Genomic DNA, 144179 nt, shown 5'->3' with positions numbered 1-144179 from the left:
TCCTCTCCTCTCCTCTCCTCTCCTCTCCTCTCCTCTCCTCTCCTCTCCTCTCCTCTCCTCTCCTCTCCTCTCCTCTCCTCTCCTCTCCTCTCCTCTCCTCTCCTCTCCTCTCCTCTCCTCTCCTCTCCTCTCCTCTCCTCTCCTCTCCTCTCCTCTCCTCTCCTCTCCTCTCCTCTCCTCTCCTCTCTCTTCTCCTCTTCTTCCTCCTTTCTTTTGAGTCGTATTAATAAATTTCACTTTAAAAGAACATATTTTTGCATTGTAAAACATGTTTTTAAATAATTTCAAGCAATCTTGTCTGCTTTTAAGCTATGAGCATGTTCACATGAATGTATGCTTAGGCTTGCACTGAACATCGTGACATCTTCATTTTGACCTGAGGCAGGAGAGGGCAGGGTGCCAGAACGGTTCGTATTAAGGTCAGTTCATGCTATTTCTGATGGCTGTAAAACTATCAAAAAGAACAAAATAAACAGATTGTTTCAGTAGACACTATTGGCACTATAGAAATATATCCCTGGAGACAGAAATCTAGCTTTGTTGCTTTTGTGGATTTAGTGTGCTAGGTCTGGTCTGCTATAGGTGAGCTCAAACCCAGACCAGTAAATTATCATTCAAATGTGTTGTAATCTTCTCAAAAAGAAAAAATGATGAAGTAAACTGCACTGTTTAGGCTTCCCTCTTGACTTTTTCAAGAAGCATGTGAGTTAGCACAGTCTTTCACTAAAGAAAACTGGTTCCCAGTCCAGACAAATATTTAAGTGTTGTCCATAGTCTCATGTTCCTTCTTTTATTCCTGGTATCAGTCACTTGCTCAAGACTAAGTAATTATGGGCAACATATTTCTGCTCCAACAGAACCTTGTCGTCAACAGTGGTATCATCAGTATATTTACCCAGGTCCCCAGCACCATCTGACACCAGAATGATCAGCTGCAGTCTCATAGCCTTTGCTGCTCTCCTGGCCCTATCCCAGCAGTGAGGAGCTGGAAAATCTGGAAGTAGGCTACATGCCCCTTCCTCTTTTCTGCAGCCAGTGGTACTTCTGCTCTTCCTCCTCATCAGAGTGCTGAAGCAGGGCATAACAGCTCTAAGTGTGGTGTAAGCAAGGTTTAATACGTGGAAAAGAGAAAAGGGAGCACCACTGCTTGGCTAGGTGTTATCAGTGCATTGCTGAAGCACTTCACAGCACAGCCTCCCACAGAGCTGAGTGGAGTCACCCAATGACAGGTCCTGATATCTGACTGATGGGGAGAGGCATTAGGGATGTTTTAAAAAGAGCAACAGAGACCTTCATGAGCAGCCTTACAAAATTTTTCTAGCCCCATACAGCAAGACAAGCTTCTTAGCTAGTTTGTGGCAACCGTGCTATTTGCAGTACTGTGAAAGGCCCAGTAGCGTCACATCACTGACTCAGACAGGATGCTCTTACAAAGAGCCAGACATGAAAACAGCAGGATTACAGTCTGAGTTCACTGAATGAGGTCCAGCACTTCCCAGCTGAAAGGCAGCAACACTCCATTTAATATGAGCTGCAGCTTATGAAGCATTACTGTGCACTGTCATTTTTTTTTGGAGGGTTTAACTACTTTGATTTTTTTTCACAAATATACAGCTCTTTAGAAGCATCAAAACAAAATACATGTTTGACTTTATCATCTCTGAGTCAGAAGCTCTGTAGGAGCTAGCCCATATTACAGGTAGAATAAACACCTTCCACCTCCTCTTTGACCATGTGACAAGCAACCAGTTGTTTTCATCAATTAAATCTTTTCTGCTTTCCTTGACGTCTTGAGGGTGTCTTATTATTAAACAGAGTCTTTGCACTCTCCTGAACTATAGGTCCATGGCTGCTCTGTATAGCCTGCAGATGAAGGTGAAGACTCACAGGCTACAACTCTGCCTCCTGCACCAATGTCCTGATCCCAGAAATGGGGTCTGCAATGGGGATTGGTACCTACTAAGAGCTGTCTCTGAGATCATAGAATCATAGAATCATAGAATATCCTGAGTTGGAAGGGACCCTTAAGGATTATCAAGTCCAACTCTTGATACCGCACAGGTCTACCCAAAAGTTCAGACCATGTGACTAAGTGCACAGTCCAATCTCTTCTTAAATTCAGACAGGCTCGGTGCAGTGACCTCTTCCCTGGGGAGCCTGTTCCAGTGTGCAACCACCCTCTCTGTGAAGAACCCCCTCCTGATGTCAAGCCTAAATTTCCCCTGCCTCAGCTTAACCCCGTTCCCGCGGGTCCTGTCACTGGTGTTAATGGAGAAAAGGTCTCCTGCCTCTCGACACCCCCTTACGAGGAAGTTGTAGACTGTGATGAGGTCTCCCCTCAGCCTCCTCTTCTCCAGGCTGAACAGGCCCAGTGACCTCAACCGTTCCTCGTACGTCTTCCCCTCCAGGCCTTTCACCATCTTCGTAGCCCTCCTCTGGACACTCTCCAACAGTTTCATGTCCTTTTTATACTGTGGTGCCCAGAACTGCACACAGTACTCGAGGTGAGGCCGCATCAGCGCAGAGTAGAGCGGGACAATCACCTCCCTTGACCTACTAGCGATGCCGTGCTTGATGCACCCCAGGACACGGTTGGCCCTCCTGGCCGCCAGGGCACACTGCTGGCTCATATTCAACTTGCTGTCTACCACGACCCCAAGATCCCTCTCTTCTAGGCTGCTCTCCAGCGTCTCATCGCCCAGTCTGTACGTGCAGCCAGGGTTTCCCCGTCCCAGGTGCAGGACCCGGCACTTGCTCTTATTGAACTTCATGCGGTTGGTGATCGCCCAGCTCTCCAACCTATCCAGATCCCTCTGCAAGGCCTTTCCACCCTCATTCGAGTCCACAACTCCTCCAAGTTTGGTGTCATCAGCAAACTTGCTCAAAATACCTTCTATTCCTACATCCAGATCGTTTATAAAAATATTGAAAAGTACCGGCCCTAAAATGGAGCCTTGAGGGACCCCACTGGTGACCGCCCGCCAGCCTGACGCAGCCCCATTTACCATAACCCTTTGGGCCCTGCCTGTTAGCCAATTGCTCACCCATCGTATGATGTTTTTATTTAGCTGTATGCTGGACATTTTGTCCAGTAGGATCCTATGGGAAACCGTGTCAAAAGCCTTGCTGAAGTCCAAAAAAATCACATCAGCTGGTTTCCCTTGGTCCATCATACGGGTGATCTTATCATAAAAGGAAATCAGGTTAGTTAGGCAGGACCTACCCTTCACAAACCCATGCTGGCTGGGACCAGCCAGATGTTTTGCATCTTATGAGGCTGCTTATAAACTCTTTCTGACTTTACAGTAGATCATGTCATCCATTTTTTTAGGATACCCAAGGCCCCAGAAACTTTTTCCAGGGCAGATGGGATAGCTGATGGTACAAGAACTGTCTTTTTTTTTTTTTTTTCTAGGTTGTATATCCATGTTTGTGGAGCTTTGGTTTGCTACTGAAAACACCATTCTGTTTATCCAACTATTTGGATGTGGGCAGTATAAACAGGCTGTCTACTTAGTCATATAGTCAGGATCACTGTAAATGCAGGTGTAACAATATCTTACTTCCACAGAATCCAGGTATAGTTAGGAAATCTTCAGGTCAAAACCAGAGCATTAGGCATGCTAATGTGTCTAGGAATATTTCAGCAGAGGAATTAAGCACTGCCTGTTCACTGTGTGATGAAAACTTAACTTTGGCAACTTCAGGAATTCTTGAAGATGGTACTTGGCTTTTCCAGTGGCACTGTATTGTGTCTCCTGAGGCAAGGGATCTGCTGCTCCATAACACAGACCTATTACAAAAGAAAGAATTTTTGATATATAGCAAAGAAGAGGTTCATTTACTGGTGATACAGCAGAGGTTCAGACAGGCATAGACAAGCAGATTAAGAAAAAGGGTAATGCATAAAACAAAATAAAGCATGGTGGAGGCTGCAGTTACAAGCCTGCTCTCCTGCTTGCTGTGCTGCACCCCATCTTCAATTCAGTCTTTGGGGAGCCCCTGGTCAGTCTTTGTGGAGCAGTCTATGACCCCCTCTTCTTCCTGGATAATCTCTTCTGTCTCTTCATCTCACCTGCACTCCTCCGAGGTCTCCTGCAAGTGACGACATAGACCTGAAGCTGATTCTCCCAGTGATCACATCCCCTGGGTATGACCTTCCTCTGCTTCATTAAAGCCTCAAAAATATTTCAATTTCTCATGATTCCATGTTTAGGGGCCTGATGCAAATGTATAAGACTTTGGAGGTCCACAGCTTTCTACACATTATGTGCTATGAGAAATATTCAGCACAATTTCATGTTAGCAGACCTCTGCCATATTCTAACTTTTCACACAGAGACTGCACAGCACCCTGAAAGTTTCAGAAAACAGACATCAGACATGCCCATGTCCCTGGGGACAGGCTTCTTCCCTTGCCCATCTTTTGTCATGTCTGAGGATTTCCAGCCTCAGACAAATGCTTAGGAATGATGGGTTGCAAGTAGGGAGCCTAAATTTCACTTAGTTTGTGCAGCTGTGAGCAAAAAAAAACCCATTGCTGGTTTACCCAGCCTGTACACATCCCAGATGGTGCACATTTATTATTATATCCCATTTGTCTTCCAAAGACAGAAATGCACCAATAAACACGTGTATTAAATAGGATTGTTCTGAGGAAGAAAATCAGAAAAACATTCTTCACTTATATGAGATGCTGAAGGCAACCCATGAGGAAACTCTGAGAAAAATGTGATTATGGTGTTTTACAGCATGTACTGTGATAAACTTCAAAATTTAAAAAAAAAAAAAAAAAAGGCAGCTGTAAAAATTTGCAAACAACATTGTCCAGAAACAAAAATTTGGAAAGGGGTTTTTAGAATATATGGTTTTACACACAGCTCATGACTGAGCAGCTTTGATGCAAATTTATGTTATCTTTGTCAACACAATATGTTTACAATCTGAGCACATTTACTAAACAATTGATTCATCTGTAAAAGAGGATTTCTGAACAAACAGTCACAATGCAAGTGGATGCAACCAGGATGACTTCAAAGGATACGTGCTTTCTTGTAGGAGAAGCTAGATTGCCATGGTAGGTCTGATTCTTGTTTATGTAAGACCTTTTTATCCCACTCTGGCAATATAGAGAGGCTTTAAGTATAAATGAGTTGCTTTTACATCCATTTTGAGACACATTCACAATCTTTTCTTGTTGTTGCTACAGCAGCTTGCAGATAAAACCCATTCCACCTTTTATTCTCTACCTCTATCTTTTGCTGAAGCCCATCCTGATATCTGAGGAGCTGCGGAGGTGGGAGAGGGGCACACAGGAGATATTTTGAAGGTTTCCTTGCCAAGGAGGATGAAACTTCAGAGTTAGGGCTTAGTGATTCAACACATCACTGAATGGCATCAGAAATCTGCACAGCAAATGGATGGATTTTGGTTTCAAGATGAAAGTAGAAAGGATAGATATGTTACTTATTCCAGGCAAAAAAAATGTAGAAGAAACCTTCAAAAAAAAAATCACAAAGTTATGTCAAATTCAACTTTATATCTAAATGCATTAACTTTATATGCACAGCAGCAAGAGCCCTTGCAAAAGGCATAATGTTGGTAAGGATGGGCTCACAATAGCCTCCCATGGACCATTCCCTACCATGAAAATGACTGTATTGCAAAGATTTCCAGAAACTGAACTCTATAGTGGTGGCCCATCCAGGGGATGTCTCAGTGTTGTCCTGAGTGTTGCAAAGGAGGATCTCTCATTGTTTGCTCAAGGATGTTAAGCAATTCAAGAATTTGTAGCAGTAACAAGGCACTGCTTTACAGGGAAGCTCTGGCTCTTCAGAATTCTCTGCTAGAAGAAAACTTGAGATTCATTTCTTCCTTTAAATGTGACCTTAATATATATATATATATATAGTTTATACCTGAATCTCTTACTCTGAAACATTTGGGAGACTGTGAGTGAAGATTACTTTAGAACATACAAATGAGAGTGGAGTACATTACATTTTATATGTATTTTACAGCTTTTTCAAAGGAAAGAAATCCAATCTCCTTAGCTGACTGTCAACAGGTAGTGTTATATAAGGAGAGTTTCTCCTTATAATAGGAGACTGTAGTTTATGCTACACATCGTTTTTTATTTTATTTTATTTATTTTAATTTATTTTAATTTTATTGATTCTGTGTAGAATGGATTCCAAAAAACTGTCAGCACAATATCAAAAATAGGAAGGTGGCAAACAAGGCCTGTACCTAGGACTGTGTGGGTTTTCACTGCTCCCAGCTTGGAAATTCTTTTCCATTTTCTGGGCCACCTGTATGTGACAGGTCCTAACTTTGAAAACGTTTGGAAAACTCTGCCTCTGCTTCTCCACCTCCCACTCTGGATTTCACTGTAATGTGAATATAACCACCACGTGGCATCCCTAGTTGCCTTTAGCAGAGGTGAGGAGGAAGCTGGTTTCCATTAGGCTCAAACTCCCTATTGCAAAAGATATATGAACAGATTTTGTTCGGGATGTTTCAGTTTACTTTCCAAGGATGCAGAATGTGTTTTGCTGCAATGTGGCACATCCATATTTCACAGGCATCACAGGTACATCCCAGGGACACCAACAAGCTGCATTTCTGGGTTTCTTTATGCAGTGCTGACAAGGTTCTCACAGACCTGCAACAACCCGGGCAGCGCTGCTGCAATGTTGTTGCAGGCAAGAATTAAACTGTCTAAAAAATCACAGACAAATGTAGTAGCAAAAATGGTTTATTGAAGTAAAATACTGTAAAAGTGATTCTTAACAAAGTCCCATGGCAAGGTTCAACTTACTGCTTACTGCACAGAGGATATGATAATAATTCAAATTTACCAGTACAAGATCTTAACGCCTTGTGGTACAAGTTTTACCTGGTATCAGTGACTTACTAAAGATCTGCACCTGGTAAGGGGGCTCGCAGCTTGGAGGAGTATCTTTGATGTACTCAAGGGGAGATAAACACCATTCATCCAGCTCCTGAGGAGCAAGACCTCAGAAAGCTCACTCAGGTGGTCAAATTTATGGAATGAAGGTTGGTTCCTACTCAGACAATGACAGATGAAAAAGGTAAGCATAAGACTGCTGGTGTCCACAAGTTCTTTTTTTCCTTGATTAATTACTCTTGGAAGACCCTCCTGCTATTCATGTGGTAATTCCATGATCAATATCCTGGTGTCCAAGCTCTTGAACATCAAAGCACACAATATCACCTTTTCTAGCACGCATTTTCAAAAAACAACTTGGAATTTAAAAAATTTATGTTCCGGTCAGGGTCTGGGTCTTTACTTTCTTCAGAGTCCCTGAAGCAAACTACCACTAGTTTGGTCAATGAGTTGAGTGCATCCGCTGCAAACACGCATATAAAATGAATAGATAGACAGGTAGATAGGTTGTACATGTCCGTGTTTGTATTGGCATGTGCATGTAGCATACACAGAACACTCCCCAAGACTTCTCTGTTAAATGTGGATGGAAGTAAACCTGAGCTTTCTTACAGGTGAAGGTATTGATTTGCTAAAAATAAAAAATGTAAAAGGAGTGGCTTGATTTTAATTGGGGGTGGAAAGTTGAAGTGTCATATTTTCAGCATTTTCTATTTGAAAAATGTAATTCCTAAGTTTGAGACACATTTTAGTATAAGAATTTCACAGGAAGTTTTATTGATTTTTTTAAAAGTTGGCCAAAAATGGCCCTGGTGGACCTGAGTGGATAATCCCCCCTTTTTCACTTTACCAACTCCACCTCAGTGCATCAGAATAGTTTCTTAAGACCTCCAATATATGGAGGATAGATTTCTGCCTACCTTCCCTCTTTATCTATCAGTGCAGTCCAACACAAGATGCCCATGAGAAGGCTTAACCTCTCCTATGGTCTGCAGATTCTGCTTAAAATATAGTGTCCTTTTCCACCCCTCTGCATTCTCAGAACTCCAAGCTGTAAAAAATAAAATAAAATCTGTGAGTGGACCTGAGGAATTAAGGTGCTCCCTTTTATAGACTTCTAGTGAACTGGAAATAGTTTTCTCAAGCAGTAGTCTCTCTTCAAGGGAAATAATCAGTTTACTGAGGAAATCTTGAGTGATTTCCCTCAAATACATTTTCTAGATAAAATAGATGCTATGGAACCCAGCAAATGTAACTGAAGCTTACATTTCTCTTTTTAAAAAGTGGAGATTCACTTGTTATAAGTGTTTACAAGGGGAGTGAGTTATCTGCACATGTCAAATTCTGCAATCCTTTCTTGGATTTTATTTAGTCATTTCTCAGTCAGAGTTCTCATAAAAGTCAAAAAGATCTTTGATCAAATTAGGTTCTTGATAAAAATTGCTAAATAATTTAGGTATGCTCTATTTGTCACAAGGGAACATTTTAACTGTAGTAGAGCATTCTTCTAACAGCTGCAAAATAGACGTGTTATATTTAAACAGAATTCCAATAATTTTTGTGCAACATTTGTAAATCCACTGTCAGTAAAAAATCCCTAAAAATTAAATGTGTTTCAGATATTATTTTTAAGTTCTCTCTGACTTTGTGAGACATAACATCCATCATCAGTTTAAAAACCATTTCGTTGATTCATCTGCTTCTTGCAGTGAGGTTACAGCAAGATAATTGCTCATCAGGAGTCTTTATTCGGTATTTAAATGAGTTCAGTTTTGCTTTGCCGGTGTGTGTAGATCCTTTTCAGTATCCTGTGCCTATTCTAGACACCACTATTCCATTGCAGAATATATTCATTTGATGTAATTTTCCTTGTTCATTGACTTATTTTCCTGTGCAAATGTGAAAATATGTTTACTTATTTATGCCTAGAATTAAATGTGGATGTGATTTAAACTGCTGATATTTGAAAGTTTCATCTGTTTCTAAATTCTTCTGTAAAGCTGCTTGAACCTTGAGCTGAAACATCCTACCTGTGTCATGAACGGTAGCCAGTCACAATGTAGAAAACCTGAAAGGCACTGAAACCTCAAAAGCCCACAGAACACCTAAGTTGCATCTCTTGGAAAGAACAAATCACAAAGGTCTTGCTAGCACACTGTGGCACAGTTTACATCAAAAGATCACAAATAAAATATGTTTCCTAGAAAACATAAGGGAGATGGACATACAAGTCCATCTTTAGCATTCTATATTCAAGCAATGACACGTAAACTGTCAGGTGAAAATCCCCTTCCCCATGTGATTACAAAAATTGTGTCTTACCCCATATTACAGGGGAAGGCTAAAAAATACCCTATCAACAGTTTCATCCAGTTTGTCCTGGGGTAAATTTCTGTTTGATCACCATCCATGTCAATGAACAGTTTAAACCAAAATATGTAGACAAGATCCAAGAATCAGTACAGAAGAAATAGTGCCAACAGGAACACCAGTGCATTTCAATTCACCTGTCAAGCTGTACTTTTTTTCACCTTCTCCTGTGCTTTAAAGGAAGATGAAAACATACTTCAAATATGAAATTATGTAACAGAGGGATCTAAAAGCACAGAACTCTGGAAACCATGGAACACAAGATTAATACACTGGATTTGCAAAATATTGTACAAAACCCATGAACATTAACAGTCTTTCAAATCCTGTTTGAAGATCACTTGCTTGAAGAAACCAGTTGACACTGCTGTTCCCATGCTCTTTGGGTGCTGCTTTTAGCCAGTTGTAAAGTAATCTGACTTTCCAACATTTCCAGAAAACAGGTCATGACCATCCGAGGCAGACATGAGACAGATTCAAGAATCTTGATTTTCTTAGGGGCACAGTTTCACATCCTAACCAAGATATTTTTTTCCAGCTAGTTTTATTTTATAACCATTTCCTATGGGCCTCCCCAGTGAAAAGTGATATCTTATTAGGTGCTAACATTTTTCACTACACACCCGCTGCTCTTTTCCTTTGGACTAAACGAGTGTTTGGCCACAAGCCCTCTGACCCATTATTTCTTCTTTCTTTTCATGCATTTTGAGCCAAAACAGCATCAGTATAATTCAGAGTGCTGCCTGAGGCAATTTTCCTAATTTCTTCCTTCTTTAGTCCAAAGTCAAAAGTCACATTTCATAGAAAACAGTCACCTTTTTTAGAAAAGCCTGTTACCTCTGCAGTGCTACTAGAGATTTGTTAGTGCATTCTGGTTCATGGCTAGGGTGGCCCTAGGGATCATGAAGGATTTGCAAGAAATAACCATAAAAATGATGTTAAACAGTAGTAATCTCCAGGGAAAAAGAGTAGATTTCTTCTTTATTTTTGACTATTTTTAACAAGTTTCCACATTAAATTGAAGACATAGTTGAAATAGTTGTGGCTATCTCTAAGAGCATTTTACTTTTGTCTTTCTCAGAATGGCCCAATGACTAATGAATGTTTGTTCTTTACTGCAGTCAATTGTACTAATCTATCTACAGAGACTAAGGGGTGGAGTGGGTAGTTAGATATTAACAGTCAGCAATAAGAATACATTATTAATTAGAGGGGGTTGTTATTAGCAGGTGAGAAGATACCTATCTCATTAACCAGCATAAAGAGAGTAACCTTCCCAATACATAAATCCCTGAAAATTTGTATTTTTAAGTTCTGCCTACTAAAAGGAGTAATCAGAGCTTAGCTTATTTATTGCACTGTTGAAAGAAACATATCACTCATTCTTAAAGTGACATTGGGAGGTAAAAATAGTTATATAAACAAGTCTTTTTTGCTGTAAAGAAAACACTGAACTTCAGTCTTGCTTCCTACTTTTTTAATCAAATGTAATTTTGTTGTGAACCACTATTTCAAGATAAGTTTAGGGACTGATATTTGAGAGAAGGAAAAAGCACTACTACAGGAAGAAGTAAATACTTCAGAAAGAGATAAAACTGAATCGAAGGGGTTCAAGCAGCCACCTGTAAGATAAGAAAGAACTGATATGCATGCTTTTTTGAAAGCATTTTCTAGATTTAATAATTATTCTCGGCATAAAATGTGAACTAAGATTCTAATCAGGGATTGTACAAGAATGTGACTGCATACTGAATGGAAAAAGTGCTCAGGAGCCAAGGTAAGAAGGGCATGCAAAGCAAGAAAGCAAATAGTAGTGAACTGTGCTTTGTGGTGATGAGAAGTACTTCCCTGTGGTAGCATTGGTTGGAAGAGTCAAGTTTCCCCATATCCCTTCCTTTTGAATCCTGTTATGCTGAAACTGCTACTGTACTCCCACGCAGTATTCTCTATCATGTCAAGAGGTCTCATTTATCCACAGTGAAAAATGGGCATGATGGCATTGTTGTCAGTTTAGGCCAAGCTGTAGATCACTTCTGTAGGTTTTTAGCTGGCTTGTTTTTCTTCTCTATTGGCTCTGCTGTGTAAGTTGCATTTTTGGCAAAGATACATACTATTTGAAACAGCAGAGCAAGCATCCAGTGTGAAAAGTGTCAAAATTATCTCTCTTTTTAAAAGAAGATGACTTTCCATCTGTGTCACTTGATGTCTTTATTTGGCTGCTAGGAAAGAAGTCTTCTCCTTGCTTTCAAGACAGTGAACATGGCACTTGATCTCCTTGTGAGTATCACTCTTGTACCAGAAGAGCACAACAAGAAAGGGAGGTTGTGCAGATGTTACAGGAGAATACTAAACTACCTTCAGCAAAAGCAGTTTCTGATTTTTCAGTTGGCCTTACTAAAGCTTTTATTTATGTTATATCCAAGGATGACAGAACAGGTTCTGATAAGGTAAGTAATAACTCATGGGATGATATCTCAGCTTCACAGATAACAGTATATCTCCTCTGAGCTGGCAGTCATCCAGGAATTGTTTGAGAGTATCTGGCTTGTCCTGGTTTTGCAGGATGTAAGATGACATAGGAGAACTGCTTTATCTAGCCATGATTCTCATTGAATCTCTTACTGTAGTTTATAAAATTTTTATTTATAGGCAGAAAACACTGCTACAGACAGGTCTCAATTTTTATGAAAAATAGCAATTTCCAAGTATAATTCAAAGATAAATTGGTGGTTTACTCTCCAGAGTATTTAATTTTCTACACTAGTTACCATTTCCACCGTAGAGAAGGCATTTGTACTGTAGTAGCCGTAATGTACCAAAGCTTCTCCAGTGTAACAGCTTGCCCTTGTACCTTAATATATACCCATGTTTATTTTCATCTGTGCAATAAAGACCAAAGGAACAGACCAAAAGGATACTTTAAAGTTTTGCTGAAATAAATAGATCTGATAATAAGCATGTGTTTAAAATTTTTGCTCAGGTTAGAGATGACTAATTCCAAAGAAAGCAGAAGACTGTGGGTTTTATTACAATCATTTTAACGTAAGCTAAATCACTTGGGTTTAATGTTTTTAATCAGTGGCTTTACATGAAATCAATAAGAAAAAATAGATTTGTGACCTAAACAAGAAAACACTAATAGAATTGTATCACCTATGACCTCCTCTCTTATTGTCTCAGAAGATGAGCCAGAACCATGCTATATAAAGCTATATTTCTTTTTTATTATGTGCTGTAGTGGCACAACAACAGAAAGGTTACTAAGAAAGCAGTCAAAGTTTCCGAAGCAAAAAATATGGCTGTATTTCAACCTGTCCTAGGAACAGTGATCTTCTAACTAAGGTAGTTTGTGAGCACTCAAATATTTCTATGTTTTATTTTAAGAATTTCATCCAATGTAATTTATAATAAATCACGAAAAATATATTTCAACATCCTGCCCTTATGCATCGTTTAAGATTAAATTTCTAGCATCCCTGAAAAAGTATTTTAATGGTCTATTAGCACTGGCCTTCCATTGTCAGAGCCAATGAGAGAAGTAAAAGTTAAGAATGGTCTTATAAATAAACTCTAAACCAGGATTTACTAAGTCTTAAAAGCTGATGCAGCATGTTAAATTTTAAATGCCTCTGTCAAATCCAGAGTGCAGTTTAAATCCTACCTGCCTTTTACTACATTGAATTCTTTGGTCCTGAGCAAGTCCAGTCAGTATTTTAAATTCTTCAGTTGAATCTGATAGGAAGAATGCTTTCCTGAATGATAAAAAAGACAGCGATGTAGTATACAGCATTCTAAACAAATGTGCAACCATCATACTTTAGTACCTTTTTTTTTGTTTTGTCACCTTGTATGTATGGAAGATGGTAAGCCAATCACTTGGCTCAGCAATTGAGTCAGTCATAAATTTTGACTGAAAAGATACAGAATTCTTTTATTGGATTTCACTCTCAAATGGCATCAGAGTATGGAAGTGAGAAGACTTCACATCTTTTACTTTCTAGACATTGAAAACTGAAAATCTGATTTGGGGAGGCAAGATGAGGGAGTGGAGAACTGCACTTCAGGTCAATTTTTCTAAAATCAGTCCAAGACCTAGAAGCAGTTCTGCAATGCAGCAAGTCTTTGTTTTCAAAATCAGGCATGTCCAGTACAAGCATAACAATTCATTCTGTCTGTGTACAAGCAAATGAATTGCTAGCAGCATGATTAAGTTTGGAGCTACCCAAACACCAATAATGTTTATACAAACCTTAGCTTGGGTTTGTAACCCTCTGTGTTCCCCAGAATATCTCCAGTTTTCACTAAACCTATATTTTTTTCTACCTGACAGGAACTTCCGAGTAATGTACTTAATTTTTAGCTATATTTCATCAAGAAAGAAACTGCAATCTACTTTTTGAATCTGCTGTATTTTACAGGTGGTCCTTGAAAAAGGGAAGAACATGATTTTACAACTTCAGATATAGGCCAAGAAATATCCATTTTGATTCATAAATTCATAGTGAAATTCACAGCTTTCCACTTCACATCAGCTTCATGGAGGCTTGCATTTCTTTCCTTTCCAGGACAACTGTGATGAGCTCTACCAAATGGACTCTCCTTTGCCCATTCACACAGGGAGGAAGAAATATGAGCCCTTTGGCTCTGTATAATTGAAAACAAATCAATTAAATTTCCCCACAAAATGGAAATTCTGAGCTGTTTTCAGATTTGCAACCGCAATGAGGTTATCCAGAGGCACCCCTTAACATAGCTGTCAGCCTTGAGAGCACCAGGACCTCTGTCCCAGGGAACAAAGCCACAGAAAGCTCCCCCAGGACTTCAGCAGGAGGATGCTTACTACAAGGTGTTTTCATTGAATTATTCTGTACCAGATGAGTAAGCTTTCTCCAATGAATCACTTTCATCACAACTTTCACAACTGTAGGTGAAGTGCCCAGATCATTATACTGTGAAGAACCACACAATTAAGATGAGAAGGTTAAGATATTTTAAGTTTTAATCCCAGACTCCTGAAGCTAAATCTAAATTCCTCTCTTTTGTGCTATCCCTACAGGGCAGAAGTTTCTTAGCAATGTACTTCCATGCTTCTAAATGTTTTCATGCTGGCAATAACATTTACTCTGTACTGTAGAGAGGTAGGTACCCTCTTTTTTAATTCCATTTTAACCTTTGATTTCTTTAGGAATTTCTTTTCTTTCTATTAAGATTTTGCAAACATAATAAATAAGAAATCTAAAGACAGTGTTGCCATATTTATTTTTGAATTGCATAAATTCAAAAATTCCTAATCACTCAGGAATAGTTAAATGCAAGCAGACATGATAGCAAGCAATACTACAGTCCCTCAAGTACCTAGATCATGTATCACTTTTTCCCTCTGCAGCAAGGATTGCCTTTTCTTTGCCTTCTTGTTACACAATTACTATTGCCCACAAGTATATCTGTTTAAACAAGCATGTAAAGTATAGCTACAGGACTGGAAAAGAAGTGTCTAAAGGTGATGATCACTTTTGCTGCTGTTGTCAAAGCAGCTATTTGACAGCAAAAGCTGCTGTCCCTTGTGGTGATGACATGTCTAATAAGAAGGTGCTGGATGGCAGCAATGACCATATTTGACAAGGAAAGCCTCTGCCTTCGTTCACTCCAAGTAGAATGGGAGGTAGAAGCTATTTTATACACAGACAATGTCTTCACTGAATTTTTTTTGACTTTGGCTGGAAAAGATGCTTGTCTTCCTGAAGAATATTCATTAGTTCATTAAAATTATTCCAAAGTAGCCTGCCCATAAGGTAAGGCAGTTACCCATGGGCAAATCATGGGTTAATTGCATGACATATAAACAAACATTTTAATTGACTTCAGATGAATCAGCTTGGACCAGAAAGAATGCAACCATCTTTGCAGGTCAGTACTCGCAGCAATTGAATCTAATGTTGGATCCCTCTTTTTTCTTTTTTTTTTTCTCTTTTTTTTTTCTATGGCAGCATCATTGGTGGAATATGTATCTTAATACAAAACAGTCCGCATTTATTCAGTCTATGCCTTTCACACATTATCTCATCTAATTGAGATTTGACTGTGAATGTGTTCCTGGAATACCTAAATACATTCTGTCACCGAGGGTTATATTTCTCATAAATTCAATTTTTAATTAGAGCTAGAAGCCAAGACTGTTTTTTGTGTTTTTTCTTTAAACATTAAAAATAGTAAACAGAAATGAAGCAGGATATGTTTCCTGCATAGGGACAAACTAGATAAACCAAAAATGCATTTGCTGTAAATAATAGCTTAAGGTTGCCATCATTAGCCACCATTTAACTATTTCTTTTTCTATATATTTCATGGAGAAAAATAATATGATAATCAAGATCCATTTTCATCAATACTAACATTGAAGACAACTTTAAATGTCTCGATCTCTCAGCATTTTAACAATACCACTTAGACAAGCACTGTAAGTTTTGTTGGTAGTAACAGCAAAATGATTTTTTTTTTATTCCTACAGATTACATTCTAATATATCTAAGATTTCCTCTTGATTTTTTTTTTTGAGTATGTCCAATCCACTTTGTTGTCTGCTGTGGTCTAAATTCTATTAGAATGGAATTATTTTTGATATAGAGATTTTGCTTTCAGAATGTACAATGTCTCAAAAGGGTGGGAACAGAGCATTATCACAGACCTTAAAACATGTACTGATGGATTTCTTCCATTTTAAACAAATAATTCTGAGAATACTTTTCAAAGAACCTGATGCAGTTCCTAAGAAAGTCAAGCCTTTGTGAAAACTGCTCCTTAATCTTTTGGGAGAGACATTTTTGTTCTTTGCTAATCAAATAGAACTTTTCTTAATACTACTTTTATTGTCTATGCTAAATTGGGAATGACAAAGCCAATGTGTTCTCTGTAAACAAATATGACATCTGAACATCTGCTATGCTGTTAGGTCACTTAGTCCAATAGTAACTTGTTTAAAACAACATATTCTTGGTTTCGGCAGTTGTCCTTTGCTCTAAAACTGCCTTTGATAATAGTGCTAATACTGATTTTCTTGTGGCTACATCTTAGCTCTCAAATCCATTCTAAGACCTCCATGTCAACACGTTGCTTTGGCTGACAATCCTGGTTGTCTGAAAAAAAAAAGCTTAGTTGGAAATATATGCCCTATATAGAGATGAAGTGTTTTCCTAGGAAATGTAAGTCTTTGTCGATAGTTAATGTTCAGTGAATAACATTTTTGTTTTGATTTTGTTTTGTTTTTGTCTTTTGTTGCTTTTTTTTTTCAAATAAGCATTCCCAATCTACATGCTTTAAAATATAACCTCTGATCTCTCTTTCTCACATGGAAATTCTATTAACCTTTAAAAATATCAAAAGTTATCATTGTTCTTCATCCCACAAATGCTCTACCTCTGTCATGCATGCAGATTCCTCAATGAAAATTTAAATATTTTTATTGTGCTTAGGTCCCTACCAACAGAAGTTTGGGGTGAGTGAAAGGTGTCAAGCTCTTTTAGGAGATTAGTACATTTCTGGAGTTGCTTTTCTAGCAGCTTATGAATAAGAATTAGAAAAGGCACTTGCCAGTTCTGTGTAATTTGAATTTCAGCCTGGACCCATAATGGCCATTTTTCCATCCAAATCCAGGACTCCATTTAGAGTCTATGATAAAGCGAGCAGCCTAAACTTTCTCCAGACAAGCTAGATGTAGAGACAATGTTCCACCTTGCAATTTCTCATAATAATTAAAAACAAACAAACAAAAACACATAAATACATAAATATTAGTGGAACAATATCAAGGGCACAGATATCAGCTACCTGTCTGTCTCTATTATAAGAGATAATGAGTGACTGCAAACAGCAGAACACAAAGGTTGTAATCACAAATGAAGAATAATTTTTTCAACATCAGATGAGGGTGAAGGAAAGATTCTCAACAGGGACAAGGCTGGCTTCCGCTGTTGCATCTTACTTTTTTTTTCAGATTTTTGGAGCTTTTTATTTATTTATTTATTTGTCTATTTTTCAGAAAAGAAAACCCCAGGGAGCAAAATAGTATAAAATAACAAGGCTGACAAGAATTACAATTCTAATGTAGATTTGACCAACTAGCCCACAGCAGCCACTTTGTTCTCGCTTTGGCTTTATTTTCAAGTTTTGATTTGGCTATGCAAAATTTTAAAAAGTTAATAAATCTTCAAGAATGCATTCCCTTTATATATTTTATTTAAGTCTGTTTCTCAGAGTTGGGTCAGATTTTTATAGCCCCATCCAACTTTTTCTTTACTTGAACATTTCCTGAATGGTGGCAGTATTTACTGCTGGAGATTTGGTTCGAATGTCACTTAAAAAAAAAAAAAAAACAAAACATATTAGAACAGTGGTCATTGAGCGTATTACCATCTGGTTACTCAAATGTCTGCTCTAAGTGTAAGTCAGGCTGGTGCTGATCACTGAAAGGTTCTCTCAGACCTCTTTGAGCATGGAAGTAGATATCATCAGGACACAGTCCATCCTAGATCTGCATCCTAATTTCTGGACAGAGGATTATCTTTTTCCCATGGAAGGACTCTTCACAACAACCTGCTGTCCAGACACTGTGAAGCACATGTACATCTTCTGCAGGAATGACTGCAGTATCACATGTTCCTGCTATGCGTAAATAGACTCATCCTGGTTTCCATGCCATGAATTGAATTTGGCGTCTTTCTGGCAAGTTATCCTGGTCCTTTGTATCTTTTCAAAGTAAAACATCAAGACATGACATGAAAATAGTGGTATGGAAGTTTGTTTTTGAAATATTTTTCTGTCTTTATTTAAGAAATCAGGAAAAAAAAAAAAAGAGGTTTTTCAATTGAAGAATTTGTCTTTCACCTTACTGTTTAACCAGTTAGTGTTTAATCTCTTCCCACAATATTTTACTGTCCTGTAGCCGACCTTCCACATTTTTAATAGGGCAGACCAGCAACTATTTTTTGTCTCTCTCCCTTTTCCTCTTTATGCTAGTAATATGACTGGAGAGGAAATACAAAGAAAACAAATACAAAACAAAGCTTAAAGAAAGGGTAAAGATGTCATTACAAAAGGAAATGATGATCTGTGAATTACTCTGAGAGAATCAGTAAACATACAGCTTGGGTAGAATTTTGTTCTGTTTTGAAAGGCTTAATTCAAGTCCTTACAAGTATAGAACATTGCTAAACTTACTAATGCCTGTATAATACATGTAGAAATGTTACCCCTCTCACGAGGGATAAATACCTTGTTCACATATTGTAGGTAATTTTCCCAAGAAAAGTAATGCAAATACATATCCTGATCATTTTAAAGAAGAGCACAAACTCGGAGAGGAGATCAGATGTTTTGGATTAGTGATTGTGAAATGGAATCTGCAAAGATGTCCTTTTGTGTCTCTAATCCTCAGAATTTATCCTTGCAACACAATTTGATATGTATGTGACTTATTGCAGATTGGCACTCGGAGCATCAGACATTTAATGCAGCTTGTCTTTACTAAGAATTAAAAGACAAAAAGAAAAAAGTAATTTCTTGTATGAGTGTCACCCTACATATTTTTTACTATAGTCAGGTTCTAATATGATTATCTCACATATCAGAATTCAAAACTTGTAATATGAAACGATGAAGCAATTAACACTTTTAAGGGTTTAGTCTATAAAACATGTAACTTGTAAAGAAAATAAAATTAAAAACAAGATAAAATTATTTTTTGCTTGCTCCAATTAGTAAGAATTGAAAAGAGTTGAGGAAATAATTGGGATTGCTAAATCCCAATGTTTAGATGTCAAGATCCAAAAGAGGCTAGAAATTATAGCTGTTTAAAAAGTGAGTCATAAGATCAGCAACAGCATGCTTCCTGTCTCTCTAGCTAGATTCATTGCAATTGCATGGACCCTACATCAACATGATACTACATAAGAGATGTAACTTCCTTTAGGTTATATGCATCTCGATATAGATTAAAAAGAAAATGTTATTTGGCTTGAACAACGTCAATCTTTTCTCCTTTGTAACAACATAATGTTATATAGTACAAGATCTTAGATGGTAATCTTTACACTCAGACTAGAAGTCACACAAGATTCCTTACATGATCCAAATCGTTTGAAGCTAAGTAGTTGCACTAGAGATTTCAGTTTTCATGGAACTGAGTGCAGGATTGAGCTCTTCATATTGCATACTTTTGCCTTTTGTACAACAGAAAATATTCAAGGCTCCCTTACGTATCCACTAGAAAATGCTCTAAACTGGACTGCTACTGTTGCCAAATTTAGTACAGAGGTAGAAATGCCCTCTTCAGGACAGTCATTGGTCTTGATGATTCTTGTTCTTAATGCAGAAATCATAATTCAGATGTAGGCTCAGCTTCACAATGCTAGCTCTGCATTCTTACATAATTCATTGTTTTTTTCAGTGCCACAGGACGAATAGGATTCCTGTGGGTCTTGTTTCTCATAATAATTTCATTAGAGAAAAATATCTCATTAAAAAAAAAAATCATCTAAGAGTTACCTATTCTTTTATCCATTTGCTCTTTCATGCGGAGCATGACATAAGCAAAACTAAAGAGGACTGTAAGATGAACGAGTGAAGTGAAGAAGAATTAGATGTTGGAAGTAAGCAAAGATGAATGTATTTTTTTAAACTGGCATTACCACTCAGAAAATGTTAACATTAGACTGGAGCTCCAAACTCTCACTGAATGTGTGACCCACAAAGGTCAGCATACTGTGCACAGATGCTCCTTGTAGCAGATAGGGGAGTTGGAGAGACTTGCTTTACTCCAGGTTTTGAATGCAAAACTCTGTGTGGGAAGGAGACACCTTCCCCTGCTCAGGCTTTGAAGGCATGGACCAATGGTTCTGCACATCAGCAGGAATAACACCAGTACACTCTGGGGGCTGCCCAGCTGGAGAGCAGCCCTGCAGAGAGAGACCTGGGAGTCCTGGTGGACAGAAGTCTGACCATGTGTCAGCAATGTACCGTTGTGGCCAAGAAGGCCAACAGTATCCTGGGGTGCATGCGGAAGAGTGTTGCAAGCAAGTCGAGGGAGATGATCCTCCCCCTCTACTCAGCCTTGGGGAGGTCACACCTGGAGTGCTGTGTCCAGTTCTGGGCTCCCCAGTACAAGAGGGACATAGAACTGCTGGAGAGAGTCCAGAGGAGGGCTACTAAGATGATCAGAGGACTGGAGCACCTGTCAAACAAGGACAGGCTGAGAGAACTGAGCCTGTTTAGCCTGGAAAAGAGAAGACTGAGGGGAGACCTCATCAATGTATATAAATATCTGAATATCTGTTGTCAGGAGGATGGATTCAGTCTCTTTTCAGTTGTGCCCAGCGAGAGGACAAGAGGCAACAGGCACAAATTGAAGCACAGGAAGTTTCAGCTGAATATGAGGGGGCACTTCTTTACTGTGAGGGTGACAGAACACTGGCACAGGTTGCCCAGAGAGGTTGTGGAGTCTCGTTCTCTGGGGATATTCAAAATCCACCTGGATGCCATCCTGTACAATGTGCTCTAGGTGATTCTGTTTGGCTGGGGGGTTGGGCTAGAAGATCTTTAGAGGTCCCTTCCAACCTCAGACATTCTGTGATTCTGTGACCTCCTCACTGAGGTAATCACTTTCATCTTTTTGCTTAAAGCTCAAAAGAAAGAAAGATACCTGCTTTTATACAAAACAGTTCAGCAACTCAAATATTCATTCACAAGTGGAAAAATCCAAATTCAGGTTTCTCCTGCATTTGCTAAGGTAGCAGCAAACTAAACCAAAATCTCCTACTTGTCAGAATAAGGCACTAAGCTCTGGGGTAGAAGGGTGTCCTGTCCTGGACAACCCTCAGTTGCTCTTGTTAAAGCCCTTTATTTACTACAGATTTCCACTGGAACAAGGGATGGATCATGAGTCATATATACAACTGGATAGCCACCAGGCTACAAAATTCTTGACCTTCTATATTTTTGGCTCAATATTTTTGCCACATGATACTGCTGAGAACATAAAAACTGAAGGACATAGCTTCCCACAGCATCATAATACAGAATTCCCACTACTTTCTACAATGCTTATCATTACAATCTTAGAGAAAAAGAACTATTTTTCCCTAGAGTTTTCATCTGACATAAGAGAAGAAATACATTGGTCTTAGTACCGGTCTTAGTACCTAGAGGACTAAGTGGAATTTTACTTGTATCTGTAGTTCAGAGTTAGACTCACAGTGCACCATTTTGAAGTCTTGTATGTTGAAGATCAGACATTTCCTAGAAGATCCAGGGGAGTATTCAGTGGCTTCCCTTGTGTTTTCTCGTCTCAACATCTACTACACAGGTTCTTGTGACTGTGGGGAAGTGAACACGAAGATTCAGGTGGCCCCTTTCAGTGCTACAGTCCTGAAGGCTTCACTTTTTAAAAAAATCTTATTGGAATATTTTCACAACCTATTGGACAGTGAGAATCACCTTGGCTCAGAAAAGCAGCAAAACAACTTCTGGCAACATTGATGGATTTTATTAAGCTTGATCAAAATTTCATCTTGCTGTTTGCATTTCCAGCTCTGTAAAGTGTTTGTATTAATTGCCTGAATTCCAGTGTCATTTATATTGTAAACAACAATTGAGATGCAGTTGTATTATCACTCAGGATATAATAATGCTTCCAAACAATAAAAAATAAAAAGGCACAGGCTTTATTATTGCATTTTCACTGAGGGTATGTTGTTGGTTTTAATGATCTTTACAACCTTTCAGTATTAAATAAAACATTTCCACAGAACCCATGTCAAATGATATTAAATATCATTATCTTTAAAAAGGAGATTTGGGAAGCTAAAAGGAACCAGTTTGGGTTTTCATTCACTTCAGTCTCCAGTGCAACAAAAATCTAAAGAACAGCAACTATTTATAAGAAATGACAGTGGAAGTAGGATTTCTTATCCTTGAAAATGGAATGCAAAGTAAACGTCCTTCTGATGAACTCTTGTTCATGTTTAGATGCATTGACTGCAATTTGTATATAATACCTTTTTCCCCTAAGATAGGTCTCCTTCTGTAGGTTTGGGTTTTCTTTTGTTGTTGTTTGTTTGTTTTCCTGTGAAATGTGTTCTAGTCACCATTTCTGTTACAAAGGTCTGTATCTACAGCCACACAGAATTATTAGCGATGCTCTTTTTAGTGGGGAAAAAAGTGTTTTGTCCACTTAAATAAGATGCAAAATTTTGCAAAGGGGTTAATTGCTTTGTTGCCATTTGTTTTGGACATTTTTTGTAACCTTCCTCCAAGACCTACCATCTCTCAATATCAGCAAACATTTCTGCCTATGTGCAAGATTCCCTGAGATCCTCCTGGAGAAAAGGTCATCATACAATCCTGTGGGAGACATGGTTCCATGCTATTGTTCCCTTGCAGAGAATTTCTCCTGCTCATTCCCATATCACGTCACAGATAATGTCCTCACCATAGCATGCCTAGATGATATCCTTCTTCGACTGGAAGTGCTCGCTTCTCTGTCGATCTGTTTTGTTGTTGGTTTTGTTCGTTTGTTTTTTTGTTTGTTTTAACTTTGCTTTTGATAACAGGTCATGTTAACACACTTTGTTTTGCATTCATCTCCAACACACGAATTGCTAAAGAAATAAAGTTAATCTGCAGTGAACATCACAACAGTGCTGTCAATATGTGGTGCACTAGGATGAAAAATTAATCTCCAGTTCTGACAACTATTGTGGATAAATAACTTTCAAAGCTGCTTTAATGATAATTTGAAAGCTACCAGTTTTTGCTTGACTTTAGCTTCTGAATAGAGTTAAGCTCCTCAGTCCATGTATCTTTTGGGTCCCACAGCAATTTAAAATCAAGGTGAGAGAAACATGAATAACAGAAGTAATCTGAACAAATGGTTGCAGCCTCCTCGTCAGTTAATGTTGAAATGTTACTTTCTGGTAACTATTCCTCCCTAATTACCAACTAAATACTGAACTAAAGCCACTTTCGCCTGTTTTCACGTAATATAATATAATTGCAACTACAAAATCCACAGGTTTAAGACACAAGAGGGGAATAAAAACCAAAGACTTTGCATCCACAAGTAATCAGTTTCTAAAGTTCTAAGTATCAAATATTCTTTATGAACTGCCATGGAACTAAAATATCAAACACCACAGGTGAGAGTCCACATAAGTTTTGTTTTAACTTTTCCTCTCAAGCTAGTATCAAATTTTCACTGCGAAGTTCTAAAACAAAGTTCCACTTCCTAAAACTTAGTTTCCATTCACTTGAGTATGTTTTTACACCTTTTCTAACCCTTTTCTCAAGAAGTATACTGTAGGATAATTTTAATCATGGATGCTTGCCTCTGATCACCAAGAGAACAAAAGCTTCACAGGGAAACAAATGAGGAATATGCATTATTAGGTTTAAAACCAAACCACAGGAGCATCTCACGTTTTGCAGAAATGTTCTTTTTTAACTTATTTCCTAAAGCTCTTTATCAATTAAATTTGCCAAAGGAAGAAAATCTCAACCATTTAGGTTTTTGAAACATAACTTAAATTTCCACACAGCACAGAAAATATTTAGATAGATCAAGAAAAATGTCACTTTCACAGTAGCTTAGTCTCAAAATTCTAGGGTCCTACATCATGTTTGCAAGTCCTATGTATAGGTATTCATTGCTTGATACTTCTTTCTTTATTTTTGTTGAGCACTGATGGAAGACCTTTATGTAATTTTTAAGGCAATTGTTACTTTTAGAAAAGCAATAGATTACAATTGGCTCAAGGGAGACAAAAGTTTGCACCAGATCTCACCTGACACTACCTGTATTTACCGATCTGGAAAGCTAGTTAGAAGTCATACATAAAGCAGATGCAGCACCAGAACCAAATGAAAAACGTACCAGGATTTTCTTTTTATTAAAACAAACAAAAAAACAAATGTACAGACAGAAGTATTTGGCATAGATGGATTTTAATTGCTGTCAAGGAACAAGAAAATATCGAAGAGGCTGGAGAACGAATCAAAGGAAGCCACGTACACTATTGCATATATATGTATCATTCTTCAACCAAAACAGGTGAATCTGTGTACAGTAGAAATATTTAGAAATATGCAGAATAACAGACAAGTAAAAATTTAATAATAATAAAAAAAAAGGCAATGTATTGCCAGAGTTATTTCTTAATTTATTTGGAATCAGGAGACAAAAGTGGAAACAAAATATACAGATATGCAGGAAAAGCTCTGCCATGAAACAGATGGGTCTACCACTGTGACAAGTAAGGTAGGAGAAGAGACCTTCAGGTATGAATTAAGAAACAAGCTCCATAATGGAAGCAGAACACTGTTGAGGGGGTAGCACTTCAGGGTTCCAGAAAACACCTTGTTTGGCTTCAGTATGATCATCTTTAACAGAGCAAAAAAGTGAACACAACATATGCAAAAGACATTTGTGCTCTGTTAATCTTGGTCTTCTGACATTAACAACTTGCTTCTGTATCTAGTATTGAAAATGGGTAGGGGGAAGGAGGTAGTGTGCATGTGGGGAGCTGGGATTTATGGTCTCACACCATGGCAGGCTATCTCTAATTGTCTTCTCTGGGCAGTGTAGAGGCTCTTGGATCCCGGCGTGTTCCCAGGAGCACTGTGGTGTAACCTGGTCACCACTGAGCAGGCACAGAGCTGTGCCCTGTTCCTGCCCCTGTCCAAGGTGCCAGCCCATCCTAGCTTCCTCCACAAATCCCGTGGGAACCCTGGAGGTGGGAGCCCCTTTTTATCTGGAGAGGCCATCTCTGGCTCCATGAGCAGCAGATGTTCCCACTGATTTCCTACAGAAAACATACAGTTGCTAAATAACAATAAATAATAATTAAAAGGCAATGCAGATATTTTCAAATAAATCATAGATTAGCTCTAGTGTTATTAGTCAATATATTTGTATGATATGAAGGAGTTTATGGCAGTAAATAAATAGTCACAGATATGTTACAATTAATAGAATCATAGACTCATTTAGGTTGGAAAAGACTTCTGAGATCATCTAGTCCAACCTTTAACCTAGCTCTGCCAAGTCCACCACTAAACCATGTCACTAAGCACTACATCTGCATATTTTTTGAAGATTCTGGGGGATGGTTACCCAACTGCTTCCCTGAGCTGTCTGTTCCAATACTTCACAGTGATGCACACAGTAACTCATAAATTTAATGTAATATTCCTTAAATAACTGGTCTTGCATGACTATGTTACTGAGGATAGTGTTATTAATTAACAGAGCTACCTATTAACAAACAATGGTAATCTCTGTCATATAATACATCGCTTACCAAAAAAAAAAACAAAAAAACAAAAAAACCTACTGTTATGAACTAAACTAGAGCACACTTCCAGTAGTTCAGAGTATCTTTCCTTTAGGGAGAAAAATTTGTTCAATAGAGGTAAGTGGAAATTTGAGAGAAAAAAAAGTTCTGTCAGGTTCCTATCGACAGTACTGTGCTCTGTAATTACTTTTATTGATCAATGAGAACATTCATGCAGTAATGTTCTTTGTGTAATGGAACAAAACTTGCTCCATGTAAATTCAGACTCAACATGGTTAAGGTGCACAATCTGGCTCATTTGTTTTGCAGCTACAAGCCACTAGTTTTCTAAATTTTTATGGAAGTATCAACAGCTGTTCTCTCCACCCAGCTATTTCACCTCAAGCTGGAACGCATACTAATCCATCAATAATTAGAACCAACTCCTTTGCAGAATATAAATAAGCAAAGAAAATCTCATGGACAATCTGGATATATAAAAACATATTCACAGCCCCAAATATCTTTACTGTGTCCTGGAGAAAATAATATATAAAAGATTCACGTGAACATTCACCTCTGTGAAGAGGAAAAAAAATGCAGAAGGAAATTTTGTGTTTCTGCACTTCATGTTTGAAAATATTTGATGAATTTATGAAGACAGGTTCATACATTCTGCCCTGGTCTGTTCACCAAATTACTCATTCATGTTACAATGAAATGGATCATTTATAATACACACAATCAATCAGATCTAAACTTTATTCATTAAGGTCAGAAATATTACATGAGTCCATCCCCAAGATGAATTGCCAGAAGTAGAAAAGGGGAATCACGAGATACACAAGAGGATGTCTGTGAGAACCTCAGAAAGAAAGGAAAAAAAAAAAAAAAGTGGTAGCAACAGTCATTTTAAAAACAAGCTACAGCCAGGATTGAACTAATTCCTCCTGAGATAAATCCAGGACTGGAAGTAGTGCAGACACACCCAAGATCACCACATGGAAATGTCCACAGACATATCATAAATGGCAGGGCTAGTCAGCTCACAGACATTACAATATAGAATCATAAACTCAGCTGCACTGTCAGGGATGTGAGTTTTTAAGTCTACACAGTGCTACACTGTCTGGACTCCATTGTCAACATCATATCCAGCCCTTCTACAGATCTATTTCATGCTGCAGACAAGTCAGAAATCTTTCTAGGAACTGCTTGTAAGAGTTTCCTCTTCTCTTTTCTAGATCTCTACTAGATCAGGATGCCCAAAGCCCTATCCAACCTGAGGTTGGTAGGAAGAGATGACCCTGCCCACAGCGGAGGGTTTGGACTGGATGATTTTTAGAGGTCCCTTCCGACCCCAACCATTTTTTATGATTTTATGATTCAATGGTTGTAAATAATGTTTCTTTACTGTATTTTTATTGCACATATAACATTGATTGATATGTGGTCATAGTGATTTCTTTTAGACAGTGTTAGTTTTGCATTTACAAATAAATTATATTTGAAGAGAACTGTTTTTCAGAAAAAGACTTCAGATTTTGAATTAGCACACTGGTGTGAGTTACTATGGACTTACAGTAGCTAAGTCATGAAAGTGTATTTTTTAGTTAAAAACATTACTTTCTTAGACGTTGTATATTTATTCTACTCCAAATACATAAATAAATAAACTTTCTAATTAAAGTGGTTCAAGTTGTAACCCATTTCTATATAAAAATGTATTATTGCAATGAAAACTTCTAGTTCAATTTGTTATGGTTTCCAAAATATTATTCACTATTCACAGTTTCTGTCTCTGGGTTCTAATGAAAAAATATACAAACTAGCTACTCACCTATCAGTAAACTTCTGTAATACATACTGAGTTGAGGAACAGAAGCAACATTGCATGATTTATGGTTGTACTGTTTACAAAAATTTTGTGTGTATAAAAGGTATCTGATTATTGCAGTTAAAGTATTTCCAACCTGTTTGCAGACCATGGAATAAACATATATTGGAAATATATATATTGGAAAATTAAAGAGTAACTATTGTCTACCTGAATCAGAAGGATATCCTTGCACCACATTAGACAGATAGGTGTAGTTAGTTGTGTAGCATGTCTACTTGATACTGGCAAAAGGCTATAGGAAGAAGTAAGCTAATACTCTCAAGACCTCTAGGCTGTGATTTGAGCAATCCTGTGCCTGTTCTTGAAGCCAAACATCTCTCTTCTTCTCCATGACAGAATCTTTAGCTGATAATTGGAGATAACAAAGGAGAAAATGTGGATCCCTGATGTTTAATGCATTCAGGCACTTATATTTGAGAGAAGTGAGAATGGCATTATCCAACTGTCCTGATGATGGACAGAAATTTGGCCATGTAAATTTTTCTAGAATTGCCCAATCCTGCAAACTGCCAGAGCAGTGGATTTTATTGCCATTGCAAGCTCAACTGCCTTTGAATAATACAAGGTCATAAGTGCTCAGCTACAGTTATCAGAAAACTGTCAATGTGAGTGCAATGAGCTATACTAGCAAATAAACAGGCACTAGCCCAATCTATTATCCAGTATAAAAAGATGGACATGCAGATGTGGTCCAGATTACCACTGCTTATTCTCCATCATTGCTATCAAAATGAGAAGTGCTAGCTGCTCTCTCGTATTCATTGAGTAGAGGATAGATAGCAGTGGATTACCTACTTTTTCTTGTTACACCCAGATGACACAGGGAAAAAAGAAATGAACCTCTCAAGCCATCCAGAGTCAGAGGAAAACTATTTCTGACCACAAGCCATGTGTGGCTGTAACTGTTCTTTGAATAGAAATTTTTATGAAACATATTTGAAATTACTGAGTAGGTTAGCAAGGTTATTTGGCCTTAGTTTTCAACAGAGAATTTTTAGCTGAATCATGAACTGGTCTGCAAATTTACTTATTCCATCCAGCATTTCAATCCTCAGGCATAGTCCAGGTAATGAATACCCAATGTGAGACAGGCAAACAAACACCAACAACTACAACAACAGACACAGTAAAATGAAAACAGGAAAATAATCTAGTTAGAGAAGTAGGGATTTCTTGCAAATTGTGTTCTAGTCCTAGGAAAAGGAAGAGCTTCAAAAGACCTAAGATACCCACTGTCATCATTTGTGCATTCTTGATACTCTCAAAACTGCCCTTCTGTGGCTGGCAATGCCAAACTGAGGGAAGTGTGCATGCTGTCTCATAGCTCACAGTCTGCTCTCAATTATCTCCCTGGAGTAGGATGAGTTAAAACTCTTTTCCCATACTGTCCAACATTGCAAAATATGGTCTTGTTCCAATGCAGAATGAAACAAATTATCTTCAGATTTTCCTGTGAAATGAACATCCAAAAGTATCGGGGAAGAAAAGATTCATTATAGATCTCTTAATTTTGACTTTTTATTTTTTAATAATTTCTGTCATTTGGCATCATGTCTCTCAAGCATATTAAGCACATAATATATTAGAGGCTTTTTACTGAAGTCAGTAAAAATGCTTAAAATATTCCATGCTTTTGCTGTTTAAAAAAGAATAAAAATCTTTAAGACAGCTGCTACATAACAGTGACTGAAACATCTTTTCTAGAGCAAAGTGTCTTTGTGTCAATATTGAAATAATTGGCATAAGCAGAAAGCACTTTAAAGGTAGAAAGCAACTAACCAATTTTTAAGGGATAGATATTGCAACGTAAAACAAAACCAAAATGATGCATAAGTTCTTTGAAAATCTGAGCCCAAACTCTTAACGAATTAATAGCTTAACAATGAGTAGTGTTTCCTAAACATACAAGAGTTTCTTTTCATCTTCACTTTGCAAAATTAAGCAAAGGTAAAATATTTGTCTGTCAATAAATTTCTTTAATTTTTGTTATTTGTCAAATTAACAGTTACATAGTTTATAACTGTCATGTGATAGACTAGCAATGTGTATTAGAGTAAGTCAGTTGCTCCTCCCTTCTTTCACTCTGATGTGTTGATGTGACTTGATTTACATTATAAACTAATGATGAGCGTTAGGGTTTATTAAGGAGGGACTCTGAAGATATCTTGCATTTCTGTATTTTGTGGACTATGGGGCTGCTATAATACCATGTAATTTGATGCACTGGCTAGAAACCAGATAATAATGTCAGAGAAAAGGGATAAAAACATCAGAAGATAGTACACATTCAAAACATCTTCTGGTCAGTTATTCCACCCACAGTCTGTTGGTTTATTTCTTTGTGTGGTAGAAAATAATGCAGTTTTTATGTCTTTTTCTCTCCTTTTGCATGCACACAAACACCCAAGCACAGCCACACCCACATATGATTTATAATACTCCTCTTATCGATCTTCATTTTAGTGTCCTCTAATTCAATATATTGCTGAGTTTCACAAAGATATGACAAAGTAAAAATATTTTTTTTCTGAGTCCTTCATCACTTGCTTTGCCTCAGTCAAGTGTTTCTGTGTTTTGTTCTTTGACTGTCAGATTTTTCTGTTTCAAGCTAGATATTGGCAATTCATTTTCATTTTCTCATTGTAATATAGTGTAATTTTCCCCTACAGAGACCTATAATTCCTCTGTTTTTCATCCAGACTGTTATCCGCAGGAGATTTCTTTCTTAACCTGAGAAAGAGGAACTGTTTTTGACATAGCTGATATTCAGTATTTGTGATTAGATGTAAAACAGATCAATGCAGAGTTTAGAAATGGTTAAAATGACACTTTTTTTTTTCATAACAGAAGTTCACTAGAAAAGCATGAAAAAATGATTATTTCCTTATTTGTTTCTTGGAATTTTTGCTTGCCTCTGATAATAGGAAAAAAAAAAAGCTACTGGAAACTGGAGACTGAGGATGATATAAAGTCCAGCCCTGACAGTGCTGTGACTGTGCTTTCATTATTTCCTGTCTTGATGGTTTTAATCAAGTGGCAATCACACACATTTACATCTAAATCACTCGGAGTTTCTAAACTTGATCCAATAGTACCATGTCCTCATGGCAGTCCTATGAGTTTAATTATTCCATACTCGTATAACCAGGGGCAACTCTGGCTATATATACAGACAGGGAGAAGAGAGTCTGGAGAGCAGCCCCCCAGAAAGGGATCTGGGGGTTCTGGCTGATGGCAAGTTGAGCATAAGCCAGCAGTGTACCTTGGCAGCCAGGAGGGTCAGCTGTACCCTGGGGTGCTTCAGGCCCAGCACTGCCAGCCGGGCGAGGGAAGGGATTGTCTCGCTCTGATCTGTGCTGTGCGGCCTCACCTCAAACACTGTGTGCAGTTTTCGGTGCTACAGTATAAGAAGGACATAAAACTAATAGAGAGTGTCAAAAGAAGGGCTGCAAAGATGGTGAGGAATCTAGAAGGGAAGACTTATGAGGAGCAGCTGAGGTCCCTTGGTTTGCTCAGCCCAGAGCAAAGGAGGCTGAGGGGAGGCCTCATGGCGGCCTGCAGCTCCCTCACGAGGGGAGCGGAGGGGCAGGCGCTGAGCTCTGCTCTCTGGGGACAGCGACAGGACCCGAGGGAATGGCATGGAGCTGGGACAGGGGAGGGTCAGGCTGGGTGTTGGGAAAAGGTTCTTCACCAAGAGGGCGGTTGAACACTGGAAAGACTGACGGAGTTCAAGACAGTTGTCTGGACAACGCACTCAGACATATGGTTTGGTTTTTGGGTGGTCCTGTGTGGAGCCAGAAGTTGGACTCAATGATGCTTGTGGGTCCCTTCCAACTCAGAATATTCTATGATTCTGTGAGTGTCTTTGTAGACGATTGCAACATCTAATCATGCTTGCCTCCTTTGACTAACAGATATGTCATGAACAACACATAGTAACCAAAAGAAGCAAGTCATCTGCACTGGGTATGAGTGTCTTTTTCCACCACACAGTTTGAGAAGAAGATCACAAATGCAAGGCTGGCCAATTTTCAGGCCCTAATGAGCCAAGAAGGAATCCCTACAGAAAATGTGTCCTCCTCCTCAAGCAGAAAACTGATAAAACCAAACCAGACAAACCATGGGTTGGAGAGAGATAGATATATGTTTTAGAGCATTTTACATGCCTGGGAAATAAAGAAATTAACAATTTCTGTGACAAAAGGAGCAAAACCCTTTTCTGATGGAAGAGGTTGTGGAATAGGTTAAAACACATCACATGAATAAAATATATGGCTCATGTCTGTGATGCAATATTCTTTGATGTGTTTCAGCAAGATGGCTGAATCATAACTGGGAACTGTGATGAATAACAAAGTAACAGCTAAAAAAGGTCATGAGAAAGGGAAAGAAATATATGCCCAGCTCTGACAAAGTATTAATTTTCTCTCCCACTGCAGGCAACCTCTACCTGCCTGTTCCTGAGGGTCTTTCACCCACTATGCAACTAGCCACTTATATCCTTCATTTACTCCATACAGAGCACATGTAAAAGTATTTTCCTGAACTTTGAAAGTCTAGTTTGCTCTGTCTTTGATATGTAGCTACTGACTTTAACCCAGATTATTGTTTTATAAAAGAACCAGTATATACTGAAAGGTGTGCGAACTGTTCATGACATTTTTTTTTTTTTCAGTAAAGTCAAACACTGCTATGGATGCTTAGCCTGGTGAATGATACCTTGCAACATGAGTTACAAAAATACTTTCATGTACAGGACACAATCTGCACTCTTCCTCAGTAGATTTGACAAAGAAAACAAAGCCGTCACTGCCAAAACACAAGATCTGCATTGCCAGTTCCTTACAGAGTAGCCAGGCATTGATACGTTCATTCACCATGTGCCTGGGGGGATCACAACCAACAGCATGTATCAGACTGAAGGGTTGTCCAGATGTGAGATAAGTGCTTCTGTTAACACAAGACAGCAGAATAACTGGTGTATGATGTGTATGATTTGCATCAAATTACTACAGCGGTTGCTTAATAAAAAATGTAGAAGTTGAATGGGAAACCACTGTTTACTCTTTTAAAAGTGTTATTCAAAACATTATTTTTAATAGATTATTTTCTTGCTAACTTCCATAGTAATCTATATCTTCAAGCCAGGGCCAAAGCAAAGCAGAGACTGATTTATTCATGAATCAATAAAAATCAGGTGTTCTTATAAACCATTTGTCTTGCTAGAGAAAAATCACTTTCAAATTTTAAAACCTTTTTGACAATATTAGTTCTTGCAACAGCAGAATACAAATGCAGATACTCAGAGTTTTACATTGTACTAACTCCCTGAGCTCTACTTTCTTCTACCTATGGCTTATTTATAAATAGGTCCAAGAGTCAAAATATGGTATTTGTATGAGAATAGTTTAGTCCCACATTATGATGCAGCTCATCAGTAAGAAGCTGATGCATCTGAATCAATTTCTTACATTGTAGGTTTTGTTTCTTTGAGCAAAATTCTTCTTTTAACAAAATAACCAGTGGTGATTTACTATCCCATTTCTGTCTCAGCAGGTCTCCCCAGTAATTTGTTAGGATTACTTATTTGGGACCTCCATCAACTCCAGAAAAGGAGTGGAGGAATGTCAGAAAGGACGAGAATGCTTTGCAAACTTACATAATCTTATGGAAGTCAACAGGGACTTTCATACTCCCCTTTAAGATGCCTTAAAGTTGACACAAAGATTTCTCAAGCATAGTCACCTGCAGCCATGAAGGATATCACATGCAGATAACATGCAAATTTGTATTCTTAAAATTTGGTTGCATCCAAACTTGAACAACTGAAACTGCATTCACTGATTCAGCATTGTTTTCAGAAATGTTTTACAGAATCACTGCACAGGTGCCATTTAGTGTTTCTAGAACTCAGTCGCTGTTATTGCTAGAGTATGAACTTGGTTTTCTTGCTGACAGGCAGAGCCTTTTATCTTCCTCTGCCCTTGCCATTCATTCCTCTCTCCCTTGCACATTTTGGCTAAACACCATTCTACCATTACTTGCTCATCAGTTCTCATCATTGCTCTCTCATCTCCTTGTCTCAGTTAACCTTCCTTGTATCCCATCGAATGAAGCACAGTGTCTCAACAGATCTGTCAGACCCAAGGCCATCCATTAAAATAAAATTAATATTTTATATAATATTTCATGCTTCAAAAACCCGAATTAACTTCTGAATTGTACATATATATGGTAATATATTGTAATACATAGCAGCTGGTTAAATGGCATGTTAATAATGCATTTTGGGGTGGAATTGGGGAATGTGGTAGGTAATTAAGGCATCTCACAGAAATAAGGCATAAGGCAAAAACGTTTTATTGCCTGATGTAGCATTTGGCTGTCGCTAGTGCTCAGGATACCTGCTACATTAAAACATTCTCCATAACTATGATAACTGGTCCTAAAACATATTCTGCGCCTGTGGTGGTTAACTCAAAATTTGCTGATTCTCAGACAATGAAAACAAAAAAGTTAAACACTACTTTGTTTTTCTCATAAATTTGGGGAAGAAAATGCATCTGCAGAAAGCAAAATATCATAGTTTCAGAAGCTTTAGGCTGGGACTTTCTGGTTTATTGAACATAATAATAATAATTTAATTTAACAATTTAACAATAATAATGATAATTTAATTATTAAGGTAACTATTGTTAACTCATTTAATTTAACACTTAATGAGCAGAAGTGGCTTTGTTTTATCTCATTTATCAAAGAATCTCGAGCAGTAACATTTTGTTTAACACTGTGCTGAACTGCAGATGTGCACTATTTTAAGGTCTGATATTGAAATGACTTATGTCAGTCAATGGGAATCCTTGCTAATTGTTTGCAATTACAAGTATCTAAGAGTCAGAGTAAACAAGATGGTGCAGGGATGACTACTGCCTTCCACTGCAGGAATTACTTAAGTAAACGTACTTACCTCATCTGGACAATTTTACAAATATTTTTCAAATCTTTATTGCTTCTATTTCTTTCCTATCAGAGCATGACCGTGCCCAGTATAGCAAATTATGAGCCAACACAGCAGATGTTCTTCACTGGATTTGAAGCCCAGCTTTGATCAAGCAGCATGGGTATTGTCAGAAGCAGAGTAAGCCTTCCAAAAGGACAAGGTTAATGTGTAACATCACAGTCACAAGCCAAAAGGAACAATTTTATTCTTGCCTCCAGACCTCAGCAATCTGATTTCCCTTAATAGTTATAACTGTCGTGCAGAATCTTAATTACTGAACAACCGGATTGCAACATCACTAAAGGAACACATCCAGCTGATTAATTTCTCCATACAAAAGTTAATAGCTTACTTATTGCACAAGTAATTTTAGGGCAGCTGAATACATAGATTGAAATATTTCATGAACAAGGGCCTGGCTGCTATTTGTGGGATGATTTTTATTTGCAGTCATTGTGACAACAGCTATTCACAGGACAGTTTGTGAATCCTCAGCAACTTTAGACAGTCTGTATAAATGCTCTTAATTCTCAATTACAAACAATTCTCTGTTATTGAGTTATGTCCAAACCCCAGCAACTGCTGATAGCAAAATATTTTCAGCCTCGCCCTTCTCTACTTGCAACTGAAGACCTAGGGCTGCTGCACAGCCTCTTGCCAAAACTGCCATGGTCAGGGAGGCAAAATGAGACCCAGGTTGTGATTACAATGACAAATGGGAGAGTGAGGAAGAGACTGAGATATTCATATACTTTTGTACCTATCTGTTAACACACACATTGGAGTTTTTTACCTGTAAAGCAATCTCAGATGATTTAGTACTTCCAGGTTACATATACTTATCCAGGACTTGCGTCACTGAAATTTACTACTGGCAAAGGGACGGAGTCTGGACAGCACGAAAGCATAGTCCTAAAGCTGTTATGCTCAATGGCATATGCTGTGTGCTCTCCACAGTCTATAAATGTTCCCAGGGCTTCCTGGGACATACTCTGTGTTAGAATGCAAGTTGCTATGGGCAAAGTGTACATGTACTCGGCCATACCTACAGCACCAACATCCTGGCATGGGGCTTGACTGTTTTTATTGTGAGTAATTCGCTATAAAATTAATCACACAACCCAAGGAAGCAAATACAACTAGGCAGTTCCTGAACAACCTGCAGGTGGGAATTATCAAACTATTCAGCAGGCATTCAGTGATTTAAATATGTTCACAGAAATCAGATGTTTTTCATGAAATATTTGTCAAAAGTGAAAAGGCCATATATGTCCATAGCTGTTCATGGCATTGAACTTAACCAGCACTCTTCTTTGTGTGATAAGACTTAGAATTTTTCCAAATGTTAAGTTTTATATGAAAGTTTTCTGTTCCACCTATCACGTGAATGGTACCTATTTTCCTCTAATGTTTCTGTCCAACCAAATTCTGTCCCCAATATTCCAACAATTTCTGAGGATGGGAGAAAAAAAAAAAAAACAACACTGTTTGATCTCAATTGAAAATATTTTAACACCTTTTAGGGTTTTGAAATTTGAAAAGGAACACCATGCTCTTTATCATGATCAGAAATGGAAATAAAAGACAATTCTGTTAAGAAATGCTTCAATAAAACCTGTGTGCAACATAAATATTCCTTGAATGTGTTTGTTTAATTCATATTATTTCTGTTAGGACATTTAGCAAAGCAAAATGTCACATATTTTCTGGTTATTGATAAAAGAAGTATATACAGCTTGCTAATAATAATAAAAAAGAGGAGATCCCAAAGCATCTTGTTAGATCTTGTATGTTAGTGACTTGTGTGTTGGTGACTACAGCATATACTAAAAAGATCAAGTACACAAGAAATAATTGTTCTTTACCTATTTTCCACAGAAGAAATTACGTATTCACAGTCTCATTGAAAAATGTGGGCAAATAAATTTGTCTAAAGAAAAAAGCAAACTCTATCCTGGTGGTGCTTGCCTAGTTGCTTACGAGAAGTGTAGTGCAGTTATGAAAAAAGACCTGTCTTCTGTAGCTAGGGCCCTCTGGCATCCTGTTCAAAAGTGAAGGCATTTCCATTCCTGAGGAGGGATTCCCTATAAAGTTCATTAGGGTAATTGGCAGCAATTATTGGATTTTAAATATTGCTATTTATGAACTTGCTGAACTTGTTTCTTGTACCTCTTTCCTAATCAAATCTTACATTCAAAGCAATCATTTCTGTTAATCTCTCATCATATCTGGCTGCTCCTCAGTAGGAAAAAATACAAAGAGGGCTGAAGTAAAGTCTGGAGCTATAACGACAACAGTAAATACAATGAAGTGCAAGCAACACCACAGTTTACATCCAAATGGATGCAATGTTTTTTCCTTCCACTAGCCCATGCTATTCCTGTCCATGCCCAAGCAGAGATTTTCAGCATAACCATGGACTTAAACTGTTGCTTGGAGAATGCTAGGAATTAAAGAGAATAAGTGACTATGGGTAGTGTTTAAGTCCAAGCATGAGCTATGTGTGATGGTAGAGACGTAGAACTAAATTCAATCTCGGCACTGAGATTTCCCTTTTTTTTTTTTGTCCTGAGCATGAGTGTAGCCCAAAACAGAAACCACACTCAGTGAACAGTTTCTCACCTACACCACATTTCTCTTCAGAAAGAAAGACACTAAAGCAGTGTATATACACTAGGGCACAGTATATATTTATAGATCTATTGTTTTCCTCTTTGTGTTATTTACAACAAGGTTTCACTTGCTTCAGAAAAGAAAAAAAAAAAAAAAGGTCCGTCTGCTGAACTTACTGAACATGCATGTCCATACATTGCAATAAGATAAAATATCAAGACAACAATTTCTAAATTTCATTTGAGAAAATTTCTAGAAATGTTAATGAAAATAGAGAATAGTAGGACTAAAATTAGCATCTAAAGAGAGAATTGCAGAATATAATCAAAGAAATCTGAATCCTGTGTTATATTCTTAATATCAACGAATGACAAAAATCTGCAACATCTTTGATAACAGGTTTCTAAACTCAATTTTCTTCATGCAAAATATCATGAAAAATCCAACTTATATCATCTGCCACTGTGATGAGATGAGGAAGTAGTTGGCTCAGTTTTATGTATGTTCATTTAGTGTACAATTTACTGTCGAAAGAGACACTGAGTCTATGTTTAAGGCGTGGCAGAGCTGGATCAAGATCTAATAGCACTTTAAAGTCAAACTGTATAGTAGAAGACGAGCAAGGGATGCACAGCCCCAAAAGGAACTCTAGGTAAAATCTCAGTGCCTCACATCCTCTTTAAATCTTAGGCTTAGTCCCTAGCCTTAGGGACAATTTTATCAATTAAAGTTTAGAGGACTCACTAGAGGTATTATAATTGCACTAAATGCTAGCAAAACAGATACATAACACAAATGACAGAACTTGTAGACAAGTAGCCCTTCAGAGAAGAGAGGTCACAGGAAAAGTAGAACATGCATTTTATTTCTTAGCCTAATAACTCCCAGTCAACAGGATGTATCATGGGAGGTGATTACAAAGGCAGTGAGGATTACATATTTTATTACATTTCCTTTTAGCAAAAATATATTCCTTCCTTTTCTAGTTGCCAAATCACTCTAGCCTTTGATATTCATGTATTCTCTGCCAAGCATTCAGAATACACAGGCTGAAATATATATCTCTACAAAACTAATCTCCTATTTTACACTCTGATATTCACAATGAGAAAAAACAACAACAACAAAAAAAATTAGGACATTTCAAACAACTTCCATTTCTGCCAATGGGACCAACCACAGAAAAGCTTCAAAACGCAACAATTCCCTTGGATGTTGCTTGCTCTTTGTAAAGGTGAGTGCTCAAAAAGATAGTTCATGAACAAGCCCCAGCTCATTGTCTTCAGCAAGACTTCCAAATTTTTTAGGGCATTTTTCAGCTGGATTTTCTTGTACTTCTACAAAATTCTGAAGATAAGAATAAACAATAACTTTGAATGTAACAGACAGGTGTCCAGGTTTAAAAGAAAACAACAACAACGACAACAACAAACAAACAAACAAAAACTAAGGAATTTAAAATATTCTGTTTTGTTAATATTAACATTAAATTGTAATGTTAAGAACTGCCCGCATAATATACTTTGTAATTGGAAAGGTCTATTATTATCATTAAACAGCATATGCAGTGATACTCAGCATTTCTGAACACCACAATTTTTTGACCTTGATTCAGGGTAAGATTGATGCATATACTCAGTAGGAGAAAGCTTGAATGCTTTGCTGATTGGCACTTCATTAAATTTGACTATAAGTGTAACCTGCTTTTTTTTTTTTTTCCTTCAAATTCAAGAACTGTGCTATGAAAATAATTTTCTATTCCTTTAGTTGAATTGAGGAAAAACAAGCCTGACCTCTATGGATTACAATATTATCTCTTTAAGCCTGAATGCATGAAAAGGCTAGGATTTTCCTAGTTCATATAAACTGTAGGTGAAAATGTAAGCTTAATTAACACCATATTCATCTATTCTAAAATATTTGAAGAAAACCATCTACAAGTGTATTGCTCTCCCTTTCTTTCCCCTCCTTTTTGCTTCCAAATACAATGTTTCATTTAGGAGGTCTTTAAAACCTGCCATAACAAATCCTTTGGGGCTGGTGATGATTTGGCAATGGCTGGAGTTACCCACCTGGTTCAGCCTTATATAGGGAACAGGAAAGCTGCCTTTTTTTTAGTATTTCAGAGCAGAATAACTACTATAACTTTCATGGTATGGCTATTGCTCCCTGAGCACACTCTGACAATGCATATGTGGCTAAATGACATATAATACACTTAGCAGATTTCAAACTGCAAGAACTAAAGGGATTTAATAGCATTTATTGCCAATTTAGAGTCCTCCTCTTCTGTTTGTTCCCTCTCTCTAACCTTTTTCTCAAACCATAAATCTCTGCAGGATTGATGGATTGCACAATTTTCCTCAGGATTATATCCATTGTTTTAGGAAAAGGAGTGTTATTTTTCAAAGCACTCACCCAGAAACTTGGCTGAGAGAGTGGCCTGATCTCACAGGGGTACTGTATGTCCCTTAGGATGCTTCCCTTTTGTTCAAGGAGGAAAAAAAAAAAAAAAAAAAAAAAAAAACTTTTTAAGAAATAACCTTATATATGGCAATGAAAAGGGAATATTCCTTTTGTGAATAATTACAATCCTGAATTCAGTACAAGTATGCTAAAGAGGGCAGTTGAATGCTTGACTAACTCTGTGTGTCCCAAATTAATGTTTTATTTTCGTTCAGGAGTGTACTGCTGAGAGGAGTCTCCTGATCATCACCACTTACCAGCTTGATTCACGCAGGGAGCAGACTTTCAGTGCTCAGCCTGAATTCATAGAACCACAGAATGGCTGAGGTTGGCTGGGACCTCTGGAAGTTATCTGGTCCAAACCCCCTGCTCAAGAAAGGACACGTAGAGCTGCTTGCCCAGGACCATGTCCAGATGGCCTCCTTTAACAGGAAACCATATCCAGACAGCTTTCTTTCAGATGAAACCAAACCTGAAGATGTGCTCCCAGAGAATGCTCTTCCAACCCCTAAAATATTCAGCCCATAGACTGTAAAACTGTAAAGCAAACTTCCCCTGAAATGCACATGGTATGAGTGCCAGGCCCTTAGCATTCATGGTTGCTAATAGGAACCTTAATTCTGTGGCCTCTTTATGGTACGATTTGTGCACACAGACATGAAATCTATTTGTGCAAATAAGAAAGGCTTTTGCCTATGTCCTTTCTGGGAAACTGAGTTCAGTGTGTGCTCTTTGTCCAAAACACTTACTCTTTAATTGCTGTTCATCAATATTTGTGAGTACATGACAGAGACTATACATGAGACCGATAAAGGAAGAAACTTTTTGTTTGTTTTTTAAACTCTTAAAATTAAACTTTTAAGACTAGCTTTTTATTTGTACAGGAGAATACTTCTAACAGAAATTACAGTGCTGAGATTTTCAAAAGATGCCATCTTTATCATTCTTTTCATTGTTGTTATACTGCCATGAGTAGCTGCATACTTACAACTGTCAACAATTGCAAATGGATGAATGGCATTATCTGCAGCCACCAACCCATTTGATTAAAAATAGCATTTGCAGACCCACATTCGTTGTGTTTCCATATGCCTACAAAGGGAAAATCATAGCAATTACTGCAAAATAATAATTGCAAAACCTCATCTACATCTCCAGAAGCAGTCAAACTTTTCTTTGTTGCCAATACGTGTTAACCCAGACACAAGGCACCTAAAGAAAGCATTAGGGACAAGCATATGTTTGTGAACATATGAGGATAATCAGATAAAGCTGGATGAATTACTCTATTAAAGCAGCGGTAGCTAATTATGTAAAGAAAACACAGTTTGGCATAAACAAATATTTCTGTGTATAATACAAATGGAAGACGTGTGAGTTGTTTCAAAAGATGAGGTCATGGTATCATGACAGTATTATATGTTATATGTTATTTTTGTGAATTATATTTATGCTGCTCTTGGGAAAAAAAAAAAAAGTCAGTAAAGAAGAGTCCATATTTTCACTGTGCTTGGGAAACATACAGGTAACAGCTAAATATAGTTACTAATGAGGAAAGTTTTGTAAAAAGACTGTTGCTCCTCATGAAGCACAGAGATGGAAGAAAGAACAGTATGGCAGCATACCAACATACAGAGCTACTGATGAGGCATTTTTAAATCAGGAAAATGTCCTAAAGAGTGGGAGGAAAAGTGTCACTCTACTGCAGAGATTTCTCAGAGTTGTAAAGCTCTGGATTTTTATGCAATAAATTATGGAGCATGAAATTATTATATGGTAGATATGAACCTGCATTTTTAAGAGGTTCATCATGAAATAATCTCATAGTGTTTTTTTTTTCTTTTTTTAATCCATATACGGTGGACTTTTCTTTTGTCCTGGTTCCAGTTAGGACAGAGTTAAGTAGCTCATAGTAGCTGGTAGGGTGCTATGTTTTGGATTAGGATGAGAAGAGCGCTGATAACATGCTGATGTTTTAATTGTTGCAGAGCAGTGTTTACACCAGGCCAAGGACTTTTCGGCTTCTCGCTCTGTCCTGCCAGCGAGCAGGCTGGGGGTGCAGCAGGAGCTGGGAGGGGACAGACCCAGGACAGCTGACCCAAACTGGCCAAAGGGGTATTCCATCCCATCTGACGTCATGCTAAACAATATATAGGGGTGGCTGGCCGGGGTGGGGGGGCCGGCTGCTCGGGAATAGGCTGGGCATCGGTCAGCGGGTGGTGAGCAATCGCATTGTGCATCACTTGTTTCTTACACATTATTATTGTTAATACTATTACCATTATCACTATTATTATTATTATTGTTATTATTATTTTCCTGTCTTAATAAACTGTCTTTATCTCAACTCACCGGCTTCACTTTCCCGTTTCTCTCCCCCATCCCAGAGAGGGAGGGGGGAGGGTGAGCGAACGGCTGTGTGGTGTTTAGCTGCCAGCCGGGTTAAACCACAACATCTTTGCAGAAATCTATTCTGTAAAACAGGTCTATAAAGCAGTCTCTGCTATGCTAGTGTAGTGAAGTGCTGAGCACTGTTTCAGAGCCAGAGCTACAAAACTCAACAGAGTATGGTATCATACATGACCAGGAGGCTAGTTTAGAATAAAAGAAATGCTATTTAATGTGACTGGCTTCTCAGTTCCTTTTCAGAAGGATATGCTGAAATATTCCAGACAAACTATAAAATATGAAAGATCGTAATGCTGAAATATTTTTAAGGATTCTTTAATTATCTTGTTTCAGACATCTCATACTCCTGACAAAGACTACATTGAGAATTGAAAAACTCCCATATTAATATTTCTTTCAGAAAGTACTATGGGCTGAAGTGAGACATTAAGTTAAATTAACCTACGTTAGTGTCTTCAGAATATTGTTGTCTTTTCCCCAGAGAAGCTATTGTACAGAAGACAATCAAAGCAAAGAATAAACACAGGGTCATTACTCAAACTCTTGTGGTTTCTATGTTAGATTAGAACACAGTTTCAGGGGCAAATACTATATAAGAAACCTGTTGTATACAAACAGAGATTTTATGAGGATGAAGAATGCAGAAGTCTCCAAAGGACTTCAAAGAAGGAAATAAAAACTCTTTGTATGTTCAGGCACAAAATCATAAACTCAGAATTGTATTTTTGATTACACTTTAAAGTTCATTTGAAGTTGGCAGGTCCTATATTTAGCCCAGCATTCTGTAAAATCAGTTATACAAGAGCCTTGTCAGACCCCTAGACACCAGAAAGCAGGTCAAATCTGCTCCCTTTACCATAATAGCTGCCATTTTCCTCCACCCCCTCAATTTATTTGGGCTTTTTTACATGGAGGCCTCTGAAAGGGAGAGTGTGAATTTATTGAAGTGGTATGTTTGTGATGTTTCCATTGCCCATGCAATATTGTCATATCTCATAATGGTTATTCAAAGGCAATCTTTCTAAATGTTCCCTTTCTGAAACTTCACTGTGACCAGAGTCCACAGTTGAAACCATTTGGTTCAGGTAAACTCACTGTTTTTTCACTATGTATTCATTTCATATGGAACAATTTTTCTTTGTGAGGTCAGAGTAGAAGGATGACGGCAGGTGGCAGAAGTATCGCTCCTTGCACTGTGATGCAGAAGTGCTACTGCTGGGCTGCACAGGCAGGTTGGGGCCCCCTGCTAGGATACTGCACAGCTGAAGCAGCAACATCAATGGCTTTGCAGATGGAGAGATCCTGACACTGGCTACAGCCAATGTTGCTGGAGCTGACTACAATGCAGCTCCTGTGCAGGGACCTCTACAAGGCTCTTTTACCTGACTTGGAAAAAAAAAAATCCAACTCTTAATTCACATTAAGATGGAGCTTTGTCTTTTCTGATTCTCCATATTTTCTACGTTCATTGCTTAAAATTGGTCACCCAGTATCAGCATGTTTATAAAAACTGATTAATCACATCTCTAGCAGTTGGCTTGTTTATAACATTTGTTTGTGATTTACAAGATAGGAAATAAAACTTGGCATAGCAAGTAAAATTTGATTGTTACTATTCCAATCATTAATTGTATTTCTAACATATGGAACTGATTTCTTCTAATTTTCATGCTGTCAAAAATATATTCCAGTTTGTAATTAGTTTGATAGCCTTTGTTTATTCCATCATATCAAGTTTCCTCTTAATTTTAAATCAACAAAAGTTCTTTTTTTTGTTGCCTTTTATTAGAGAATGATTAGGTTTCCTAATCCAAGGACCATAATTGCATGATAGAATTACAATTACAATGCTGATATTCTTTTCCAAGGAAGTGTTTAATTATTTGGGCTGGGTAGAGAATACAGTATTACTTACTTGATATTTTGGTGTCAGCACGGTGTCAGTTACATATTCTGACCTGGATTCTCATACACGCAGATGCCCACATACAGCCTGGATATTCCATATGCAGAAAAAGTAATGGAAATGTATAACCCATTCCACACACAAGTACATTTGGAGTTTGCATCTGCAGTTACTTATCTGCAATCACAGTTCTGATTTATTTATTTTTTTAATTCCTTACTTTTTTGTGTTGACTGTACAAGAATAGGAAAATGCAGCTATAAATGGCTCTTTCAACAGTTATTTGGACACAAAATATGCAGTTCTGATCTATTTCCTGCAACTTTTTTTCCATTTCAATATGAAGTACAAGTGGGTTCCTTTAAGAGACTACATATTTTTCATTCAAACATTGTGCAAATACAAAATATTAAGAGTATCTCATGAAACCCATCTTTAAAACATAAGTGAAATTGGATAGATTACAAAAAAAAAAAAAAAAAGTGAGTGTACATACTGACAAATACCTCACCCTGTAGCATATTAAAATTAATCCAGTAGAGGTGAACAAATTAGGATAGGAGCCCGATTATTATTGTTTAATGATTATTTATGAATGTTACATAATATGCTACGTATAGGAGCCCCTAATGCTTTTTAAATACTTATCCAGCACCTCCAGCAGCTAAGATGTTTTATAAGCAAGGGCAATCCCAAAGATGAAGTATTTTTATAATAGTTTCAGTCTGGTGAAAAGAAACACGGTTTATCCTACCATAAGTGAAACATTCATACCCGGTTAGGGCTCTAGCTAGGATGACTGCTGAGTTATCTCAGTCATATATATTAGAAGGAAAAAAAATTAACATTGAAAAAAATAGATCTGAAAGAGACTTGTGCACTGGAATGTTCATTCATTTCTTCCCTTCCTGCTCTATGAGCTCTTTCAATAAAAGCTATTCTTTCACCCTACAGACTCACTTTTTTTTCTAAATAACTTATAGGTTCATACCGGATCTTATTAATTTCATTTTTATAACAGAAAGTATATACAAAAATCTTGGTTTTGCAAATTTACCCTTATCCTGGATTAAACTGGTTAAAAAATTATTTTCAAGCAGACTCATTGCAAAAACAAAGCCTGATCACTTAGCACATAAAGGAGAACAATCTTTTCTGAAGAAAACTTGCAAGTTTTTATATATGAAAGTAGAATTCATGCTCAAAGAACACAAACTCCTGGGAATGAAAAGACAATTACTTTCAAAGGAACTCCATTCTTTTGCTAAAATATGTCTTAACACCTCCTGTGCAAATTCAACAGGACCACACGAGCTCACTTAAAACTTGTTCTCAGCAAGCACAAATTCCAACAACCTTGAAGTCAGAGGCTGTAAACCATCCAGCCTGTTGACATCCTGCTTTGTACCACACTTTGTCTTTAGGAACCTGCATGCCTTTAAAATCAAAAATTTGCAGGTTTTTCTTATATTGTGCATACTTTTGGACAGATATCCTTGAACACTTACAGTGAGAATAGAGTGAGGGGATTTTTCTTGACTAATTTTAACTACCTCTGTTTTAACTACGATTTAACTACCACTAGTACTACTAACTACAGAAGTGAGCCCTGCAGTTAAAGCTAGTTATCTAGACCTGAAACAGAAGCCAAACACCTCCAAAGACATGGTTTATCCCTGTCTGTTTCACAAAGTTCTTTTGGGCTGAGATGAATCACCCTCTGAGGGTGGCTGTCTCTTCCCAGTGATCAGACGACTGATTTAGACAACTGATCTAGGTCAGATGCCAAAGTTTCAGATAACCCGAGTTAGGTAAATTGAATAGCACTTCCATGCAGTGCTACAAGATCTTGGTTGATAATCTCTAACGTAAATCAGCTCTTACAATAGCCAAGGTTTCTGAATGCAGACAGTCTAAATTTATTTTGACTTCCGCATCTCTCACTGTCTCTTACTATAGGCCATTCAGACCAGTGTGGTTTTATTCTATTCTTTAAAATATCTTTCAAAGACATTTTGCTGGACGAACATATAGCCAATGTGTAAATCACCTTATTTCCCCCATGTGTAAATCATCTTATTTCCCTCATTATTTCTCTTAAAATACAAACTAGCCTACTGCTTTCATTTAAGCAAGACTAATTGTTAACTGATATCTGTCATGACTCAATACTATATCACCACTTCATTTAACACATAGTGCTTAGATTAGCAACTATTGTTAGAGCCTTCATAACAACTATTTGTTGGTAACTATTTGTTACCTCTGCTGAAAGACACCTTTCAGTAGATCAATTACCACATCTAAACCTTAAAAATCTCTGAAATTAGACTGTGGAACCTGGCAAAGAATTTAGCCAACGTAGAATAAGTACTTATACACGGATTTTACACTTTAATATTTTTTTATCTCCTTTATCTGCAGTTTCATTTAAGACATTTGGTGGGCACACTGACATTCATGTAAGTACAATATGAATATCCGCTAGACAATTCTTACAGTTTACATGTTACATATGATTACCCCCAACAGCAGTTGTAAGGTATAATGAATTACAGGGACTGAAATAATTGTACAGCTGGGACAGTAAGAAGAGGCAGGATCTGTGCAGAGATCCCTGAAGTTATTAAACAAGTGTTCATTATCAGAAGCTGACAAACAACTGGAATGGGAAAGAAAATCAAAGTTAAACACTTTCATGTGATCAGATGCAGAAATTACTTTTTAAGGAGAGGTTGCAATTGCGTAAGTCTGCCCTTTGGGGCCCCTCAGCTTAGGTCTGGTTAACTTCAGAGTTAAATAGAGTTCTTCTCTACTGAAAAGCATTCTTGAGTGAGGAGTTTTGTTGAAAATTGTCTTTGTCTTTTTGCATATCGTGAAAGTTTTAGAACATGTTGCTGTGCCCAGTCTGGGCTCTTTCAACCCACTAGCAAAATGTGAGCATTTCCTACAGCACAAATCAACCATAAGGACTAGTGAATGGGTGTTTGAGATATTGAAAAGCAGGGAAAACCTACACAGTTAGTTGCTATTGCTCTTGGTATATAATCTCCTTACTTAGCTCAAGGCATTAAATACAACTTTTGAAGTTCTCATCCAAAACTATTAGCAAACACTCAACTTTATAAGAAAGAAACATTACAAAGAGAACAAAAGGTAACCACCACTTACTTACACTTTAGCAGCTATTCCTTGTTTGCTGTGACTGCACAAAGTGGCTAAAAGCAGCCAAAAAAGCAAAACTGCTGAAAGCGTAATAGTTCATAAATGTTATCCTATAGGTTTGCTCAAAGTCTCAGTAAGATCCAAGCATTGTAACTATATTGAGATGGGCATTACAGAAAGTACAGAAAGCACTTTTATAAGTAATTTAACAAAACTGCACATTTATAACTACCCATTAGAGGCTGCGGCACTAGCCACTGGAGAAAGGCGTGAGTCTCCAAAGACATTCAATATTAGTTTTATTACTGACTTCCCATACAATATCAGTCAAGTTACTTCATTTTTCTCTGCTTTGAGTCGTTCTTCTATGAAGCAGTGATAACCATACCTGTAAAATGTTGTAAAGCACGTAAACAGCTGACAGAGCTGTCTCCCTAAAAGTGAGAGATGCAAAATTAAATGAAACTGATTCTATATATCTTAAGACAGATTTGTAGAAGAAAATTTAAGACATTTCAGAAGACAATCAGAACATCAGAAAATGCTAAAATGCTTCTGACATACAAAGAAGTAAGGTTACCATCAATTAGCCTTTGCTGTCTGTATACACTGATAAACCATTCAGTCACTTAATGGAATTTAAATTTAAGTGCAATTATATAGGTCCCTAGATTGTAGTTAGACTTGGTTTAAAATGCAGGGTCAGAAATGCATTTAAGTTGTGCACTGAACAGTAACAAAATCTGAAAGTCTGAAACCTTTTTATTGATGATTTGGACAAGGAAATTGAGTGCACCCTCAGTAAGTTTGCAGACGACACCAAGATGGAGGGAATTGTCGATCTGCTGGAGGGTAGGAAGGCCCTGCAGAGAGACCTGGACAGGTTGGGTTGAGGGGCAGAGACCAAAGGGATGAGGTTCAACATGGATAAGTGCTGCCGGGTCCTACACTTTGGTCACAAAAACCCCATGCAACATTACAGGTTTGGGGCAGAGTGGCTGGAAAGCTGGGCAGAAGAAAAGGATCTGGGGGTATTGGTCAACGCTTGTCTGAACCTGAGCCAGCAGTGTGCCCAGGTGGCCAAGAAGGCCAACGGCATCCTGACTTGTATCAGGAATAGTGAAGCCAGCAGGACCAGGGAGGTGATCGTCCCCCTGTACTCTGCTCTGGTGAGGCCGCACCTCAAGTGCTCAGCTTTGGGACCCTCACTGCAGGAAGGACATCGAGGCCCTGGAATGTGTCCAGAGAAAGGCTATGAGGCTGGTGAAGGGTTTGGAACACGAGTCCTATGAGAAGCAGCTGAGGAAACTGGGGTTGTTTAGTATGAAGAAGAGGAGGCTCAGGGGAGACCTTATTGCTCTCTACAACTACCTGAAAGGAAGGTGTGGGGAGCTGGGGGTCAGCCTCTTCTCACAGATAACTAGTGATAGGACTACAGAGAATGGCCTCAAGTTGTGCCAGGGGAGGTTGAGGTTGGAAATGAGGAGACATTTCTTCTCAGAAAGAGCAGTCAGGCATTGGGACGGGTTGCCCAGGGAGGTGGTGGTGTCACCGTCCCTGGGGGTGCTTAAGGAAAGGTTGGACATGGTGCTTAGGGACATGGTTTAGTGGGTAATGTTGGTGGTAGGGGTATGGTTGGACCAGATGATCTTGGAGGCCTTTTCCAACATTAATGATTCTATGATTCCATGATTCTTGCAAGAATGTCCTGCCGATTTGTAGGGCTCTAGCAGGAAGTGGGGAAACTGGTAAGCAAGGGCGATGCTCTGGTTTCCTACCTCTAGCCAAGATGTTAGTTTACAGAATGATTTCCCAGCTCTGTCTACTCCAGGAAGAGTCATGAACTCTTCCACAAGCAGAATTCATAGTCAAGAGCATATATAGAACTATGGAGGGACTATGCTATTTTGGCTAAATCTGAAAGACATGTATCTCAACAGTACAAAGAAAAGAAGTGTTGTGACAGGAAGATACAAAACTATATATGTACACTGAAAAAATGTGTTGAAATCATCTCTTTCAGGTTAATGAACACACATTGCCTTGGAATTTATTGTGCTGTTCATGCATTCCTTCCCATCTGTGAAGTGTAGGGGCATGACAGAACAGAGTGGATCTCGATCAGCCTTTGCCTGTATATTTTCCTGTGAAACAGCCACTCTGCAAATTAAAGTCCCTATTTGCATTGCAGTTTAATGCTAGAATAGCAGATCCTGACTGAGACTGCTACATTTATATACTAAAATTGTATTGTATTCAGTCAATTATATCTGTTTTATAAATAATTAGCTAAATCTAATGTTAGTCACACTACTAAAAATTGAATAGTTCAGATATGTAGTTTGGAAAACTAGGCTATGAGACTTCTGAATGAAGAGCTAGTCACTTAAGAATGTGTTTGTTTGTCATTTGGCTAAATCAGAACCAGACAATTTAAGTATCACCAGATGGAAAGTATTACTATAATATTTAAAAAAAAAAAAGAATGCCGGAAAAGTATATTTGACTATGCTCGGGCCTATACTGCTACTTAAATGCTCAATGAAACCTGTGAAATATAGGTTAGTCCTCAAATGTGCAAAAGCACAGAGAATCCTTCACTGAAGGAGTTCAATTTCATTTGAAAGACAGCATGGATAACTCCCGCCAAGTTTTTTAACAGCTGGGTGAAAGAGTCACAGTAATTGAATTTTTCTCCAGCATAAAAACTAGATGGCTTGTAACCCAGTATTACTGCATCAGGACATATGTGCTGGATCATCAAAGTCAGTTAAAGTAAACAGGTAAGCAGGAAATCCAGACTAGCTTTACAAATCTAAAGTGTAATCAGCTACTTCCACAAAGCTCGAATAAGTGGACCAAAGCTTGGCAAGCTGAAGGATGAATAACGTTTATGAATCTTCCTCATAAATTGTCCTTCACAGAATGCCTGGGCCATGGAAATAAAATGTTTTTTTCTTGTAGGTTTGTGACTTTGGGAGAACAATAATTCTTATTCCATAATAAATACATACATTCTAATCTGTTTTTTCTTTTTTTTTTTTTTTAAAAAAAAAAAAAAAGCTATCAAAATAAACAAGGCAATAGGGGCTGCTATTGAAATAAACAGGGTAGAATGGACAGGCAACACTAGAAACAACGGCAAATGCAATGACTGAGTGAGGTGAAAACTGAAATCTCTTTTGTCTTGCCCTAAAATTCTTTGAAGGGGGTCATGACTGTCACTTCTGAAAATCCAGTTGTGCCAGCCCTATATTATAGTCATCTGCAGCTACAACATGCCACAGCTGGGAACAACCAGAGCTGTTTCCAGAGTGCTCCATGGTAGAGGAAGGGGCTCCTCCCTGAGTCTGTCCTCAGATATTCAGGAGCTCTCTAAGGCTTCAAATGCTGCATGCAAAGCTTTCTTCTTAGGAGAGAAGTGCTACCCAAAAGCCTTTACAGCCTGATCCTGGGAATCACCCACAAAGCCAGAGAGATCAATGCAAAAGGCTGGAATTAGAGATTAGTACAAAAGTTTGCTCTCTCCTACAAAAACGTTTGCATCAACTTTAAATTTTGAATCAGTTTCTTGGTGGAACAAAATCCACCCAATTTCATTTCTGGCCTCATTCTCCATCTCTCGCAACTCTGGTGAAAAGTCTTGCTTGCTGTCTCTACAGCCACCAAAAAGGGGCTTCAGAAACTGGAACACTCTCCTTCTCATTTCAGGTCATATCAGAAATGACAGCCCATAAAGATCTTTTACCAGATTGCTACCCAGAGGCTTACATTTTATTACATTATAGCATATTCATGGAAATCAATAAATATTGGTACTCTATTTTTCAGTGGATTTTAATATGGATATTAATTGAAGAAAACTGAAGGAAGAAGGACTATTTTAACCCAATTTAAAGTGCATTGAGGCAGCTAACATTTCTAGGAAATAGTTATCCAGAACACGTGTTTTCAAAGAAGAACATGCTGATAAGTCTGTTGAAAGCAGAACAAAAACTCTGTGTATCTGAGGCAAAAATACACATTCTGAGGAAGAAACAGAAACAAAGCTGACTACTTAGAAGACAGATGCCATATACTGGTACTTTTAAGTGATGATTGTTATTTATTTCACCTGGAAGCCAACCTGCTATTTTCATATAGTTTGTGGTGGTGTGGCTTTTGTTTTGGTTTTGTTTCTTTTGACCAGTTTTATGCCATTGGGCAGTATCTATAGATGAGATACAGCCAGAAGAGTTGTTTGTGTAATTGTACTTTCAGTGAAGCAGTTAAATCCTCTCCTTCAGCACTCGCTCTCACACCCACATATTCCTATTCGCATGCAGCGCCTTATCTCTTGCTGTCTGGCCTGTGAATTATGTGTCTGCTCCTATGTTTTCTGCCAGCATTTGCTCATCACGGGCTGGTCATTTTTCACCTATAGAGATATACAGTCATCACATTTACTAGTTGTACTTCCATGATAGAAAATGAAAATTATGTCCTTTCATTTCACTATTTAAAATATTTAAATTTGTGCTAAAAGAGACCAAGGACTACACTAGTTAAAACATGTTACTTTCTAATTGAGATCAGTCTGGAAGCTGGAAAATTAGGTAATGTTTCCTTAGTATTTTGTTACTAAAGTTACCAGAGTCTGTAGCAATCTTGGCCTCTGTCCATAAAGTACTCATAAATCACTGCGCGGTTCAGTCTGCTCTTCTGTATTATGGTACACAACAGGCTGAGCAGGGAAAGAGACAAATTAAATGGAGACACACAGAAGTGTGTGTGAGTCTGAGAACACTGCAGGACAGCAAATGGTTTCCTAAAAGGAGCAAGAGGCACTTAATCACAGGGACCATGTGAGTGGCAGGAATTGCTCCCTAAGCTGGGAGATGCTAGAGTATCTGGCTCCAAAACTGTCACTAAAGCACCACAAACCCCACTCCCCCATCATAATCTCCCCAACAAGAATCAGGTACTGGTGGGGTGACCGTCTTACCGGTACTGCCACCAAAAATGCTTCAAGGGCATGTGCAAACAGAGGAAAAAAATACCAACGGGTTGCTTTTCAGATTGAATTACTAGCACAAAGATACATGCATTTTAATGTAAATTCTATTCCCAGAACAGCGTTCAAGAGATTCAAATACCCACAGGAATTCCAGTAGCGTATCTTAAGGGTATTCCTCTATTTATTGTGTCTTTTAATAAGAAATTAATTGCTGACAAATTTATTAGACATCATATGCAGACATCTTTTTATCATATTTGGCTGTGTGTTTCTTGGTTGTCTTTTCTTCTTGACAATATCATAAAAGTCTCTAGGGGTGTCAATAATAATAATGCTTATGCAAATTTCTTGGCCTGAACCAAATGTCAGCAGAAAAAAAGACAGGTTAACACTTTGTTAGTCAAACACTGGCTTTGTTTTCAAAGGAAAACAATACAAAACACAAAGAAAAAAGAAAAAACAAAAAAAAAAAAGAAAAACAGACTTAAATCATTATCTGTTTATGAAATGCTGAATCATGGACCCACATATGCCAGAAAACGTGTCAGGTTATGTTTTCTATCCTGCTCGTCTGTTTTTTCCAGTAGGGCTTAAGGGATTGATAGAAATTAATCATTTCTCAAAATCACCAACTCTTTGGGCAGCAGATATGAGAAAAAGATTTATCACATGATAGCAAACCCATCTCCACTTAGGAAATTACAGTTTGCCAGCCCTCTCGCCTCCGCAACCCCCAGTCACTCTACGGGGCTGTTATTGCTCAAACACAGCCAGATCCCAGGGGCAGCAACCCAGCAAGGAGGTAGCTCTGGGAAAAACAAAACAAAACAAAGCAAAACAAAACCCAACAACAACAAAATAAAAAACCACCACCCTTTGCCAAGCCAGGGCACCAGCAACCTGGTAACGCAGGTGAGGCGTGATTATGTGGTCAAGTAACACAGTGAACTTGTACATTCCTCAGATAGCTGCAGGGTTTTAGTAGGGCATGTTCTGCAAAATTATTGCTCCTGATTTCTGGCAGACACCCAAGGAAAAACAGTACCTGCAGCAAGGTCAGGGAAGTACTGGATAGGAAAAAACTTCTGAAACATCTCTGGTTAAAGTTTACTTTTATGGCACCAAAAAAAAAAAAAAGAAAAAAAAGCTTTTCTGCAGACTTGAGGTAAATCACAAGTCACTCAGCACTTCTTTTCCCATGAGGGCTCCAGGAACAATCAGTACATTTGCTGCAGGAAGGTATAAAAAGCAACATATTCACAAACAGTAGTTATAGTTCCTGAAATGGCTCTGCTGCCAGCATGACTTTATAACCTCCATATATTCAGTTTTTAAAACACCTTCTCTTTCACAAGAGCCAGAATTAGTATGAGAATATTAAGACTACCTGGTGCCTATTAAAGCCATATGCAATCAACATTGTTGAAATAAATATGCAAAAACTCTGTTCTTATCTTCCTCTGTGGTGTGCAGCAGTGCTAGCTCTTACCTTGTAATCCAGAAAGAGTTGTGGAAGCTCAGCTGAGCAAGACAGCTGTTGTAGAACACGGGATGGTATCTTGCACTGCTTCAGAAAGATAGCTCTTTGGCTAAATAGTACTGACAGTGGGAGTTGGTTCTACACAGCCAAAACACAAGAATGGGAACAACCCATGGACACGATACCTCAGGTTTTGCCTTCTTCAGTTCGACCAACCTGTGCTGCTAACACTCTCCTGACCCAAGGCTCATTTTTAACTGTACTGAGAGAAAAGTGTGCTAAATGAGGCATGCTCCTGGCAGACGTATTAAAACCAGGGAATATAGGGGTTTACAAAGCAGTAATCTAGACAAAGCTGGGAATTTTAACGTGGTTTTAATGGTTCAGAGGGGGAACATATGTGCTTTCTGTCCTATTCAGGACACAGGAGAATCCCCATCATAATAGGAAAGGGCCTTATTTTTCCCCTTCTAACTTTTTTGGAGTACAGGTAGGTTGCTTTTTTAGACAATTCCCATTGTGATGCTTTGATAAAACAGGAGGTATTATTCTGCTCATATTTATCAAATACTCAAAAACACTTCCAAAAATTTCTAAATTACTCCTTTCCTGATATCCCCCAAGGGCTAAAGAGCTTTTAAGTACGTGTCATGTAAATGTTTACGCCTATGACAACTATCATCTTTTGCCATTTGCAATTTTGGAGGACATAGTTTAGTTCCAGTGCTCCTGCAGAGAAGAAAAAAAATCTGTTTTTCTCTAGTTCTAAAGACTGAAACCAATGCAACTATGTGGTTATCTAGTGCAAGAGCCCATTTCTATAATGAACATCTGGAAAACAAACAAACAAGAAAAAACAAACAAACGAACAAACAAAAAACACCAAACCTTTCATCACTGTGACTGTATTCTAGAATAAGCAAACATTTTATTTCCATGTTATTTTGACTTCACAGACATCATGGATTCAAAAAGTGAAGCAGCTGGGATAATCAGAAAAAAAATAAAAACACAGAAAAAGAAGGTGATGAACATGGAATTGCGCAAAGATTTGGAGAAAAGTGGAAACAACCTTCTTCACCACCCGAAAGTGCTGATTCCTGTTGTCTGGATTGTGGTATCAGAGGTGAGCTTTCCAGCCTTGCATGGGAGGCCAATGCCTCGCCTCCTCCCTATGGACACCTCTGCCCACTCAACCCCTCTGAAGGGTCCCACAGCATCCATGCATCAGTTCCCACTGCTGCTAGAAGGCTCCCAGATGCTCGGGTGGGGTCAGCCTGCAGGACATCACCTCCAGGAGGTGAGCAAGGAGCAAAAGCTTGCCCCATAGGGCATAACTTCAGGTGAAGTTCTTGATGTGCTCTTGAGTAAACAGCCTGGAACCCGCTGTGCAATTGCTTCCTATCTGCCTGCACAACAAGGACTGTGACAGTACCTTTGGACATTGACTCAGGATCTTCCCCAATTCACAACAGATAAGACAAACACAAAGCTGTAAGAGATTACATTTCATTTCCTAGCTTCTGCCAGAAACTGAGATGAAAGGTAAACTATATGTGCGTGTGTGTATATACACATGTACATATCCTCCATGTTGTAGGGAGAAGTCAATATCTAGGGATGCCGATAACTGCAGTTTCTTTTGTCTTTCTTAACAAAAGCACCAGAAAAGAGAGAGCACTGAAGCATAATTTTGGTCTGACAGATGTAATTACATACTTATGCATTTTTTTCTAGTCAGTAGCTTTCTACCAAGTTTTAAAAGAGCTGTAAGTTATGCCAAATCAATAACACACGGTTGTGTATATGCTCCTCTGAAAAGTGAAAGAAGCTATCATTCCTGATCCACTTGATGTGACTGAAATACAAAAAGTAATTGTGAAAAACAAATTGTGCAGACTGTGCAAAAGCAGACTTGTTGCTATTAAACTTCTAAACGGTCTATTAATTTTCATTACTCAAAATTATACAATTAAGATCACAGATTTAATCGATTAGTTTTCAGTAAGTAGGCTACTCCTTTCTGAGACCATCACAGAACGTTTTGAACAAATGATTACTGCAAATGCTGTGTGTGTACTACTAAGCTTTTCCATTTCAATCTTTTTATATAAATTGACATTTATTACTTCATTTAAAAAAAAAAAAAACAAACTGCTTCAGGAGTCATGAATACTCCGAAATAACATGCAAATATCTTTCAGAAGAGGTCAAAAAAATAGAAAAATAATCTGCTGTTTAACATTTAATTAAAACGAAGCTATTTAATGAACTGAAATTAAATGTTAATTTAATTAAAAAGAAGCTATTTTTAGAAAACATAAAAATTAAGATACCCATATCAGACAATTATCCCATGGCCTACTATAACATTCTATGATTCATCAGATACAAAATAGTGTAGAGTGAAATCAATCTCATGCTGCCAGATAAACTGTCATGTGTCATACTGACATGTTACTACATGCTCTCTTACTGCAGTTAAACAAATGTTCCTTTGAAACATAGTATAAACTACATTAAAAAAAAAAAAAAAGATGTACAAATGCATAAATGCATGTATATACATTTTGGTGGCATTAGTCTTAGCTCAATAATTAAAACTAAGCTGAACTTTGCATGAAAAGAAGGAATCCACTTAACCTTCAATATTCTTCAAAAGTAATGTCAGCCTGCAAGCATTAGCACCACAGTCAAGAGCTCACAAGAGAGCTTATGCCAGGGATTTAGTTGGCCCATAATTTATTTTCACTTTATTAAAATATTTTCCTTAATTTGCAGTAGGCATCCAAGCAAAGAGAAAGATTTCCTAACAAAACAATGAAGCAGCTTTATATGTCTTTACCAGAAATCTTCCTTTTGCTATATGGATCAGTAAAGATGGCTTGCTAGGTTACAATTTTTTTCATTAATAATTAACAAATTTCATGTTACCTGAGATGTTATTCACTGAACACATACTTTAGAGTTTTATAGGCAATGGCAATTGAGTTATTTCTTTAAAACCATGCTTTTCAATAACACTCATTAATGTGTACATCAATGAATTCAAGAGTAACAAAGAATATTTGGCTTCAGTTTTTATTATCCTTTCAAATTTTTGCCTATTCATCCTCTTTTATTTCTGAATCCACTACAGCAATCTATTGAGTCACTGTTTATACATTCCAGAACAGCTTGCATTCACTTATCCCCTTTTAGAAAAAGCTTGTTTTCCTTACCATTTTCCTATTCAGTGCTTTTTTGTTGTTGTTGTTCATTTTAAATTTACTTTCAAATTTTCAGATTACCTGTATTCAGTTTTCACATCTTTTATGTCGTGTTTTCAAACCAGTTTTTGAAAGTTTCTGATTATATCAACACCACTAGCAGGTGTTGAAGTTTGTTAGCACAATGATTGTTAGTAGATCATAGCATCCCTGTGATAATTCTTGCAAGAAAGCCAGACTCTTTTGTTCCTATTCGGAAAGAAATAGAGGGGTTTTTTGTTGTAGATCAAGAGTAGTTTTTTAACATAGTTCATTGGTTTCAGAGTACAGATAAGACAGTCCCTTTCAGCCTTACTTTCTGAGGTTATGTGAGTTAGGATCTGATTTTTTGTATGTATGCATATACATGGCTTGCTCATTACTATTAAATAAAGAAGATATTTTACTTCATGTTTTGAACTTATTTCATATAATTGAATGTCTCTGTACTGTAATACAACTTTTGTTAGCAGGTTTCCCTCCCTGGAAGCTAAACTGAGATAAATATTTAGTAGTTCATCTATTTTCATACAGGAGTAATATTTTCTCTGTCAAGTAATTTGCTTATTTTCCAGGCTACTGGAAATAAACCATTCTAATGGCACTAACCATTCCAACAATTCTAATTGCTAAAAGGCATTGAATTCACCTTCTCCAAGCACCACCAAGAAATCTATTTGCAAACACAACTTTATTTTTAAGGAAATACAGAGCTTCTAGTGAGTATGGTCATTGCAAGACTTTATTGCCATAGGATTACATACAGAAACACATCCTAGCAATAGGATACTTTACCATTGGTGGCTATGCAGTAAAGCTCTATACAATAACATGAATTTGCTCAAAATTTACATTGCAGTTACAAAAATCTTCCACTAGATGCCGATATATTATAGTAGAAATTATATTGGCAGTCAAATCGTATCAATTCAAGTGTAAGAATAAATATTTTTTCATGTATGTGCTTGTCCTGATTTGGATTAAGACTTCTACAGCTGACACTCCATCAGATTTGTGCTTCTTAACTGAAGGCCATTACGTCTAGTGTCATCTGGACATGGTCCTGGGCAAGCAGTTCCAGGTGTCTCATCTTGAGCAGTGGGATTGGACCACATAGCCTCCTGAGGCCCATTCCAACCTCAACCATTTTGTGATTCCATGATTAGAGAGACTGTCTAACTTTAGTAGGTCTGGTTCTGTAAATTTAGCAGATACCTGGTTAGATCATCTGGTTAGATGATGCTCTGGAACCTTCTGAACAACCACCAGCCTGGTCAGTGAGCCTTGGCAGAGCTGGGGCAGGCAATCACATTTCCATCCTTCACACCCATTTGATCTGCTGTGATCACAGGTGTACCGTACAAATCACGATGAACTGTAGATCCATGATACAGATAAGCAGTGAATCAATGCTTGCCCAACACTACTTACATGCAGCACCAACGAGGGAACCTCAGACATTTTGTACTTGATATTTGGTAGCGATTATAAACTTTGATTCCACAATATCTCTTTGTATTGGAGATGTGCAAATTCAAGAGCAACTCATAACTTATTCTGAGGAGCCTACACACATGAAGAAAAAGACTTAAAATATCCCTTGGAAATTTGAAGTGTCCTGTTAGCCTTACAAAACCATGGAGATGATCCTTAGAATTTTTTCATTCTACAAACTCGATTTCATTTCTGCTACATGACTGGTGATAACCAAGTTGGGAACTATGCTTTCACTATAGACCAACCTTTGAAAGCTAAAATGCTACCTTTATATTGGCTACATGTGAGGACTTTAAAGAGCACAATGCATGGCAAAGTCTCTGAAGGAATTGCTTGCTGATTGCCATTGTTTGGGGATGCTATATTGCCCTTAGCTAACCATCAGGACGTTAGCACTTCACAGCACTCAGATGCCACTCTCAGCCTCTGACTCCTCTTCGATTTCTGCCCAGCGTTTTGCCTGGCTATGACACTGGCTGGCAGTGCCCTGGCTCTGGCAGCAGCACCTCCTCCATCAAAGCATGGGGTAGGCGGGGAGCACCCCCCCATTCCGGGACTTGGCCTCAGGCAAAGGGCAGTGTGTCCCACTTGCACCAGCCCCAGCTCCCAGCACATGGGCTGCAGTGACCTCCCGGTTACCAGGCATGGGACTTGTGGGCTGCTATACAGAAATCAGCGGGATGCGTACCACAGCACTCTTAACTTAAATTGCTTAACTGGAGTTATTTTTAACTCTATGCTTTTTAACATCGGAATGCAATGTTTATCTGGATTTCAAACTCAGTGTGGGAAAGCTAGATTACCTTCCTGCTTGGTGTTGTGCTTACTATCCACCGTGCTGGAAATTTAGGCATTGCAATTTCATTTTTATATCAATTCAGCAATTTTATTGTGATTTCACAACTTCTTATGTAGTAAAGTTCTCCTTTCGCCTTCACTGTTACATGAATTTCATTTGAATTCCTTTGAATGAGAGTCCTACACAACACAAATCAGGCTACAGGCTCATTAATTCATTCTTAATAATAACTTTCACAATCATGGTGTTTTGGCTGGCTCTATAAGAGAAGTTTTAACAAGCAAAAGAGAAAATCTGCAGTCACACAATCCTTGGTAAGGAAAACCAAGGAAGCAAGACAAGCTGCTAACAGATAGGTCCTACTTTGGAAGTTTTCTCTCTTATGATATAACATCAGGATGCCTATTTTATATGACGTGTACTTTCTTTCTCTTGATATAAATATGTACTGCACTGAATTTAGAACTCCCAAATTTCATAGATTAATCACCTGTCACACATTACAATCATTTCATTTACTTAGTGAGCAGCCATAGTACCATTGTCCATACTGTGATTACACCTATATATATCATGTAAATATTGATTATCAGTAACTACTGTTGATATCCAGATATGTGTTGGGAATCAGAAAAGCTTCCCACATAAGTAGACAAAAAGTCTACCTAAAATTTTTGAAATGCAATACAGTGACAAACAGCAGCCTTGCAATACAGAGCAGATATGGAGATCTATGCAATACAATAATAAGTAGAATATATTTGGGGGGATTATATGCATAGTGAGAAAAAGAAATACTGAAAGAAAAATAAATCTTTTAAACTAAAAGAATACTTTGAAACTTACTGGATAAGACTTTTTACTTTAACATAGGTCAAGTGCATAAACTAATTGCAGAAGAGTAATTTATAGCATCTGTAAATGAGATGTTCTGGGAAAGCGCACCTTTAGCCTCAGAGACACCAGTAATGAGGCTGCATTTTAGTCACTGGGGTAATATAAGTTAAACACCCTCCTTCACTACTCTTAACTGCTGATATCTCCCTGCCTGGCGTACGAATACATTCTTTCTCTGTGGATCTATTCTTTCAGAAAGATCAGTACAGCCTCTGGTTTCCCTTTGCCACTTAAAACAAAAAAGAAGTAGCCAATAACTATACTGTTATATTGTCTGCCTCTTGGGCTCCTATGTTTTTTTCCCTTCTCTTTTTAAAGACACATGCTGAATATATTGCATTTATTTTTTTGGCATTTTTAATAAAAGAACAAATAAGAAGAGATATTTATCATTGAAAATGAATTTGCTTTATGATTTCACAATATTTATACACAAATAATCTCTGGAAAAAAACATCTTGATATTTGGCAAAAATTTCTCCATTGCCAGACAGAAAGTTATTTTTACTTAACAATTAAGACAGTTGCTAAGATGCTTTCTCAAATATATTTCCACCCACACAACTACTCTGTCATATGATTGCTAGCATCAGAAAAGAGGATAATTGCAATATACTGGCTCTTAGAGGATGTTTTTGATAAAACAAGCTGACTGAAGAAAAATCTCAATAGAGTTTCAAATTGTTGGGTGCTAATAATTGGATAGATATTTTAAATGCATTTGAGTGCTATATAATGTTCCAGTTGTCTGCACTACCTGTTAATATTAGACTTCGATTGTGTTTTAGCCATGCCTCGCTTTGTTTCTGAGCTGTCGATCCACTTCATAAGAATCTGTCATAATTTATACAGCATGCAAACCTAACAAAGCAGCCTGAATTACAACTTTGTTCAGTGCGATTTAAAGTGGCACTGTTTACATACAAATGTCAATGTTATTCTCTATATGCAAATATTCCCTTTGTTTGCATAATCCTCAAGAGTATCATGTTTCAGTATTTGGCTGCTTTTCGCAGACCAAAGGGCAAAGTGGTGGAGCAACCTGCAGTAACACATATTAAGAGAAGCCTTTGACCAAAAGCTCTTCAATCTTGGCAATACCAAAGTTACCAAATTTAATCCTTAGTTATGCAGAGCTCTGTTTTATGTGTGTCAAGTGAAATTTTCAGGAGTCAAACAAATGAGATGCTGCTTGTCGCACCCTCCTCCCCAACACAGTGTTGTTCTAAGCACAAAGGAAGCCCTGCAACAATTCTACCACAGGGCATGATACAGCAAGTGTTTGTATACCCGTACACCCAGCCCTCCTCCAAATAAATAAGAAAATAAGAATTTGCAGTAAAGAACATATCCCGTCTTAAGGATTTTATTCCCATTCATCCTTTCACCCAGCCTTTGCTCCTTCTTCATGCTGCCCATTGGGTGTATCAGGCACCAAGCTCAGACCAAGACTAACATCACACACAAGGCAAAACTGCCGCGGAGCCTCATGGCGAGGCAGCCTGCTTTGCACACTGTGCTGAGCAGACAGCGGCCAGTCATTGAGCACAGCAATTTGATTTAGGTGTTGTGCCTTCTGAGTGAACTGTAAATGGTGTACTGCTCTTTCACACACGCACACACGTCAAATCCTGAAATCCCCTTCCACCTCATGCCCAAAGCAGAGTGGTTGTTGGTTTGTAAAATATTTCTCTGATGTTCTGATGACACAATAACCAACAGTTTTCAGAGCAAAAATGAGACGCCTGTTGCTTAATGTTGCTGATTTGAAAATAAGAGTATTTCTATACTTTGCCCATTTAAAAGTTTTCAGTAATTTCTCATTCTTCTTATGTACCTATAGGTCTTCATGTGTGCAAACCTCTGCATTTGATGTCGGACACCTCTCTGGCTCAGAAATCTCCCTGGAGAAGCTGTAACTTTATTCAGCTAGGTTCACATTCCTGGTATAGTATTCAGCTTGAGCTTCATCTGTTCAACCAGCACTACTAGCTGACCTTCTTTAGGGACGCTGACTTGCCAGAGGAAGTAGAGGTTGCCCCATTTTAGCAGTAGCATTTTGTTGTATCCCTGGTTTTTCTTTCAGACCAGTTAATTTAGTCTTTTTTATTGCTGTTGATTTCAAAACCCCGAGTCATTCAGAAATCCACTATCAGCCACTAACACGCTTTATAAATCTGTTCTTTTTTTTTTTTTTTTTTTTCCGCTGAGCACACATATTCCTAGAAGAAGGTCCTAGTTAATGTCTTTGCTGTTTTGTTTGTGTTTAAGTCAGTAGTCAGCTTAGCTTTACAGATTCAAAAAGTATTCTTACCTTTTACTGCACAGCGAGGTGCTGCATATTTTATTTCCAGTCATTCCCATCCCCCTACCCTGGTTTGCCTCCTGCCTCTGTTGCTTCAGATATGCACCACAATAAATGCAGATAAGGAACTGCTTTTTTCTTTTTTTTTTTTTTTTTGGCTAGTTATCCAAACAAGACAGTGAGACACTTGTGTCTTTGCAATGCCATAGCAGAATTTCTTGGCACTGCTAATAATAATACTTCCTTGCTGCAGCACCTATCAGGTATATAGGAAAAAAAAAAAAAAAAAAAGAATTTGCTTTCTGACTGCAGTTTCACCGGATTAGAGCAGTTCCCCGGCTGTTCCGAAGTGTTTCCCTGCAGCAGCTGGCTTGCACGGAAAAATACTACAAGCGTTTCAAGGATGAGTTTAGGCTGTATTGTTTGGCAGGCTTTCTTGCTGACATTTCAAGACAGTTCTAGCTCCCCCTCGTGGATAATTAACCCCAGGAAACGTTTTCCTTATTAACAGGCTCCACTAGTCACACATTGATGTATAACCTGGACCTAAAATGTGGATGCCATTAAGAGAAACTTTTATGTAAAGCACATTAAAAGGACGTCACTCTCTAATTTCTAACCCTCATCAGCACAATTCCCCATTTTCCCATGATGATCTCAGCGAGGTTTTGGGAGGACTCCCCTCTCTCCTTCCCCAGCTCTGGCTGTGTGATGCCCACCTTGCTGGCCGCGGCACCATGCCTGCTGATGGAAGATGCCCTTCTTGCCACTGCTCTGCCTCAGCTCTCGGCAACCAGCCAAACAAAAACTTCCTCCAGGAGAAACCAAACCCACTGAGCTCTTCTGAAGACAATATTTGAAATTCTTTCTTATGGTTCCTTTCTGAGCTGTTTCAAATATTTTTACAGTACCTCCTGTAAGATAATAGGTGATGCCACCTACAGAAATAATACCCCTTTCCCTGTGCTTCCTTCAGATTTCCATTCAGCTCTCCATAGATGCATAAAATATGAAGATGACATCACCTTGCTAAGTCCTCATGATTATTTGATGGTCCATCATGATCCCATGATTCTTCATTAAACAGAAGAAAAAGCCAAGTGAAACACGGAAGAGGGGAAAAAAAATAAGCACCATCTAGACTTAAAACCTTACAAGGTGCTCCCATGATGTGTTTCACTGGTGAGAAAATATCTTGCTGCTTCATTTTCATATGAAGACTTTGATATGGTATTCACATAAGGTATTAACTAAAATGGCATATCAAAATAAACAGTATTTTTTTAAGCTCAGAATTCTACCATGTGATGTCACATTCATCACTACATTCTTACAGACCATACGTGAGAAGTCAATGGAAAGTGATTGCATAACAATAGTGTCCTGTAGCACTTAAAATGCCATTCACTACTCCTGTTGTTCATTAATAAACTAAAACAAGCAATTTTTATATCATGTAAATGCTTGGGTTTTGTCTATATAGTGGTAATAGGTATTCCAGCTGAAAAGTAAAAAGAATCACCCACAAGACTGCCATAAGCAAGCTGGATGATTTTACACATAAGCATCCCTCAGAAGAGAGTTCCTTGCACTTTTCCCAGCCTCCGCTGGCCTCCAGTGAAGCAGAAATGCTTCCAGCACAGCCAGGTGCTGCACTTCACCTTCACGCCTGCAAATGGAGTAAATATGACAGCTGCTCCCTCAGAAACTGCAACCAAAATAAGTAATAACGATGTTCCTGGAGAAACAGTGGAGACCTCACACACCTCCCCCATGAATCACAAATGCACACACAGACCAGATCCAGTACAAAAATAATTCTGGTCTGAAACTTCTGTACTAGAGAAATCTGACAGCATATAATAAACATCTTTTTCAAATTCATGCGCCTCATAAATTAAGGATGATACAGAAGCAATATATCTTCTCCTTCCTTTGTTATGTATTTTACTTTCACTTTAATTTTCAGAAAAGCAATTATCCTTTGGAAAGGATCCAATTTACAATGACATGAATCTGCAGAAGCCCAAACAAATCTTTGTAAATAAGAACAATACAGTTTCATTACAGTTCTTGTGACTTGTCTTTCCAATGTCTTATTTCATTATTTTGAGGGAACTCACAATCAGCAAATTCACATCCACCAGGAGTTTACTCTCCTGTTCAAATGAACTGAAATAAATAAGTAGCAGACAACTGATTCTGCCAGTGTCAGTGATGCTCAGACAGCTGGGGTTCACAGCAGAGAACACCTGCACAGATTTTATTTTTATTTTTATATATATATTTTATTTTTACTTGGAAAAAAAATAAATATTTTTTAATGTATTATAGGATAAAAACCAAGCTAAATCAACCAAACAAAATGTGTCTCCTTATTCTACCCTTGAATGTAATTCTTCTACACATTAACTATGCAAGAGGCTTATAGAAATGCCAAAAATAATGTACGTCTTGCTTAAAAATCTCAAAACTCTGATACAATCATAACTTTAGACTCACTGAAATCACTATGTGCCAAGACAATATTTTATCTGTACACAAGAAATCAAATTATAGTATAATTGCCTGTTGCTAGGCAACCATTGATTTTTTTTAAAAATGAGTAATCAATCCTTGGAGACAAAGAATAAACCAAACATAATAAGTAGTTACCACTTAGCCCTTTAGGTAATCCTTAAAACCAAGAGCCACTCCTTTCTCTCTTCTGAAAACTACTCTTTTTATCTCACAGCATCAAAGAACCATGCCAGGTACATTTGTGCAGTTTTGTTAAATCAGTCCCTGCTGTTAATTACATAGGGGATATAAGAATGTTTATGTCAAAAAAGAAAAATAAAGTGAGCCTGTGAGACAGAATTTAATGTGTTAAATCTTTTCTAAAGCACAGGACTGAGAGGTAGTGTACTGTTGGGCCATTTTACCATGTTTTCTGCAACCTCCTAGCCAGAGTATTTTCATATTGTTACATTTTTTCTGTATCTTTTTTTTCATCTCACCCACAACATCGCCTAAACCCTTCTTCTAGTGGAAGCTGCTCCAGCAACTTGTTTTCTCCCTTGGTCAGCAGCCATCTTCCAGCGTCTAGCCTGTAACCTATTTACATGCATTTGCTCCAGCATCCATCATCCTTTAGCTTATTTAGCTCTTTACCATTGTGTTCAGCCGCTAGATTTACCTACGAATAACAATCCCTTTCGTCTGAATTTTGTTAGGCAAAAGAGATCAGCCTCTTAGCTTCCTTTTGCACCACAGGATCACTGTCCCCTTTAATACCAAGTATCTGCATTGATTCTTGTTAGCTTTTAATTTTCCTGTACCCTTCTTCCACATCTGTGCTTCATCAGTGCCTTACAACTAATATTTCCTCTCTTCATGGGAAATACCTTTCCTGATGACCTGCCAATTATATCTGCCTTCCCCCCCCCCCCCCCCCCCCGACTATACAACAAAGGCTATTCTCAGTGAGAAAGAGTAAGATTACCTAGTACCCATGACATGAACCCAAACTTATTATAACTATGTGAGCCTGGGCAGAAATGGAGCAAAGGGAGACATAGGGAGAAGTGAGAAATTTGACAATGATTATTCCTTAAAATAAGTCATACAGGATAGTAAGAAAACAAAAACAGACAGTCCATTTACAGAACACTTTAGACATCTGTACCAGTGAAAGAAATGTGGGAAACCGAATAGAAGAGCCTGAACATGTTAAATATTAAGTGTGATTATCTATGCCAGTTAGCATAACTGAGAATGGATGGGATAATTCACACAGGTTGGATGTGCACAGAGTAAGCCTGTTGAGAAGACAGCTGGGGTGGAGGAGGAGACATGCTGCTGCTCTGTGCCAGAGGACCACAGGCTCTGCATCTTGGCTCCACAGGGATAGTAGAAGGTGCTCAGCTGGAAATGCTCAGGTAAAGGTGAGAATAGACAGCACCCTGTCAGAAAAGTGACCCATATAGTTGTCTGAAAATCTCTCTCCTAGAGTTGGGAAAGGAAAGCAAATTCTACTAATGATTTGGGAAGGCCAGCTTTGAAAGGAACGATGAAGAAATCAGCTAGAGAGGGAGACCACCAATGTTCTATAATGCTTCTAGGAGACCCAGCTGTGCATGCAAAGGCAAGTCAAGTAGCAGAATTATTACTTGATAGTTTAATATTTCTAGGGGAAAAAAAAAGCGGGGGGGGAAGAACAAAAACAGTTGAAATGAAGACAGAAGATACCAGATTCAAGGAAAGGAAGCTATTTTATTGGCAAAAAAAAGTAGCGCACTTTAAAGAAAAAAAAAATAAAGCAATTGCACCATCCAAAAGGAAGAATAAGAAAACTTAAAAACAGTTTAGCTTGACAAAGTCATGGGTCCTCAATAATCTGAACTCACAAAGCATACAGCAGGAAATGAATGAGAAGCAAAAAAAATTTTGAAGCACGAAGTACAGAATGAGGCTGGGCAAGGCACACAGGCAGATCCAATAGACAAAGAACATATAGGAAATAAAAAAATATACACACATACTGCAAGGGCAAAACCACAGAAAGAGATGGTACAGAAAAAGGTAATGTTCATTCATTGTCTGCTTTAGAAGCACATCCACACATTTGTATTTTGCTTTTGCATTGTCTTACTCCTACTAGCAGCAGATCTTGCACATCTTCCTATTGAAATGCTTATTCCTCTGTTCCTGTGCCCCAAACTACCTTAGCTCATCAAGATCATTTTCAGTATTTATCCTGTCCTCCAGCATGCTTTATACACCTATACACCTTCCAGTTCTGACAACTCCATGATTCCTCCACATCTGAGAACTCCATCAAATACTCTCTAGCATCTAGGCTATTGAAAAAAAATACATATTAGTATCAAACCCAGAAAAGACCCTTGCAGGGCTCCCCAATACCTTTTTTTTTTTTTTTTTGAGAGTAAGCTCCGTGGCAAGGTCTTTTGAAATCTGAATTCAAAGTCTTGCACCCAGCTAGCTGTACATTACCATTTCTCTAGCCTATTTACTAAATGAACGTCATAAGAAACATAACAAAAACCCTAATAATGCCAAGGCAGATGAAATTTGCTTCTTCCCATCTGTCCAAAAGACCTATTATCCTATCAAAGAAGGAAATAATATTGGCTTGACATGACTTGTAGACTGCAGTTCATCTCATTTTACTCTTTTGAGTGCTTACAGGTATTTGGAATTTTTATTCCAGCATTTATTTGGAAATCAGGTTTACTTGACTAGTGTAGAGGTATGCATCCTCACCTTCTCTTCCTCTTTTCTTTTCCTGTCTTCCCTCCTACAAAGATTATTTCCAAATAGTTCAGAGTCAGTAACAGAATAAGATCAAAAAAACAACCCCCTGTTGAAATTAAGAGTGTTCACATGAAATCTAGAAGTTTGCATCTCACATACAGCAAACATTTAACAGGAATATGTTAAAATAATCAGAAAAAAAAAGTTTATGTTTTAAGCAAGAGTGTATCAAATTCCCTAGTTTAAAAATGGCTAGAAAGAAGAGTGGGAACAGAAAGTGAAAAAGATTAATATACTACAATATCATGTTTAGGCTAATGAAGGTCATAAAAAACACGTTGATATTATATAATTTATTTCTTGGCATATTTTTGTTTTCTTTCCTCATTTCTGAATAAAAGTACTGGCATAGTCAGGTGCTTCTAATCACTACAATTCCAAATGTAGACCTCAGAGTAGTCTGAGAAAGGAAAGTCTTGGCTGAAATAAAAGATGAGAGAGAAATACGTATCTCATGACAGATGTCTAGTCTTTGACATTTAATTTTTTTGTTCATGCCTGCTGATTCTTGTCTTGATTCTCTCTTTCCTGGAAGTCTTTGCTACTCATTGTTGTGCCCTTCACTCCTGTAACTTTTGAATAGGAACACAATTTTTATCCAGTGCTGACAGCTTGTCATCTTTCTCCCAGTAATTTATCACAAGAGATGCTTATCTTGTGGTATGTCCAAGACTGAAAGAATCTGCTTTTGGTTTTTGTTAAATAAGCTAAAAACTATAAACAACTCTAGTGAATGAGGTTGCACTGAAGTACTGAAATCCGTTTTTGTTTACGCCTTTTTCTTCTCAGTGCAATTCTCTGTTCTTTAATCCTTTATTTAGAGGAATCTTGTCAGTGAAGGAGGGAAATCCTTTCCTGTCTGATGAGAACTTGGAGCTCAGGGTCACAAGGACAAGAACCCATCCTCCCCAAGCTCTGGAAAGAAAGGACAAGAAGAGCGTATCCCCTCTGGTAGATGCGAAGGGTGAACTGGTAATGACAGACATGGAGAAGACCAAGGTACTCAACAACTTCTTTGCCTCAGTCTTCATTGACAGTCAGGCTTCCCAAGTCTTTAACTTCCCTGAACCCGTAGATGGAGGCTGGGGGACCAAAGTCCCACCCACTGTAAGTGAAGAGCAGGTTTGAGACTGAACAGGTACAAGTCTGTGGGACCTGATGACATTCGTCCCAGGGTCCTGAGGGAACTGGCTGATGTAGTTGCCAAGCCTCTCTCCATCATATTGGAAAAGTCCTGGCAGGCAGGCAAAGTCCCCAGCAACTGGAAAAAGGGAAACATCACCCCCATTTTCAAAAACGGTAGAAAGGAGGACCTGGGGAACTACAGACCAGTGAGGCTCACCTCTGTGCCCGGCAAGATCACGGAAAAGATCCTCCTGGAAGCAATGCCAAGGCACATGCAAGGCAAAGAGGTGATCTGAGACAGTCAGCATGGCTTCACCAAGGGCAAATCATGCCTGACCAATCTGGTGGCTTTCTACAATGGAGTGACTGCATCAGTTGACAAAAGAAGACAGACCAATGCCATCTACCTGGATTTCTGCAAGGCCTTTGACATGGTCCCGTACAACATCCCGATCTCCAAATTGGAGAGATGGATTTAAAGGGCGGACCATTCATTGAATAAGGAGTTGGCTTAAAGGTCGCACCCAGAGAGTGGTTATCAGTGGCTCTATGTCCAAGTGGAGGCTGGTGATGAGTGGTGTACCTCAGGGGTACTGTCCTGGGACTGGTACTATTTAATATCTTTATCAATGACATGGACAGTGGGATCGAGTGCACCCTCAGCGATCTGCAGATTGCAGAAAGGTATATGGGCAAGCTTGAGTAGTGGGCCCACATGAACCTAATGAGGTTCAACAAGTCAAAGTGCAAGGTGATGCACCTGGGCCAGGGCAATCCCAGACGTGAGTACAGACTGGGAGAAGAAATCATTGAGAGCAGCCCTGCGGAGAAGGACTTGGGGGTTCTGGTGAACAAAAAGTTCAACATGAGCCAGCACTGCATGCTTGCAACCCAGAAGGCCAACTGCATCCTGGGCTGCATCACCAGAGTGGCCAGCAGGTCGAGGGAGGTGATTGTCCCCCTCTGCTCTGCCCTTGTGAGGCCTCACCTGGAGTACTGCATCCAGGTCTGGAGCCCCCAGCACAAGAAGGATGTGGACCTGTTAAAGCGAGTCCAGAGGAGGGCCACAAAGATGATCAGAGGGCTGGAGCACCTCTCCTAAGACGAAAGGCTGAGAGAGCTGGGGCTGTTTAGCCTACAGAAGAGAAGGCTCCGGAGTGACTTCACTGCAACCTTTCAGTACTTAAAGGGGACTTATAAAAAAGATGGAGAGCAACTCTTTGCTCAATCAGATAATGACAGGATGAAGGGTAATGGTTTTAAACTAAAAGAGGGGAGATTTAGATTAGGAGGAAATTCTCACTCAGAGGGTGGTGAGGCACTAGAACAGGTTGCCCAGAGAAGCTGTGGATGCCCCATCCCTGGAGATGTTCAAGACCAGGTTAGATGGGGCCCTGAGCAACCTGATCTAGTGGGTGGCATCCCTGCCTGTGGTGTGGGGGGGTTGGAACTACATGATCTTTGAGGTCCCTTCCAACCTAAGCCATTCTGTGATTCTATGATTCAAGCTCAAGCTTCCCTACTAAGAACTCTGATTTGCAAAGCGGGTGCACACACAGAATGTGTACAGGGCTACCCTACTTCTAGCTACTTGTCACAGTACTGTTTGACTTTCTGTCAGGAGAAAGTCCCCTGGAGTCATCTGCTCTACCTCTTGCTGTTCCTTCTCCAGTGACAGGTTCAGAAAAAAAAGGCTAACCTACAGAAACTCTGGCCTTACATTATGCCACCAGCTTTCAAGCCTAAAGAATTGCTGAAAAATACCACACTACTCAGACATGACTATAGAGGCAAAAACTCAGCATCTTGGAGTTTTATTCATATAAAATAATCCTCACTAATTATGCTAGGGAAAACATATTAAAAAATATTTCATGCATTAGACCACAATGATGGCATGTGACCCTGAAGGAGATTAAATAAATATAATAAATAATAATAATAAAAAGAAACAGAGTAGAGTGGCTAAGTGAAAGAGCAAATAAAAATAATACAAAATCAATGGTTTGTTCAGGCTTCTTTTGTTGCATTCTTATTAAGGAAAAAGCCTTGGGTGGCTATACTTTTACTGGGGTGGAGGGGATTATCCTTATTTAATATTAGAATATAAGTTCTCAAATGCTTTTATCACAGGGGCTGTATCTCAACATAGCTCACTACTTCCATTTACAGAAGATCCATATCTGCCCTGCAGAAGCACTTGAGATACCATCCTGTAAGCACTTAGTGTCTGGAGCAGCGCCTGCAGAACATGATCAGCCAGCTGTCTTAAGGCCACCTACAAGTGCTCTGCAGACCAGCGATCCCAAAACCCTTCAGTGAACAAATATTTAGAGCATTTGTGTCTACAAAGATGCTTTCTTAGTACATTTTTCAAACCCACATAATAACTCTCTTGAAAGAGAAGTAAAGACTGAAAAAGTGCTCCAGAAAAGACCATTTCAACAGCAGTAGACCTTTTAAGCGCTGCAAAACTTACACATGCATTATCCATACATGCACAATCATACGTATGCATACATGCTTTTAGATGTAATCAATCATAATTCATCAGGGCAATACAGACCTGGACACAAAACCATGAGAGCACTATAGCATCACTCACTTTTGACCCTTCCTGTTTAGAAAAAGGCAAATGACTTCTGCTCCATCACAAAAAAAATAAAATAAAATAAAATAAAAATCAATACAGTTCTGATACAACAGTTCAGACATACTGCTAAGCCCTGCTCTTGCATATAATGGTTGTACTGCACCACATACAGAAAACAGAAGCAGATGCACCAGAAATAAACCATAAACCATGGTTTTCTTTGTGTATCTGGTTTGCTGTAAACTGCCAGATTTTATAATTCTCTCTCTTGTGTCAATTATCTGGTGCACAACAAATACACAATTTCATACTAAAGACTCTCTTTCTGTCAAGGTATTGGGTCTCTTCTACCCAGCCACCTATTTTCACAAAACTTGCAGGAATTGCATCTTCATGATTGCTGCCTTGCTACTCACATCAAGCAATTAAACCACCCGACATATTGGGGTATGAAGGTGAAAAACCAATGAGAGCACTGCTGGACAGACAGTGTTAAGCTAAGAAGAGGAGGTTGCAGTGACAGTGTAGTGTGTAGGGAAGGACTCCTTGCACAATGTATTTGCTTACAAGCTAAGTACTAACTGGCTCTAAATAAGCTCTCTTTAGTAAAGTACTGTCAACTATTAAACATTTCCAAAATTGGTTTAAGTTGATTACAGTTCTAAGGTTTGGAAAACTTGATTCTAACTAATCTTATTTATCCTATTGAGCCTTTGAATTTTTTTCTCCTGACCACAAGGGCTAATATCTCATTTATTTTTGGCAGAGGAAAGGGTAGATAATGGGTGTTGTTTGATTTCTTATATAATCCTCTTACTGAAAAGGAATAAGCTTAAAGGGAAAAAGTAAATATCATAGATGTTTTATAGTCTGAGACTACATGAAAAATATTGCTAGTATTCTGGCAGTATTGGTTGCTATTGGTTTAAAATCAACTGTAGAATAACTTAATATATATATATTATATATATATAAAAGGCATAACAGAATACTATCAAATAAGAAAAAAAAAAGACCTGCTTTTTAAAAGGAACTGAAGTTCAGCTTTGTTATATTCAGACAGTAGGTATTGTCTACGGTCTAACTCTGAAAGAAACTTACCCAGCTACATCCCATAACTTCCACATTAACGTATGTACTAGTGCTACAAGAAAGTCAGCTATTCATGTTTCAATAATTCTTGGTACATTAGGGAAGTCTGGTGTATTTGGAAGGAATGAGTATATGTCAAGCTACTATAAAATGTCATCTAATCCATTCGTGAAGCACATAATGTTTCAGAATACAAGTTAAGAAGCTCCACGCAACAAGAGGCCACAGTGCTATAATCATAAATAAACAGCAGCCATAGCCATAGTTACCAAAACTAGTACACGTACACAGCTTATCTGACTGTATTAAACTGGGTATCCATTAAAGACATAGCCTCTGCCAGTTATCTGCTATGGGGAAAGTTTCATACCTGGTTTAGTGTACAAATTTGCTGTGTGAAACGTCAGCCACTTCAATTTCCAAATCAGAAAGAAAATACAGCTGCTTTTATCAGAGCACTGTATTTGGTGTAATCCCCTGAACATGTTTTGTAGCTAACAAAAGGTAAACATGTCTGCACAGAATTTATGTTCACAGCCTTCCTAGACTGCCAAGTTTCAGCTGGGATGTGTTGACCAAAATCTGTTACACTAAACAAGCATTATGTAACACGTCTCTCTCAACCACTGAACTGGGCTCCTCCTACCTAAATTAGGAGATTGAAGATAAGGATTGGCAGGCATTCATGGTTTTTGAGATGAGGATGAGGATATATTCTCATTTACGCAAGTTGATGAATTTAGGCAGCTTATTTGTTAAAGACCTACTCAGATCTTTCATAGCATTGAACAATATATTTAAGACAACCCAAATGTGATTTTAGGTAAGATCAAAGCTGCATTCTGCAGAGGAGATGATGGTCAAAAGCAAAAAGCCTATTTATTACATAAATCTTTCCTTCTGAGCTCAGACAGTTTTTGTTCTACCAAAGCATCTGAAATGACATGGCACCTTGTAGAGTTATTCACCTCAATTCAAAAATACCAGATCCTTTAAGACTCTCAGTGTTACTCAGTACCTCGGTGGCAGAGTTCAGAAGTTTGGGGCTTACTGACCTGTTAGACTTGAACCTCCAGCAGAGATAATATACAAGTATCATAAATAATTCTTCTAGTTTCTAATAGGTCATATCCTGTAATTACTTTTTACTTTGTGAAACAGTGAAGCATTCAGTGAAGCATTTCTTTGCAAATCTGTAGAGCATTTTTTTTTGGGTCATTTTGTCAGGGTGGGAGGCAAATGACCTGTTAGCTAAAAAATAACTGTATCTACGTACTCCTTTTTTCATCTCAAAGGATGACTGTGGTAGTTCTGCACAGGTAGCCACATTGATTTTAATGACAGTAGTGAGTGACAGTGGCACTTAGACAAAGTAGTTAACTGTGTAATTGCTGTGGTGCATGCCATTGGATTCAGTCAGTATCACACTTACCAGTTCATCAGTTTATCATTCTGCAGATCAAATAAACCATCTTCCAACTTTGGCACTCCTACCAATACTACCTTTTTTGCATATCTTATTCAGAAGTATGTACCTCTGAATCAATCTTTACTCATGTCCCTATAAAGACAGAAATTTGGTTGCATGCCTGATTGCACAGAACAAGGAAAGAAAACAAAATCTTCATCAGTTATTGAAAAGGAGAACGGGTAGTGAGATTGCTTTTTGATACAGGACAAAATACATATTACAAGAAGCAGCATGCAAATGTTTTCATCATATGCTACACCTTTTATTTTGCCCCTACCTATGCAGAGCAATGAAGTACTTTTCGACAAGCCTCGACCATATGCTTTCCATGCTGATCAGGAGCAGAGATCTTCCCTTCCCATCCTATGGCAAGCACATGCAGGCAGAAACAGCAAACACTGACAAATATCGGCAAAAGCCAGCACAAACATTTTCTACAGCTGACAGATCATATCAAGTTTTAACTGGAACACTAGAAATGCTTGGTGTGGGGCCATGCTAGTTTTAATCCTGCTTGTGGGCAGACAGAGTGAACAAGTTACATACGTCTTAACAAGTATTTGTCTTCAGCACTTGTCTTCCTTTCAGAAGTTGACCATCCTGTTTTACTTAACTTTTCCTAAAATACCCTATCAATAATATTGTTAGCCTGGGAACAGACACACCTTTATTCAGTTTAAAAATTAAGGGACACAAGAATAAAGCAGGAGCCAAGAAGCTGTTGGATCATCAGTTTTACATAAAATTAAAACTAAGCATTATTGGTGTCCAGCCTAATGTGCTCTAGTCCACTTCCTCCCAGCCAAATAAAGTCTTGGACAGGAATCAAAGCCCTTTAACCTTCTTTTTTGGTAAAGACATTTTTTTTTACTAAAGAATGTTTTGCAAGATATCCTGATAATATTAAAAGGCGAGATACATCCGTCTTTGTGAAACATGCTTTATTCACTTTTCCAATGTGTGCACTATGTAAATTTGTTTTACATCCTCTAACTATTCAGTGCTTATTACAGAGATTTCTTTGAATAATAGAAGTTACTGTGTGAGAAGATATTGTGTGACTCACTTACAGGAGTACTTCCAAATTTTAAGTGGATAATTTATCTTTGAAAAGCATGGCCACTGCTGGGAGCACCAGCAGCCAGGTCTCTCCTAGTGATCAAGGTATCATATAATTTGATTCTCTTGGGGCCAAAGTATCCTCCATTCCTGATTGCACCTTTGGCTTTTCCAGACTGTCTAGCTTATAGCCTTGTGCCAGAAAAAGCCACGTGATTCACTGAAGAGCACAGCAGAAACAGCACCTTTGCATGCTATACTTGCTAGGAACCCCTTCCCAGCCTGCCTCTTCTTCAGGTACACCAATAGGTAGCTTGGCACTCACCTCACATAGCACAACCAAATCCTGTCTCACCTCCAGAGCAACACGCGCAGAGCTGCTGGGCTGAGAGATAAGGGTGACTGCCACCTTCCCGCTCCTCTCCTCCTCCACTTTGCCTGGTGCCTTTGTTCTAACAGTGCCAGTCAAATTTGGAGATGTAATTTACCAAGCAAAAACCAGCCAGCACTGCACGCACATGCACGTTAATGTTTTATTCTTAAGCAGCAACTTGTTTGCTCTGAGTGTAGCGATGCCAACGCACGGGATGAGGGCAAGGTGCTGAGCAGTGACTCAGTCCCTGATAGACACATGTACTCCCAGCTGTTACCCCCGGGGTTGTCAGCACAGGCAAATCATGAACTGACCCCACCTCTGTCCAACTCACCTGTGTCTCACACTACCTCCACAGATATCAGCAGGCTGATTAGCTCTGGCAGGCTTCTTAGGGAGAGATAGGAAAGCCGGCTGGGGCAAAAGAAACATGACAGTCCTTGAGTCTATTCAAAGAGGATCCCCAACCTCTTGCTAATTAGCATTGCAAAGAGAAAGTTGGGCCCACTTCACCTTCTTGCTATTTGTCAGTTTTGTTTTGCTGTGTTTCTGGTTGGTTGGTTGGTTTGGTTGTTGGGTTTTTAACACTGTTTTAAAGGAAATATGTCTGTCACCTTTATGATCTTCATTGCTGTAGCCTTCAATATCCTTGTGCCCAGAGATCATGTTGTCACACCCCAGTTCCCCATGAACACCGGCCACCTTAGCATTCATCTGGAACTGCTTTGTTCTCAGCACTCTCAGGCTGAGGGCATGCATCCCTGGCACACACCCTGGGTGCAGTGCTGAAAAGGGATGGAATGAATCCCTGACTAATTAATTAATGTTTGTTTACCAGCTGTTCTGGCCCTGCCCTGTGTTTGCCTGCTCCCCATGGTTCTTCCTTAGGCATTCATCCAACCTTTGCTCCATGAGTTAGTAGCAGTGACTCCAAACTTGACAGCAGCGAAGCTTTTTGAAGTGCTTCTAGAAAAGGGAGAAGAAGAAATTTTATCAGCACCAGAAGGACCTGGAAGGTAGGTATGCCACGGAAGCCTGAGAATCAAGGGTTGGAAGCAGGCATCCCATTTGAAAGGAAAATGCCTTGAACACTGTCTGAAGCTCATGTTGGAAACACCACCTGGGCAGGGACCTGAAGGATGTCCTCCTCTTACCCTCCGTTTCTTGACTGCCTGGGTAGCAGACCATCCTGGATCTAGACAAGCTTGAAAGTTCACTGGAAGATGCAGATTCGTTGGCATACTGCAAAGTGGTTTGCCTACCAAGAGTTACTGACAACCAAAGGAATCTTCTTGGATCAATGGCTAATAAGGTACCTTATGACAGAGTGAATGAGAGGCAGGTTTCCAGCAATGTAAGCCTGATTCCAGCAACTGCTTTCAGATCATTCCAGGATCCTTCCTCAGGTGGCTTGTAGATGAACAGAGGATGCTTGTTACAAGGGGAACGTGGACTGCAATGAGTGTGAATGCAAAGGACAAACAGGCAGAAGCTGATAATCTTTCAACACGCAGAAGTGGAAAAGCTGGTGATTGCTAGCACTTCCCACATACTAGGCAACTGCTCATAACTTACACCCATATGTCAAAGTCCACGGAGACCTAGCCCAAGAGAGATCAGCCCTTGAGAGACGGAGTCCAACCACTGGTGGTGACAGTAGTGCCCATGCGCCACCATACCTTCATGTTGTACTTTTTGCAGTCCAGCTTCAAGGGAAAACTTCCTGATATTGCAGTCCAAACTTATTTCACAGCGTTAGTTGAGACAGACGTGGCTTTTTAAGACTTTTGTAACCTGGTCATGTAGCACAGGGTTTGTTTCTGCTATTTTACTCAGCTGTGGTGAGGCAGCAGGAGAGGCATGCTGCAGACAAGGGGTTCCAGGTCCCAGGCTGCTGCAGGGACAATGGGGTTCTCTGTACCACACTGAGATCTTCAGAGCTACTTTTTATGGGTACATTATCTGTTTACCACCTCCAAGTGCTAAGAGCCAAGGTGTCTTGATTTATACAATAGAGATTTCACTTTTGCTTTTACTATAATTAAAGCATTTGGTGCTTTCTTTGTATCTTGTCTCTTGACTCACTTCCCTAGAACTTCTTTTCCTGAAAACACAAACCCAGGAAGTTCCCATATCTTCTGCTTGCCAAATTAAGAATAATGGTGAGCTCTGGTTATAGCCTAGAGGCTCTTCCTAGAGAGAAGGAGAGGTTTACATGCCAGGGAAACAAAGGGGGAGCAGTTCTAGCTTGTGCCCCAGGATCTGCAGCTAGAGGAAGCTGTCCATGCAGCTCCTGAATGCTCCACTCACTCCAAACCCATGAAAGCAAATGCTTGAGGTTTTGACCTGCCAGTATATATGCCAGTAAGAGCTGATGAAGCCTTTCTGCTCAGGTTCACATGCTGTGTTATAAGCACCATTGGGTAATGTTTACATCCAGACAAGACCATTTGTAAGTAGCGCGGGGAACAAGGAATATTGAGCTAGAACAGGGTAATTGCAAGAAGGCTGCAACATAGACCTGAGACTGCTGTTTTGCTCAGAAGTATCTCATGTATGGGTGCAACAGAAATACCAGGAATGCCTCAAAGGATCTTAGGAATATGAGAACATTACGGCACTGAGCTCACTTTCTAGTGTGCTCCTGAGAAGCAACTGAAGAACATGTATACGATGCTGTGATATCTATGGAGATCTGCCTCCATGGAAGATGCATCAGTTCTACAGTTTTCAAAACCCACTCCTGATTTAGGGGCACAGGTTGCCAGTGATGGGCAAAAACTCCCAGAGGCCCATGTTCACCCTGCTACAATGCCCATTCATCCATCCCCTTAAGTGTCACGACCACGTGGTCTTACTTAGCCCATCTTTAGCTGGCTTGCTCACAGCCATGCCCTAATCTTAACCATACACAGAAGAAGGCACAAAATTGCATCATCTGCTTCAGACGAGATAACAGACAACACTGGGTGTGACACACACTGACAATGACACAGCTTCTCACAACACATATAAAAACACATTAAATAAAATGTGGCAAAATGGAATTCTGCCTGAGAAATGGCCTGTGAATTACTAGCATGGTATTTTTCCTCCTAAAACTGTATGGCCCAGAAATTAAACAAATAAACCAGGGGTGAGAAATAAGAGGAATATTTCTTCAGCATGTCTAGAAAAGAGGAGTCTAAAACCTGCTGATCCAGAAAACCTGTTTTATAGGACCCTACCTCAAAAGAGACTCAGATCTTCAAAATGAAGTGGTACATTCTAGTGCATTTCCAAAATCACTTCTTATTAAAAATGTAGTAATTGTGGTGTGAGGGAAAAAGAGCTTGAGCAATCATATTTAGCCTTGCTCATCCACCATCATTTTGAAAAATGCAACTGCTGAAAACCTTGATAACAATTTTTGAATGCCATGTAAAAGAATAAAAAGCTACTGTTGGTCACTCATTTATTCCTTTTAGTTTTAGAGTTTACATCACCATTTAATCCATTTCTGCAGATTAGAACAATTTACAGTTCTTCACATGTTTTCATTTCAGGTCACTTGACGTCTGTGAGAATCCATGTCATCTCTACTGAAGGAGAGAACATAAACCAAAGACACCAAAAGTCTCCAACAGAACAAGCACACACATATCCATTCACCGGTCCAAAGTCAGTCCTTTAAAATGCTTGAAATAAAACAAAAATTGCAGTATCTGCACACTGGTCTTATTATGAAATGTGTTTGCTACATCTTTAGGTGATATTTAAATGTACTTTCTCTGTTAATAAATAAATAAATAATAAGATGTTTAAGTCCCAGCATGTGCTACCAGCTTGGATTTGCCAAGTGACGTTTATCGGATAAATTGTATTAACACACCATATTTTGAAGGTAATTTTGCTTCTTTCTTAACTTCCCCTTCCCACTCTATGCACACATCTATCTCCCACTCATTACAAATGAAGAAAGGCAAATTTGTTATCAGGATGTTCAAAAAGAAATATGTGTTTGCAACATTTAGGGGAAATTGCAGACAGCAGCAAAAAAAGCTCCAAAGTGGAGAATCTCTATTTTCAGCTGAGCTACAAACCTGTAAACTAATATTTTGCTTAAAAATAAGCATGCAAGTCAGGCATGCTGAAATAAGGGCCAAACAGGCACATGTTTGCAGGATTAGGCCCACAAAGTCCAAGTTTACAATACGTAATCTGTTTTGGCTTTTTATTATTATTATTTTTTTCTATCGATTTTTTTTATATCAGTCTGAAAGATTTATATCAACCTGAAGGAAGACAGATTTCCTCTTCATCATTTACTACCATGCAATAAATGCAGCTGCTTGGTAGTAAAGAGGTCATTTAGTAAGAATTTTTAAGTGCATGGATTTAAGCATGCTGTTGGCACTAAAAAGCAAGTCAAGTAAAAGCTGTCAGGACCGGGAGGTACAGTTAGCAAATGAAAAACAAAACTGGAGTTCACAGAAGCCATAACATTAAAATTTATTTTTACCCTTGGAGAAGTTCATTAAAAGTTAGAATTTAGGTTTCTTGTTATGTGTGAAAGACAGAATAACCTCTCCTAAAGTAAACATTATTCAGAGAAGTGATTATACAAAATACTACTAATAAAACAAACAGAAAAAAACAACCGTCAGATGGAAAAAAAAATCAGAATGCTTGTAATGGGACACACATATTTATTATTATACATCCAAAGCATGAAGAAAATAACCATTAGTGCCTTGCAATTTATTTCCAAGATTTAAGGCCTGAAACTTATTCTTAGGGAAGACTCTGGTTCTACAAAATTGCAGATATTTTATTTTATCCCCCTTCCACTGAAGTGCCTATCATGTCTCCTCCCTGCCTCCTTTCAACATCAGGAGAAAGAATCCTGGTACCCTTACAGAAAAGAAAAAAAAAAAAGAAGAAAGAAAGAAAAAGAAAAAGGAAAAGAGAAGGAAAAAGGGCAAAAGAAAGAAAAAGGAAAAGAGAAATAAAAAGGAAAAGGAAAGGGAAAAGAAAAAGAAAAAAAAAGAAAAAATGAAAAGAAAAAGGAGAAAGGAGAAAGGAGAAAGGAGAAAGGAGAAAGGAGAAAAAGAAGAAAAAGAAAAAGAAAAAGAAAAAGAAAAAGAAAAAGAAAAAGAAAAAGAAAAAGAAAAAGAAAAAGAAAAAGAAAAAGAAAAAGAAAAAGAAAAAGAAAAAGAAAAAGAAAAAGAAAAAGAAAAAGAAAAAGAAAAAGAAAAAGAAAAAGAAAAAGAAAAAGAAAAAGAAAAAGAAAAAGAAAAAGAAAAAGAAAAAGAAAAAGAAAAAGAAAAAGAAAAAGAAAAAGAAAAAGAAAAAGAAAAAGAAAAAGAAAAAGAAAGAAAAAAAAGAAAAAGAAAAGAAGAAAGAAAGAGGGACAGTTTGTCTTGGGTATTAACTACATTATCTCAAGGATGGACGGCAAAGCAAGTCAAGGCAAGTCAAGGCAAGTCAAGGCAAGTCACGGCAAGTCAAGGTAAGGCAAAATGCAAGGAAGACAACAGAAAATTAGAAGTTAAATAAATGCCATTTTGTACTCATACATGTAGCATTGTAAAAAAGAGCAATCACTAGAAAACGTAAGTTTGCACCAATAGTAAAATATAAATGACTATATTTTTAGGAAAACACTCTTAGAAGCACAAAAACAAACCCTCATGAACTCCCAAGACCCCAATATCCATTGACATTTTCATAATTTCAGTACAGGTGAATATTTGCAAAGACCAGTGCTGCTACCAAAAGGAAAAAGAAAAAAAAAATAAAAACAAACAAATATGAAACTGTACTTTTTAAAGTAGGAAAAGCAAGAGAAAATGTATTAGCAAAGCCCTCCTGCCCCAATCCCTTCTCTTTTTCTATGGCTCACTGAAGCAGAAGTCGGATTTGCAGTTTGCCACAGCTGGAATATTTTTTTTTCTCTCCCACTCAGCCTCCTCCAAGGCAGAGACAGCCAGCAACCAGCTCGAAAACTTCCACTTGCTTAACAAGATGACTGCACCAAAGCCCGTCACTGCAACGCAGGGCTCGAGCTGCTCAAGACCCATGAAAAAGAAATAGCTCCTGCGCCCCATGGATGCTGCCCCAGCACCCAGGAGCAGGGCCGCATCCTGCCCCAGCACCCAGCCGCCGTGGAGTCTGTTGCCCAGCTGGGTGAGCAGGGAGTGTAAGCACTGGGAAAGTTGAGGCTGCCCATTTGAAGAAGTTTGTGGGCGTATTTCTGAGGCATTTCGATAATGCCCTCGATAACGTGCTTTAATTTTTGGTTAGTCCTGAAGCGGTCAGGCAGTTGGGCTCGATCATTGTTAGAACCCTTCTAACAGAAGTATTCTAAAAATAAATAAATACAAGAAATGGAGCCTTTCCCTTGGTGAACTGACCCAGCATCCTTCTTCCTACCTGCCATCAAATAATGATTGCAGCAACTCAAGTGCAAAGAGCTTTAGCAGAGGGGCAAGCAGAGCCCAGAACCTTCCAAGCACAGGTTTGAAGCTACCAATTCCCATCCCAATTTTTCCCCCCCAGTTTCAGGGCATGTCTTATATCCAGGGTGAGGATGCCCTGGCGGGGCGCCAGCATCCCCATGCCTGTTGAAAACCCTGCGCCTGCCCAGCAGCCGCTTCCCCACCGGCACTGCCCCGACCTACAAGATCTCCTCCACCTCTGCACTGCTGTCCTCAGGAAGCGCCCCCGTCCCACCGCTGGTTTGCTAAAATCACGTTATTTGGCATCTCGTCCTTGGTGCTAAAATCTTTATAGGCATCTTCCTGTCCTGCAAAACAAGAAGATAAAATGATTGCCACCTTCTGTTGAAGAAATAAGGTTTTCCATAGCTTGATAACAAAAATTTCCTGTGAGCTTCACATGTTTCCTCAATCCTTATCTTAATAGTTTTCCAGGAATATTTTCTTTTCTTTCCTAGCTTCTGTTGATAAAATTACCTTGAATTCTCACACACACACACACACACAAAAACCAGAGATAGCCACCTTACAGTTGAGTGAATGCGAGTCACAGCTCTGCACTGAAGCAGAGTGGATCAGCCATTTTACGTGTTTTTCAAGCACACGCTCCAATGACAGTGATTTGTACAGAAAAAGTAGCAACTGCAGTTCAACAAAATGGCAGTTCTGGTGCAACAGAATTAGGTTGCTTGCTCTTGCTTAAATATATCAGAAGACTTGAACTTCCCACACATGGATACCAGGGGAAGTTTTGGGTGCACAATAAACTCCGAACTGCAGTTCATCCAGGACCCTTTTGTGGTTTGGGGTTTTTTTGGCGGGTGGGAGGAGGAGGGAACATGTCTCTGCTTCTCCCCCTCCCCTGCAGTTAGATGAGGATAACATAAGTACCAGACACATTTACTCTTAAAAATAAATTCATTCACAGCAGTGACCACACTTTCCTGAGTTGCACCAGGTCGTGACAACTATCACATCTACGTTTTACTCCATAATAAAATAAAAATGTTCTAACTTTTTAACTATTTTTTCCCAATAATAAAATCATTCACTAACGGTACTGAAACTTTGCAAGCAGCCTGAAGTCCAGTCTAAAGGCATGAGTAAAGATCTTCTCAAGCTGACAAGTAACAGCTGTAGAAAGCCAGCAACATTCCCAGAAGTACTTAGTCTTATGAGAATGGGGTCTTAACAAGAAATCATGTGCTTTGCAATCATGTAGTTATCCAGGAATATTGGTATTCCAGTGGATATCAATATATAACGCCAAAATAGCTGATAGTCCAAGAAGCAGATTTTACCAGGTCAAGAGACAATTAGATCTCCTTTAAAATCGAACTAGTTTAGAGAAACCATCCTCAAAAAATGTATGGAACAGAACCATGGAGTATGTTCATCCATGAACAGATAAAATTACTGGTGCCTTTCAGTCGTTAGCAATGCAATTTGAAGTATCTTCTTTTACTGTTTTAAAAGTTATTCCTGAAAGGTGGATGAAGGAGAAAACTGCACACATTTGCACTAATGCCCTGCGTTATACTGCATCCTCCCAGAAGTCACTTATTTTGAATTTTGCTCAGTCAAATTATTTACGTAGTGAAGCTAGCCCATCTCGTATTAAAACAGATGGTTCTATCAACTGCCAGGGTATTAAAAAGAAATAGGACACTTAATGTATGAGAAACTCGACAGGAGTGTTTCAGTTTGACTCTTCCTCCGAAGGTTTTGCCCACCAAGCCACAGCTCCGTCCTGCTCCAGAGGGAGAGCTCGCTAGCTACAGCTCGGCACCAAATGCATTTTGTAAAACGGGCAAACCACCATCACTTATTTAGACTCGGTCTCAGGTGAAAAAAACCTTCAAGACTCCTTTCATGAGTTCTTGATTAAAACTGGCTGTTAAGATGATACTCTGATAATCAATCAAATTCTTTCTTTTAATATTTCAGCTGGTTGGTGTCCATTCATTCTTAAAAAAAAAATAGGCAATTATATTTGCTGAATATACTCTTCTGAAGATTTGTATTTGATCCTTTTGTAGGTAATCTTTTCTGAAAAATCCTTACTGCATCACTAAACGAGGTGCTTTGAAAACAAAATCCATATAATGATTCCAAACTCACACACACAAAAAAATAATAAATAAAATAAAAATAACAGTCAAACCTTGAACATTTAAGCACCAACCACACACAAATACATCAAATAACATCTGCATCTTAAGTGTATACCACAGTCCAGGGCAAGGGCCAAAGCACAGCTCACGCTACTTATTCCTCATTTTGACTAAAGGAAAAGTCCCACATCCATTCAGCACACGGACTCTTCATCTTACAAAACGGCAAGACAAGACCCTGCCACTACCAAAGAAAACAGCAGAACTGCTATTACACTCCGGCATCACCATTCAGAGTCATGATCCTATTAATATGTAAAGCTACTATGCTGCCTTTTCCCATGAATCACAACGAGCATTGTTTTGAATTTAAATTGAAACAATTATCGGTCCTTCTGATGTTTCAGGTAGCCAGTAAACTAGCATATCCAAACCAGCTAAAGAAGTCTTCCCGTGTGTTTTACACCCTGACAATTTACTAATACCTGCATAAAATACCTCGTGTCACATGTGAGCACACATGTACAATCATAAGAAATTAGAAGGAGGATGTGCCTGGAATAAAGTTGATCTTGTGGATATATTTTTGTATGTATGGAGCTTTATCCTGAAGGTTTTTCAAAACCTTTGAGTTTGTAAGTACCAGACCACGAAAATAGCTAGGCATAAATTTACATTGCACAGCAGCAAATTTAAATGTGCATGGAGGCATGTCTGCAGACAACACTTGGTGGAAGAAGACTTAATAAATAATAATGAAAAGAGTGACAACTTCGGAAACGTTTAAGAATGAGATAACGTATCTATTAGTGGGGCAAAATCCTTGACCAAATTCAAGATCTGACCGATCTGTCAAATACAGCCTGCCACGCATTAAAGGAACAAGCAAAGCCAGGTGTGTGCTCTCTGTATGGAGCTATGTTGGTACTCATCACCACCATCCGTTGCCCAAACAGTATGCTAGTGGCATGAAATTGTTACCAAAGTCGACTCGCTCAAAGCCGAAGTGGTGGAAAACATCCTCACTCTTGAATCTTGTCATAATACTTATAACGAAGGACTAAAACATTTTCCACAGAAAACCTAATGAGAAATATGCACCCAATCCAAAGCAGAGTCCAGTCTGGAGACAAGCACTCTGAAAGTAAAAATTGCTAAGTACCGCCAAGGCACTTGTACGTGAATGAAGTGGCACAATTCCAGAGAGCAAGAATGAGTGGAAAACATCCTGAGAAGTCTACACCTTTGCCAAGTCCATGAATTTATTCCTTGATACTCATGCCCCACTCTTAGGTAAGCAGCCTTACAAGAAGACAGAGGGGTTTTGGAGCCAGCCTTTTGTGCTGGTGCAGCTGAAAAAGGGACAGAGATCTCAAAACACAAAAAGTATGTTGGTGGGAGGCAGTGGGGAGGGGATGCTACAAAGACATTTCATACCCTATTTTATTCCAAGCCTTTTCACTTGCAGCAAAACATCAATTTTTGCATTTATAGATTGCAAAAATCTATTTTGGATTTAGATTTTAATCTACCTAGGGAAAAATCTAACTACCACAGTGTCTGTTAGAATTTGAGCTGAGTCTACACTACAACACCTTCCCGAGCCATTCACCGGTTTCAGTCAATCCTTCCGGATTTCTCACCATGCTGGGGAAAATACAAAGCCCCAAGAAAACCACGCACCTTGCTCTCCCGAGCTGATGCCGGGCACCCTGGGGTGAGCCGGCACCTGATGGGGAGCCCCTTGGCAGTCCCTCCTCCCCGACCAACCCAGGCACCGAGCTCTCGGGAGAACGCTGGGCAGCCAAGTCCTCCCACAGAGCCACTCCAGAATCCTTTTTTTGTTTTCCTTCCCTCCTTTTTTTTTTTTTTTTAATTAATTTTTTTTTTTTTTTAGGATTTCCTCCCCGCGGATGAGCGGCTCTTTCCACGCGCACTGCCAAGGTCCATCCTTCCGTCCCTGGCCGCGCACCCGGCACTGGGCGTGTAACCGGGGCCCTATGTAACCCCCCGCCGGCTCTGCCCCGCCGCAGCCGCCGCCCTCGGGGAGCCCCGACGGCCTCTCCCCGCTCCGCGGGTTCCTTCTCCTGCCGGCCCGGGACCTGCCGCCGGCCTCCCCCGGGATGCCTCCTCCCCTGGCGGCCGGCCAGCCGCCCGCACCCTCCTCTCCGCGCTGAGGCCGCGGAGCCCTGCGCCGCCCGCGGAGAGCCCGACGGCAGCTGCGGGAGCAGAAAGCGAAAGTACCTGCGGCCGGCGGAAGCCCCATGGGAAAAGCAAAGCCCGGCCGAGCCGCAGCCGGGTCTGACAGCGCCGCGCCCCCCGACGGCAACCGCCCGGGGTGCTGAGCCCCCCCCTCTTCTCCCGCTCCCCCCCTCATCGCGGCTCCGCTCGCTCCCTGGCTCGCCCCCTGGCACCATGGGCGAGACGGCGCCGCCACCATGACCGCCGAGCCGCCGCCGCTGCTCCCTGCCACCCCCCCGGCGGACCATGTCCCATGGTAAGGAGCGCAGCGCCGCGCGGCGCCGCGCCCCCCCGGTTCCTCTCCGCACCCGCGCACCGCTCACCGCTCCGCCGCCTGCCCGCCGCCTCCTCGCCTCCTCTGTGGCTGCGCGGTGCCGCCCGGTGCCCTTTTATCCCCGCGGTGACGGCCACGGGGAAATTCCCAGTTTTGCTTTTCTTTTCTTCTTTTTTTTTTCCTTTCCTATTTTGTCCTTAGAATGAAAGTAAAAGAGCCCCGTTCCCAGCCCGGCCGCTACCGGGAAAGTGGCCGGAGGGGGGGGGGGGGGGGGGGCGGTTGAAAAAAGGGGGGTGGTGGTGCTGGGGGAGCTGCGCGGAGCTCCGCGGGTACCCGCGGTCCGCCCCGCGGGGGCGCGCCCCGAGCAGGTGCCGCGCAGCGCCGGGGGCTGCAGCCGAGCCCCGCGCCCCTTGCGAGGGCTGGGGGCGGGCGGGCAGAAAGCCCCCGCCGGGCCGCTGCCGTCGAGGGTCGCTGCGGGTGTCGGGCGGGCGAGCAGGGGCACGGCAGCAGCACTATAACGCGGGAGGTTGGCGGGGGGGAGCCCGCAGCCCCGGGGCGCGGGAGGGTCGCTTGCACGAAGCGGAGGAATAGGGGATTTTTTGGACCATAAAGAGGGGCTTTTTTCCATTTGGAAATACTGGAATGCTGAGTCTTCCCGGCTTTCCTCGGAGAATTTGCTGGGGTTTTCCACATAAAACTTAGGAGCTTTGCAGGAGTTTGCTGAAAGAATGGGGTTTACCAGCAATGTAAGATTGCTTTCTTCAGAAGCGCTAGCCATGTGGCCGCTATCAGCTCTGCTTCTTGGGAAGGTACTAGCTCAGCCCAAAGCTGCTGGGACTCTTTAGGATGCTCATCTAACAGAGGACTCATTTAGGAACGTCTAAACTGGTTGCGTTGGGATCCTGCTGTGGGTCAAGGGGCTTTGTGAGTGTGCAGCATCCCTTTCAGAAATATCCGCTCTGATTCTGTCGTTTCCTCACTTAAAAGATTCGCCACCTGACCAATACAGAGAAAGTAAAACGAGAGGAAGAGAAGTGATTTTGCAGTTTTCATCAGTCACTCCATTCTTACCAGAAAAAAAGTTTTAAAAGTGATGGAATCTGTTACAGTGACTTTAATTTAGAAGGTGGTTATTTGTGTCTCTGAAGTGTCCTTTTGAAGCAACATAGCCGAGTTGTTTGTATCACTTTTTTGGAAGTGTGTATTACAGTTCCTTTTTTAATTTGTACTGGAATCAAGAGGTACAATGGTATGCTGGAAAAAATGTTGTCCTGTAATTGACTTCTAGCATGCTTTTGCAACATCTTTTTGATATCACAGTTGTACAAATCCCAGTCCTACAAACTGATAATTCTCTTGGAGTAGAGGTAATTAGCATTGAGATTTACAAAGGTGAAGCTCTGTGGAAGTCAGATGTCCATCTGGAAGTCCTATCTGCCTTGCATAGGCACTATTTTTTGTATTTACTGCCTGTAGGATCAAATCTCTTCAGGCTAGATTTCTTGAGATCCTTATAGACAGGTCTGATGATCAGTATCTGAAAAGGTTAGATTGTTTGGTTGTCAGCCAAATGAATTTCCCGTGCAAAATTGGCAGGCAGCTTGCCACAAGAAAACAAAAATGGAATTGTACAGGTGAAAATCTTCCAGTCCTGTTTCTAGGACAGAGGTGTACATCACAGCATGTTCACAAGTACACTGTCAGAAAAAAAGGCTTTGGTAGACAGAAAAGTGATACGCGTCCTTCTCTGAAGCAGCAGCATGCGGTAGGGCTGGGCTGGGCTGTGAGGGACTTTCTGTGGACAGCAGACAGTCATGGCATGACCCTGGTTCTTGCATCACGGAGGTTACATGGCTCAGTAAAGACTATGGTCAAGTTTCACTTCTTTCTTCCTTGAAGCTATGCACCCAGAATAAGTATTTTAAAAGTGTATTCAGGGATACATATTTTACTTTCATCTCTAGTGTTCTGCAGTTATTCAAGATTTCTTTCTGAGGCTGGAATTCACAAGTGATGCCAAGTCCAGAGATGCCCATCTCTGAGTGTCTGGCTGGGCTCAGTGCTCCCATCCTTACCAGAGAGGAAGGAAGGAAGCTGTCAGGGCATCCCTTCTGCCTTTCCTGGCAACTCTGGTGTCTCCAGTTACTCTGTGTAGGTTTGTTGGTCTTACTGAGTAGCAGAGATGGGTAGAAACAGCTCATAATACTGCAGGAATTTGCTGTGGTCTTTGATGATCCTCCAACACAAACTTCTAGCTTTTTCTTTTTTTTTTTTTCTTTTTTTTTTTTTCTTTCCCTACAACCTTCCGTTTAAGCATCATCCTACTCTATTCATCTGTAGGCCAGTGTCCAGTTACTAGTTTCCTATTAGCTTCCTCACTCCCAGCATCAGGCTAGTCACCAGCAGCCTCTAGTACCATCAGTCCCTTCAGGCTGACCAGTTATTTTGGTCCTTTCTCTCTTTGCCCATCCTCACAAAGCTCATGTTTTCCTGGATGTCATGCAAGGAGAGAAGACCAGTGGTCTGAGCAAAGCAGGATGGTCCACTGAGGGGAGAAACGGTGAGAAGCAGTGAGGCTTGCTCCAAAGGATTTCAAAAACTTGCAGAGAAAGTTGTATTGCTACCTTGTCTCATGTGCAGCCACTAATATGGGTTTCTACTTCTGATCAGCCAGACACACGTGTCCATGAGCACTTGTAGAATTCATTGTAGGAAAAATCACTAGTTAAGGTGGAATTCAACTGCAGACACTTGAATGTCTACATCTGTTTCACTAGGGCACTTATTTGTCTACATATGTACTACTAGATGGTTATGGCCCCATTATGGTCAATGGAGAGACCTCATCAACGCTTTCTACAAAGACTGGATAGGAATTCAGCCCAAGTTGACGTGAAGTGGCTGGTCAGCTTAATAACTGAAGGCTCTCAACCACAGTGGCTTCAGTATGTACCACACCCTTCAGTATGAGGAAGTTAGATGCTCAGCTAGTGTTTTACTCAGGAGCTGAATCTTTCCCTCAAGGTACAAGGTTGTATAGAGATCCCCTTTAAACTGTTTTAACAGATTACGGAATATATTTGTTAATACAGGTTATACTCTATGGCATTCAATGTGTACTTAACTGCTCTTGTTGTAATCCAGCCTTTTTTAGATCTATCTTTCGGGTTCTGCCACTACTCCTTGTTCTGTCACCAGTGAATTCATCTAGTTGTACAATGGGAAATAAAACAGCGGAGATCCGTGTGAAGTATGAGAATATACTAAGCCACGACATCGATGAGCTGGTAGGTAATAGCTTTTGGGCTTCCTAATTTTTAGATGATAGCAAATAATAAAAAAAACAAACAAACAATGACCAAACAAAAAAGCTCTAATGTTAACATTTGATAAAAGACAATTGTAAAATCGCATGTTGTACTGGGATTGTGGCTTTATTTGAGGGCGTGCTGCCTATTTGCTTGTACAAATACATGGCAAATACATGGTTTGTGTTTGTACACCAAGTAGTTAGACACAAGTACCATTTGGACCTAAGCAGTATATTAAAAAAAAAACAAAACAAAAAAAAAAAGAAAAAAACCACACTTTTTAAAGGTAGTTTTATTACTACATGTGTTTTATTTTCTTGTCAAGAGAAGAAAGCATTCCACAGCCTGCAATTTGCTCTACTAACTATAGGCTTCTTGACTAAAGTTTTATGTTGTCCATTGAATACAAATGAACAGAGGCACAAAATTCAAGTCACTGATTTTCAAAACAATTTCTATGTTATATTCCAGCCAGTGAACCCATTCATTGGCCATTTTAAAGGTAAAACCCTGCTATTAAAACTTTAGATAAGTGGACTTGTTTGGATATTTCTGTGTATTGAAACATTTTTTATGGAGAGTGACTAAAATCTTTCATTTTTCAACTGTTTAAGAATTTTGCTTCATTAACAGAGAATATTATCATTTTAATAGTCCTAGATATTCATATCATTATCATCATAATCATTCAGAATTAACCAAGGTACCCTTCTAAAGGTTAAGTATTAAATTAATGCATTTGTAGTTAGTGCAAGTGATGTAAAACTCACCCATATTACAATAGAAGTTTCTTTCTAGTTTACCTATCGATACATTTTATATAACCAACAAAGAATCAAGTTTTCAAGATAGCAGCAGAGAAAAAGTTAACTTTCTCAGTTGCAAGTGGCAACCTCTCCTCCATCACGGCTTTATCACCTACAACTATTACAGCTATACAAACGCACATTGCTAGAGTTTACAGATCCATGCCCCAAACTTATCTTCATCAAGAATTTATTAACAAATTAGTCTGCCAAGAACGCTTTCATGGGAGAAAGCACTTTCCACTCTTGGATTAGCAGAGGCATTTCTACGAAAAGGGGATTTTTCTGACAGTTTGTCACTACAGTAGAACTCACCATTCCTTTGCAGTCTTAAATCAAGATCTGTTCGCATGAAGTGTGAGTGATAGATGGTGTTTTTTCCAAAGGTGAAATAGAGAGCTATTATATTTCTTCACACTTAGCATCCACTACCATCATTCAGAGCATTATGCTGGTGGTTTCCAACCTTTCTTTACCAAGACGCATCAACCCTTCCCTGGAAGCGAAATACCTTTAGGTTCAGGGAAAGATCATTTAATTTTCAAAAACGTTCTGATCATGTGTGTGATAATCTTGAGACTACAAAAAGAGAAAGCTACTGCTTTTCTGTCTTCTGCATAGAGAAATCACATTGTCCTCAACAAGGCACCAAAGACGGCACCAAAGGCACCAAAAAATCATGGCAATGTTCGTACAGATAGCACCTTTAGTTTGTCATCTTTTTTTGTGACAAAGTGATTGGTGACCTATAAGAGGTACCAGCATGTCAGGAAGAAGAGCCTCTGGGAAACAGATCCTGCTGTCTTCCTGCAGTGCAGAACCATGAGGCACATCCCAGCTCTGCTAGAGCTGCGGGGCCAGAGAAGCCAGGAGGGTGTTTTCTGTTTAAATAATAAACAAATTAATAAACAAAACTTCAAGCATTAATGTTTGTGAAAGGTAGTGGGAATGTATTGAACTCCAAAGTTCTTACTTGCTAGAATAGACATGCACAAGCAACTGCGGTGTAACTTTCCTCATTTGCCAGTCTATATTTTCTCCCATTTAAGAGAGATTAACTTGATTTTTTATGTAAAATCAGCGTAGAGTCTTGTCACTATAGCTTAACAGCAAATATTAGGGACATTGCCCTTTGGGTCATAGCAACTGTTCACTAGGAACTTTCCTGCAATTGTATAGCCAAAGTCAGTAACTTTCCGTCCCTCGACCTGATGTTTGGACACAGTCATGGAGACGACCAGTGGGTTCTATACTAGACCTTCAGAGATTAATTTGATTTTCACTAATGCCTTTTTTGAGGCCAGGATTTCTCTCTGGTTGCTTTAGCCACAGCAAATAAACTGCCTTCAGAAATGGTTACTACAATATGCTATAGATGAGGAGTCAGTGACTTCTTAGTGGTTAGAAAATGAAGTTGCAGATAAAACTGAGTTTTAGGATGATTTATTTTATTTTATTTTATTTATTTATTTATTTTAGATCTCGGTGCTCTATGATTGCAGTGGAATTTCAGTCTGCTGTGGTACAAGTAGAGATGAGCATTATATTCCTAATGCTTTTTTGTGTCAGTGAATATTTGGCTCCCTAAACTCCTGGGTTTGAAAACCCTTCCTGTAGAAAGTGCTGTTCATCTTGGATGACCTGCTGAAATACAAGCATTATGCAAAAATCTGCAAAAAAGCCTTAAATATGAGGTTGACTAATGTGTTCATATGCACACCTAAATGAGGAGAGCTAATATAGTATTGACAGGAGCTGTCTTCTTTTTTGAAGCTTTTTTGGTTGCATTAAGTTATATGGATACAGGCTGAAGAAGAAACAGAAGGGTTTTTTTTTTTGAGTTAGATTCAGTTGTCATCTGGGTGACAGCCATGAAAGCAGAACAAAAAGCAGAGAGTATAAACCATTGATAAAAGATTATGGCCACACAAAGGGAGCAAGTGTACTGGCTTCGGATTATCTTGAGATACATGTTCTGTAAATCCACATGTTAAGTTAATGCTAGAATATGTTTAGGTGCCTAGGGCTTGTATTTATTATGACAAACATTGACAAACATTGTGTTTGATGTCTGTGTAAGATTTAAATATTACTGTAGTTTTTTTAAATGCTAAAAGACCAAGTAATTCAATGGAGTATGAAGGTTTAAAATGAATAGACGTGTCCAGTTAGAGGCTCTGCGTTACAAAAGAGATAGAGAGCTACTGGAGAGAGTCTAGTGAAGGGTGAGGAGCAAGGGACTGGAGCACCTCTCCTGTGAGGAGATGCTGAGAGAGCTGGGACTGGTCCGCCTGGAGAAGAGGAGGCTCGGGAGGGATCTCATCAATAAATACCTGAAGGCAGGGTGCAACTAGACAGAGTCAGGCTCTTTTCAGTAGTGCCCAGTGGCAGGAGAAGATGCAATGGGCACAAACACAGGAGCTTCCCCTGAACATAGGCATGTAACATGCAATGAATATAGCACTTCTTTACTGTGTTGGTGACAGAGCACTGGCAGGAAGGCTGTAGAGATCTCCTCCTTGGAGATCTTCAAAAGCTGCCTCTACATGGTCCTGGGCAACCTGCCCAAGGGACTTAGACCAGCTGACCTCCAGAGGTCCCTTCCAGCCTCAACCTTTCTGTGATTCTGTGTGATTCTGTGAGTACCTTTGCAAACTGTAGCTGGATTGGGGTTTTCTTTGCTTGCTTGCCAAGGGAAAGCTCAGAACTGTACACTGACCCTGCTACAACAGAGGAGATCCTACCGAGCAATTTAGTGTTAAGGTCACCAGCTTTAAGTGAGAAACTTGGCTCATTTGATTAAAAATACGTCCATGATTAAACATATATTATATTTTACAGGTAAATATGTCAGCAGAGTATCGTGACAGGTGCTGCAAGAATAAAAAACATGAACATAGCAAGGTGTTCTTCTGCAATGATACTCAGGTAAAATTTAGCTTCTCAGAAATTACTTTAGAGAATACGAACCCCAGAGGGTTCTTTGTACAATCCACTCCCTGAGTAACACATTGTGATAGTGAATAATGTAACATTTTTTAATTGTCAAATCGTGGTGTTCAGGAATATTCCTTTTAGGAATTTGGAATCATAGAATCTGACCAGTAAACAGATATTTTTTCAATTGAAATATTAAACAATACCACATCAGAAATCTTTTTTATTTTTTTTCTACTGCAACAATTGCTTTAAATTTGTAATACAAATTAGTACAGAACACTGATTGTATTTTGACAATGGAAGTAAACAAAATTTTTCCAACATCTGTTTTTGTTTTTCTACAGAAATCATGTTAGTTAATGTTTCCACTTCAGATCTGAGAGCTTTAAAATTAATAGTCTGGGCAGATCTTAAATAACAGAAAGCACAATTGTCCGTTGTAGCTGTGGATTTTATCATGACTTGGTAAAAGGACTGAGTTCAAAAACTGGTCAGCATTTTCCTGATTGCGTCAGCTGCTTTCATTAAGGCTAGGATTTATCCCTAGTATCCTTACTAATAATATTATTGCTAGCATTATTATTACTAATTACAAATTGATGTTTTAAATATTTTGAAGAGATGGCAATTGGGTCAGATTAGTCATGCTTTATTGGAACAGACTGTTGTTATGCCAGATAAAGAAACTAATGGTTACTGATGGAGCTTTTGTTTTAAGACAAACACTACACGGAATTAACAGTGCACAGACTTTTCAGCAAGTTTTTTTTTCTTGCTCTCTTCACAGGAAATAGAATCACTACAGAGTATGGCATGCAACATGCTCAAATTCTTTAATAAGCAAAAAATCAGCAAAGAATTTAGATGGAAAGCAGCATTAGTCTCATGTGGGACGTTACAAGTTCTACAGTGCAAATGTGAAAGACATAAAAAAGAAAAGGTGAGTGGTAGTGATGGTCTACAGTTTACTGGAAGTACGTGGCTTACTCCTCAGCTCTTCAGCACAGATTATCACATCTACCTCTCAAAGGTATATCTATCTATCATGCACATGTTACATGCATGACAAATCTTGCTCTGTATAGCACGTCTTGTAACAGACATTAAACCCGGTGCAAAGACTATTTAAGTCAGTGATCTGGATGTCTGTAGTCAAGATATGTACTCTGGTTTAGTAGTGAAAGACCTCAATTAATTCTCCAGTAAAAGACAAAGATCACACTTATGCAGAGATTTCCTTTAACTTCCATATATGTCAAATCACGCTTGCTACTTCACATTGGGTTTCTACCCTAAAATTAATGTTTAAGGTGGCTTATTTCAACAAATAATTAATGGGAGTTTCTCTCCTTTCCATAATCCCTTTGATTATTGATCTTAATTTTATCCACAATATCTCAAACTCAACAAGAGTAGTTAGATATGAAAGTATTTATATTTTTAGTTAATGGCAATATCAACTCTTTAATATGTCAGTCAAATCTAGTGCAATGATCTACCGGAGAGAAGGAAAAGTGTTCTTTTAAGTGTGGCCTGCAGTTTTACCTAATTGGCCAACATCAAAAAGCCTCCTTGTAGGCACCAAAGGTTATAATTCTTTGTGGTTGGCTTACACAGGTGGATTGGAGGCTACATTTAACTCTTTTTTTTTTTTTCTCCTTAATATGGAGAAACATATAACCTAAGAACCAGATCTTCAAAGTAAACAGTGGTGTCTATATTTTGCTTATACAACTCTGGTGAATCTAACTTTTGCCTAACCGTAAAAAGTCTCCTAGTTCAGTAATAGAAGTGTCACCTAACCCCATCGATGCCTGGTTTTATTTAAGGACCAATTACATTAAAGTCATTTGGTAAAACTCTGTGACAGTCTGTAAAATCTATAACATCTTATAAAAGTCCATAATATCTATTATTTCAGCCTGGAGAAGAGGAGGCTCAGGGAGGATCTTATCAATGTGTATAAATAGCTGAAGGGAGGATGCAATGAAGACGGAGCCAGGCTCTGTTCAGTGGTGCCCAGAGCCAGGACAAGAGGCAATGGGCACAGACTGGAACACAGGAGGTTCAGGAAGCACTTCTGTACCGTGCGGGTGACAGAGCCCTGGCACAGGTTGCCCAGAGAGGTTGAGGAGTCTCCTTCCTTAGAGATCTTCAACAGCAGCCTGGACATGGTCCTGGGCAGCCTGCTCTGGGTGTCCCTGCTTGGGCAGGGGGTTGGAGCAGGTGGCCTCCAGAGGGCCTTTCCAACCTTAACCCTTCTGTGTGATTCTGTGAAGTCACAATCATAGAATGTGCACAAGAAGCCCAGTCTGGTGAGACCCTGAACTTTAGGGCCAGCATCTGGAGCAGGACTGTTTGGCTCCGTCAGCCTCAACGTACCACACGTACAGGCACAGCTTTTGAAGTTTGGCTCACAGTTTAATTGGCTTTGTTCTTTGGGTCCTTAAATTAATTGAGGATAGATTTTGAACTGCTGACAGAGGACGTAGGTATTCTCAATTGCATTGCACAGACTGGTTTCAGATGCCTTTACTTGCAGAGCATTAAGGCTGTGTTCTCCCAAATCAGCGGGAAGCGGCGGCAGTAGGGCTGTGTTCACGGTGAGAACTGATGCAGGGTGGGCCCCGCTATGGCACGTTTTGTGAGGAGCCCAGCATTCTGGCTAAGTTATCATGTAAGATACCTGTGTTATTTATTGAGACGTAATGAAATTAGTTTGCTTTAAAATATGTCTGTATAAAAAGAATTAACACTTCTCAATTAACAATATAAACTATCGTGTTTCAGGTTTGCACGCAGGTAAACACACATAATAATGAAGATAGAGAAACAGGTGAACAGTCAAAAAAGAAATGTAACCACGAATTTTGTGAACTGAAAGAGAATATATCTAGCCTTCGATCCTGCTGGAATAAATTTGAAAAAATAATTTCCAGGTGATTCCCGATGAATCCTGCTCTTTTCTTTCAAAGTGGCATTACTTGGTATCTTTGCATTTCATATGCATCCTATGAGTAACTCTGTTTGCTTACATGAATACCGGAATTCGGATGTAAAGCTACCATATTTTGATCCTGGAGATGGAATAAATAGAAACAGCTAAACCAAGCTGCTAAAGTCCGAGAAGGGGAAATAGAGACCAGTGTTTGAAACAAAAAACTCCGGAGAAGGTTGTGTCCCACCTTCATGCTCTGGAAAGTACTTTGAATTTTCTGATCTTCTGAGTGACTTTGTAATACCTTCATATGAAAGCAATCCACTTAGATGTCTACTGCAATTTATAAAAAAATCTTAGAAGCTGCAGACCAAAAAAAAAAATCAGTATGGAAGAGCAGCTGATTTCTTTCTACCTATAGAAAACACATCAAGGACCAAAATGAACAATTTACCAAACAAGCAGCAGCTCTTGAGTTTGTTCTGCTGATGCAATAATGTTTTCAGTGTGAGCATCTAATGGGTTCACAAATTGATTTAGGTTTGAAAAATGGGAAAAAGGTAAACTTTTTTAAAAACCTTGGAAGGGTAGTGATTTTTGAGAGATTTAGCACAGTTCTGCTGGCTGAAGCAGGAGCAAGACAGCGAGGCATACGGAAGGCGAGAAATGGGATGCCTGAATGTGAGTTTGCTCAGCTGACTGGAAACAGCAATAGCGTTATGCATTTGGTTATTGGAGTTAGCTGACAGAGGACCTAGAATTTCTTACCTTTGGATTGTGATTTCTTATATGCAATTATTTTATATAACGTGTTTAACGTGTTAGAAAAACGTGACTCAAAATGTGTGAATACTTTCAGAGAATAATATATTGGCATTTAACTAATAAAGTGTTCATATTTAATTTTGGATAAATAGAGGTATTTTTATAGATGTTTATAACTCTTTTGCAGTTTCTTACATTGATATAACTCCTTTGATAATAAAATATTTGTCTTCTATGGAATTGGGCTGTTGGCTTTTTGAGTGTCATTACTCCTTTCTTAGCTTTTTTTTTTTTCCACAGCTAGTCATTAAAATCACAGTGCCTTTGTAAGATCCAGCTGCATGAGATTTCCTATTATAAAATATCTGTTTCTTAATTGCTTATAACCCTATAATTTAGGTAGACAGTTCCAGACCAGCTGTCCAACTTGGACTAAATATTTTGGGAAATCTTCAACTAAGCCCGTTCTTTCCTGATTCAGAGTGAAAATTTTCTGTGGAACTACTCAGAGATATCTTTGGTATTCAAAACACAAGATTGAAAAAATGGTGGAATGTGATTTAAACAACTGTATGGACCTCCTCTGACTGGAGTAAAATCTGCTGACTGAATCCATTAAACCCAGTGTGCCCTATTGCTAATGGTGAGGGACCCATATCTAATTATGGCACAGAAACTTCTTGAGTTTGTAGTATCTTTGAATTGGATCTTTGTAAATATGTGACTGAGATTTTCACATATTCTCTTTAGCTCTTGATTTAAGGGATTGCAACTTTAACTTCAAACTGGGGAAAAAAAAAAGCGATTAAAAAATCAGCCCAACCCACAACCCTTTTATGTAATAGGAAAAGGAAACAGATTTCCCAATGTTGCACTGCAGCTCAGAGAACACAACTATTGTAGGGACTTCTGAGGAAATCACTTCTACTGAAAGAAGTCCCAGTTGGCTGAGGACTAAATTTTTCTCTGAGAGTGACTGAAGAATACCAACTATGTTTTGGAAACTCAGGAACGATTGAGAGCCAAGATTGATTTCCTAATAACTGCTATCACTTGGCAAGGAAAGGGCAGTGTGAGTTAAAAGAAAAATACACAGGTGCAATATTAGTTACTACAAAATTGAAATCACAAAGTTCAGTTGGCTTAAATGACTTAAGCAGCAGCTCACAACTCAGATCTTGAGGCCAATCAAACAGTTTCTGGCCTATCCTGAGGAAAGACTGAACATAGATCCAGAACAGAAATTTGAATTCAGTGGTTATGAAATTGTGGTTTTCCTGATTGCTTCTCTTAATAAATATCCTGCCTGCCTGATTCTTCCTGCCAAGTTTCTTGAGTCATCACTTTTATGTAAAGACTAACTGCTAAACCCAGTGATTTGTGCTCTTTGATTTGTTCCTTCTAATTGAGAACCTTCTCCAGCTTCCACTGAAATCAGGAATGTGGCAAAACCAAACTGCTTTGCAGCAAATGGGCTAAGGGACCTTGCAAGGTATCACCACCACTCCTACCTCCCTTTCATTTTTTACCATCTTTTTGTTAGTTTGTTTTAACATTATGACACTGTAAAAAAGGAATATGAGTAGGTCAAACATGTAATTTAGAAATGCATGGAATTTATGGGAAGGTAGCAAAGGAAGCAAGGGAAGACAGGTATTAAAATTAGTGAAAATAATTTTACCACTGTCGTTACAAGGGACTGTGAATTGAGCAGATTAACCCATGTGAGCAAGATAATGTTGCATCTTTGAATGATTTCTAACAGCAAGTTAGGTGCTCTGCTGAGAAGAATTTCTGGTGTTTAGGAAATCAGATCAAGGAAGGTCACTGTTTTGACATCTTACTTTACACCATTAAACTGCTGAAGTTCCTCAGCTAAGGGTCACTCCTGGCTGATTTTAATTTCCCTTCCAGTTTCACCTCTTCAGCTTTGTGCTGAGCAACAGAGATGGTGGCTTTATGATAGGATTCATGAAGCATCTGCTTGGTTCTTCTGGTTCTTCTTTCTTTTTTTTTTTTTTCGCCTCCTGCTATCTGACTGGGATAGTTCATGATAAACTAAAACAAAGGAAGCAAGCTTGGTGGCTGGCTATCATGGAATCTCAGCAGTGACAAGATTTTGCAGCCTTTTGGCACATGAGTTTTATCCAGAATTAATGGAAAATAGATCTGTTTTCCTCTGAAGAGGGTGTGGTAAAGTAAACAAAAGAGACATCAGGAGGAACTTACCCCTAAAAAGAAGAAAGAAAAGAGGAACCGGTCTCTACTCAGCCCTATTCAGCCAACAAAATCAGGAACCCAAGTCCTTATTACAATTTCTGGTCACATAAGTGAACTTTACAGGAAAAATATAACTTCTTCTTTTTCTTCCTTCTTAATCATTTCATGAACAAAGCAGTGATTGGTCCTCACAAAGCAGAACAAACCTAGATCAGGTTTAGTTACAGGTTATACCTTACAGCCTTATTAAAAATAAATAAATTAATAATAATAATGATTTACTACAGGTTATCACAGTGATAGGCACTATATTAACTAAGCACTCCATGTAGTTGGGAAAGGGATAACAGAATTAACTTTACATGCGCAGCTCTTACTAACTTAAATATGTGGTACAGAGTATTTTTCAAGGTGACTAAGCAATACAGATCTCATCTTGCAAGTCAATGAAAAAAATCCTATCCTTTGAAATGGATAACTAAGTGGTTCTCTACAAACCACCAGGAGAAGACTTTGGATGGGTTCTCCCATTAGGTATGGTTTCCCTGAGACCAAACACATGACAATATTTATAAGGGTGAAATGATTTTACCTATCCCTATCCTATTTTTAAAGACAATTTCACATTTGGCTACAAAAATGCATGGATTTCCAGAAGTTTTATTGGCATATTTCCTTTATTGTTAACAAGTGGCAAATTAGCATCAGGTAGTGATTTACATTTATTAAAACAGAACTGGTGGTTTAAAATAATATATCAAATAAGATGGAAACCCAGGTGTTCTGAACAAAAAAAAAAAAAAAAACACTGGATGGTCACAAACACAAATATTCAGTGTACTGAAGGACAAGGCAAACAAAAAATAATAAATGTAATGCTGACAAAATTAATCACCTCAAATACATGAATGATCACTTCATTTAAAAACATAGAATATCAATAAATAAACTTATGAAGATATATACTAAGTATTGTATGAAGGATGAACACCTAGAGAGTTACAGCAATTATATAAAGTAGGTATTGTAACAGTCATGGAATACTTAACACTTTACAAGATCAGACCCAAATCCATCTGCACTTCTGCCAGAAATCCAAACACAAATATAGAACAATGAAAAACCATGCACTTGCATTTAGACCTTAAGCTCACTATTCAACAATATCAACCTGAATATTTGATTTACTGTCTCAAAAGCTACTGTTCATATTGGAGAAAACTGATTTCCCTATTGATTAGTTTTGTGAAAAAGTACTAGTTATTTAAAAGAATATATGAATAGGTTGTTTTCTGGAAACATGAAATGGGGCTAAATAGGATCCTCCAGAAAATGGGTATTCTGGAACAATACATATACAAAAAGAAAACTAAAATTCCCATTAATATGCAAGATTAATCCCTTATCTTGTGAATAGTGGAAAGAAAGCAACGACCAAATAACTGCTGAATACAGCTAAGAATCTTTTACTTAACATTTCTTCCAACAACACAACTAGGTAATTCAAACCAGCAACTTAAAAAAAAAAATCACAAGTTGGAATGAGCTGTACTTATTCCAAGGCAATAAAAATATTTTCACCAAAGTCACCAAAAACAATTTCAAAGATGGAAATTCCACTGTCTCATACAATCCATATGATTACTTATAGCTTAGTCATACTGAAAAAAAATAAAGTTGTAACAAGTACTCTTACAAAACACCGTTTTCTGTCAAGATATAAAAAAGATTTGTTCATTGCACAGATGCAAAAGTCATGTGATGGAAACCAGCAGTTCTTGAGAACTTTATAATATGTTGACAATGCCATTTCATTTTATATTCAAACTACTTACATAGCCTACATCAAGGTGCACTGCTACATGCCTTGATCCTTAGAGTTCAAACTACTGCACCATACCTCCTCTCGCTGACTTTGATAAGCGTGCATCATGGAACTGTTCTTTTCACACACTGCATTTCAGACACTAACTCTTAGTTGCAATGGTGAATCAAGAGCTAGTCTTACCCAGATGACAGAACTTCCATGACGGGTCAAGATTAGCTCTTAAAATACATTTTTTTGGAGTTCCTACTTTGCGTACCTTGCTACCTGAGGGTCAGTGTTAAGAGCACCATGGAGAGCTCCCCAGGCTTCCAGGCCGCCTCCCAGGCCAAGCAATCCCTCAGGTCAAGCTTTTCAAATCCGCCTGTGGGAGGTTAATGGCTCTTCAAGTCTCTTTGGCAAATTTGAAAAATTCTGCTTAGACGTTCACTTCATAGGTGTAAGTTGAAATGATGCTAAAGTTTGCTCCTCCTCCTGCTGCCCACTTTCCTGTAGTGGTGTGGGAGACTAAGAGTCTAACTATCTGCATAACCATACATTTATGTTGCTGTGTGGTTAGAAATACCCTAGATTGTTTCAGACCTGGAAACAGTATTATACATAAACTTGTGAAAGGTAAATTATATAAAGCCTATCCTTTTACTATGCTGCTTTCACCTTTGGAACTAGTATATTTCAGAATTCCATTCCACTTGTATCACTACAGGCCCACTGCTCCTACACTCCTTTCTGTTATGTAGACTGCCCTAGTAAATCACATATTCGCAAAAGCAAAATAGGAATGCAAACACTGTCAGCCAGGACCTCAGCAACAGCCTTCTTGCTTTTTTACGTGGGATCACTGACCTTTCTTTTCCTTTTTTTTCCCCCGATCCACCTCCCCTTCCTATTGTTTTCTTCTCTGTTGATTGAAAGACTCTTAGCAAGCAATTTAGGAAGATATAGTGGCAGACAGTAAAAGAAAGTCTGACATATGGTCAGACACTGTTAGTAGGTAACATTAAAATCATGTCAATAAATTTCACTTTCAGTATACAGCAAGTACATCAGTCAGCTGTTTGGGGCTTCACAATCCCCCAGTAATATTCAGTACAGTTTTGTATTAACTCTGCTTTAGTGAAACAACTTTTTGTTTGTATAACAAGAGTTCTCACAAAATACACATGCACACACACAAACACACAACTGGAAAGACAGATGGTAAATGGAGTAATCACATCATCATAGATTTACACATTAAATCTAAGGAATTTAGGCTTTTAAGTTAAATATCTTTCAACAAGGCATCCAGCAGATGACACTAGCTAAGTTTAGACTCCTCAGTGAAGTGCATCAGGGCTGCATAGTTCACCTAGGTGTTTTATCTTAACAATTATTAAAATTTTGATTCTTGAGGCATTCTGGAACACTACCCTTTCAGCATCTGTATTCATGATTTTTCCTCCCATGAAAAAGCAAGGCATAAGGGCATTGGGAGGAGTAGGGCAAGATGTTTTGGACCTAGGTCTTGTTAATAAATTGAATTCAGGAATTTCTTCACAAATGTAATATACCTAAAGATTCAAAATTCGGAGGCTTTACTTGTCTCCCTTACCAGTTTATATTTTCCTTAAGTGCTATAATCAATTTATTTTCCATATTCAGTTCTGCAGGGCATTATGAAAACAAATCTATTTGCAAATAAATATTTAGATGGAATTACTGTGATCTGTTCTGATAATGTGTGTAATACAGCCTACTGTTGGTAACAAAACCTGCCATTCAGTGACAAAACCAGGTGAAAGCAGAAACACACCAGCCTTCTGATAGTCTCACTATACAGTAATAAACTGCATAGTCAATTATATTTTCATTCTTTTCTTATCTTTATTGTAGATTCTATCGCATACACATTACCAAATGTGACTATCAACAGTCATTATCACTTCAATAGACTTTCCTGTAAAGCTAAATTAAAGTTCAGGAAATCTTTTTTAAAGTTTTTCCTTCAGTTGAGGTTAATCCCCTATCTAGTTCTTGCCATAAATCACAGAAGCATAAAAAAATATAAATGTGTCACTCAAGTAATTTCCTAAATGCTACATTGGAAGCAAAGAGTTACACAAAGCTCAGAAGGCAGAAATTATCATTGTTGTATGTGAATTGGTTTAAAATTAGGAAACCTAAATGGTCAATATATTTTTCAACAGTTCCATCAATTCTTGAAAACCTGTAATATATATATTTCCTTAAAAAAATTCCCTTGTAGAATGCATTTTCAGTAAGGGGTGAAAAGCTTTTTTTTTTTTTTTCCAGCAGAAACAAACTGGAAATTCATCAAGTCAGATAAAGGAAATGATTCTTTGATAAATTCGCTAACCAATCAAACCTATGCTGGATTTCTATCTTTTCTGATGGACACTCACAACTTCCAGTAATTCAGTCTGCAGACTTCCATGGCCCAAGTCCAGGACAAACTTATCTATGCTAAAGATGCAGGATTGCAATTTTTCCAAGTACAAATATGAATGTGCCAAAAAGGATCCTAGAACCTAAATTATGTAAAATATAAACTGGCTAAGATTTGTCAGGTCTCTCATTAACAGTCATCCATCCTATCATGCTCAGCCGCCAGCTTATGTAAATTACAATAATACAAGACTACATTGAATGAAAAGATAATTTCTAGAAATAATTTTGTATAAAAAGTGTAAGACAATTTCATATAATTCATATTGTATGAATTATATTATTTCCATGGAAATAATTCTGAAATATCAAAAGTTTATAGCCTGCACGATGACTACATCAAGCCTCTTAAATCTCTTATCCTCCAAGACTGGAACCTGTTTTGGAGATGCATGTCTTAAATCACGGTTTCTCCATAATTGGCCCCATTGACAATAATCACAAATTTTGAAAATGCATTGAAGTTGCTATAATGCAACACTGCAGAAGATTTTGCAAAAGCTACAAAGAAAGTACAAAAAACAATTCTAACGGTGAGCTCAAAGTAACCATTTCTGACAAAAAGAGTGTATTGTGGGAAAGGCACAATTAAGGTCTTTCAGATTGTTCTTCCACGCATCGCTAAGATGGTGACAGTATTTCAAAATAAAATTTCACAAAACAAATTACTACATTCAGATACAAGTTAAGTGATTCAGCTTGTGAATAGCTCTGATAGATTGTGTCATTTATTTTAAAAGAATGAAAAAAACAACTTCCAGGGCCTGACCCTTCTAACCAATGAACTGATGTGAAGTCTGTTACTAACTTTAAGGGGCTGCTTTGAGAGCCCATGAACATACAGAATTGAAGAGAAAAAAAATATCATGTGTTAACTCAAGAAATATGGACCTGCTGTTTGCACAGGGAGAGGTATAAAAGCAGTTGCTACTTATATCAATTTCTACTCTTCTAATAGCATACATTTTATGGATCTCTTTTTGTATTGGATACATCAAGAAGGTTGTTTTTAAAACAAGTTCAACATTTAGGTACAGTAACTACAGACTCTCCTTCAGGAGACAAGGGAAGAAAAAAAGAGTAGGACTTTTGGAAACCTTTAAAGACAAAAGCAAAGAGCTTTTACACATGCTAGTCATGGTGGAGAACACAAGAAGACGAAGACAACTATTTTGGAACAAAAGGAACTGATTAAAATGAGGATATCATATTTCTTCTTATAAGTACACAAAAATATTAACAAGTTCTTATTCAAAAACAGAATGGGGAAAGTTACACAAATTTTGTTTTTCTTATATGTGAATGGAATTTTCAGACTTTTTCCTCTTTGAATAATTAAAAAAATCCTTGGAAGTAACTGTAAAGTCCAGTTAGGATATTACTGTGAAGTAATTGTTTAAATAGTTTGAAGGATTCCAGTCTTTTTGCACTTTTAACCAGAGATTTCTAGGGAGTTGCTTATGTTGTTTTCACTTAGAACATAGATAACATCTACTTAATATTACATATGAAGGAAATGCCTCCACAAAGAAACTTTTGACACAGAAGTTTTTCATCGTTAGTTCCCTATGGGTGAGTTAACCTACATAAGTGATTTAAATAATGCCTTATCTAGGAGGATTATATAAGAAAAATAACACTGAACCACTTCCGCTACCTAAGTTACTTAACATGTTTTTATACTTTAAAATATTTCCAGCAGAGATTAAAGAATATTTCCATGAATGGCACAGTTTAAGGTACCTGCTATTTTTATATACAGTATATATATTTATATATAAATTACTACGTAACCGGAAGATTGCACTCAGAAAATTACAATATGATGTTTCAATACATTTGCAGCATGAAGTCTAACTGGAAGGAGTGCTCTAGCTTTCCATGCAGCAGTACATTGCAGATGCTTCCAATTTCTCTTTTTCTCTTTGCTGTTAAGAATGTGTTCACACAACCATTCTTCGAATTCCACACTCACAGCAAAACTTTGCCCATTCCACTGGATACCTTGTTCCACATTCATGGCAGAATTTAGATAACTGTACAGGTGAATTTCCTTCACTGCTTTTTGAACTTCCACCATTGACTGAGTAGTCTCCACTGTCATACCCTATTTTACCATCAGGCCTGAAAAAAAAAAAAAAACACCAAAAAAACAGATAAAAAACGTTCACTATAACTCAGTTCAGTATAACTTGATGCAAAACTATTTAAATCCTTTCAGGGAATTACTGCTATTGTTATTGTCATTTTCATGCTTACACGTTGCATTTATTTGCCATTTACCACCACCTTGTAAGTTTACCCAGATTCCCCAATTTTTAGGAGCACAATGAAGTGTTTGAGTCACTAGTTAGGTTAACCAGATAATCTGGAAACATAAAAATTAGCTTGTCAAAACAGGAAAGGCAAATAGCCTAAAAAATAAATATAATTTCCCTCCTGCCCTTTAAAACGGTATGTGCCGGACAATTTCTTTTTGTGCTGTGGATGTAAATTTCACTTAACTTCAAGTGAACCACTGGCCATTTGAATGATCATTCACCCAATTTTTCAATGACTAAGAGGTTTTTGACATTTCTAAAAGTCTTCTGTGCACATCTTATCTGACAGTGATATTGTATTAGATGGCAAATAAGGAAAATACATTCTGAGCATCTAAAACGGGCATCTAAAATTGACCATGAATTCTCCGTTAGCTGCAGAGAACAGCATTTGCCTCTACTTATTCTGCAGTGAGTACTCCCCTTAAATGAAGGTTCTACTGCTGGGAAAAATAACAAAAACAAAAGCTACCTTGAGTAACTGTCTGAATTACTTGTTTTTCTTTTGTTTGGTAGAGCACCCGTGCTCATGGTTCTTGCCACACTAGGAGGGGTTGATGTCCGTGCTTTTGATACACCTCTAAAACAGAATAAATATCCAATTAGTTATATAAACACAAATTTACACAAGGAAAGGCATTTATAAATTATATACAAAAATTAATTCAACAATCCACAACAATCAATTCACTGTATGAATAATACAACTTATTTCCTAAAATAAAGACAGAAAAGCTTTGCCATGAACTTACCTGCATTGGACTAAATATGATTCGAATCTTACACTGCCAAGCTAAATTGCACAGCCAGTCCCTTCCTGTTTCACTTGTTATCACACCAAAATATGGGTAGAACCCGCACTATTGATCATTTAGTATATTCGAAGGTCTTCTTTGACAGACTACAAGTCACTTTATAGTGTTGTCAGGGCTTTCAGAAAAATACAGGGTAGCTGAATGCAATGCAAAAAAGAATTTACAGAAGATACCATATTTGCAATATTTTGTGACAAATATGAAACAAGTAATATTTTCTTAATAGCCACAGACTTGACATAGGACGCATAATTCTCAGATAAAGCTTGGCAGACCTTCTTTCTCCAAAGCATATGTATGGGGGGGATGAAGAGGGGAAGGAAGGTCTGTCCAGCTGGACATTAGGGCCTAGTTTTTTTCTAGCTTGCCACAGTGTTTCAAAGTTGGCTTCAATAGTACATCCACAGAGCTGTGAAAGCTACCTTCCTCAAGACTCATGGGTTTTATGAGTCATTACACAATTAACAGCACGTCTTAAACATGCAGAACATTTTAGTGCTTGCTCTGGTCAGTGGTAAGAACATCAGAATCCCCTGTAAAATCTCAGAAGTACAAGGAAAAAAGATAGGAAGGGACATTCTTTTATCGTCAGTGATCAAGGACAGAATTTTTCTTCATTGCTCAAGAGAATTACCATTCACCAGGATTTCTTCTTGTTTGGCAAGGCTTCAGAGTGACTATGACATCTTGTGCCTGACCACCAAGTTTTTCTGTTCACATTCTTGAGCACTGATGCATAAACTAAATTTAAGTTGGGACAATCTCATGGACATTACGAAATATTAAAACAAGATCTCACAAAAAGTTAGTCACCAAGAGCCCAATCAGCAAAAAAAAACCCCAATAGTGATTTTTTCCAGATGAACCTAACTGCTCCTTTCAAAACTATAAACAGCTTACTCTTGGCTTGCTTTTCAAAATATAAAGAAAAGCATTCAGTTCCAATAACTTCAAATACAGCAATGACACAACTGATGATCAGTGTCATAACTCCTGAATTTTAGACGATTCATTGCATAAAGCCCGTTTTCCTTCATGTTGTGAATATAAGCTAAGGATGGTTTTTCAGTTCCTTCCACTAAGAACCAGTTACTCAGATACTTCAGTGGAAGAATGATCAAATGATTAAGAATAAAAATGGAAACCAGGAACTAAATTTAAGAGTAAATCAAGTGAAAATTATATTTAGAAAACTTATTCAAGTTTAACAAGAATAGCTTTTACATTCAACAGGTAGATTGGAACTATCAAAAATTCTGTCTCACTGGGCAGAACACCAGCTTTCTCCTTCAGTTCTCTTTTGCGCCCTTTTACCTGGCAAAAGAGATTCTAAAGATGATTTTATTTAAAACATTGTGTAGACTGAAAAGCACTACATAGGTTTTAATTCTGAAATAACATTAAAAGTTATGTCAGTTTTTCAGAAGCTACAGAATTCCAGGATAAAAGTTCTAAGTGTAACTTACATTATGATGTTACAAGTACACATAACAGTACAGATGCTAAAAACTATCATGCGTTATTTCCTCCATCTCATTTTAGATTGGAGACAGACCATGCCTTAAATACAAGTAAAATTCATTAAAGCTCAATAGTGCAGAAAAATATACTGGACTTTTATTTTATTTGTTATGGAAGCTAGAAAAATGTATAAAAATAACTCAACTGCAGACACAGAAATGGTAGATCTCATGAATCAGGGATGATCAAACAACAAGGACCATAATTGTGTCCCACTTCCTGTTTAGAGAATTCCAAATAATTTAAACCAAACTGTTCTAACCTATTAATGAATCACAGTTTTCTTCAGATTTCTAAATTTGGGACCAACACACTACTTTTTCAAAACTGAGAGCATTAATTTCTTAAATTGAAATCTGTTCAGGATACACTTTGAATCAATAATTTCCTACATAACGCAAGGAATACTTAAAAAAAAAAGTCCTAGATATTTGAAAGAAATTAACGTGAAAAATAGTGCACTTCTCTTTCCTGTATTTCAGCTGTTCACTTCTTTAAAATACGTATAATAATATACCCTTACCTTTCTAGGGTCTCTAAAAAAAGTCAATTGATACTTTAATAATATATGTATATTAGAGAAGATTCCCCAAAATCAGTGACTTAAGAACATGATTTGAATGTACAATATGGCACATCGGTTAACAATGAAACCAGGAAAAAATAAAAAACAAACAAAACAAACAAACAAAAACACATTGAAAGTGCACTGTCTATCCTGTCTGTTGAGCAAGGTGGTCACATGAAAAGTTAGAACTTTATTAAGGTTTAACAGGGCTCCATAACTCCAAAATACTCAAAAATAGATTTGTTTATATGCAGATATATTTTTCTTTCTAAAAATGCAGGAAAAAAAAAACAGAGCTATTTTCAGACTGAAATAGAAGCTTAATATTAGTATTATAGTTAACTGCAATGATTTCTGCTATTTCAACAAGTAAATCAATAGCAGAAAGCTGCTACTGTCTAAAACTTCACGCACCCCAGATCTGGACACTAGAATTAGCACCAGGTTTAGTGTATATTTGATTACAAATCTTGAAACTGGATCCATAATTTGCAATCTGATCTATGGAGACAGATGTCTTCCAACACTGCCAGACATTCTTGATTATCTCCGTTTCTGTCACTACAGCTTGGTCTCCCAGTCTGTCCAACTTCTGCTATTTCTATCCATTTGTCCAGTAGGTATAAATACATAACTACATACATAATTATATATTCTACATATTAAGTAATGTAATATATATATATATGTGTGTATAATTATATATATATATATGTATATGTATACAACATACATATATACCTGTTCTAAGATGTATAATGAGAAATACTGATGGAGCCTGACAGCAGGTGAAGCTGTCACAGTGCTATCTTTAATCCTTAAAGTTCTGACATACCTTTACAGGCATTTATTATCCTGTGGAATTTCAGAAGAATTAAGACTGAAGGTGACCTCTCTTCCTAAGCAACCTATATTATGCCTCTAGTTGAATTGCCACTGCGTGCAAAATCCAAAGCCTAAACAAATTTGTATGAGAAGCATACCTTTTCCATTCATACACTTGCAATTTGGTTGTATTTTGCAATGGAATATTGAAATATCAAGTTTGCTTCCTAGACAGGGTATTTTCAGATATTCTTGATAGCTATCACCATCACTCACAACTGCTAATACTTCAGTGCAAAATCATATGCCTCCAATGACTAACGGCATGCATACCAAAGTCCAGGAACCTCTACTATAAACTGTCATCATCTGCATTGCTGTGCTGAATTTAACAACGGCTAGTAGCTATTCGCATTTGTCCAGTGCTGTCGGCAAGTAACATACTCAACAACCTCCTGCAAGGAAGACACATTCAATCCACAATTCCAGTGGTCCTTTGAATAAGTACAACATAAACAGTGAGGACGTGAATAGCAGAATAAATGCATATACTCCTAAAGAAATTCTGTCAAGAAGAAAAGTCAAGTCCCTGCTCTACAGAGAAGGGATACTTGTAAGCACATTTAGGAACTCACCAAGCAGAATTTTCAACATCTTAGTAACGTATTATAAAATGAAAAATTGACCTATTTTTGAAGGTACACAGACAGGATTCATGACTAACCAACTATGAAAAAGAACACACGCCAAAAAAAAAAACATCTATCTAAAAAGCTACTCATTCTCCTTTATTCCTTTTGCTTCTTAAAATAAGAATTCAAGTTCAAACATTCTCGCCTTGTCTAAAAAATACCTCGGCTTTGGTTACAACACTACCACAGCATTACAAGATTTAGACATGTTTCTATCTCTTAAACCATTGTATTCCAAATATGGGCTATATAATTGGAATTTATACAATTTATTCTAGTAATTACTCCTAATTACTCTTCTGTAGTATATTTTGAGGTATTATTTATGAAGAATCAGCCCATTTGAATTTGGCACCTTCCAAATTACATGGAAGCATTAACTACAATGCAACTATTTCCTTTTTAAAAGATTGGAACACCTTTTCTTTCAAAGCAGCTTTGATTTTAATCTTTCATCATAAAGCCTGCCTTGCTTACATTCTTGGACTATCATAGCTATCTTACAGAAGGAGGGAAAGTAAATATTTGACTTTAAAAACACAATAAATTTCCTTTGTCATAAAACATTTGCCTGTGAGGCAGATATTTGTACAGTTATCAGTTGTTCTACAGGCTTAAATGTTTACTTCAGCTCTGCATCATATAACTTCATTTTCACCTCGGGTTTACAGAGTATATTACTCTTAGTCTAGAATCAGTGACGGAAGAAATCAAATCTGAAAAAGCGGTTTTCATCACCTTTCCATTCCTACAATGAAGCAGTTTACCTAACAGATACTTATACTAATTATATTCCCACAACATTTATACTGAAGACATACTGGGCAGCAGGTATCTCTCAAGGTCACACTTTTACTATTCAAATGGTTTTGAGGAACGTTTCTGTAAAACAGATAAACCAAGCAGATTAGTAATACTTCTTTATAGGCAACAACTCATTCGGTCTTTTGATGGTACTCTTTGTTTTTTTATCAGTGTCATAAAACCTTTGCACATGTCTTCCAGTTTGCAGTGGTTGGCCTAACTTGTCCATCTTACTATTAAAATAAATGAAGGGGTACTCATAACTTAAATAGCAGTCTGTGAATCTCCTTATCACCAAAAAAAAAAAGTACAAATATTTGTACTTCCAGAGAATTCCTATTTACTAAAAAAGGCATTTACCTGGCACAAATCAGACTTTAATAATCGAGCAAGCAAACGGGGTGTGTGTGTGTTCTTACATTAAAAAGAAGAATATTTCATAGACTTATAATTGTATTAGGTCTCCAATATACATATTAAAAAACAAATAAAAAAAACTGTTGCTAGTTTTCCTTACAGTCTGCCCAACGCTCTCACATTTAGGCTTTTTTGTTTTAAGAATACTTTTTATAATGTCAAATTCATCACACCTAGACAAGGAGGCTCATATTTACAAGATATACCAACTTTATTACAATGGTAGAAAGTAAAAGATATAAGTACAAGTCTTGTGGACTTTAGGGTTAACAAGAAGGAAAAAAAAAATCTTTTTTTTTTTTTGTAAAGGCTTAATGTTGTGCCAAAAGACAGTAATATGCCTTCCATTTTCTTTTATAGAGATAAAAAAAAAGACCAGACAAAGCCTGAAAGAAAAACAATTGTTTTGATTATCAGAACACCCACTCACAATAGACAGCACCATATACACAGGCAATACTTCTGGCAATACTTTTTTTGTTTTTAATACTACTATGTATAACAATTCCACAATGGAAAGCCTTGGTAGAGTATCAAAGACTAACAAACCAAAAAAAAAAAGACATTATCCCCCCCTCCCACCTGTGATCATAAGAAAAACTGTATCTCTTGAGAAATCACAGCTTGTATGAGGAAAATCAAGACTTCATGTGAAATTTTGCTTTATTATGTCAATACAGTAAACTTGCAAAAATTAAATTATATCTTCACTCCCATCTTGGTAATGTAATAAAATGTTTCTTCTTATTGCCAAAAAATAGTATATAAGCCCCTAGTGAAACATGATGAAACAATCTGAGCATTTTTATTGATCTTTCTGAAATCAGAGAACTATAAACAAACAAACCAAAATTGATGGAAATGTCTGGGCAGCTAAAGATTAGCTTTTCTACAAGTTATCTACCACTCAAGGGAAGTTATAAGGAAAACAAATGAACAAAAATAATAATGAAAAAGCTATACTTTTACACCAAGAGAAATAACTTTCTAAACTTACTGTGGAGTTCTCTGACTCTTGTTATATAACCTTAATAAACTGTAATGCCAGGAAAATTACTAAACAGCTAATTACTGTCAAGGAAGCTCACTATTTTTGATATAGCTTTTAATATCTCAAAAATAAAAAAAAAGAAAACAAAAGAAAAAGGAGCTTGTGTACCTCCAACATTTATATCATACAACTTCTCATGCTGCTTCTGCAATAACAACATATTAAAAGTCATTGAGCCTATAAATTTTGCCAGGTAATTTGGGTTTTGGAAATCTTCTCTTGGGAACCTTGCAATCCGTATTACATCTGTAAAGAATCAAAGGAAATCTCCTCATAAGGAACAAAATTCAACAATACTAAATGATATTCCTTCATTATGAAGCCAGAAGGGAACACCGAGATTTCGGTCTGACAATTTAGCCCCCAAACAATGCGGGACATCAGATAAGTTCACCTACTGTTCCTCTTCCCACTGCTCCTCCCAAACAGATGTTCTTGTTCAAACCAATTAACTCCGGAAATGCTTAATCAGTTCCTGTTTGACCAAATACATATTTCCCAGGGATCGAGAAGCAGGACCAAGATTTTTGACACTGCATGACACTTACTCCTACCTGTCATGATTGTCTTAGTTCTTTCTGAACTTTAAACGATCAACATTATCTGCAAACTCTGGGCACCTGCAGTGTAGAATACTGTAGACAGTAACCTAGCAGCACTCACAACTGCCAAAAGGAAGAACTGCAGTATCCCTTCCACACTTAAAGACACACACACACACACACAAAAAAAAAAAAAAAGTGAAGCCCTTTCATGTACTAATGACCAAAAGTGCAATCATAAGAATCATAAGAATCTTCTGAAATGCGAATACCACTACAACACTTATTTACCTTTATTTCACTGAACAAAGCTGTGGAAGTTACAGTCTTATTGAAAGGAAGTGAAGTACTCTAAAGATATGTTGTTTTTAAAGGCTGCACATGCTGTACGCAAACATAAGTGGAATTTAAAATGTATTGACACTGGTTAGGTAAGCAGTTCACACTGCACTTCAGCTGTACTGGGTGTGCCACTGACAGACATGACTCCCAGTCATGGGAGTGGGCTTAACATCAAATAGCAAAATTTATCTGAAAAAAATAAAACAAAATAAGTCATTTCTAAGGGTACATTTGCCATACTGAAAAACGTAACAATTTTCCAAGCCACAATAAAAGAAATATTACTGTTCACATATGAAATATGCAGAGATGAGAAATTAATCTGTATGTGCAAAAGATCTCTGGCTGGCCACAAAGAGTTTGTTTTTGCTATGGAAAACATGGGGGGGTGGAGTCTGGCTGTTTGCTTAGCCTTAGGAAAAATTGGGTAGGTTCTTCCTATCCTCCTGAAGTTCGGATTATTTCTAACAGCTCACAAGAACTGCCCTACCCCTTAAAAAATGCAATACACGCTGCTAAATTCTGTGCTCTTATAAAATAAGCATCACACTTTGGATTTTAACATCACTCACTGTCAGAATATAAGCCCAGCAATTTATGTAGAATTAACTTTTCTTTTCCCTATTCTTCAACATGAAAAAGATGAAATCCTGTATTCACTCAAGTGAATGGAGGTTTTCCTACTGACTGCAATAGAGACCCACTACTCTTGCGCTCTCACTTGCTTCTCCAGGACTCATAAATGATGCCCTTATGCCACACTCCCATCCATATTTATTAACTGGACGTTACCCTGTTCAGGCAGAAAACTCTTTACAGCTGAGCTCAGATGACCCATCCTGACCTACATGTACCAGCTAAGTCTCACTAATGCTAGCCTAGCTTATGCTGATGATGTTGTAGTGCAGTCCTTTACTTAGGGAGAAAAAGAAGAGAAATAGTATTTGAAAAAAAAAGTTTATATAATCTGGTTGCATTTCTGTTCCTATAAAATAAAAATTAATAGTGTAATATTGGAGTTGAATTTCATATTAAAACAAGCTACAGAATTTTTCCTTTATAAAGCTAAACACTTGAAAGACCCAGTTTGTTTTAGCCTTCACCTTTAACAGAAGTGTATCCATAGCTTCAGATGCCTGTCACAATAGTTTCAGACGGCAGTTCAAGAGTGCCACCTAAAGAACAAGAGGAAAACTGCATGCCTGTGTATTTTAATTACTTGTGGTTGTTACATTAGCCGACAAAGTTGTTTCTTGTCCCTTCACATATTCATCACAATGAACTGGTACCATGATTCTACAGAAAGAAGCAGTGTTTGATTAAGCCGCCCACCTTACTAATATCGATCTAATTCATCCTTGACATCGCGCATTATAATTGTAATTCTATCAAGCCTTACTACCTCTGTGTCGAATCTGGAATTACAACAATCTACGCAAAAAATGGAAGATTTCACTTTATACATAAAAACCCACAAAAATAGGGAGTGAATAACACTTCAGGAGCTCATTTCTTATACCAAAGACTAGAATTCAACCAGGTCAAAACAAGTATGTAGGAATATTGAATATTTACCAAAAAAAAAAAAAAAGTAAAACAAAACAAACAAAAAAGCATTGTCTCTCAACATTCTGAACATTTGAAAAACTGCACTTAAAACAGGATATTTGAAACACCATGCTCAGTCAATCAGATCATTAGCAGCTCATAAGGAAGAGCTATTTTCATTCTGACTTTAGGATACTGACTGTTAGTGTCTCACTCCCTACTCTGATGTAATTTTATCACAGGTAAGTATAAATGCTGGAGGTATTTCAGTAGAACCCTAAACATTTCAACCCCCCCTTTCTCCCCCAATACTGAGGCTGAGAGGATTAAGGTCAAAATTGTCACTAGTGACCAAACTGAGACGCCTAACTTTTCCATGTTGTTGGTACTCCTACATCTCCTTGCTTCAACATAACTCATGACAAATTTGTTATCAGACGTGAATACAGCATAGCCAAAAGAAAGGGAAAGAATTATTAGGTTTCAGAATGCTTAGGAAAGGGACACATTAAATTGCCTTCTATCGATGAGAAGGCCAGTTAGTATAATGACCAAGAAATCACATGGACTGCTTAGCAAAGATGAGAACTTTTTTTTTTTTTTTTTTTAAAGAACAGAGAAGTGAGAAGGACTGCAGGCAGAACACAGTAATCACATACTTGTACTGGGTCTGACTGGGATGTGGAGATAACTTTCCCTGCAGCAGCCCATACAGTGCTGTGCTCTGCATGTGTAGCTAGAACAGCATTGGTATCACACCAGTGCTGTGTCTATTGCTGAACAATACTGGCACCACATCAGGACTCCCTCCAAGACCCCAAAAGCCAGCAGGCTGGGGTGGGCAAGAGGTGGGGAGGGGACATCACCAGGGCAGCTGACCTAAACCAACCAAAGGGATATTCCATGCCATACAGTGTCACACACTTAGCAATAAAAGGTAGGAAAAGGGAAGGAGAGAGGGGGCTCTCGTTATGAAGATGTCTGTCCTCCCAGACAACCGCTACGTGTATTGAGGCCCTGCTTCCTGGGACATGGCCGAACACTGCTCATTGATGGGAAGTAGAGAATAATTTCTCTCTCTGTACTTCTGTGCAGCCTTCACTTGTGTCTTTTTTTCCCTCTTCCTTTTCCCTTTAATTAAATTATCCTTATCTCAGTGCACAAGGTTTTTTTTTCTTTTTTTTTTTTCTTTCCAGCATACTTTTATCTCCCCCTCTTCTGAGGAGGAAGGGGGATGAGAGCAGTTGTGGTGGAGCTCAGCTGCCCAGAAAGGTAAAACCACCACAGTCTTTTTTGGCACCCAACGTGGGGCTCAAGGAATTTGAGATAAGGAGGATATTTCACAGAACTAATGGGCAAAACATGGACTGGATGTTGTTTATGAATGTAATAATTGTGAAGAATGTGTTTTAGTAATGTGAATGGACAAGGGGTGGAGTTTGTGTAAATTGTCAACTTTGTGATGATATTATGTCTCTTATGGTGTGGGGTATTTTTTCTTTTTTATGCAAATGAACTTTGTGAAGACTGTGATGATTGTCATTTAAGAGTATATTGTGATTATTCTTAAATATGCTTTTCACAGAGGTGAGGTGTGGAACGTATTTGGTTTATGTAGCAAGGTTTTGGTAGTGGGGTAGCTGCAGGGGTGGCCTCTGTGAAGCTGCCCCATGTTAGATAAGGGCCTGTTTCAGCTGGCTCTAAAGGGACCCACCACTAGCCAGAGCTGAGCCAATAAGCAATGTTGTTTGCACCTCTGTGAGAGCAGATTTAAGAAAGGGAAAAAAAAAAATCTGCTGCACACAGCAGCTGGGAGAGTGAGCAGTGAGAAGCAGCCCTGCAGACCCCAAGGTGAGTGCAGCAGGAGGGCAGGAGGTGCTCCAGGCAGGCAGCAGCAGTTCCCCTGCGGCCTGTGGAGAGGCCCCTGGGGGAGCAGGCTGTCCCCCTGCAGCCCATGGGTCCCACACGGAGCAGATCTCCACGCTGCAGCCCGTGGAGGAGCCCCCGGTGGAGCAGGTGGATGTGGCCTGGAGGAGGCTGCGGCCCATGGAGAGCCCCCGCAGGAGCAGGCCCCGGGCCGGAGCTGCAGCCCGTGGAGAGGAGCCCATGCAGGAGCAGGGGGTCTGGGGGGAGCTGCCGCCCGTGGGGGACGTGCTGGAGCAGTTTGCTCCTGGCGGGATGGACCCCGTGGTATGGAGCCATGTGGGAGCAGTTCTTGAAGAGCTGCTGCCTGTGGGCAGCCCACACAGGATCAGTTTGAGAAGGACGGCATCCCGTGGGAGGGACCCCGCGTGGAGCAGGGGCAGAGAGTGACTGTGAAGGAGCGGTGGAGATAAAGCGTCAGGGACTGACCTCAGTCCCCATGCCCCTGCACTGCTTGGAGGGAGGAGGTAGAAGAAGGTGGATGAGAGGAAGGTGGTTTTATTTTTTGTTTGTTTGGTCTTGTTTCTCACTGCTCTAGCTTGTTAGTAATAGGTAATAAATGTCTTTAATCTCCCTACGCTGAGTCTGTTTTGCCTGTTACGATACTTGTGGAGTGATCTCCCCATCCTTATCTCAACTCTCGAGCCGTTTTCCTGTCTTTTCTCCCCCTTCTCTTTGAGGAGGGGGAGTGAGAGAGTGGTTGTGGAGGAGTTCAGCTACCCAGCTGAGTAAAACCACCCCACTCCCTCACAATGATCTGAATCACTTTTACTCAATTTTACTATTCTGAAGGGAAGATACAGGAAAAGACAGCAGCAAGAGTTTGATGCACGGCAAAGAAAACCAAAGGTCTCACAATACAGGGCAAAATAAAAACCCGTTTCCAGTTCCAATGTGTTTCTTCATTTAACACTGAGAATAACATTCCTCTTTGATTTCAAAGGCTTTCATCCTGACCTCTCAGTGTCTTCCCTTCATTTTCCACAGTTCTGATGTTCAATAAAAGTCTTTTTAATCTTCACCATGCCCTGTCCCCTCTGCCAAGGCTGCTGTTCAGAACTCTTTCTACGAATAGGAAGGCCACCTTGCATAAGCTTGCTGTAAGGGTATGAACAAGGAGAGCGTTTGCTCCTTTATCGTATCTAGTCGAGGAGCTTTTCCAATACAACGACGGATAATAAGAAAGGGAGGCAGTGATGGGAACCAAGTCTGGTGAGTCACATTAATTTAGTAGAGCAGGTGAGAATGCAGGAATGTTTATTCCAGCAATTATCTGATTGAGGACTTCTAAGTTGGTAGACAATCACAAGAAACAAACCTCTCAGTCAAACTATTTGGTGGGCTAACAAGCTACAGGTACCACTTTCAGGAAGGATGAACCTTGTAGCTGGTGAGACTGTGAAACACAGGGCCCCAGATTGGGATGATGCAGGAAACTGTAGAGCTCTGCAAACCCCTAAGGGATGTATAGGGAGAAGGGCAAACTGGAAGAACAAAAGGGGAATACATAGAAAAGAGTATAAAAGGGCTGGCTGGCTGCATGTAAAACAGGGCCAGTCACACTTGTCTGGCCAAGCCCTGCAACTGAACAGAGCAGTCTGTCCTATTTTCTCATCATCAAATCTTTTCTTAACTCTGTATTCACACTCTCTTTCCTGTGTGTGTGCTGCAATGCAGGCCAGGGATCTGGGCAGGGACGTTGGGTGTACAGAGGGGCCAAACTGGTACTCAAAGAATCAACAAATGTGTGTGTTTGTGAACCCTGACAGTGCTGCATGTGTGCCTGTACTAGTAACCTCCCTTCACTATGAGCCAGAGAGGAGGAATGGATCTTGGCTGCCTATGTCTGTTTTACATGAGTCTTGTTGAAGGCAGCCCTCGGCTGGGCAGCCTGCCTGACCAGCCTTGTCAGAGTCCTGTCTCTATGTGTGCCTGGGGTACGAGCTCAGCTTTACTGCTGGTTGAACCTGAAACGTGGAAAGCTCCAGCTGTACTCCAACACAGCCAGGGCAGAGATCTCAGGTCCCTGCAGGTGACAGGAGAAGCAGTCCTGGGCCAGAGCAGCTGGAGGAGGCAGCCACTGCCTTCGCTTTTTACCTCACTTAATGTTTGCCTTTCAGTAAAACCGTATGTCATGGTTAGGACACTTTACTTAACTTATTAGGATACTGGAGAAAATACACTCAGACACTCACTCCCTCAGGTCTGTGCCTCAACGACACAGTATGAGTGGGCAGAGCAAGGAAGAACAGAACTGTGTCCTCATGCTACATGGTGTTAGGATCGAAGGATAAGAGCTGTAATTTGTACTTGTGCATAACTCATAAGACTTGAGAGTGATAAATGAAAAATCACAAATTTTATGCAATAAATAAAGCTGTTCATCCCCATGAGTTATTTCAGAATGTCTTTTCTTCCTCACAAACTTAAGCTGCTGTTTTTCTCCATCTTATACAGAGTTCATCCAAATTGATACTCATACTTTATCGGAAGAAATCATCTTCAATCACCAATGATATAACTGCAAACAGTTTCTTCTTTTATTTTTATGTTTTCTCTCACTGCTTCTTGGAGCCCCTCAATGCTCTTCAAAACTTCTTGAAGCCAAAACTTTACAGAAAACCCTTGGTATCACCAGCAGGTGAAGAGAGGTGATCCTTCCACTCTACTCAGCATTGGTGAGGCTGTACCTGTAGTACTGTCCGTCCTGTCCCATCCCGTACCTGCCCCAGTACAAGAGAGGCCTATACGTAACGCAATGAGTCCAGCAGAGGGCTACCAAGATAATCAAGGGACTTGAGCATTTCTCTTTTGAGGAGAGGCTGAGAACTGTTCAGCCTGCAGAGGAGGCTCAGGGAGGATCTCACTGCCTATAAATACCTGAATGGAACGTGCAAAGAAGACAGAACTAGTCTCGTTTCAGTGGTGCCTAGAGCCAGGACAAGAGGCAATGGGCATAACCTGCAACACAGAAGGTTCCGTCGCACTATCAGGAAGCATGTCTTTACTGTGCAGGTGATGGAGCCCTGGCATAGGCTGCCCAGAGAGGGAGATCTTCAACAGCTGCCTGGACATGGTCCTGGGCAGCCTGCTCTGGGTGCCCCTGCTTGGGCATAGGAGTTGGACCAGATGGCCTCCAGAGGTCCCTTCCAACCTCAACCATTCTGTGATTCTGTTGCACTACTTTTTTTTTTTTCATTACATACATTTCTTCTGTGAGAGTGTGCACTGAATATCCCCCTAACAAATATCAGTAACAGCCTTAAACACGTTACCCGCAATTACCAGCCTTAAACCCGCAATTTCAGGGAACTCTAGTAATGTACATCTACCATTTCTTGTTGCTGTTGTAGAGCACGGGATTCTGTTGCCTTACTTCTGCTCATTCATTCGTTGCCTCTCATGCATTTTAAGGGGCAGGTAGGAGTGAAGGTGTGCATCCTTTTGTGTTAAGAGGAAAGATCCTGTCACAATTGGCTTGTGGTCCACGGCAGAGGCCTCTTTTATTTTATTTTCATGAAATGAGAGAAGTGGTAGTTTGGCAGTATGCCTGGTAGTTTTCTCCTTTTCTCTTTAAGTCCTTCCACTTTTACAAAGAAAAAAAAAAATACAGGACTCCAACCATTTTTGTCTGTTCTATAACTTCCTAATTTTCATATCTAGTTTTATCACTTTACCTCCTTTGCTGTTATTTTAACATTACAAAATGCAACTTTGCCTTCTCCAACATTCCTTAAGTATTAACTGCATTTATAAATAAAGGATGAATTCAAAGCAATGCACTTCTGAAGCTTGCAGAAAACAGAAGGAACACATAACCCACAGACACTTCTAGAACTAGCACAAAGTATAAAATAAGCTATAAATAGGAACTTACCCTGCTTGTGGGTTCACCATTCCCAGTGAGTTTTTATGAGCTGGTGATAATGTCTGAATTTTGCTCCCACTGGACCCAGACGAAGACAATGCTTTACCTGAAGAGGCACCTTACAGTTGAAAGTAATAAGGGAAATATAAGAAAGCATAAGATTCTGTTATTGGAATGATACAATTAACAATATATTTATTGTAAAACTCAAAAGAAGAGTTTTAGAAATATTATACATTATATACATATAATAAATACATTCTTCTTGTATTAAAAAATATCAAGATACTAGCACAAAACAAGTATGCTTCCAAAAGTGTATAGCAGATATGCAATTGAGAAAAAATATTCTAATAATTGGATCTGTTTCTTCAGAAAGAAAAAGGAAAGAAGTCTAGAATCAGTAAATGTACATACAGAACCCTATTGTTATCTGAAAAAAGAATAAGTCTGCAAAATATTTTTATAAATTTATGATTATATTCAGCATACAAATTAGTAGAGAATACAGCAATAGAAAAATCTGATGTAAAAAGATCAGAATTAGATATAATCATGCATTACTTCACAGAATGATTTTGCAGGTTCAAATCAGAAAATTCCTTATTTGACCTGATATATAAAACAAGAGCCCTACATGCTTAAGAGTCTTGTTGGATAGGGGCCAATCTGCAGCCATTCCATTTGTTTATTTTGCAAACAAATGCTTGCAGTTCAACAATAAATTTGGATGGGGCTTTGGGCAACCTGGTCTAGTGGGAAGTGTCCCTGCCCATGGCATGGGAGTTGGAACTAGATGGTCTTTATGGTCCATTCCAACCCAAAGCATTCTGTGATAGACATCGTATAAGTAGTTAAAAAAAAAATCAGGTTACAAAAAACATTGATTTAAAAATTGTATCTGGAAAAACAGAAGCCATCTTCTCCTCTCATGAAACACTAAGCTCCTCCTGTGAATTTTTTACTCCTTCAATTTAAATCACTGAGCAACACTGCAGAAATCCTTCCAGCTATTATACTATTTTTACTACATAGTTTGATAACTAGTATTTAGAAAAGAAATGCAAAATTGCTAACATTAATTTCTTACCTACACCTGTTTTGCTAACACCACTTGGCTGTGGTAAGCGTGATGATGATGGTGTTGATCCTGCAGAAGGCGTCTTCTTAACTGCAGCAGGCTTGTACTGTAACAAAATACAGCCTAGAAATTTAAGCAATTAAATCAAACTATCTATGTAACATGATAGGTAGTTATCTCAGGCAGGAAGGGAAAACAAACTATGATTACTTAGTAACTAACTTGTTTCTGGTACAGGGGTCACACAAGCAGTTTCTGCTGGTCTTCTTTCTTATAAAGAAATGATACTAGTAGGAAAGATTGTCCAACTTACTGGTTTTGTTTTTTTTCGTTTAACTGCATGTTTTGTGTTTTTTCTACTTTTCTACTGCTTTTATTTTTTTCCATTCATATCTCACAAGCTTAACATTACCACCTCATAACCTGGTAATTTTAAAAAGAATATTCAAGGGCAAAATCATTTTTGCCTTTTAAATCCTACTCTCATGTGTGCTCTCAGCCAGTCCAACGTGCTTCAGAATAAAGTGCAAGAATCACCAGACTAACTGCTTGTGTCTGTTTACTCTTCAAAGATTTCAGAAAAAGTTTCACCACCAAATGAAGACACACGCTTTAATTCTTCATTTGTTTTAATCACAACTTAACTATTGCAGTTCTTACCCTGATTTGCTTGACTTCTCTAAACCTCTATTTAAACAAAAATATAATAATGCTGTACCTTTATTTGTTTAGTCTGGAGAAGAGAAAACTCAGGAGAGACCTTATTGCTCTCTACAACTACCTGAAAGGAAGCTGTGGGGAGCTGGGGGTCGGCCTCTTCTCACAGATAACTAGTGATAGGACTAGAGGGAATGGCTTCAAGTTGTGCCAGGGGAGGTTCAGGTTGGAAATGAGGAGACATTTCTTCTCAGAGAGAGCAGTCAGGCATTGGGATGGGTTGCCCAGGGAGGTGGTGGAGTCACCGTCCCTGGGGGTGTTTAAGGAAAGGGTTGGATGTCGTACTTTGGGACACGGTTTAGTGCGTGATATTGGTGGTAGGTAGACGGTTGGACCAGATGATCCTGAAGGCCTTTTCCAACCTTAATGATTCTACGATTTTTATTTGTCCACTTAAGGAACTGGATTCAGAAGACTTGCACAACAGAAATTAAACTCTGTCAACAAAAACTACATTTACACTTCCTGCTACTACCCTTATCTGTCATTTTCACAAATCTCCAAATTACATCTATGACTGTTTTTGGCTTCTCAGCTGCTGCCATCTGATTTACAAATCTCCAGTTGCAACTCTCATAAGAGACCGAAAACCTCTTCCACGCTTAGGTTCTAATAAAATAATATTTTAGTGTCTAAAACAATAACATTACAGAATAAAATGGTTAATTTAAGGGCAACAAAATATTAAACAAGTTTGATTTTATATCCAATGCAAATTACAATTTAAGAAAAATGTTTCTGTTCACCTGTGTTCTAGTAGGAAGCTTCCCTTTGGTATCAGCTGCCAGTTTCCCCTTATTAGTAATACGTGCTGCTTGTTCCTTACAGAAATTGATGTGTCTGTCAGCTGCATTTTCATTAAATCTCCTCTGACAATATGGACACTGAATGTAATCTTAAAAACATAAAAGTCTAACATTAATAATGCATTTTAACAAGTGTTATTTAAAAAACAAAGTGTTTTAAAGTCTTTTAAAGACCAGCCCCAGCCCAGAGAAAATCAGCGTCTCTTAAATCTGAAAATGAAACACAGATTACTAGGGAAAAGATTATTGTCCACATGTAACACACAAGGTTGATGGATAAGAAGGAGAAGAGTGGTGGGGAATCAGAAAAAACTTATCTGAAATCAGAAATAGTTTGAGAGATGCTACTCAGCAGGGAAGGTGACCAAAGAGGTAGATCGACATGGCTGGGAATTTAGCTGGCAGGAAGTAGAGAAGAGGTTTAATAAAGAATCACAAATACAGTTCAGTTTGTTCAAGATATGAAAGTACATTGAAATCTTTCCCATACAGATAAGCTAAAGACAACAAATTCCCTTTCCTCTGGCAATTTTGAAAGAACTGAGTAATACCAACTGAAATACTGGAAATGACCATTTAAAAATAAATGAATAGAACCAGAAATATAACCTGATAACAAGATAACATGAATCAAAGAAAACACAGCGAAAATTAGGAGATAGGATAATTAGTGTCTGCATTATTTTTTCCAAGATAAATTTAGTCACACTATGAACAGTAATGCCTGCAGGAAATACTAACATTGGGAAAAAAAAGAAAAAAAAAAAAGAAAGGCTAAGTATTTAAAATCCTAAAAGATCCCTCATCTACTTCTTGGAAATATACCCCTTAAAATACACTGCCCATCAACAGTAAAGTGTTTGGGCTGCAGTTTCAGACAGATGTTTTAGTGCCTAGAGATATGAATGTTGAATTCCTCAGAATACAGTATTCTAAACCATAAACATCAACTTTGGAAGAGCTAGACACGAGCACAGCAGTTTAAATTAGTATGTTCCCAGGTGATTTTACAAGTGTATTAAACAAAACAAAGACTCAACAGTCACTGCCTCCAGAATGAATTAGATATTATACCATCCAAAATAAGATTGAGATTACATGTTACTACTCCAAATACAGCTGATCTAGTTTAAATAGTTAGCCCTTACAATAAACAAAATTTCAAATAGGTCCAATGTTTAATGGCTGGCAAACTATGAATAGTGACTCAAGAAGGGAGAGCAAAGGCCACAGGAAGAACACAGAAATCCTTCACAGAAGCGATGGCATGGGAATCTCATGTGATAACAGCAATTGTTTATTTTTACATAAACTCCACTACTGTCAGAATACTCAAATACAAACTACACCTTAACAGATGGAAAGTCAGAAGCAACAGAATTAATAACCATGATCAAACTATGACAGGCCCCAGACAGAGAAGAAAAAAAAAAAAGAATAAGAAATCCATGAAGCAAGCAACTACGGAAGCCCCTAAATCATGAAAAAGGCCATTTCTAACTAGGGCATGGCTCAATTCCGACCGAAGACCTCCAAAGCCCACTAAAGTAAATAGATCAGACAATAAAGGATTAACATGTACTCTTAAGTATGAGGGATTTTATGTTCATCCTTTGTAAAATGCTTAGCACCAGACAGCCACCTGGCTATCACAGTTGCAGAATGGTTGAGAATGAAAACTATCTCTGAAGATCATCTGGTTCAACCCCCCTGCTCAAGCATGGACACCTGGAGGAGTTTGCCCAGGACCAGACAATACAGTTGGTACAAAAGAACTGTTAAGATTCAATATAAGCTTTATACAATACAAACTAATCAGATTAAAAACAAGCAGTATACATACACAGCCAAGTTCAATGTAAATAGCGCTGACTTCAGAACCTTCTCAACATCTTCAGGCTATTCTGCACTATTTCTAAAGAAAATCCAACTGGGTGGCCTTCTCTGATGGAGTAACTGCATCAGTCAACACAGGAAGACCAACTGATGTCATCTACCTGGACTTCTGTAAGGCCTTTGACACAGTCCCACATGAAATCCTGATCTCCAGTTTGGAGGGAGATGGACTTGAAGGGTGGACCATCTGATGGATATGGAATTGGCTGGATGGCTTCATCCACAGAGTTGCAGACAATGGCTCTATGTCCAGGTGGAGGCTAGTGACCACTAGTGTCCCTCAGGGGTCTATCTTGGGACTGATGTTGTTCAGTATCTTTATTAATGACAATGTCAGTGGGATCGAATGTACCCTCAGCAAGTTTGCAGGAGAGACCAAGCTGAGTGATGCACTTGATACAACAGAAGGAAGAGATGCCATCCAAAGGAACTTGGACAAGCTTGAGAAGTGGGCCCACATGAACCACATGAGGTTCAACAAGTCCAAGTGCAAGGTGCTGCACCTGGGTCGGGGCAATCCCAGATGTAAGTAGAGCCTGGGAGAAGAACTCATTGAAAGCAGCACTGCAGAGTATAGAGAAGGACTTGGAGGTTCTGGCGGACAAAAAGCTCAACATGATGAGTCAGCAGCATGTGCTTGCAGCCCAGAAGTCCAACTGCTTCCTGAGGTGCATCAACAAGGAGCAGCCAGCAGGTCAAGGGAGGTGATCATCCTCCGCTGCTATGCCTTTGTGAAGCCCCACTTGGGGCATCCAAGCTTGCGGCCCCCAGCACAAGAAGGATGTGGATCTGTTAGAACAGGTCCAGAGAAGGGTCATGAAGATGATCAGAGGGCTGGAGCACCTCTCTGGTAAAAAAGGCTGAGAGCTGGGGATGTTCAACCTGAAGAAAAGACTCCGGGGAGACCTCATTGCAGCCTTTCGGTACTTAAAGGGGGCTTATAAAAAAGATGGAGAGAGACTTTTTACACGTACAGATAGTGACAGGACAAAGAGGAATGGTTTTAAATTAAAAGAGGGGAGATTTAGATTAGATGCTAGGAGGAAATTCTTCACTCAGAAGGTGGTGAGCCACTGGAAGAAGTTGCCCAGAGAATCTATGGATGCACCATCCATGGAAGTTTACAAGACCAGGTTGGACAAGGCCCTGGGCAACCTGGTCTAGTGGGTGGCATCCCAGCCCATGGCAGAGGGGTTGGAACTAGATGATCTCTAAGGTCCCTTCTAACCCGAGCCATTCTATGATTCTATGAAAATGTGGAACAGGAGATCAAAGAACAAGCAACACTGCTTTTTTTTTTTTCCAAACTCAAAGCAAACAGTTAAGAAGTATTAATACAGAACTTTCTCCTTCAAAAGGAAAAAAGTCTAGCAGCTACTAAGAAATAGACATGCCAAAGAAAGAGCTGAGTAGAAGAGGATGGATATACTCCATGATACCCCATGTAATTCCCATTTCCTCCTGCATGTAAAGTGGAAAAGAAGAAGCAACTGTAGCTACCCTTGCTCTTTTTCTTCTATTTGTGGGAAGGAGTCCACTGATTAATTAATGCATCTTCTCTTCATTCCTGGTTTCCTTTTCCTAAGTCTTACCCACTGCAGCAGGATGAAACCAGGAGGCTACAGACAATAAAACTCAGCTTGGGAAAGTAAAACAGAAGGAGAGAAACAGAGGTGAAATATCTTTCTCTTCCCATTACATCCTCACATTCTTTCAAGCAGATTGAACAGGGCTACTTTCTTCACTTCAAACTCGCTTGCAGTCTCTTACAGACTGGAGCTAATGGAGCACAATTTCAGTGACTTTTACAGGGTAGATTTAGTTCTGTGTTTCTCTGCTTGTAATTCAGAATCCATACAACTAGTTTATTAATGTAATTTTTTTCCATGATTAGGCATGTTTCTTAGCGTACTGAATATTATGACTTTTCACTTCTAACTATGAATGCACAATTACAATCCTAATATCGGGACTAACTCACTTCCAGCGGAGAAGCAAGGTGGGGAATACTTAAATCCTTACTTGACCATGAGCAGCCAGAAGCAAGTAGATGATTGTGTCTGTTTTTCCCCAATCTTTCTGAAAATAACCACTGAGCTGTTCAAATTGTTTAGCTCTTATGACAAGAAGGAATATATTCTCCACCCTATTATCACACCACAGAAGTTCACTGAAAAGTGTACTTCCTTCCCAATGACACCAGACTGCTTCAACGCTTTACCTAACCTCAGTTCTGAGGCTACTCAAGGACTGTCACTCACTTGCTAATACAAGCTCCAGATCTCACACACCCTAAATGCAAGTATCCCCCAACACATGACTAAGGGTCATGTGCTCTAGAGCAGTTCACTGCACAAGGCGCATACACAAAAATAAATTTCAATCTAGCAAGAAATGGAAGAGACTACACTCTAGGCTGTCAACATGTGCATTCCTACAATACATAAAGGTTGTAGGTGTCCAGAATCAGCGGCCAATTAAAAAGATAGTCTGCTCTTCCTAAGCAGATCCACTACAGGAGGTAGACATATGGTGCTGAAACAATTTGTCCAGCCTAGTGGTTTATAACACAGTGGCAAGCTGCAAGTTGGACACAACTTTCATTGCATTGAAAACAAAGTCACAGGCACTGAAAACTACAAAGGATGCTAGCCAGTCACAAGACAGCATCTGCTTAGGGATAATCATACAATAATCTTTATGAACTCATGAATATTGTGTTCCAAAAAAATTACTTTTTAATTCAAATTTTTACAAATTGTTTAAATTACAAACAAGTCTTTAAGAAACTCATTTGTTTTACATACCAGGGTCATATGATGGCGGAGGTGGTGGAGGGAGTTTTCCACCATCTTTAAGATTAAGTCCTTTGGCTGCTCGTATAGTTGCTATGAACTCCTCGTGCTTTCGTCTCCAGTTGGATGGTTTTTTGGGAGGTTCTGGCTAAGAAGCCAAAAAAGAAAGAGCTTTATATGTTTGAAGCTCTTACTTTATGCTAGGTACATCCCTTATTTTAATACACAATATTATGGTTACATTTCTTCCAGATCCTAGTTGATCTAATTTATCACAAATTGGCAGCAGAAACAAACCTTACTACGAAGCATACATATTTTGCCTAAAATGTTCATATGCAGAGTAAACCACCAGAGTAGTTTACATATGCAGAGTAACATACCCGTGGCTTAAGAGGTTTTACTGTGGGAATGTCAGTTCCTTCTGCTCTCTGTCGGCTGGAATCAAATGTCTTCCTTTTCTTTGCAGAAGTTTTTTGGCAAATTGGTCCATGCTTTTTCTACAAGCAGAAGAAATACAGGAAAATGCAGAATTTTCTCCTGATGAGTACAGTCAGACTGCTTTCACTCAAATACTTATGCCAACCATTACTTTTTGAACAGAACTACAGGAATTCACAAATGCATATACATGATCACAAAAACTCAGGAGCTGAGGAAGAAAAAAAGGGAGGCACCTGTACTTGTTCCTTGCAAATAAAAAACTGATGGTAGGTAGGCAGCATTTGCATTTGAGGGTCAAGACAGATCAGTGTCTGAAATTCACATTGACATTAAGGTCAATTTAACTTCTATTGAGACGGAAGAGGAGGGCATTCTGAAGATGGCTAGCAGAACACTTCAGTTACTAGATAAGATAGCATGATGCTCAGGCTTACATTTGCAGAGACAAGGAATAATTCTGTGGCACCAGAGCAGACGCTTTTAGAAGGACCCGAATTTTCAGAACGTGACAGGATGCCGAAATAAAATTCACCTTCTTTTAAGGAACTTCAAAACCGAGATGGCTGGAATTCTTAAGTATTTGAAAAAACAAACATCTAGATCTACTTTATTTAGCTATACTAACCATTGCTTAACTCTTGTTAACTTATCAGACCTGGAAGTCAACGGTATTCATACTACTTACCAGTGCTGCTGGAAAGAAAGTCCTTCCACAAATCCTACATGGCAACAGATCTCCAGTCTGCACTGTAACCTCACCTTAAAAACAAAAAAGCATACTTCTGTAAGACTGTTTAAATTTGCAGTAAAAAAAATTCTTCCTAGATTGCTAACCTCATACGCTTCACAGTAACAACAGCTGTCACTGTAAAAGTATGCATTCTTTGAACCACACAGAGGCTGTGCAGATCAGAAATGAAAAGCCAATATGCAAGTCCTTACATACTTTTCGAAGCAGTCAGGCCCAGTAACAAGCCGGCACGAAGTCTGATGATTTACAACATGACACTCTGCACTTTTAAAGAGATGCCTGCATATCAGCATGCATATGACTGATTCACTGTATGTCGTACTGACAGCTCAAATGGACATGGAGAGCAATGATACTGGGTATTCCTGGTTCTTTGAAAGAGAAGCACCTGTTACAGCATCAAATGGAAGCCACATCCCATCACTTATTTCTCTCTATTAAGTTAAACTATTCCACTTGCTCTTCGAAAGAAAAATTCCTGAAGGCTCTTTTTACAATCCACTTTATACAGGTTATTACTGACAGTTTACATAAGCATTTCAGAAGTGGCAATTCAAGCACTGGTACAAAAATGTAAACATTATACTTGACATACAACTGGTTAATAGAAACAGATAAAAGACTAACAAGCCAAAGTATCCAAGTCTGGGCAAGCAGGTATGTTCATATAGTATGCATTAAGCAATGGAATTGTGTAAGAGATGAAAAACTGCATAGTTTCCAAATGACAGGTATCTACTATATTTAGTACTGTAAAAGAGCTGTAGAAATATTTTTATACCATGTGTATACATCTATCAAGAGGCAGTAAATTTGGATCAAGTTTAACACTGGTTAGACTGAGTACAGAGGAAGAAATTGACATCTGCAGATGATACAGCTCCCTCTGTTTATACTGGGAAAACAGAAGCACTTTCAATTAAAATAGAAGCACTTTCAATTGACTTGTACTTCATGCAAACTAATGGTTGAAACTAGAAGTTAAGAACATAGGAAAGTTCAAAGGTTTGATCATTTTTTTGTTCCCGATTCCTCAGTGGAAAACCATTTTCCAACTAAACATACATACTTGCCAGTTAACTGTATGACCAATCCTAAAAAAAAACAGAAAACCTAACAAAACAGTTCAAGGCAAGCAAATGCACATTCAGGCAGCCTTGGTTCCCCAAAAATACATTTTTTCCCCAAATTTGAAGGTTAAAATTGAATGAGATTTCTGGTACCAATACATAACTGTTAAACCTATTCCTGTCTTTTTCAATTACTCAAATGAAATACGTGATCAGTATGTAAACATGCATGATGTATCAATATACTACAAGTTTTAAGAACTACAAGCGATACAAAATGCATTCTGCAATTTTACACATTTCTGTTCATACCATGTTTTCATTATTTATACACCTTCTCCATGTAGACATGAATAGACTCTTATCACACCATAGCAGGGCTGCACTGACAGCAATTTTGAGTCCTAAAGCTGAAGTCATAATTAAACTTCCTTTTCTGTCATCTAAATGCAAGTGTATTTGCATGCACACAAGTAAGGGGAAAGTAGGAAAGAGAAGATATTGCAGATAAATCTTGATTTTCTTCTGTTCTTGCATCTGACTTACATTTGTATGTTAGCAACACTTAATGGGAACTTTTAAATTTTTTTCCCTCTCTATTTTAAATAATCATGTCTGATTTTTTTTCCATAAGCCTCTTTCTGTAAAAATCTCAAGCCTGAGCACAACATTAGTCACAAGTAACAACATGCAAGCTGCTTGTACATAGTTCAGATGGCTGGAACCTGCCCTCATCTTTTTTTTTTTTTCAAGGGTGAAGTTGTGATGTCGTGGGCTTTCTTCAATTCTCCCAATCAAAAAATACAAGGTATGCACAGATTATGTTTTTTTCACTGCTTTATTCTTCACAGTTCTCAGCACTCTTAATAATGCTAGCAGACATCACTGCAAAGTCTTGTTAAAAAGAAAAAACAGAACTTTCTTTTATCACATTATTCTAATTTAATTCTCAGCTTTGAAGAAATTACCAGTAAGAGATGTATTTCAGGGAAATATAAAGTGATGCCATTTGTGACTTTAATAAATTAGCTGAAATAAATCACAAGTAGTGATCTTAAAATCAGGTGCATAGTACAAGATTAAGAATTTGAAAGAATTCTTACAAATATCTGCCTTAGTAAATGAAGAATGGCTTTTCCACCCCATTCTTCTATTCACTGAACTCTGGAATTCAGGTTTGCATTTAAATTCCCCATAGGAAAAAAGAAAAAGAAAAAAAGAAAGAAAGTAGTGCTCTAGGTGATCCTGCTTGGCAGGGGGGTTGGACAAGATGATCTTCAAAGGTCCCTTCTGACTTCGGCCATTCTGTGACTTGATAGATGCTTAGTGCTCTAGCAGTATTTACACACGACATACCAACAGGTAGTAACAAAAGCAAGTTAGCACTCCCTGCAGCTACAGTTACAGGGCTGTACTTCCCTGAGGCATTCCTAACCCTCTGTCGCTGCTGCCAGGCAGGATCATATTTGCCAGGAGCTGTTGCTACTGCCACACCTTTCCTCCCCATAATACAGATCACTGACCCAAAACCAAAAGGAAGTTACTTTAAAAAAAAGTTGAAGCTGTACTGAAAATGGGAAGCCCACAGTCCTTTAGATCTGCACACCTTCATTCCTTTCTCAATTTCCTCTTCTTTAAAGTAAAAAAAAAACAACAACAACAAAAAAAAAAATAAAATCTTAACATTTCTCTCTCCTGGGCTCCAAGTCTTCCCTTACAGAGAGGTGAGCTACACCAACAAGAAACCTGGTAATTTTAAAACAAAACATGGGATTGAAATTGTTAAAGTAGGAAAAGAGTTGGTGGGGAACTTTTTTTTCCTTGAAGACATTCATGTAAGATACCTAATGCAGTCAGTCTGTATACTTGTTATGCAGAAGCTATGTAAGTAACAAGTGACATAAATTAACAAAATAAAGGAGAGAAAAATGCTTAACATTTTCTCAGTAATGTTAAAAGTTAGTATTTCCAAGACTAGCAATAAAGAGGATAATCTGGCACTTAGGGACATGGTTTAGTGGGTGATATCGGTAGTAGGGTGATGGTTGGACAAGATGATCTTGAAGGTCTCTTCCAACCTTAATGATTCTATGGTTCTATGATGATTCAAAACAGTAGCGTGTAAGCAACTACGGATGGACAATTTCTTGTATTAGGACTGAGTTTCGGTATCTGAGTAATTTTCTGTTATTACAAGTAGCATTGTGTGGTAGGTACCATCCTATTCTTTATTATTATTATTTTTATTGCAAAACCGCCATTTTGGTACATGGTAACTTCCGTGTGCACCTACCTGCTTACACCAGAAAGCACACGGGAATTAGGTCTGAAGATGCATCTTGCTTCTGTTCTTTTACATAAAGAATAGAATGAAATTACCTCAAAGCCAGTCTTAAAAATAAACCCAGGGCACAGGATGGGAGGTGGAGGTCAGTCCCTGTGGCTGAGGGGCAGCCTTTCTCTCTGGCAAGCCAAATGGCCCAGGGGAGCCAGCCCCAGAAAAGGGGCCCTCAGCCCCCCCCAACCCTCCTCCTTCTTCCACAAGTGCATCTTCCAGGCCGCTCCCAACGCAGCTGCCTTTGGCCACGCATCACAGAGGCTTGCTGAGGTCACAGTGGCCACCACTGCCCCGCTTTTGCTCCGGGCCCTATAAAACTGGACCCCTACAGCTGGCCCACCACCTAGCTTCTAGGCCCTCTGACAGCCAGCTCGTGTGGCAGGAAGAAGACCAGAAGCAGGAAGGTAAGTGGCAGCCCTCCTCAGTGTGGGTGGACAGAGATGCAGTCCCAGAAAGAGAAAAAAAATCAGGACGGCCAAAGCCCAGCACAAGCTCAACCTGGCCCCTATGGTCAAGGATAACAAAAAATGTTTTTATAAATATATTAATGGAAAGAGGAGGGCCAAGGAGAATCTTCATTCTTTACTGGATGCAGACAGGGAACCTGACTACTGAGGATAAGGAAAAGGTTGAGGTTCTTAACGCCTTCTTTGCATGTCTTTACTAGCCAGACCACTTATCCTCGGGGTACTCAGCCTCCCGACCTGGAAGTCTGGGACAAGGAACAAAAGAACCCCCCCACAGTTCAGGTGGAAACAGTTAGAGACTTGCTGCTCCATCTGGACCATCACAAGTCCATGAAGCCAGATGGGATCCACCCAAAGGTGCTGAGGGAGCTGGCAGATGTGATTGCTGGGCCACTTTCCATTGTCTATCAGCGGTCATGGTCATCCGGAGAGGACCCAGATGACTGGAGACGTACTAATGTGACGCCCATCTAGAGGAAGGAGGAGCCAGGGAACTACAGGCCGATCAGCCTGACCTTGGTGCCAGGAAAGGTGATGGAACAGGTCACCTTGAACGCAATCATGTAATGTATGTGGGACCACTGCGAGATCAGGCCCAGTCAGCATGCGTTCATGAAGGGCAAGTCCTGCCTCACCAACCTCATCTCCTTCTAAGACCGGGTGACCCGCCTGGTGGATGAGGGACAGCCTGTTGGTGTAGTCTGCCTAGACTTCAGCAAAGCCCTTGTCACAGTCTCCCATAGTATTCTCCTGGAGAAGCTGGCAGCCCACGGCTTGGACAGGTACACTCTTTGCTGGGTTAAAAACTGCCTGGATGGCTGGGCCCAAAGTGAATAGAGTAAAACCCATCTGGTGACCAATCACCAGTGGCGATCCCCAGAGGTCAGTGTTGGGGCCCACCCTCTTTAAAATCTCTATTGATGACTTGCATGAGGGAATTGAGTGCACCCTCAATAAGTTTGCAGACAACACCAAGATGGAGGGAAGTGTCAAGGGTGGGGGGGGAAGTGTCAAGTGTCAGAGGGTAAGAAGTCCCTGCAGAGGGATCTGGACAGATTGGATGGATGTGCAGATGCCAATGGGATGATGTTCAACAGGGCTAAATGCCCCGTCCTGCACTTTGGCCACAACAACCCCATGCAGTGCTACAGGCTTGGGGGAGAGTGGTTGGAAAGCTGGGCAGAGAAAAAGGATCTGGGGGTGGTGGTCAATGCTCACATGAACATGAACCAGCAGTGTGTCCAGGTGGCCAAGAAGGCCAACGGCATCCTGGCTTGTATCAGGAATAGTCTGGCCAGCAGGAGCAGGGAGGTGATCATTCCCCTGTACTCACCTCTGGTGAGGCCGCACCTCGAGTGCTGGGTTCAGTTTCGGGCCCCTCACTACAAGAAGGACATCGAGGCTCTGGAAGGTGCCCAGAGAAGGGCTACGAAGCTGGTGAAGGGCCTGGAGCACAAGTCCTGTGAGGAGCGGCTGAGAGAACTGGGGTTGTTTAGTCTGGGGAAGAGGAGGCTCAGGGGGGACCTTACTGCTCTCCACAACTACCTGAAAGGAAGCTGTGGGGAGCTGGGGGTCGGCCTCTTCTCACAGGTAACTAGTGATAGGACTAGAGGGAATGGCCTCAGGTTGTGCCAGGGGAGGTTCAGGTTGGAAATGAGGAGACATTTCTTCTCAGAAAGAGCAGTCAGGCATTGGGACGGGTTGCCCAGGGAGGTGGTGGAGTCACTGTCCCTGCGGGTGTTCAAGGAAAGGTTGGACCTGACACTTAGGGACATGGTTTAGTGGGTGACATTGGTAGTAGGGTGATGGTTGGACCAGATGATCTTGAAGGTCTCTTCCAACCTTAATGATTCTATGGTTCTATGATCTTTTTCATTGAAATTAATTATTTTGGCCATAGTTTTCCAGCACAACTATGACAAAAAAAAACAGTAAGAAAAAAAAAATCTTGTTCTGAGTGATTAGCCTGATAAAATGAAAAAGAAGTAAACAAAAACAAAAAATTTATAGCTGAAAACTTTGGGATTTCTAGGAGAAGATCAGATCTCTTTTTTTTTAATCTCCCTAATGAAAAGTTAAAAGAAACAGGTTGCATTGACATCACAAATAACATCAGTAACGTATTTTCTAAAGCAGCAACTGAAAATTTAGCAGTGGATGGCTGAATTTAGCAGTCTTTAAGGAACTATTTTCCTGATATGCCACTCCTCAGTGCATATAAGCCTCCCAAATGAGGATAAATCACACATGCGACATATCTGTTAAGGAGCACTAGCCTACTCTTCTAGTACTTCATGCTTCCTCCTGGTTGTACCAGCAAGACAACCCTGAAGATGAACCAGGAATTCACTAGCCAGCTTCATGGCTGTGCACTGGAAATCTCTCCTGCCATGGCTACCTTCCAGCAACAATGCAGGGATTGCTCTTATTTTGATTACACAACCACAGAAGACCCAAGACTCAGCAGCTACATTTCCCTTTCCTTTTCCCTATTTGTAATATCCCTTATCACCAGCAGTTTACATGCTGGTGTTAAACATGAATAAATGCAGTTAACTTAGAGAAGGACATAATTATTACTGTTTAGATAAACACACTTCGGGAGAAGAGAATTAGGTTCAGAATGGTTATGTCTATACCAACGGAAGAAGTATTTTTGTTGAAGTGATGCCAGCACTATGATATACAGCTTTATACCCTACTCTCCTACTGTCTGCCTGAAACCAGCTCTTAAAAAGAGAGTTCAACTTACTAAGATGCTGGCTGTCCAAATTAAACAAACTGACTGGGAGTTTTATTACCAACACTCTTTGCTTAATTCTCAGACTCTTATTACCTGTATTTCTAAACTGTCCTTGTCAGAGCTTTGCCTCCATCAGCTAATCGCTGAGTACAACCCTGAGTAAACTTTTTTCCTACCTGCTCGTGGAGAAGTTACTGCACACTTTCCTTTTGAATATGGTCACTGTCCAGTCACACATATAGGGCTGTGGGGAAATATACTGATACAGTCAAAGCTAGCATAATGCTAGCTCCGACTGTCACGTTTTAGATTTAAGCAGTTGTGTAAACAGACTCCACACCTAGAAGGAACAGAAGCCTTCAGTACTGCTGAACTGCGATTGAAGGAAGTTTCGTTACAGCTTTCTCTTTTGGAAAGCTCTTTGTTCCCATGTCATGTCTGCACTTAGATACGAAACGCAGAATGCTCCAAAGAAACAAGGCTGCAAAGATTAAAGCAGCACTTAGCCTTAATAACAGCATTTTGTCATGTGAAAACTGTTTGACTATCCTTCAAAACCTTTAATTTATCTGCAGCAATGGCAGTACTAAACGTCTTTGGTCAGACAACTGTGATGATCAGAACACCAAGCCTCACTGCGTTCAAACTTGCAGAAACACTCCAGCACAATTTCCAGCTTTGAGATCACCTACTCAAACCCAAGTGGTCTACAACCACTGAAAGTTAGTAGTCAAAGAGTGCTTGCCAAATTTTTCTTCAAAATTTCATTACTTTTAGCACAAGTCCCATCCCATCTCCAAAAGCAAGTCATTTTTTCCACTTAGTTCTGTATACTTCAGGTACAAAAAAAGTTTCAGTGCACATACTCCCCTCAGTAACTGAGGAACTGCATCTTCAAGCCACAGCATCTACGCTGTCATTCTCCAACCTATGTCCACTAATCAGCACTGACTGGGTTATATTTTTTAATCAACACAGTAACTAACAGCATTCATCATGGAGAAGACCGATGATAAATAGCATAAACAAGACTCACCCCAAAAAAAATACTGATGCCGTGATACAGGTAGTGAAACACTTGTCTGAACAGCTTAGCTTAGTACACAAATTTTAATGAGCGTTGAATAATTAAAAGATTAATGTACAAAAGTAGAAAAAAATGAAAAAACAGGATGTTAGTTCTGCAAATTTTTGGTATTTTGATAAAGTTAATTCTGAGGTAAAAGTGAAAGAAAAGGACATCAAACTGCTTAACAATGGGCAGTACTTGCAATATCTTGCTGAAGACTGTTTGACGGGAATGATTTATCCCACCAAGCCAATCCTTCGTAGTCTATGTCATTCACTAGTTTGTGGGAAGAGTTAGAGAAAGCAAGAGGAAATCATAGTAAGCTCTCTTCCTATTCAAACTTTTTGTATACTTCGAAGTTTTTATGCAATCGGGTTGTCCACAATGAACAGCAAACCATTCTTCTTCTATCTACTTCTATCTGCACTTAATTTTACAGGAAAGACTGACGAACTCTTCATCTAATTCTGTATTGACAATGGAGTCTAATCTTGTGTAAACCTGTCACTTCTGCTTCCAAAAGATAACAAAAAGCAGCAAAACTTCAATTTCTTCAAGCTGAAAAGCTTCAGTAAGGCTTTCATAGTACCTCATATGTTTTTATGTCAGCTTTCCAGCCTGACAATGCAAGTGCACTATATTTGTCAAAACTGCTGTTCTTGCACTGAACACGAGCCTGATGATGGTAAGTTCTGTATTACTTCCTTGAAAATAATATCAAGGGGAGCCCCACTGCCTCAAAGTGACAACCTGGAGGAGGATTCTATGAAGAAGTTATTTTTGTGACTGAGAAACGAATTGCATGCAGTTATGAATGGTTGTAATAGCAGCACATGCACAACTCACAGGGTATGTTTCTCTCTTCTCTGTCTACCCTGCCTTCTTCCCTTCATTGAATGAAGTGTAACTTCTGATGTGAAAACATGCTGATGTCACACTAAGTATCCTTAAAAACAACCAGCTCTCCTGGATCCTCTTCTTTCTAGGACTGTACCTCATGGGATTCTTCAAAGCTGATCCCTAAACAGGCCAGAATCTCCTCAAGTCCAGGTTTGTGATCCTGCTTTTTGCCCCGCTCAATCTTCTCAGGATCCTTCATTCAACTCCTTCATTCAACCACCTCATGGTCCCTGCAGGGAAGGCTGCCCCAGCTCTCACATCTTGAGCAAACACTTCCTTTGTTGTGGCTCTGAAGTGCCGCAGGAGTGCCTCCTCTTGTCACCCCCTTGATCAGCTGGGTCAGGAAGTTCCCATCAACACACATGAGAAGCATTCTGGCTCATTTGTGCCCTGCTGTGCCATCCCTCCAGCAGGTAACAGCATGGGTAAAGTCCCCCATGAGGGCCAAGGCCTGTGAATCTGAGGTTCCTTCCAGGTACCTGAAGGAGACCTCACCTTCTTCCTGACCAGGTGGCTTGTAGCAGACACACACAACATGTCCCACATTGGTCTGCCTGCTAACCCTGATCCATAAGCTCCCAGCTGGCTCCTCATCTGTCCCACAGTAAAGCTCCACGTACTCCCGCTGCTCTCCCACATAAAAGGCAGCCTCCCCACTTGCCATCCAGCTGGTTCTTCCTGAAGAGCCCGTCTCCAGCCACCGCAGCGCTGCAGTCACAACCACCTGCGTGTGATCCCAGTGAGACCGTAGCCCTGTAACTGCGTGCAGACCTCCGATTCCTCCCATCTTCCATCATCCTCCCTCCCATACCGCTCCCCACGCTGAGTGCTCACATACAGGCACTTGGGAGAGGCACTCAGTCATGTCACCTAACCAGAAAAATCTCTGAGAGCTTCCCCTGTAATGCATATGGAGACACAGCAAAGCTCAGGGCAACTAAGTAGCGCTATTTGATCGATTTGACTTCTGAATACATTATTTGGTCTTCTGTTAATGAGCTTTAACATCAACCACTAGCCACGAGAAAGCACGTGACCCGTAAAAAAATCAATGTATGGTTAAAGAGTTCTATTTTGGCATCATGAGCTTGCCGTCCTCCTGCGTTTGGCTGCAAGCATCATGACAGCAGGCAGGCATGCAGCAAAGACTGGCCTTCTGGCTCTGACCTTACGCCAAGGCAGCTCCAAGCAGCTCCTAATAACCACACACACTACCACTACTCAAAAGCACTTGGACAGAACAGTCCCAATCTAAGTCTGCCTGTTTGTCAGAGTATTACCTGGTTAACGGACTAACACAATGTGGTTAAAATAATGTTGATAATAAGCTTCATTTATAATAATAATAGTACTCAATATATTATTTTTAAGGAATTTCTTTAAAAAGTAAGCTCTCCTCCATCAACTGTTGAACATAGTCCTGGAACCAGATTTTAATGAAATGAAACAACAGCTTTTGATAACAACCACCCCATAGTGTGCAGGTAAAATACACTCTTCTTCCCACTTTATTTAACCCATTGAGTTCAATGACTAGATCAAGCCAGTTTCTGCAATTTAAGTTAAAAATGCACAGGGATATGATCCACTAGCTCTAAGATGCTGAAGAAACAATAATCTGAAACAGCTGAACTCCTGTATATGCATTTTCCTTCCCTTCCTTTAAAAGTGAAATATATTCTGATAACACACTTCCCCTATCACAGAAGCCTACGTTTAGTTTTCAGAACTGTTCTTCAAGTAAAACACTTTGTTTCAGTTTCTTCTCCAAAACAAACATTAACCAAAAATATAATTGCCTTGGAAAAAGTAAACATGTCCACATTTATTCAGCATATTAAATGTAAAAATTAGATCACTCAGCAGAGGCGCAATTATGCATTAAAGAGCAGTTTGATGCAAAGTCATACTTATTATTGTGCATTAATAGCTACCAGACTAACAGATTCTTCAAAATATATATACCTTTTAAATATATATATATATATACACACACCTTGATAATAGTTTTACATTTCAAAATGTCTTTGGTAGTTTCCAACTTGCCTTTTTTTTAGAACCGTACCATAAAATTAATTTTAATTCTGCCTTTGGACAGATTACACACTTTGAGGAAAAAAAAAAAGCCAAAATGTAACAAAAAGGCAGAAGGCTCTCTTAAATGCAGCTTAAGAAAATGGCTGCCAAAGTAAGGAGGCTGCTGTACACATCCAGAGAGGCAAGACAAAGATGTACGCTAAAGGAAAAGGAAACTCACTTTAATATTATTTTGTTTTCAAACAGAAATAATTTCCTACGGTATGACAAGAAAAGAAAAAAGGAAAGGAGAGTGGGCATTGGCTCTTTCAGAAATTCTGTGAAAGCAAGCATGTGTGCTTGCATCCAATGGTTTTACTCAGATAAAACCCCACAGCAGAACGCCTGAACCATTTGGGGTGGGGCATGTCAGCCACGATAAGCGAAGGGTCCAGCGACAAACGCTATTTCAGCACAGATCCCAGCTCCTGCGAGAAGGTGCTGTACAGCAAGCCTTATTCTTAACAGACCTCCAGGGCACACCCAGATTGCTCAGAGACTAAATGCTTAATCACAGCAGTCCCTGCTTGGCACCCGCAAGGGAAAGCTCTGGGCTGGAGACTGCAGGCTATTTCCTGAGCAAGCAGCCACCCGTCCCTTTCCAGCCACAACCAGCCTGCCCCAGCTGCTGCAGCGAGGGCTGGAGGAGGCCAGTGGGGCTGGGCAAGCACAGCCATTACCTACCACAGGGAGCTGAACTTTCTCCCTCGGACACAGCTGCCCCGTGCCCTTTATTCCTTAGGCAGCAGCAGTGCTGACCCGCTGGGTCGGGCTGTGAACAAGTGTGAGAAGAGGCATTTCGTCAGCTCAAGCAGCTGTTGCCAGCATCCTCCCAGAAAAAAAGCAACAGACTGGAGAGCAGTCAAACGTGCCAGTGTGACAGTGACAGCTTCTTCCCTGCCAGCCAGCAGTGACAGCCACAAGCACATGTTGGCCCGTCAAGAACGGTCCTGCCATTCAGCACGTGCTGGACTGCCCCGGACAGGGCTTTTCAGCTCACCTTACTGTATTTTGCAGGCACAGAGAGCCTACTGCTCTAAGCATTTAGTGGTGAAAATTAAATGGAAATCGAGAAACAGCCAAACACCAAGGCGACAACAGAGTAACAAATGTCACACTAGGAACTTGAGATTTAAGTTTTGAAGTGTACATCAGACTTGTCACTTGTAGTGACGTGTGTGCACTAATTCCTTTTTACAAAGCTCACAATCCTAAATTTCACTTTCAGCATCAGTGTAGTAATACAGCAATGCTGGTGTACAGATAAAATAATAAAGCACACTCCAAAAAAAAAAAAAGTGAATTTGGGAAGATACATTTAAGTCACACAGAAACCTATTTTGCTATTTCACTGAACATTTAAACTTGCACACAGCAAGAAAAATGCAATCACAACACCAGAAATATGAATCAGCTTTTAAATGTCACCAATGCATATCCACAATCCAAGTAATACGCATTCAACTCTCCACATCATGGAAAGAATCGTTATTAACTGTGTAAAGTTATTTCTTATTAAAAGCATGCTTGCACAATCAGAAATAGATCCCACATCTATATTGCTGAGCTTCCGAAAATTAGCGCACCAGCTTCGGAAGGCTGAAAGCCCAGGCCAAGCACCTCCAGCCTGAGGGGGCCTTCCACAGCCATAAAAACACGCCAGCAGGCTGCAGCCAAAAGCCCAAGTCCTGCCCCCACCGTAATTACATCCCTCACACTCAGAACTGCCAGCACCAGCTGTACAGATCAGCTCTGGGAATTCATTTTGCTAAGCCCCAACCCAAGACAGGGAGCAGGCAGACAGATTTCAGGAGCAGCCCATGCTTCCACATGCAATAAATATGACTGTGGAAGTGTGCTCCTAAGTACAGGCTTAATCTAAAATGGCAACCAGCAATGTTCTGCTGACTGCCAGTAAAGCAATAACAACAAAAGCATGATACCCAAGTGAAATAATTCATTATTGCTATTGGCTTTGCCTTCATTTTCCTCTCTTGAGGCTGCCTCCCTACACAAACTGCACTCGAGCCCAATCTATGTGCATCAGAGATGGCTTAAAGTGAAAAACTGTGCAAAAGCCCTGTTTACTTATGTACACTGCAGCTCAAGCAACATTGACAAATCATGTTTTGAAGAAAAAAAAGTATTTTGTGTTTTGTCAATGTTTAAAGAAAAAAAGTACAAACTGACCCACAAAGATGCAGAGAATTATACTGCTCAGTTTCAAGAACTTTAATACTCAAGGACACTGAATAACAGGGTGGGATGTGAGTCTTCAGAACCAAAGGTCACCTCGAGTTTTAGAAACGTATTATTACCTGAGCTATTCTTAAATTAATCTTGAGTGTTCAGAAGGAACATTCCACATCACGGAAAACAACATTACTTTGATAAGCCTAGCTTCTGAAAGTACTTTGAAGAAAAGCATCAGAGAGTAAACATGAGAGTTAGCTCTACAATTTAACATTCTTCCTCCTACCACTCCCTGTGCCTACTGAAATACAAAGAAAATGTAAACCAGCTCCAGAAGTCAGAACAGTGAGAAATTCTACCCCAAGAACAAAATTTTTCAGGCTTCCGCTGTAACCTGTAGGTCATTTTTCTTCCCACCGTCTGTTATGAAGGTACCAGAGCTTATAGAACACAGCTGGCATAGCTGGCCTTGCTAAGCTAGCTCACAGCCAAACCAATTGATTGATGAGCTGCAGATGATATGCAGTCCCAGCTGCAGTCAAACACATTGCTGACTCAAAATTAAAGCAGGCTTTCCCCTTCTGGACAGGCAGCATGGGATTGTCATCAGTCAGAGACAAAAAAAAGGATTATTTGATAAAGCACTGGACAGTCTTTCAAATTTAATTAATAGACGTTAATAGTAAGCAAGGCATAAGAGTAAATTAAATAAGAGAGAATCTTTTTGGATTTGAATGCCAAATCATGTTGCCCAGATTTATTGCCTTGACGAAGTCACTAGCCACAAGAACAGTCTGACTGTGAAATCTATTAAGGAAAGAAGACAGGTATTCATTGAGAATTACCTCTGTTCTCCAACTGTGCTAGAAGGGACACAGAACAAAGGCTAGCTGGTGCTCCCTCCTATTTAAACACTCAATTACCTTTAGTGAAGCACAGCCTGGAAGCCTTAATAACTATTTTGCGACAGCTACTCAGAACAGGCCTGTATTTTTCTTTTCTCTTTTTTTTTTTTTTTTAAATATGGCTAAAGCAGCTCGTAAAGCACAGTAACGACAGACCTACTGACATGTTCTGAAGGCGAGCCGCAACTTCTAGAATCCCAAGCCGATACCGATGGATACTCTGAAAAGCAACGACACCTTAATTCATCCGGCACAGCGTGAAGTTGCCAACAGTGCCAGCAAACACACACCTAGTGCACTGACCACTTCCCCAGCATTATGAGCGTACCCTGACACCCAGCTCAGTCCTCTGCCTGCAGAAACAAAAGGCAGCAGGCACGGGCTCCACGCAGCCCTGCCGGGCCCCAGCACCCCGGCAGCGGCCCGGGGGCAGCGGGGCTCCCACACCACCCGCGGCCGGGCTGCGGCGGCGAGGCAGGGCCGGAGACAAAGCGCGGCCCTGCCCGCCGGGCTCCGCGCGGGGCCGCCGCCCCGTTCTCCGCTCGCCACCCCAAAACCGGCGCCCGGCGCGGCCCCTCACCTTCCAGCCCCTCCATGGCGCAGCCCCGACCGCTGCCACCAACGCCCGGCTCGGCCCGGCCCGGCCCAGCCCCGCCGCCGCTGCCGTGGCAACGCCGCCACCGCCCGGCCCGCCAACATCCGCCGCTGCCATTGGGCGGGCGGCGCGGGCGGGCCCGGCCCTCACCGCCCCTCGGGGCTGACAGACACCAGCAGGGCTCCATTGCGCACCCGAACGCCTCAGCTGGTTTTCCCCTAGCTCCTCCCGATTTTTTAAATCTCCAAATATGTAGCAGCAAAGCATTTCAAGATTTTTTTTTTTTTTCTGTAAAGCCTTATTTCGGAATTAATTTTTAACATCTTTCATTTGAGTTGGTGGTAGCAATCTGCTATGAGCAACTAATAAAGTTTTTCTGCACAATCAACAGTAAACCTTACTGAAATTACCACTGTCTTTAGACAC

At 39.2% G+C, this 144179-nt stretch overlaps 2 protein-coding genes across 3 annotated transcripts; one reads left to right on the top strand and one right to left on the bottom strand.

The window, feature by feature from the left end:
* The first annotated feature begins 82029 nt into the window (after positions 1-82029).
* On the top strand, positions 82030-102508 carry IL7 (interleukin 7). Its single transcript, XM_080579445.1, has 5 exons — positions 82030-86399; positions 89562-89704; positions 93376-93462; positions 94262-94414; positions 96265-102508. The coding sequence occupies exons 1-5, from the start codon at positions 86390-86392 to the stop codon at positions 96415-96417; spliced, it is 546 nt and encodes a 181-aa protein (XP_080435571.1). The 5' UTR covers positions 82030-86389; the 3' UTR covers positions 96418-102508.
* Positions 100056-143955, bottom strand: ZC2HC1A (zinc finger C2HC-type containing 1A). Of its 2 annotated transcripts, XM_080579442.1 has the most exons (10): positions 143487-143732; positions 143315-143378; positions 129332-129405; positions 128586-128702; positions 128215-128350; positions 123452-123600; positions 121998-122094; positions 120917-121025; positions 106464-106571; positions 100056-105794 (listed from the first exon to the last, which is right to left on the bottom strand). In XM_080579442.1, exons 2-10 carry the CDS (start codon positions 143322-143324, stop codon positions 105614-105616), a joined length of 981 nt encoding a protein of 326 aa, XP_080435568.1. In that variant the 5' UTR covers positions 143325-143378; positions 143487-143732; the 3' UTR covers positions 100056-105613. The 2 variants fall into 2 exon arrangements, with proteins under 2 accessions (XP_080435568.1, XP_080435567.1); XM_080579441.1 differs by lacking the exons at positions 143315-143378; positions 143487-143732 and adding an exon at positions 143739-143955.
* Positions 143956-144179: the final 224 nt, after the last annotated feature.

The sequence above is a fragment of the Anser brachyrhynchus genome (assembly GCF_964034855.1).
Source record: "Anser brachyrhynchus genome assembly, chromosome: 2".
Lineage (NCBI taxonomy): Eukaryota > Metazoa > Chordata > Aves > Anseriformes > Anatidae > Anser > Anser brachyrhynchus.
Note: the sequence above shows the minus strand (reverse complement) of the source record. Positions and strands in the feature narration are given on the sequence as shown.

Coding starts and splice junctions, on each gene's coding strand:
- IL7 (XM_080579445.1), top strand. Junction 89,705..93,375: donor GCCACGACATCGATGAGCTG/GTAGGTAATAGC, acceptor TATATTTTACAG/GTAAATATGTCAGCAGAGTA. Junction 93,463..94,261: donor TCTTCTGCAATGATACTCAG/GTAAAATTTAGC, acceptor CTCTCTTCACAG/GAAATAGAATCACTACAGAG.
- ZC2HC1A (XM_080579441.1), bottom strand. CDS start 143,940: ATGGAGCCCTGCTGGTGTCTGTCAGCCCCGAGGGGCGGTGAGGGCCGG. Junction 121,026..121,997: donor TGTTAGCAAAACAGGTGTAG/GTAAGAAATTAA, acceptor TTCAACTGTAAG/GTGCCTCTTCAGGTAAAGCA. Junction 106,572..120,916: donor ATGGTGAACCCACAAGCAGG/GTAAGTTCCTAT, acceptor ATTCTGTTTTAG/AGGTGTATCAAAAGCACGGA.